Source organism: Gossypium arboreum, chromosome 5 (genome assembly GCF_025698485.1).
Source record: "Gossypium arboreum isolate Shixiya-1 chromosome 5, ASM2569848v2, whole genome shotgun sequence".
In the NCBI taxonomy this organism is placed as follows: domain Eukaryota; kingdom Viridiplantae; phylum Streptophyta; class Magnoliopsida; order Malvales; family Malvaceae; genus Gossypium; species Gossypium arboreum.
The window spans coordinates 92,899,989-93,007,332 of NC_069074.1; the positions used below are offsets into that span (position 1 = coordinate 92,899,989).

At 32.6% G+C, this 107,344-nt stretch overlaps 13 protein-coding genes and 2 long non-coding RNA genes across 22 annotated transcripts; 13 read left to right on the plus strand and 2 right to left on the minus strand.

Annotated features, from left to right (window-relative positions):
- Positions 1-3,549: 3,549 nt before the first annotated feature.
- LOC108487408 (BTB/POZ domain-containing protein At1g55760-like) lies at positions 3,550-7,065 on the plus strand. The gene is made up of 4 exons (XM_017791745.2): positions 3,550-4,067; positions 4,396-4,532; positions 5,768-5,886; positions 6,297-7,065. Exons 1-4 carry the CDS (start codon positions 3,949-3,951, stop codon positions 6,897-6,899), a joined length of 978 nt encoding a protein of 325 aa, XP_017647234.1. The 5' UTR covers positions 3,550-3,948; the 3' UTR covers positions 6,900-7,065.
- A 5,322-nt stretch (positions 7,066-12,387) lies between these two features.
- LOC108487945 (subtilisin-like protease SBT5.4) lies at positions 12,388-17,368 on the plus strand. The gene is made up of 9 exons (XM_053028103.1): positions 12,388-12,833; positions 12,982-13,091; positions 13,189-13,286; positions 13,374-13,538; positions 13,913-14,021; positions 15,146-15,781; positions 15,862-16,107; positions 16,183-16,297; positions 16,389-17,368. The coding sequence occupies exons 1-9, from the start codon at positions 12,750-12,752 to the stop codon at positions 17,148-17,150; spliced, it is 2,325 nt and encodes a 774-aa protein (XP_052884063.1). The 5' UTR covers positions 12,388-12,749; the 3' UTR covers positions 17,151-17,368.
- Positions 17,369-18,675: 1,307 nt separating this feature from the next.
- On the plus strand, positions 18,676-20,293 carry LOC108487099 (uncharacterized). Of its 2 annotated transcripts, none has more exons than XM_017791332.2 (2): positions 18,676-18,909; positions 19,361-20,293. In XM_017791332.2, the coding sequence occupies exon 2, from the start codon at positions 19,394-19,396 to the stop codon at positions 20,063-20,065; it is 672 nt and encodes a 223-aa protein (XP_017646821.1). In that variant the 5' UTR covers positions 18,676-18,909; positions 19,361-19,393; the 3' UTR covers positions 20,066-20,293. The 2 variants fall into 2 exon arrangements, with proteins under 2 accessions (XP_017646821.1, XP_017646822.1); XM_017791333.2 differs by having other exon boundaries at positions 19,410-20,293.
- Positions 20,294-20,544: 251 nt separating this feature from the next.
- On the minus strand, positions 20,545-24,059 carry LOC108487098 (protein DNA-DAMAGE INDUCIBLE 1). Its single transcript, XM_017791331.2, has 14 exons — positions 23,830-24,059; positions 23,716-23,748; positions 23,200-23,327; positions 22,670-22,895; positions 22,506-22,571; positions 22,283-22,390; positions 22,124-22,185; positions 21,934-22,027; positions 21,739-21,831; positions 21,604-21,673; positions 21,431-21,501; positions 21,292-21,349; positions 21,070-21,095; positions 20,545-20,838 (listed from the first exon to the last, which is right to left on the minus strand). Exons 1-14 carry the CDS (start codon positions 23,893-23,895, stop codon positions 20,710-20,712), a joined length of 1,230 nt encoding a protein of 409 aa, XP_017646820.1. The 5' UTR covers positions 23,896-24,059; the 3' UTR covers positions 20,545-20,709.
- A 10,341-nt stretch (positions 24,060-34,400) lies between these two features.
- On the plus strand, positions 34,401-39,653 carry LOC108489081 (uncharacterized). Of its 2 annotated transcripts, XR_008283036.1 has the most exons (6): positions 34,401-34,614; positions 35,122-35,336; positions 35,667-35,862; positions 36,479-37,138; positions 37,570-38,359; positions 38,456-38,743. XR_008283036.1 is itself a non-coding variant. In XM_017793353.2 (5 exons), exons 2-5 carry the CDS (start codon positions 35,179-35,181, stop codon positions 37,759-37,761), a joined length of 1,206 nt encoding a protein of 401 aa, XP_017648842.1. In that variant the 5' UTR covers positions 34,401-34,614; positions 35,122-35,178; the 3' UTR covers positions 37,762-39,653. The 2 variants fall into 2 exon arrangements, 1 of the variants encoding a protein (XP_017648842.1); XM_017793353.2 differs by having other exon boundaries at positions 37,570-39,653.
- On the plus strand, positions 38,214-39,294 carry LOC108489083 (uncharacterized). The gene is made up of 3 exons (XM_053027675.1): positions 38,214-38,359; positions 38,886-39,237; positions 39,286-39,294. Exons 1-3 carry the CDS (start codon positions 38,214-38,216, stop codon positions 39,292-39,294), a joined length of 507 nt encoding a protein of 168 aa, XP_052883635.1.
- A 2,070-nt stretch (positions 39,654-41,723) lies between the features above and the next one.
- Positions 41,724-43,933, plus strand: LOC108489084 (uncharacterized). The gene is made up of 4 exons (XR_001871897.2): positions 41,724-42,332; positions 42,445-42,636; positions 42,738-42,784; positions 42,899-43,933. It is a non-coding gene; the product is annotated as an uncharacterized LOC108489084 (long non-coding RNA).
- A 2,115-nt stretch (positions 43,934-46,048) lies between these two features.
- On the plus strand, positions 46,049-51,650 carry LOC108489082 (sufE-like protein 1, chloroplastic/mitochondrial). 3 transcript variants are annotated; one of them, XR_008283038.1, is made up of 4 exons: positions 46,049-46,253; positions 48,058-48,118; positions 48,665-49,193; positions 51,274-51,650. XR_008283038.1 is itself a non-coding variant. In XM_017793355.2 (3 exons), the coding sequence occupies exon 2, from the start codon at positions 48,169-48,171 to the stop codon at positions 49,189-49,191; it is 1,023 nt and encodes a 340-aa protein (XP_017648844.1). In that variant the 5' UTR covers positions 46,049-46,253; positions 48,058-48,168; the 3' UTR covers positions 49,192-49,193; positions 51,274-51,650. The 3 variants fall into 3 exon arrangements, 2 of the variants coding, with proteins under 2 accessions (XP_017648844.1, XP_017648846.1); XM_017793355.2 differs by having other exon boundaries at positions 48,058-49,193; XM_017793357.2 differs by lacking the exon at positions 51,274-51,650 and adding an exon at positions 50,141-50,574 and having other exon boundaries at positions 48,058-49,193.
- A 3,261-nt stretch (positions 51,651-54,911) lies between these two features.
- On the minus strand, positions 54,912-55,587 carry LOC108488533 (chaperone protein dnaJ 11, chloroplastic). The gene has a single exon (XM_017792812.2). The coding sequence runs from the start codon at positions 55,501-55,503 to the stop codon at positions 55,057-55,059; it is 447 nt and encodes a 148-aa protein (XP_017648301.1). The 5' UTR covers positions 55,504-55,587; the 3' UTR covers positions 54,912-55,056.
- Positions 55,588-62,885: 7,298 nt separating this feature from the next.
- LOC128293350 (uncharacterized) lies at positions 62,886-63,807 on the plus strand. The gene is made up of 2 exons (XR_008283535.1): positions 62,886-63,170; positions 63,487-63,807. It is a non-coding gene; the product is annotated as an uncharacterized LOC128293350 (long non-coding RNA).
- A 1,924-nt stretch (positions 63,808-65,731) lies between these two features.
- On the plus strand, positions 65,732-69,042 carry LOC108489346 (putative disease resistance protein RGA3). The gene has a single exon (XM_053028172.1). It carries the CDS (start codon positions 66,155-66,157, stop codon positions 68,885-68,887), a length of 2,733 nt encoding a protein of 910 aa, XP_052884132.1. The 5' UTR covers positions 65,732-66,154; the 3' UTR covers positions 68,888-69,042.
- Positions 69,043-76,184: 7,142 nt separating this feature from the next.
- Positions 76,185-77,789, plus strand: LOC128292748 (putative disease resistance protein RGA3). The gene is made up of 2 exons (XM_053027676.1): positions 76,185-77,660; positions 77,777-77,789. The coding sequence occupies exons 1-2, from the start codon at positions 76,261-76,263 to the stop codon at positions 77,787-77,789; spliced, it is 1,413 nt and encodes a 470-aa protein (XP_052883636.1). The 5' UTR covers positions 76,185-76,260.
- Positions 77,790-78,169: 380 nt separating this feature from the next.
- Positions 78,170-79,924, plus strand: LOC108489344 (putative disease resistance protein RGA3). The gene is made up of 2 exons (XM_017793825.2): positions 78,170-79,680; positions 79,827-79,924. The coding sequence occupies exons 1-2, from the start codon at positions 78,220-78,222 to the stop codon at positions 79,827-79,829; spliced, it is 1,464 nt and encodes a 487-aa protein (XP_017649314.2). The 5' UTR covers positions 78,170-78,219; the 3' UTR covers positions 79,830-79,924.
- A 9,070-nt stretch (positions 79,925-88,994) lies between these two features.
- Positions 88,995-93,167, plus strand: LOC108488653 (probable galactinol--sucrose galactosyltransferase 1). 3 transcript variants are annotated; one of them, XM_053029128.1, is made up of 12 exons: positions 88,995-89,587; positions 89,674-89,694; positions 89,770-90,032; positions 90,404-90,494; positions 90,657-90,705; positions 90,835-90,926; positions 91,007-91,114; positions 91,187-91,729; positions 91,807-91,948; positions 92,023-92,225; positions 92,298-92,515; positions 92,598-93,167. In XM_053029128.1, the coding sequence occupies exons 1-12, from the start codon at positions 89,391-89,393 to the stop codon at positions 92,975-92,977; spliced, it is 2,307 nt and encodes a 768-aa protein (XP_052885088.1). In that variant the 5' UTR covers positions 88,995-89,390; the 3' UTR covers positions 92,978-93,167. The 3 variants fall into 3 exon arrangements, with proteins under 3 accessions (XP_052885088.1, XP_017648433.1, XP_052885089.1); XM_053029129.1 differs by having other exon boundaries at positions 89,449-89,587; positions 89,669-89,694; XM_017792944.2 differs by lacking the exon at positions 89,674-89,694 and having other exon boundaries at positions 89,000-89,587.
- A 5,451-nt stretch (positions 93,168-98,618) lies between these two features.
- On the plus strand, positions 98,619-102,813 carry LOC108489727 (vacuolar cation/proton exchanger 5). Of its 2 annotated transcripts, none has more exons than XM_017794437.2 (12): positions 98,619-98,961; positions 99,361-99,453; positions 99,575-99,835; positions 99,918-99,985; positions 100,081-100,306; positions 100,394-100,606; positions 100,718-100,867; positions 101,080-101,196; positions 101,266-101,319; positions 102,085-102,201; positions 102,299-102,395; positions 102,484-102,813. In XM_017794437.2, the coding sequence occupies exons 2-12, from the start codon at positions 99,412-99,414 to the stop codon at positions 102,507-102,509; spliced, it is 1,371 nt and encodes a 456-aa protein (XP_017649926.1). In that variant the 5' UTR covers positions 98,619-98,961; positions 99,361-99,411; the 3' UTR covers positions 102,510-102,813. The 2 variants fall into 2 exon arrangements, with proteins under 2 accessions (XP_017649926.1, XP_052884449.1); XM_053028489.1 differs by having other exon boundaries at positions 98,623-98,961; positions 99,412-99,453.
- The last annotated feature ends 4,531 nt before the right edge of the window (positions 102,814-107,344 follow it).

The following is a 107,344-nucleotide window of genomic DNA, read 5'->3' on the forward strand; positions in this document are numbered from 1 at the left end:
GACAAAAGCTTGGTAGGACCAATTAATGCACTAAAGCATGCTTGGCAATATTTAAGCAATACAAGTGTGTGCACATATATATCAACCAATCTTGATCATTGAAACTTTGATGACTTTTTTTTTTCTTTTTCCTTTTTTTAATTTTAGTATTTTTGGAATTTTACCTAATTAGTGCCCCCCACTCTATCTACTAGTCAAAGCAATGTTTTGAAGTTGTTAAATGTTGTTATTAGTACTTATACTATGCCAAAAGCTGTGGGTCTAGTTTTTGTACTTTAATTTGATCAGTTTTAATCCTTATACTTTTTGAATCGGTCAATATTCTCCAATTACTAGTCTTGTACTATATGTACAGTTGTAGATTTAGTCTATATTCTCCAATTGAATCATTATATGTTCCTGTACTTTTTTGAATTTTGAGATTTCAGCCTTGAAGCAAATGACAAAGTATCACACATATCATAATATGTTTGTCGTATCATATTTTGGAAATAATGATGATTAAAATTTAAAAAAAATTTAAAAATTAAAATTAACCAAATTAAAATATAAAGATTAAATCTTCAACTTTCACAAGATAAAATTTAATTAAAAATTATGATAATGCTTTGAAATTATGTGAAATTGAAACATCCTAGTGTACACATAGTGCCATCATCAAACTTGAAACACAATATATATATATATATATATATATATATATATATATATATATTATATAGATAGGATAGAGGAAAAGTGTATGGGTGTGATCATTTGAGATTTATTTGTCAAGATTTCTTGTAAGATCGGGTATATACACAATGATTGCTAAGAAATAAAATATAAAATTGAAATAAAATTGAAATTGAATTTTTTTATAATTTTATTATAAGTTCGATTATATTTTTTTATATAATATTTAGAATTACCTATAGTCCCTCTTAAATTCATAAATAAGAGAATAATACGCTTTAACAAACTGGAATTTACATAATCATTTATTCACAATAATGTCCAGAAATATAAAATTTAGTTATGGTGTTAGAATTTCAACACTTGTAAGATAAGATATGGGAAAAGGGGAAGAAAAAAAGGTCCTTTCATCCTTTTTTTATCTAATTCTTCCCATTGGTCCCTGTACATTAGCCAAAATCAATTTTTTGTCGTTGCACTTTAATTGTTAGACATTGAATCCTTGTATTATTTTGATTTGAAAATCATGTTGCAATTTTTATATAAATGTTGGATCAAACTATTATTTCTAGTATTAAATGGATTGATTTAACATTTATTATTTTAAAAATGACATGAAAAATATTTTTCTTCATTTGCAGTTCAATTCCCAACTGAATATTTTGAAAGCTTTTTATGGTTTTATAAATAAAATATTTTGTTAGGAGTTGAGTTGCAAATAAAAAAAATTAATATTTGAATTTATTTAAATTCTTTTACTAATAAAGGGACTAAATTGATCAATCCCCTATAATTGAGGGACTTTGCAGGGACCTTCACAAATTTTTAGTGGTGTCAATTTATCCTCTCAAAAAAACTGAAATGTCAAGGTGAAATATGACGTTATGATGAGTTGTATTAATTTTTTCCATGTGGCGTTGAATGATAGATCTATTTGTCCACATACGACATTTCATTAATTAATATTAATTAATAAATTTTTATAATATTTAACCTGAAAAAAATTATACAAATTCAAGCCTATGGTTGGCCTGATTGTTAAGGTTCACCGCCTTAAGTGTAGTCCGAGTTCTAATCATACTAGTCGCGCCCCTATTAGGGCCTTACCCTTCTCTTGTAATTCACCAAAAAAAAATATACAATTTATTGTTGGAAAATTAAAGTATAAGGACTAAATTCTAAATTTGGTTAAATTATAAGGACCAATAACATAATTAAACTTTTTTAATCCAATCCTAAAAGCATTTCAATGTCATGTGCATACACCACAAATAAGATACACATTTTTTTCTAGTCTCTGCAATAAAAAATGAAATATTGTGAATTACACCAACACAAACATTGATTTAAGTGTAAACAAAGGAATCAAATATTATCAATTAAATAATTTAGTCCTTTAGTATATAGTTTAATCAATTTAGTCCCTCCATTGCTTAATCTTTAACAAAAGTTGATATTTCATCTACGCTTTAAAAAAATAACTTTTACTTTACTTGTCATCCCCCCTCCACCTTATTTTGGATTTAATCCTTTAAAATTGTAAAGATATAAGCTATACAAAAATTGTAAATTTGTAACATTTAAAATTACTTCATGAAAAAAAATTAAACTGTAAAAGAAAAAGAAAATGCGAGCTTTTGATTGAAGCATGCGATGCGAGTGAAGAAGACTATACAGTAACAATTTTAATAACATAGTGACTTAAATGAAAGTTTTCGAATAATTTAATAATTATTTAATATTTTTTCGAAATTAAATGACCAAAATAAAAATTTATTAATAATTTAATGACCTCATATGTAAATTACTTGGGGTTACATTATATACTTGACAAAATTGAGGTGCTTGGGGGGAAATTTATTAACAGCAAAAACAGAAAGGAAGAGGGAACACGAAAATCGATGAATGGAAGTTAAATTGGGTGCACGCAAATCCATGAATGGCTTATCATAAAAAAATGAGTTTTTAAAACTTAAAAGGGATATGGAATGAGTTCAATCTTACACACTAATCAAACTTGGTGTTGCCATTTACACCAAGTATTAGATTCTTTGTTTATATATATATATATATATATATATGTAAATATCAAATTCAGGGTTGAAATTATGAAAAATTTTAGGGTAGAAATTAAATTATAATTTTTACAATAGTAAAATATAATTTCATAATTTTAATAGTCTCTATTTTATAATTTTTAAAAGATTAAATCAAATTTTTATCATTTTTAAGAAGGTCAAAGTGTAATTTTATCTTTACTAATTTAAAAATTTTAAAAGGCCTAAATGAAAAATTTTCTATTTTTAGGGGGATCGGGCCCTTGCCAGCGCCTGGCTTCACCCTTGATCAAATTTATATATCAACTTTGATTTAATATATCAATTTAATACATAAATTTTAATTTGGCGTAATTATATACATGAAACTTGAATTGAGATTCATCTGTATACATGAAACTTTGATTTTGATTTAATTATACACATTTAAAAAAATAATGCATACATTTATTTCCAAATTAGATTAATATAATCGTTTGTGTATGCGATATATCAACGAAAAATTATCTTGATTTGATCAAATCAAAATTGAACCAAATTAAAATTATGTATATAAAATTACACAAAATTAAAGTTTTCGATTCATTTGATGGAAGCAGATCAATTAATTTTGACTCAAATTTCCCGATTCAATTAATTCAAATCTAAATACAATTTAATCTAAAATGTTAATAACTCGAAACTACTTAAATCAAGTCCAATGCGAACCCAAAATTAATTAAAATGACCCAAATAAAAATAATTTTAAATTATTCAAAACACGAATTAAATTGACTCAATCCAAAACTAATCCGGGAATAAGATACTTAGCTTCAAAGCTCCAATCCAAAATTACCCCCAAAGCTACCCCTAAATGAAAAAATTGTACTACTTAATAAGTAAACCCCCCTCGTAATCAGAAACGATCCAAAGGCTTTTCCTCATTTTTAGTTCAACGTTTCACCAATTCTTCCTCGTTATCTCTTTCTCTCTCTCTCTCTCTCTCTCTCTCTGGCATAAACCAAGACCAACATCCTTGGCTCCTTTCAGACAGAACAACAGTGTGCTTTAGACTGAAGGCAAAACTGGGTTGGTGTTGTGTTCTTTTGGGGGGTTTGGATTGAAGTATTTATGTGGAGAGAGAGTAACAGTAAACCTGGGAAAGTCAGGGGAATTTTTGTTCGAAAGGATATTGGATTGTATCCATGAAATTACAGCGGCGTTGGCTTTGTCCAGGATGAGCGATTCTGCTTATAGAGTTGAAACCACCGCTCGTCTTGCTCAATGGCGGATCGACAACCTTGCTTCTTGTACTTACCGCAAATCCGATCCTTTCAAGATCGGTAAATGGAACTGGTCTGTTTCTTTTCTTCTTCTGTGCATGCATTCAGCTCTGATTCCTTGAAGATTATTTGATGTTATTACAAGTTTTAATTGGCTTATGTCCTGTTATGATGACAAACTAGTTTTGGCTTTTTTGGATTCAACACCATGGATTGAGACAACCCTTTAGGCTAGTTTTTTTTTTTTTTTTGTTAAAGGGACTAAAACTAAATTAAACCAATTTGTGGCCATGTTTTAATACCCTTCCAAAATCCTGGGTGCACAAATCTGATGTTATTACAAAGCGTGTAATGAAGACAAAACAACTTTTGTTCATAAGGTTTTTTTCTTAAATTTGAAGGCATTTATCAGTGGAGAAAAACAGGGTGTTATCTGTTAAATTATACCCAGAGATTTCAAGAGAGAATCCTCCAATTGCTTCCTTCATTATTCGAGTTGTTAGCTCAGTGGGTGATCGAAAGGCTTTGACTCATCCAGGTACCCCAATTTCTTTAAACATTATAATTCATCTTTCTTTTTTTTTTTTCAATTTGATCCTTTATGGTTTATATTTGTTTTTTTAATGAATATAAATTTATGTGATTTATGCTGAATTGAGTTCCTGTCTTATGAGTTAAGACAAGAATATGTGCTCTCACAGTAATTTGAGCATTGTTTTTGCGATGCTCAAGATTGAGGTTATTCTTTTCTTTTTGGGTAAAATGCAGTAGAGGTCACCCAATTATAAAAAATTACAAAATGATCATTTAACTATTCGATTTTATTTTTTTTATCACAAGCTAGCTAACGTAAAAATGAAAACACTCAAAAAAACTGAATAATTAAGTGACTACTGTGTAATTTTTTATCGTTGTGTGATCAGAAAATAAATTTACTAATAGTTGAGTGACTATTTTATAATTTTTCATAATTAGATGATAAAATATATATATCTATATAGTTGGATGACTACCAATGTAGTTTTCCCTTTCTTTTTCTATGGGAAAAATTTTGTTGTCTATCCCTGTATTTAAATGAAGTTTCAGATTTTAGTCCACATAAATGTTAAAATCACATAAATCTTGTGACTTTTTTTCTTCTGTCGAAATAAAAAGTCAAGAACCAAAATGACCTAAATTTACCCAAAAACCTAAGTATAAAGTCCAAATGACCCGAATTCAAATTAACTCAAACCTAAAATAACTCAAACTTGAAATTTATCTAGACCTGTTCATGGATCGAGTCGGGTCGAACTGAATCTTGCCAAAATTTTAGGCCCATTTGCTAGGTTCGGGCCCAGTTTGGCCCGAAAAATGAGTCTAAATTTTCTTATATTATTTTTTATTAAAAATTTAAAAATATAATACATCAAAATATTAAAATAATTGTTTTCTAGAGTTATACAATATTCAAATGATAACATTAAAATAGTAGTAACATATAGTGAAATGGTAGCAAAACAGTAAGAAAATAACAAGAAAATAACAGTTTTTTTTGGGTCAAAAAAGTTTTACCCGAGTTTCGGCTCATTTTTTAAACGAACCTTGTTTTTTTTTTGCTCAAGCCTTTCTTCGAGTCTATTTTTGCTCAAACTCTTCTAACTTTTCAGACAGGCCTTTAGACTGGCCAGGGACAGATCTAAACTTACCAAATTATGAAAATTTAATCATGCTCAAGAATGAAAAAAAAATAAAAAGAAGAAAATTTCACAATTTTATTGCATCTGTTTGCAGAAATAATAGACAAACAGCTGAAGAGCAACGACGATTTTGTGTGGCCGATTGAGGTTCCTTTGACAGGGAAATTCATTATTGACGTTGAATTTCTTGATCTAAAGACTGCATCTGCAAACGTAAGTACACTTATTCGGATATGGATACAAGTCGATTCTGAAAAAAAAAATCTAAATTTACTTATATCTGATAAAAGTATTATGGAGGCCTCTGTATTAGGAGTTAAATCGTATTTTATCTCCTTTACTTAAAAAATTGGACAAATTAATCTTTATACATTAGATCAAGGAGTAAATCAATCATTTCTCTTAAAAATTTTATCCATTCTATAGCTAAAAACTAATGTGGTTGATGAAATAACGTTAATACAAGGACCAATTTGCTTCTTGATTCAATATACAAGGACTAATTTTCTCAATTTTTCAATAGTGAGAGCAAAATGCAATTTGACTTTTAATACAAGGGCCTCTATGATACTTTTACCATGTATTTCCCTGACATAGATGTACTAACAATTAATGTTTTGTAGGGTGGGGAACCTTCCTCTATTTGGGCTGAAGGTTTCACAGCAAAACAATCAAACGAAACAGCATTAGCATGCCTTGGTAGAATGTTAACCGAAGAGATCAACACCGACATCATCATCAACGTTTCCGACGGAAGTATCGGAGCTCACCGAGCCGTCTTAGCTTCGAGATCACCTGTTTTCCACAGCATGTTCTCACATAACCTTCAAGAGAAAGAACTTTCAACCATAAACATATCCGACATGTCGATCGAAGTTTGCCAAGCTTTCTTACGATATATTTACGGGAACATCAAACACGAAGAATTCCTAACTCACCGGTTAGCACTTCTTCGAGCGGCCGATAAATATGATATCTTGGACTTGAAAGAAGCGTGCCACGAGAGCTTAATCGAAGATATCGACGCGAAAAACGTGCTCGAGAGGCTCCAAAATGCAAATTTATACCAATTGCAAAAGCTGAAAATGAGCTGCATGCGGTATTTGGTGAAGTTTGGTAAAATATATGATATTAGAGATGATTTTCATGCATTCTTGCAATGTGCTGATAGGGAGCTTATAGCTGATATATTTCATGAAGTATTAAATACATGGAAAGGGTTTTAAGATTCAAATCTGGCTTAGGGTTGATAATTGATGCACTGATATTGTATAATTTTATGTGTTATTAGTAATTCAGATAACGGCATATATTTGAAAATTGACAGTTTATAAAATTGTACACTTTTAGTGCATCAAATATAAATATAAATCCTTATTGATGTTTTCTCAATGATGACTGGGTTTTTTTTTTTTTTTGGTTTAACGTTATATTATCACTATAATATTTAATTTCATCATCACTGTTATTTCTACCCTAACTAGAGATAAACACACTATTAATCTAAACTAAGCTTTGAATTAAGAGAAGTAGAAACCCATTGGCCACGGCACAAGAACCAATTAATGGCATGAATCCCGAAATGGCAGAGGCCTAATGATTTCATAATCCCATGTCTTTTGTTTTTTTTTTCTTTTAGGGTAAATTCTCAAAATAGTCATTTTTATTTATCTCGAGTTACATTTTAATTACTTGTTTAAATTGTTACATTTTAGTCACTTACGTTATCACATTGTAACATTTTAGTCACTGAGTCTTTAATTATTATTAACAGTGTAATGGTAAGCTGACGTCACATGTTAAATTATTATTTCAAACAAAAATTTTAAGTTAATTTATACAATTAGTCCTTATATTTTTCATTTTAAGCAATTTAATTTTTCTTTTATATTCTTTTAATTTTTCTTTCCTTCTTCGTATATTTTAAGGTAGTTTTTTTTATGTTTTCTATTTGTTAAAACTTTTTTATGTTTCAAAAAAAGATTCAAACAAGTTGGAATTCACCATTTGTACCTCTTCTTTCTGTTTCTATCCTTTTGCTCATCTTGTTCAATTTGCTTCGCAATTTCCTATCTTTTAGGGTCTTCTATTTGAATGAGGCTTCCTATATAAACCTGTGCACCAAATGTACCTGAACTACCACCATTCTTCACACTTAGCATCTTCTTTTGCAAATCATACCAGGCAAACTTTTAGCTATTAATCTTCACCAAAACCTTATCAAGCTGCTTGGAATAAGCTAATGGCTTTGAAAACGTTAGTGTGGTAATGGTTCTAGTTCTTTGAATGGAAAGCAACATTGTTTTCCTCCATATTCCTTCATTTTCTCTTGGTCATAATTATAAACGGCACATATTCGCCCTTCTAGGGTTGTCGCATCCAACAGTTAGTTCTTATCGACACGTTCAAGTTGAGGCACTTCAATGAACTCCTCGTTTTCAAGATCAAAACCCACAATCCTACTCTTCAATCCCAATTCAATTCATGGAGGCATCACCCAATGTAAAACCCCACCAGCAAGCACACCATAGCCTCGCCTATGCATTAGATGGTAGAAAAATTAAAACATAAACCTAAGATAAGGAGGGAGCTTAGTGATTTTCCTCCAAGAGTCATTCTTTAAACTATAAAACTTAACCTAATAATAGTAAAATATACCTTCATCATCTTCATAGTCACTTTTATTGAACTGCACCATCCTCACGACCTTGTAATCATCGGTTTTTCTAACAAAGTTTTTATTTTAACTTTGTTTTGAATATAAAGAAGTCAATTTATATTTAGACAAATTAAGAATCATGTGAAAGAAATAAGGACTTGTTCAAAAAAATATAAGTATAGAGACTAGTTTTAAGAAATGGAAAACATAGAAAAACTATGTTAAATTTTATAAGGCTCCCCAACTACCCCTTCTCTGTCCAATATCACCATAATGAAGAGATATGGTGACAGTGAGTCGACCTGTCTCAAACCCTGTTGTGGAGGAAATTTTGAAGTCACTTGACCATTCCAAATCGGGGTGATTTTACTAGCTTGGACACAAAACATGATAAACCAAATTCAATCAAGACAAACCTGAGGAAGCTCCAGTCCACATTATCATAAGCATTTTGCAGATCAATCTTCAGAATCATCGCTCCTTGAATTCCTTTCATATTCATTATCGAATGAACCACTTCCTGTGTCACCGAAATATTATCAGTTGTGCTCCTTTCAGCAAGAAAGCTGTTTTGGGAAGGCCCAATGAGACGTTGTTATACTGGACGCAGACGATTGACAATTGTGTTAGATAAAACTTTATAGGAAGTGTTGAAGAGGCCTATAGGCCGGAACAAAGGGATTCTATCTGCTGCTGCTACTTTAGGAATGAAAACCATGTAAGCTTTAGCCAGAGAAAACGCAAAAGTACCAGTATTCCATGCCCCCTTGGCAAATTCAAATACCAATCCCAATGCTTTTGATAAAAGACTGGTTGAATACCATCTGGACCTGGAGCTTTCGGTCCCTTCATGGAAAAAAGGCTATTACGAACCTCTTCCATCGAAATCAAGTAAGGGTTGAAAATCAGAAAAATCACAAGGTAACATAGAGACCCGCTTCTTTGCAAAGAGTTTATCAAAGTAATTTACCACATGTTCCATCATACTTCTTTGATTAGATGCCCAAGAATCATCAATGAATAAGCCCAACACCTTATTTCGAGTAAGTCACATCAACATTGTAAGGTGAAATCATCGAGTGTTCCGTTTACCCTTAGAAATCCAGTCTAAACAAGATTTCTGAAGCCACAATAATTCCTCTTGCGTCAAAATGGTCTAAAATTGAGTATTAAGAGTTGCTTCTAACTGTTGCAAATAAGAAGAAAACATATAACGAGGTGAATTTTGAATACCCTGCAACCTTTTGATCAATGACCATTTCCTCACAAATATATTGCCAAAAGAGGACTTCTACTCCTTAACAGCCCTGGTGACTACTTCAATGGCCTGTGCAATATTGCTCGAGTTCTCCATCCACTCCGTGAAGATTTCCTTAAAAGCCCATACTAGTAAGCCAGGCAGCTTCGAATCTAAAAGCCCGCAAGTCTCTTGGAAGAACATAACTAACCCCAAAGTATTAAGAAGAATTGGATGGTGATCAGAATATAATAGCGGCATAATTCAAAGCTTCAAGGTTGAACAAAACTCTGTCCAGCCTTTCTTGTAAATTAATCCTCCCATGCTGACGACGAACCCATGTGAATTTAGATCCCGTGCAACTGGTATCCATAAGATGGTCAACGCAACCACTACGTTCTTCTAAAGAAGCAAAATCATTAAAATCACCGGCCATCGTCCAAGGCATTCTAAGATTCGAACCCCAATCAGCAATATCCCTCCAGAACCGATTTTTGGCTTCTTGGTACGGTTGTACATACACAAAAGAGGCGTGCCCTTCTTTTACAAAGCAATTAGTGGCTTGATCAGTAAAATTTCTAAGATCGATATCAAAGGAAAATCAACCCACCTCGGAATCCCTGGGCTTGAACTTCAAAACTAGCATTCAAGGAGAGTTTTTTTCTCTAAGGTCTTACCCATACCCTACAGTAGCTTTAGTTTCCAGCACACACAAAACATCTGGAATTTCTCGACGAATTCAATCAATACAATTCTTCATGAATAACACATTTCCCACTCCCCTACAATTCCAAATTATTACCTTCATTATTGGGAGAATTTATTACCTGATCAACAGCCATGGGATTCATTACTCCAACTAGAGCAGCATGTAAACTAGACTCACTGGCCATCGTCTTATCTTCTTCATCCGGTGGATCCGACAAATGTGCTACCCAACGCTGATCAGTCATAATAGCATCATCGGCCTCAGCTTGAACTCCATTCGTATCCATTGCAATTCTTTTCTCACTATCAACCTGTCGATTTTGAATCATACTATCTAAACCAGATGACGGGTAGGCCACTGTTTTACCTTTATCTTTCAAACAGGGCTTGACCCAGATACACTACTACACCCAACAGAGTTTTGTGGAGCAATGAAGGCCGATTCTCCTAGTTCAGCTGAGGCCTTAGTTCTCTCCCTCCAAAAGGCCTAACACTTAGCCCATTATTTTACGGCAGGGCGAAAAGCACCAGTACGGTCAGTACTGGTCGAAAGTCGCATTGAAATTAGTTAATTCAAGTAATCAATTTAAAAGGATCAAATTGAACTAAATTATTAAGAACAATTCAAAAAATTCAAAATTCTCAATTGAATCCAACTTAATCAAAACTCAATCCTAATTTTCAAATAAATTTGTTGAAAAGCTTTAAACAAATTTTTATGCCCACTCTAATTAAAATTTAATGACTTATTGACTTTTACTACCCTAATTAAAATTTAATTAATTTTGACCTAAATATCATATTAACCTAATTAGTTGCAATTTCATCCCTATCTTAAGCTACTTGCACTAAAAAGATAGGACCATATTGTATATATTTTTAAACAATTTCACTATAGATTCTCATTATATCTGTTCTTTTTAATACAATACTTAGAATTACTCATAGTCTATTTCCAACTCATAAATAGGATGATAATAGGCTTCAGCGCACTCGAAGCCATGTTCTCATATATTGACAACAATACTTATACCAATCGAATTAAGACTCAATCGACCCGTATGATACGTATAATATATTATTATCACTACATATTTTTTCATATAAATAAATTATTAATAATGATAATAATAATCTAATTATCATAATAGCTAACTTTAATTATTGCTATACTAGTCTAGTAGTAGTGGGATTTAACCTTATCACTTATTTCTCAATATATATTATCTAAATTCTCAAGATATTAAGAAAATTTATCTTTTTAACAAAACCCAAACTTTATAATTAAATTAAAAATAATTAAAATAAAAAATTTGTGTTATATTATAACATTGTTAAGAAAAACAGCTACGAACTTCAAACATAAATCGTATTATACACATATAAAAAAAATCGTATTATACAAATAAAAAAAATTCAAGCTTTCACATGTAACTTTATTTTATTTCAATAATGTAAAACTTTTAGAAATATAAAAATAATGTTTGCAACACTTTTAGCTTTTCTACCTTTATTTATAGCCCCAACCCCAACAAAATAAACCTTTTACAAATTTTTATTTTTTTATTTTTTAGAAATTTTATTAATAAGAAAAAAAAAAGTAGTACTAAGTTTTAGGACTCTTTGAAGTTTGATTTCATCCAATCAAATAATAAATATTTATGGCATTTTCAAACAGTTTTATTTATATTATCCTCATAAAATTTAAATATCTTAATTTATTTTATTGTTATAATTAAAATCTAGATTTTATGTAAGTTTATCGATTAAATCGATTCGTAATATCAACTCTTAAAGATAATTTGCACAAATTATTAAAAGTTGAGGTCTCAAATTTTAAAGGCTCGAATTTGTAATTACAATCAAGGTTTTTACGGAGTTAAAAGTGTAAATTTATCGTATATTAATTTAACTTTTTATTTATTTACAACAGAATTGAATTGAAAATTTTCATTTTTGAGTTTGTTTGTCGTTAGATTCGACTCTAACGAATATATGTAGATCTTCCTTTCACTTTGTGTAAACACAACTTTTTCGAATTAGTCCGTTTTTCAAAATATGTATATAAATTACCTAATTCAACTACTAATTTGAGTTTTTTTCATTAAAATAAAGATATTAGTTTTTAATTTCTAATTACACCCAAATCACAACAAATCAATATAATATAATCTCAAAAGATAATATTTTTTTAAAAATAAATTCTTAGCTCTTAAAATCAAAATCCATTCCTAAAAAGTTGCCTTTGCAAAATGGGAGAGAAATCCATTGCTATCCGTTATCAAAGGGAAGAAACAATTTTGTTTCCAAAAACAAAGCTTCAAAAAACAGAGTTTAAAAACAGGGGAAAAAGCAGAGTACTTTTACAACAACACCACCACCACCACCACCACCACCACCACCTTCTTCTTCTTCTTCTCCTTCTGCACTTCACAAAACACAGAGAGTAGAAGCCATTAAAGGACCAAATCAATGAAGCTTTCAATGCTTTCTCCTTTACTTTTATCAGTCTTTCTTTTTTCTCTTTTGCAGTCTTCAACTTTTGCTGTTAGAAAGGCAAGCAAAGCTTAAAAAATGTCATTCAATTTTCACTTTGATTTTTTAGTTTCTTAGTACTAAACGTAATTCTGGGTTTTTCTTGTTTTTGGTCAAAGTTTCAATCTTTATATGTTCAAAATGTACCTATTTGTTTCTGTTTTTGCAGTCTTATATAGTGTATTTAGGAGGACATAAGCATGGTTTAAATCCCACATCGGCTGAACTTCATCGAGTAAAAAATTCTCATTATGAATTGCTGGGTTCATTAGTTGGAAGGTACGTAATTTCATATAATTACATTAAAAAAAATCCTCATTTTATTTTCCCTTTTAGATTTTAATCCATTTGTTTTTGTGTTTACTTTCCTCCACAGCACTGAAACAGCAAAAGAGAAAATTTTTTACTCATACACTCGAAACATCAATGGTTTTGCTGCAATCCTTGATGAAGATGAAGCATCACAGGTTTCAAGTAAGAAAATTTCAATTATTTTTCTATTATATTTCATTGAATATTTTTTGGGTATAATATTTGAATGTTCATCATTGATGAATGTAGAGCATCCAAATGTGGTTTCGGTTTTTTTAAACAAAGGAAGAAAGCTTCATACAACACGATCATGGGATTTTCTCAGATTAGAGAGAAATGGTGTTATACCTTCGGATTCCCTTTGGAAGAAAGCAAAATTTGGTGAAGACACCATTATTGGAAACCTTGATACTGGTAAAGTTTCAATCTTTTTCCTTTTTTTCAATCCATTTTTTTGCATGAAATTTTGGGGTATTTTTTATTTGATGTTTACACGTTTGAAAACAAATCATTTCTTCAGAATGACACTTGAAAGTTGACTCAGATAATTGGTTATTGACTCAATAGTTTTCAAATGATCTTAAAAAAAACCAGCTTTTTTCATGTTTTGTGTTAATCTGCAGATAAAATTTGACAGTGGTAGGGTCTCAATAGCTAATGATTTTTGACTATACATATCATGCTTTTTTGCTTATAATATGTGTGCCACTGTTTGCTTGTCAATGGCTATCATGTTTTGACATATTTTGGTTATAAAGCAATGCCTTTTTATTATTTATCTGATATAGGTGTCTGGCCGGAATCGAAGAGCTTTAGCGACGATGGGATAGGACCGATCCCGTCTCGATGGCGAGGATCGTGTCAGCGTGGCGTCGATGGTCGTTTTAGTTGTAACAGGTTGATTCTACTTCACTAAAATGAGTTATTCTTTGCTAAAAATGGGAAATCACAAGTGTTTTTTCTACAAAGGGATTTGCATATACAATGTATTTTCAATCAAAGCCATGTTCATGTATATATATATATATGTATGTATATATGTATAAATGCAATAGCAACCTCAATTATGAGGTAAAGTTTTGAAAGAAAAAAGGGCCCATACTTTAAAGTTTTTCTAAAGGTGTGTAACAGACCCTCCTTTTTAGGGTATGCAATGATAGTGGAATTCATATGTGAATCTCACATTCATGGGGTTTCTTATAAATTATAATTATTTTGTTTTCAAATTTCTTTTGAACATCATTGCAAGTTCACAAATCTTTCCAAATGATTCCTTTTTGTTATTAATTATCATTTTCATACCACATGCTTGACCATCAAGTTAAGCTATCATCATCCAAATACATGAAAAAATTGAATCCAAATCATTTCCAAGTATTTCTTAGAATAGAATACAAGTCATCTTTGCTGTCTTTTGCATCAATGCACATGGCTTTGATTGTAAGCTTATAAAGCCATGGTTTTTAAGGTTGTATTTGTATTCTATATATTTAAATATATGTATATGAATTTGACCTTCCGTGATTTTTTAAAATACATGAGACGACTTAGAAATTTGTTTTTGAATTATCCGAATCTAACACTTTCGATCCGAGAAACCTATGTTGTCACCAATGTCAATTTTGATAGGCTTTGTATGATGATTACAAATCCTAAAGTAGTTTAATCATTGATTCTTGTAGGGATAAAGTGATGACCCAGAATTTTCTTTTTCAATAATTAATTGATAAAAGTAACAATTTAAGAAAAGAAATATATATATATTTTTTAAAAAAAGCAAAAGGGAATAAGGGCATTTCTTTTCTGACTGATAAAGAAAAAATTCTTTTTATTTTCTACTTGATTCTCTCCCCCATAGAAAGCATAAAGTCAAATGCCTATTGTATTTATTCAAAAAAAAATGTTTTCTTTTGTTAAAAGTTATAAATTTAAAGGTAACTTTGGTTAAAAGTTATCATCAATGGAGCTTATGATTTGTTTTTGTCTTATGCCTGCAACTGTCCCATTGTTAAATATTTCAGGAAGTTGATCGGAGCCAAGTATTTCAACCGAGGGTACGAGGCTTACCTCGGCGAAAAGCTCAACGCGACGTTCAAGACCGTTAGGGACCACGAGGGTCATGGTTCTCATACTCTATCAACAGCCGGTGGTAACTTTGTTAATGGGGCTAGTGTTTTCGGTTATGGAAATGGTACTGCAAAAGGAGGATCGCCTAAAGCTCGTGTTGCGGCTTATAAAGTTTGTTGGCCCCCTGTTAATGGTAACCAATGTTTCGATGCGGATATCATGGCTGCTTTTGATGCTGCGATAAGTGACGGTGTTGATGTGCTTTCCGTGTCATTGGGGGGTGAAGCGGCTGAGTTTTTCGAAGACGGTATTGCGATTGGTGCCTTTCATGCTGTTAAGAAAGGGATATCTGTTGTTTTGTCTGGTGGAAACTCGGGACCGGCTCCTGGAACTGTTTCGAACTTGTCGCCGTGGATGTTTACGGTTGGTGCTAGTACACTCGATAGGGAGTTCACTAGTTATGTTGAACTAGGCAATAAAATACGTCTCAAGGGAGCCAGCCTTGCTGCAGCAACATTGAAATCGAAAACTTCTTATCCGTTGATAGGTGCTGATCATGCCAAAGCAGCCAACGCTTCAGCTGTTGATGCGTAAGCTTCATGTTTGACTCTGGATTTGTAATTTCATGTTATTTCGATATCATTCGATGAATCATTTTTCCTTCGTGCAGAATCCTGTGTCAACCAGGATCATTGGATCCCATCAAGGTTAAAGGGAAGATACTAGTATGTCTTCGGGGAATCAACCCTAGAACTGATAAGGGAAAGCAGGCTCTTCTTTCTGGTGCGGTTGGGATGATTCTCGCGAACGATGAGAAAAGCGGAAATGAAGTTATAGCTGACCCGCATTTGCTCCCGGCTACTCACTTGAATTACACTGATGGTGTAACAGTATTTGCATACATCAATTCAACCAAGTAACTCTCTTATTTCCATACTAGTTTGTGCTATAATAATTGTTTATGTTTCACTAATAACTTATGAACATATAGGAACCCTACAGCATATTTAACACCAGTGAAGACACAATTGGATGCAAAGCCTGCACCATTTATGGCTTCTTTTTCTTCTAGGGGACCCAACATGATTGACCCTGCAATCCTTAAGGTAAATTTTCAATGATATAACCGCAGGTATATGTATATATATTGTTTGATTAACAAATTTAATGTTTTGGTTTTCCGTTTTCCGTTTTCAGCCGGATATAACCGCACCAGGAGTAAGCATCATTGCAGCATTCTCTGAATCAGTTGGTCCAACAGAAGACGAATCCGACACACGTAGAATACCCTTCACCTCGCAGTCTGGAACTTCCATGTCCTGCCCGCACGTTTCCGGCATCGTCGGTCTTCTCAAGAGTCTCCACCCCGAATGGAGCACTGCAGCCATTAGATCCGCGATCATGACCACCGCTAGAACGAGAGACAACACTGTCAACCCAATGCTTGATTCAGATGGTAACAAGGCAACCCCGTTCAGTTACGGTGCAGGACACGTGAGACCAAACCGTGCAATGGATCCAGGCCTCATTTACGACTTAACCATCGACGATTACTTGAACTACTTATGTGCTCGTGGCTACAACCAAACCACGATACAACTGTTTTCGAACAAGCCATACGTTTGTCCAAAATCACACAACGTTGCGGACTTGAACTACCCTTCCATAACAGTCCCTGAACTCAATGGCACAACCATCATTACAAGGAAAGTTAAGAATGTGGGTACACCAGGGACATATAAAGCTCATGTTCGATCACCGGTCGGAGTTATGGTGACGGTTCATCCATCGACATTGAAATTTACAAAGATCGGTGAAGAGAAGAAATTCGAAGTGAGGTTAAGACCGAGTAGTAAAAAAGTGGATGCGGAGGGAGGTGTAGGGTATGTATTTGGGGTATTGAGATGGTGTGATGGGTATCATTACGTGAGAAGTCCATTGGTAGTGAAACGTAAGTAGAAATTTTTTGGTGTAATTTTTAATTGGGGGTTTGATTTTATCGTTATTATTATTAGCATTCCATTCTTTTAGGGGGGGGGGGGAGGACTTTAGAAAAGGAAATGCCAAATGTAATAACGTTGCAAATAAGAAATTACATACAAGCATGATTCATATTTCTCTCTTGCAAAATTGTATCAATAGGGTAATTTTTAAATCGATTTTTTGAATTTGGGTTATTTTAAGTTTGATTTTCTATTCGGGTTATGATAATTGAAATTTCAAAATTTGAAATGTACGAAACAATTTTAGAGAGACTAAATCTACAATTTAAGCATGACGTAGGGACTAATAGTAGAATTTAACCTAACAATAAGTGTAAGGATGACAATAAAATAATAATAATTAGGTGAAAAGGTGGATTTGAACTAAATATTTTGACTTGTTGAACAGCTCAAATCAAAGACTATAGTATTACGAGTAAACCAATAATTCAATCAGTTTGCCTAGAAGTATGCACCCTTGAAAGAGTGCGTAATAGCTCACTGGTCGAGCGCTTTTGCACCAAACATGAAAGAGGCTAAGCGATCTGACGAAGCTGTGGGATGTAAAAATGCATTGGTAGGGGAGCGTTCCTCCTTAGGGGGAAGTACCCACATGAGCAGCAGTAGATGAAGGAGAAGCAAGAATGTCGGCTTGAGTAACGCAAACATTGACGAGAATGTCAACTAATATTTTACTATTTCCCTATAGGGCACTTGTTAACTCCTTGACTTTGCTTGTAGAGTCTAAAAACTCCACCGATAGTTTACCATATAATTTTGCTTATTTTAAATGATTGTTAGATTTAGTGCTAAAAATGGTTAAATTCTTAGTGGTTAAGCCTGACTGCGTCATAAATTAGCACAAATTATCATAAATAAAAGTGGATTGATTGCAAGTGTGACAAATTAGTTGTAATATTTTAAGTGTTACAATGAAACACCTTAAGTATTACAATAATCGAAACTAAGAGAGATCGGACAATAAGATGACTAACAATGATAACACATGCAACTATAAAGTCTAGCTAGCTAATCACTAAGCATTATATTATGGCAAATCATCATCATTAATGTAATTAATTAAATAGACTAAAAATATTAAAATAAATGTTTCTCAACAAATGAAAAAAATTAAAAAATATATACATACACTTAAATAACACTAAAATAAGTATATCTTAGCAAACAAATACCTCTAAAATAGTAGAAAAATAAATAATAAAATAAGAGTTATACAATATCTAAGCGATATCAACAAAATAATAGCAATATAACAGTGAAATAATAACAAAACCATTTTTTTTTTGTAAATTCGGGTTGAGCTCGGGTAAAAAAAATTTACTCGAGGCTTGATTTTTTAAAAAATGAATCTTATTTTTTTGTCCAAATCCTCTTACTTTTCAGGTTGACCCGGCCGTGGGCAAGTCTAGTTATATACTTTTGTTGAAATTATAAGGGTCTTATTGATACAATAACCCATTTACAATTACAAGCCTGTGGGCTACAAATACAAACTGCTATCTGAGACAAAAAGGGAGTCCCTTTAATCAAAAGCCCAATCTTGAAAGTACAAAATCCGTATGCCACTCAAAGGGTTTTAGGTTTTTAATCTTTTCCTCTTCTTGGTTGCCTTGCCTGCGGCTACTTATCGCCATCTCTGCTTCTTTCCAGGCTCCACTCAACCTCGATCGAGGTCAAAGGAAACTGCTTTTCACTGTAATCCAAATCCATTCCAGGTCAGCTAAACCTTCAGTTTCTTCTATGTTTCTTGGTTTTCAATTCGAATGATTTGGGATTATTTATATGTAACCATGTTTCCATTTTTTTTGTGTTTTTGATTTTGGGTCTCTGCAAGATTTGTTCTTTTTGGGGTTTTGAATTCTATTTATTGTTATGTTTAGTTAATCCTTGAATTTATGTTGTTTACAGATGATGGATTTAATAGAAGTAATATAGCTGATGTAATTAGAATATTACTAGAATAGTTTATTAGAGGCATGTTTGAATAAATGATTAACAATTAGGAAAATTTTATTTTAAAAATAAGAACAAAAAAAAAAGACCAAGGATGAATATGAACAAAAATATAATGAATAAGCTCATCTGTTGATGTAATTGATGATGCTATTTCTTTTTACTTTGTAGTTCAATTATAAATTGAACCTGTTGTAATTTTTTGCTTTTCAGACTCCAATTTGCTTGTGTTGTAATAACATTAAGATGTCTACTGAAGCAGCCGCCACCATGGAGATCGAAACCATGCCTTCCGAGCCTAAACCCGAGTCAAATCCTTTACCCCCAAAGCCAAAATTTGAGCCTCTTAAGGCACACGAGATGTCAGACGGTCGAGTCCAATTCAGAAAGGTTTCAGTTCCACCTCATAGGTATTCACCTCTCAAGAAATACTGGATGGATATCTATACTCCTGTTTATGAACAAATGAAGATCGACATCCGTATGAATCTCAAAGCTCGTAAAGTCGAACTGAAAACACGACGAGACACGCCCGACATTAGTAACCTACAAAAATGTGCAGATTTTGTCCAAGCTTTCATGTTGGGTTTTGATGTTCCGGATGCCATTGCTCTTTTGAGATTAGATGAGTTATATGTCGAGTCGTTTGAAATCAAGGATGTGAAAACACTTAGAGGAGAACACTTGTCTCGTGCTATAGGAAGGTTGTCGGGAAAAGGCGGTAAAACGAAGTTTGCTATTGAGAACTCTACAAAGACTAGGATCGTCATTGCCGATACTAAGATTCATATATTGGGATCTTTTGCTAACATCAAGATTGCTAGAGATTCACTTTGTAGCCTCATTTTAGGTTCACCTGCTGGTAAGGTTTACTCTAAACTTAGACAAGTTAGTGCTAGATTGGCCGAAAGGTTTTGATTCTTTGTTATTTGTAATATGTTTTTGAGATTTTGTTATATGGATTTTTAAGAGTAATTTAAAACCCTTGATAAAAGGAAAAAAAGAAAAAAGAAAACAAAGAACGTGATGTTCTTTAGGGAGTTATTTGAGATGAAAGTTTTGATAGGTAGGCATTTGAGTGAAATGAATGTTATGTAAAACTATCATTATAATGTCCCTTTTTTGAATTTATTCTATTTGAGTTCAGTTTGATTGTGTTCGGTTTTCGATGCTCGAGTTTGAGCTTGAGTTCGAAATTGTTCCATGTACAAAATTAAGGATCGGATTGGATTTTATTTTGTACGCGTATTAATTTTTTTGGAGTTTGTTATTGTCCTTTCCTAACAATGTCTTTTATAGGGGCTGAACTTGAGTTTTCTTTCAGAAAATTATGTACAATTGATAGATTCTAGGGACCAAATTTCTCGATATGGAAATTGAAATGGACTAGAAGTATATTTTTACCAAAACTGAAATAACATCTTCATTGAACTTTATCATGTTAAAATAAAGAAAATAAAAATGGAATAGAAGTTTCAATTGAGGAAATAAGAGTAGCTCAAGTTTTGTTTTAAAAAGTCTAAAAGATTATTTCTAAGAATGAAAAATGGCAAAGATCATCTTCAACCTCCAAAGAGAATCCCAGCAGCCTGTTCTTCATTGCCATCACAGAATTTCAAAGCTTCTACCACTATTTCTCTTGCAAATCCCAACTCAACAAGCTTTGCAACTTTGGCTTCAAAATCAGGTCTCTGCAGAAAAATGAATGAACTCGCGATTTTACGATAACAATCAACTTCAACATATATAGCATCGCAACTAATTTCCTCAGGTTATCAGGGGCGAAGCTAGGATATTGTTTTATAAAAGAATTTGAAAGGTAAAAGTGCAATTTTACCATTATATTAACTTGTGATTTCCTAAAACCTAAAGGGATTATATAAGCAATTTTTCATTTGGTCAATAATTTAGAACAGACATACCTTTGTTATGTCACCATGTGCACCCCCTAGGGAGCAAAGAAGGAAACAATGTTAGAATGAGAACAAGAATCACCTGTAGAGGGATTTCATAGCACCTCTTTCCGAGCGATACATCAGTGCCGGTACGTACATACGTACGTGTTATATATCAGTTAAACATTAAACTCAGTATGAATTCACAGAACAAAAGCAAAACGACAACATGTGATGCTGAATACTGACCGGAAGGTTGACCTCCGGATTGCACATTAGCATTCTTCTCTGTTGTTCCTGTTGTAATCTAAAGAATCACAAAAGATCAGTCGAAAAAATACAACTGCATGAAGCCACGAACTGATGTACGGATAGGCAAAAGACTTACAGCAGGGCCCGAGCTCGATCCATGCTTCGAATGCCTTTCTTCGTTAAGGAAGTTATAAGGGATATCCTTTTCTAAAAAGAGTAAATACTCGATTAACTTGCATTACAAGAAACGAAATTCAATAGCACAAAGTCCCGAAAAAGATCGACATCAACGACCCCATGGTTACTAACCTTGCAAAAATGGTACAGAAACTTCTCCTCCTCCCACTCTAAGAACATTTTCCTTCAAATCGATAATACACTGTGTACGAACCGCACTAGTCAGAATTATCGATACGTAAGGATACTAAGTAGAGACAAAGCTACCTGGTGTTTACGGAGCATATCCAATCCAAAGAGAAACTCCATGTTGGGAGAGTCCAAAACCACAAAGGAGCAAGGGAAAAATATATTTCCAATCTACGATAACATAGAATAAACGAAGAAGTCGAATGCAGCATTAAGCATAACGAGTGTATATACATGTAATGTTTATACTAGAAAACAAGTATGCAATCGTACCTTGATTGGAGCAACATGTATTCTTCCGAGAATCTCCGATTGGCCGACCCCATGAGCAATACCTTTATATCGTTGATCCAAAAGCCTTAGCAATCTATGAAGAGACAAGTAAAATAACATTCAAACCGGCATACTTGTCTCCTACGCAAGAAAGGACGGAGTCATGGAGAGGAATATTTATAGCACATACCCGCATCGTTCGGCACAGCTTTTCGAAATTATAGTCGACTGTGCGCCACTATCAACAAATGCCTTCACAGATGATCAAAGTAACAAATTTAATGAATTTATGAAGTGCATAACAATGACCCTTTGTTCGATTCTATACAATACCGGCCACCATCTTTACCTTTAACGGGACACCATTAACCTCCATGTCAACATACAACATAACCACCCTTGCAAAACCTTCAGGATTATGTTCCAAGGCAGCAGCCCAGTTCTCATCAATTCCTTTCTGCATCACAAAGAGCATAGCCACCGGAAAAACGAGGGATATGCATATGGATACGACCACCTTTGTTAAACCGTAAATAGGTTCCAATTAAGTTGGATTAGTAGAGAAAACTAACCTGTCGTATGGCAGCTTCGATTTTCTTTTGTGCTTCAACATCGAAAGGATCAGCTTCAAGAAGTGCCTATAGAGTAAAATCAAATAAGTTTATAATAAGTTTTGGCTCTTTTTAATTCTATCAAATCGAGATATAACCATAGACGGGTAGGGCAAGATACTTACAAGCTCCTCCATCTCCTTTTTTCGCAATTCCGATCGTTGTTGATGACGTGCCCGTAGAATGTCTTGTAGTTTATTGAGATCGTCCCCGAGAATAGCTTGTGCGAGTTCCGGGTCAGCTTGAAATATCTGTCCGATTACATTAGAATCACGTCGAATATGTTGTTGGAAAACTCCAGGGTTCACAGCAGATCCATCAAGATTGAAGCTCAAATCATTAGTAGATTCTCTGCAAAGTGCAAATGATACATATCTTTATCAGGATAGAACTGCATTAACATCTTGTAATAGGCATCTAGAGTCCCTTGTTCTAGGAGTAGGGTTGCGCTTCGCTTCTTTTATTAAAAAAATTTGGCAAAATTAGTTCTTATACTTTCAATCAAAGAGTATTTATAAGCTAAACGTTGGTCTTTGTACGCCAGTAATAGAAATAATGAAATGTTTAAAAGGAAAGATCAAATTGCATTTTGATTTAACATATAGATATTAATTTATCCCTTTTTTTAGTAAAGAATAACCGATGCATAATTTACCTAGAATCAGAACTTGGGACCATCATAATTAAATCATGATCTTTAACACCCAATGCACTCAATTTCTCAAAGTTCTGAATTTCCCTCCCATGATAAAGAAGTTGTTGCTGTTCTATAGGCAAATTTGTCTGCCATCAACCCAAACAAAGTCATAATCAGCATAAGCTGAGCATCAAACTCAACTATCAAAACTTTAAAAGCACCAAGGAAGCCCTTATACTAATAGTTGAATTACATTTTTGCTTTCTCTATCTAAAAGAATAGATAAATTAATCATTGTAAATTAAATCAAAAAATAAACTGATTATTCTATTAAAGTTTTTATATATTTTTATGGTAAAAAATTGATTGGTGTACGTCAGCATGATGGAAGCATGATATGCCATGTACCTCTATTTGGTTGTTCCAGTTTTTAAAAATTAATACGCTCTTTGATCTAATCTACAGTCACCTGGAACTCTAATACAAATATACATATACATAAGCAAAGAGAGCATATAGGGTTCTAACACTGACCTCCACTTCCAACAAAGCTTTCAAATTTTCAACCTATAAGAAACAGGAAAAGAATTCAACAAAGAAATAGGAATGTATGATAATAATAAAAGAAGGGATAAAAGGGTACTTAACAGATTCATGAGGATCAACGTCTAAATTGAGGATCTGTTCATCAGCCGTCATTACAGTAATTCTCATCCTTGTTCTTTCTTCTTACCTGTTGGGTTTTAATGCAAAGGAAAGACAAAAAAAGGGGCAAGGCTTTGTTTCAATTGGACTTCAAATACATGACATTGATTTTCTGGTTTGTTCTGTGAAGCTGAGAGACAACAATATGCAAATCATTGTGTAGAGTTAAGTGTTTGCTTACATTTCTCATTGTTTGTTAGGAATTTAATCAGGCCCAACCCAAGAAGCTCAACGCCATTAAAATTCGTCGATGCTCGAATTTGAAATTTAATCTTTTCACTTCTAATTCAGCATAATTTGATTATGTATATCTAAATCGATAGCACTATTAGTTGATATTATTAAAGTGGATTTTTTTTATAAGTATTCGATTACACTGTCAAATCACGTAAAAATTTAATCAACTATGTTTAATCAATAATAAATTTATATTTCAATCAAACCTTTTTTAAAGGTATAGCGACAAATATAGTCTTTAACATTTACATTTTTTTTTAATTTGACTCTTATTTTTTTTTTTAGCTAAGTTTATTTCTCGGCCTTTTAAAAAGAGTCGATTTGACCATCAACCTTTCAAAAAATAGTCGAATTGTTGTTTTCTGAATGAAAATACTTGTTAAAACGTTAAACTTTAAAGGATGTTAGCACACGTTGTAATTCATGTATACTTCATGCTATTTTCTTTAAAATTTTTATAAGCTTTTTTATTTTTTAAAAATATTTTTATACTTTATAAATTATTTGTTGACATGATATATATAAGATAAATAGTGTCATGCTTACATGAAGTACACATAAACTACTATGCGAGTTATCACGTCAACATTGTTAAAAAATAATGTTTTAGCTAATGTTTCCGTTAAAAAAAAACACACTATCTGACCCTTTTTAAATAGTTAAGGGTCAAGTTTAGCTAAAAAAATATAAATATTAAGAGCTAAATTTATCATCATGCCTTTTTAATATATATATATTCACTCTCATGGCAACAACTAATAGTATTATCCATTTAGATCTACTAATAACATTATAAAAATAAAAGAGCCAAATCGTTCCAAATTAAAGTAGAATGATTAAAGCCCAAATTTCGACATAATAGATCAGACTAAACAACTCACTTTGTTTTGTGGGGAGGTAAGTATGACTAATTTTGACTTGAGTCTTTCCGAATTTAAATTTTGTATCATTTCATCTTCGATTTAATTTTGGGTTTTGGATCAATTTAGACAATATCATTTGAGTTTGTTAATTAGGTTACTTTAGATTCAAATTTTTGGGGGGTTTTGTTGTTTAGATTTGATGTTCAAATCAAATTATGTAGGGTGGAGGATTAATATGATAAAGAGTTGGATAACTTATGAAACACATAAAAGTATTGCTTGAGAATCTTTATATCCAAACTGCATGTTTACATTGATAATGAGAATCAGTAATAAATTCAAGCAAGCAACCAAGCAAATGAATAGTTTAAGAAATTGAAGATGGCCCCATTTTGACATCCCTCTTACTTCACAATTTTATTTCACTAAAAAAATATAAAAAGACAAAAATACCCCATAATAATATGTGTTTCTTTATAAGAGTAAGGGTGTTTTAATAATTTTTAAATTAAACTGATACTCGATTAACTCATGACACCAACATATTTTAGAATATACAGTCTATTTTAAGAAATAGAATATGCACTCTTTTCCCTTCAAAAATAGCACCATGGTTCATTGATTCTTTATCTTTTGAGCATTTGGTGTGTTAGGGCTTTTCTTTTTCTTTAGGGCATAGAGGATCTCCCCTGAATCTAAAGCCAATGCAATGGATGAAAGCATTAATGCTCATGAAATTGATATTCTTCTTTAAAGAATAAAAGAATATTAATTTAGTATACAATCCATATTGTAAACAAATATCACTTAATCCATAAAAGCATAGCATGTTTGTTAAGGTTGGTGGTATAGTTGTTTTGGGATGGGACTCTTCAACATTCATTCCATAATTTTTTTAAATTTAGTATCTAAATTTTTTAAGCCTAATTTGGTACTTGAATTTGTCGTTTTTTCTTAATTTTGTACCTAAACTTTTTTAGGTTCAATTTATTAAATGTTATACAAACCATGAAAATAAGAAAAAAATTCAAAACCCCAAATTAAAAGAAATTCATTATTTTCAATCAATAAAATAATTAATTCAACAAATAAAACTAAAAATAATTAAAGATATAAAACACAACAAAATATCATATTATTGGTCACATATTAATCATACATTAATTGCTTTTGCTACATCATAAAAAAATTAACATTGTTATTATATTGAAGTAATTTATAAAATGTTTGACAAAGATCAAATCAAACAAAAAAAGATTAAGTACCAATTTAAAGAAAATGTCAAAATCAAATACTAAAGTGGACCTCCAAAATACATATTTTTATATATAATTTTCTCTAATTTTTAAATTAAAAAATTGCAGCTAAATGCATCTGCAATTATTGGGTGCTCTTAAAAATGTATAATATTTTAGTGAATTATAAGAATAATTATCATGACTCAAATTTAAATCATTTGAAACGATGAACACTTTTTATCATCAGAATATTTTTAGTGAATTATAAAAATAAATAGCATGACCTCAAATTTAAAACATTTGAAACGACGAACACTCTTTATCGTCAGGTTAACACAAAATTTAGGGTGTAATTTATAATTGTTACTTGCTGCTTTGATGACTGATGACCTAATCTTGAACATTATTAATTAATTATTATTAATTATAAAAATAATATCAGATCCAAAATTCAGCATCATAATAAAGGGACTAAAACCAGAATTAGACATTAAAAAATGGAGGGGTTTAAGGGCAAATCTTCAATCTTATTTGTAAAATAGGATTGAAATTTATAGTGTAAAAATGAAGTTCAAACACTACATCTAGAGACAATAAGATAATCATATAAACAACCAAATAAGAATGGAATTATAGTAGATAAAAATCCCAACAATGAAATTAGAAAGGAGGAGGAGCTGCATAACCCAAGAAAGGTCTTCCACAAGAAGAAGACAATTTAGGATCACAATAATCTTCATGGAATGTATCTTTGAGCTTGTGAAACCCATTCTTGAAAACCCCAAAGCCGAACAGCAGCCCAATCGCAACCACGACTAGAATCAAACAAGTGCACAGCATGCATACTCTCCCACAACACATCTTCTCATCAACAACCAAATAAAAAGGGGGAAAACTTTATGGGTTTCTTTTTTTTGGGGGGGGAGGGGGGGATTTATGGTGTTTATAAAGAAAAGAAAGGGATATATGGGTTGGGTTTTTGGATCTGAGAAGGATGAAAACGTGAAATGGAAGGGGGAAAAGGACTGGATGAAAATACTTGGACGTTAGGGGGATTGAAGAGGAAGAAGAAGGTGAATTTGGCTTAAAAGGTAAGCAATAAAAAGGGGATTTTGTGAGAGAGATTCTTGCTTTGCTTGTTTCCCTTTTCTTTACCCTTTTAACTAACTACCAATTCCTTATCCAACAACACAACATGCACAAAATTTTATTTTGCTTTTATGATTTGACCTAAAGTGTTTTTGGTCCGAGTTAAATTTGTATCGGTATTATTATATCGATATTAAAAATAATATTAATATACTTTATATTTATTTAAGTTAAATCGATTTAAATTTTAAATTTTACTTAAATTTATTTATATTTATAAAAAGTTAATTTAAACTTTTTTAAATACGCTAATTTATTATTATAGATTTAATTTTTATATATTATATAAATTAAAAAAAAAGAGTTATGCACATACTCAAATTTTACGTTAGCCGAACTTTGTCCATATATTAAATGGGTTTAATTTTAAGTATAATTTTTAACTTAATATTTTATCTAAACTCTATTAAATTTTTAATAAACTTTTATATCTATACAAATAACTTTGATTCATTAACAATTCTAAAAGCGTACCAACTTTGCTTAAACAAAAAGGACCATACTTAATGGGGGATTTTTGGGTTGGGTTTGTTTGTGATGTGGGATTAGGCCCTTTTTTTTTTAGCTTTCAAACTCTCAAACTCGTCTCGTTTTGATCTGATTTGATTTTATATTTAAAAGTGGTGAAGAGTTATTTAGAAGAAAAAAATATTTTGTAGAGAGAATGCTATCTATGATTAGATTATTAGACCGAAAAGGAAGAAGGTCTCGGGTGCGTATAATACAACATTATTGGTATAGGTTGAAGCGGAATTTAGGCCTAAAATCTATACATAAATTATTAAAGATTAAAATGTGCTTCAAATCTATGTAGTCTTTAATAATTTGAAATTTAGTCCCTCAACTTTTCAGATTTAAAAAATACAAGTCCGCTTGTTAACTCTATTAAAATTCTTTTATTAAATTTAGGTTCATTACAATATAATTTTTCTTGTTGCATTGCTACCAAAGTGAGTATTTGTTTATTTCAAACTGTCAAACCAGTAAATTTATTAGAAGAAATTTAATGAGGCTAACTATTGAATTAAAATGTTGAAATATGAGAAGTACATAGATTAAATTCTAAATCTATGAAAGTACAGGGACTAGTAGCACATTTTGACCATTATTAAATTTGCATAATATTATTTATTAATAAATATAAACCCAATAACTTAAATAAACTATACATATATTAAACTTTTTTTATAAAATACAAAATATATCAAATGTGTTTTCTTAATTATACTAATCAACTTAATCATATTTCATATGTAATTAATCGCTAAAGTTTAATATGAATTAATCTCCTAAATCAATCCTCGTGGTCGTTCCTCAATCAATAAATAGAAAGATAATACGCTTCAACGTATTTGCACCTACGTCTTCTTGCATTAACAATAATACCCATACCAATCGAGCTAAGATTTAATCGATAATATTTTAAAGATTATGATTATATAAAAAATAAATTTAAATGCATTTAGTTTTTTTCACTATTTACTAATTAATTATTTTAAAAAATTTAATTAAAATTTAAATAAGTTTAAAAGTATTGAGCATCAATGATTATATAAGCGAGAAATCCTAATTAAAATAAAACTCCTAAATTGGCTAAACAAGAAGTCTCAAGTATGAATATAAAAATTCCTAAACAACTTAAAATTAGACATTAAATGTAAGCTCAATATGATTTAAACACGAATTTGAAAGTCCAAAAGACCCAAAAATACATGGATCTCATCCAAAAATGTATTAAGCCTTAAAAAATTGACAGCTTTGATGAACTTAATTGGATGAGTTTCATTCCATCCATGCAAGTATTGCTATATAGTAACAGTTACATATATTTAAAAATTTATTATGTGATACCAATAAATGTTAGCTGCAGTAATAAGGCATATTGCATTTCTGAGACGCATGTTTGAACCTTGAAAATGACATTGTTAGGAAGAATAGCCGGATATAAAGAATACCAAAAAAATGTATTATGTGACATTATTCTTTCCATTTAGAATTATCTATTAATGCAGAAATTCAGTGAGGAAAATCTCGAATGCACAAATGAAGTATGATAGAACACGAGCAATAACTCGAACAAAAAAACGAATCAATATGATAAGACTTCAAGAAGTGTATCAAACAACAATCTTTAATATTCTATTTACCTCCAACTCTATACTCGGTGTGTAGATAATGTCTCAACATGCATAGGTAATGTCGCAACCTTGGGGTCAGAGAACTCCAGGTTGCAACAGCAATTTCCCAAGGTAGCAACAATTTGTTTAAATCATTACTAATTTTTGTTTCAAGTTCTTCTAAAGTAAGCATATACATCTCCCCTGTCATCTATGGATCTTTTTCTGCTATTTTCTGCAACTTCTCCCCAGAAATGGTCTTCAATCCACGATTCTTTTGGCCCCCTTTTAAGGTAATATTCTGCCATTTCCACTGGAAACTAAGAGTCATAGCATTGAAATCCATAACCACTGGACTAAATTGCCTTATCCAATCAACCCCAAGTACCATATCACTTCCTCCTAGAGAAAGTACTCTGAAATAATGTTCAAAAGGTTGTCCTTGCATGTACTAGTTTAATTGCTTGCATTTTGTTGTGCTAAATGGCTCCTCACCATTGGCCACTGTTATTGTCAAGGGATGAGCTCGTTCGAATTCAACTCCTTCCTTGGCCGACTTGGGGGTAATAAAGTTGTGAGTGTTTCCACTATCAATTAAGACATTGATAGGCCTCCCTTTAATAGATCCTTAATATTCTGATGTACTGTGTCCAACACTCCCTATCAAGGCATTAATAGATATCTCCAATGTTCCATCATTTCTTTTTCTTCAGTTGCAACCTCCTTTTCCTCTATTATTTCTTCTTCCATGGAATTAAAATATTTAACCTTGCATTGATGGCCAGGAGTAAACTTTTCTCTATACCTAAAACTAAGATCATTGGCTCTTCTATGATCCAAAAAAGCTTTTCCGTTTTGTGAACTGACTTGGTTTGATTTCTAAGGTTGGGACAAGTCCTTTGAGGAAAGGTTAGGGTGAGGGTTTGGTTGAATTTGGTAATCAATCTGTACTGACATTTCATGCAATTTAGCTTGCCTGGCAGAAGTACCAGCAGTAGCTAAAGAAGAAGGCTTATTGGTCTTAACCCTGTGTTTAATTTCTTCCTTCAATCTACTGATGATGCTGGACACAATATAATTTTCTTCCAGGTGAGGGTTATACTGAAGCATAAATGACCTTAATTCTTAAAACTTCTCCTGATAATATTCTACAATACTCTGTTGAACTAACTTGTTGAATTCCTCAACTACATCTGCACAGGTCCTATCACAAAATCTCTGACAAAGATCTACAACAAATTCAGGCCAAGTGGTTCGATGCTTTTGCAAAATATAGCCATCATACCAAGTCTCTGCCTTTCCCACCAAATACATGGAAGCAATATCAACCTTCTGATCCTCAGCTACAGAAAACATTGAGAAATATCTTTGACATTTCTTGACCCATCCCAAGGTTTTTAGCAGTAGCAGCGTTGTTATTTTGATTTGTTTCAGGTAATGGAGGTTCAGATGAACTGTCAAGTTTTACCAAGTCTTGTTTTTTGTTGGTATCTTTTTTTCAGGATTTGGGTTCATATTGGGAATTTAGTTTGGTTCCCCAAGTTGGAAGGTTATCTTTCATGCTCATCTATAACAATGACTTATATTGGTGTTTTTTTTATCTGCTTTTGATTAGGTATTAGTAGCTACCTGATTCATGTTGTTTCTTTGTGTTTCAGGTGTATTGGAGGAGGACCTTTTTGGTCAATGACTCCAATATTCTACTAATATATCTCTGTGTTTCTACAAATGTGTCATCGATACTACTTTTTTGCTCTTCCCACCACTTGGGAATTTTGGTTTCATCTTGCAGGCTTTCTAATTGTTCCTGCACCATTGTATTTGCTCATGCAACTGTGTGAATCTAGTGCCCTCGGCTCCCACCATAGTGTTCACCTTTTTTTGCTTTCCTAACTCGACTAGTGAATCTTTGTAGGCTCTGGTTGTCATAACCTTGGTAGTGACAATGAATTTTATAAAAGAAATGAAGAAGAAGAAGAAGTTTGATAATTTCATTCACAACATACGTACTAACATTTCTTTGTTAGTACCTCATGATGGTGCCATGTGTGACTTGTTGTGGTCAGATCCAGAAGATGTCGCCGATGGTTGGGCTTTGAGTCTGCGTGGTGGAGATTTCCTCGTCGGTAGCACCAACATTTCTATGTTCAACCACACCAACAACATCGACTATATATGTCGTGCCCATCAGTTGGTCATGGAAGGGTACAAATAGATGTTGAATAACCAAATAGTCACCATCTGGTCAGCTCCCAATTACCGCTACAGGTAAATGATTTTTTTGTCTTCCCTTGTGCCAATTGGTGGTTGGTTGGTTCATGGTGGTGATGATGCAAGTATGGTAACGTTGCTGCAATGTTGGAGGTGGATGAGAAACTCAGAAAGCAATTTCGGGTGTTTAAAGCAGCACCACATGAGGAAATGTGTTACAATATGAAGTTTGGTCTTCGTTTTAGTGGCATCACATATTCATTTTCGGTCTCAACGTTTATATCATTTGTCAATTTGATTTTTATTCCTTTTTAGTTAAATTTAGCTCTCAATCTTTTTTTAAAAAAATCGGATTAGACAATTTTTTTAACGAAATTACTAACTAAAATATTAAATCTTTAAACATATTAGCTCGCATGACAATCCATATATGCTTCGAGATGTGTGAAAATTCATCACGCAAGTGCATGTCCCGAATCAAGTAATAAAGTGATAAGAAGATGTCATTCCCACGCGGACCAAATTCTAAGTTGCTAAGTACCAACTATTTAGTTTTATCTAATCCAGATCAAGAAAATAAATTATAAACAAGTTAAAAGATATTTTATTAAACTAAAACAATGAAAATTACTAAGTTTTTCAATCAATTTTAAGCTCTTGGAACTCTAACTTCACCTATTTTAGCTCTCATTCAATTGTTCAATCTATGTAATTACTAACTCAAGATTCAATGGCATTAACTAGACCTTTCGAGTATCTAGCTAAGTTAACCCCCTCTTTCCCCACTAGGTATATTCCTTTGCTAGGCAAGTTGGGCTGAGACACTACGAATAAACTTATTGGTTTGATAATGTCATCATGTATATTCCTATCCTAGCCACAAATTAACTTATTCGTTTGCACTACTAAAGATAATCCTAATCTATTAGGCAGGGCGAAGTCAGAAAATTTTTTTAGTGGGGGCCGGATGAAATTTTAATTTTTTATAGTTTATATCTTTATAATTTGTAAATGATTAAATCAAATTTTTATAATTTTAGGGGCCAAAGTGTAATTTTACCTTTACTAATTTAAAATTTTTAAAAAATTTTAAGGGCCTGTAATTTTACATTTTGGGGGGGCCGGGCCCATGCTAGCCCCCCTGGCTACGCCCCTGCTATTAAGTCTAGATCTAAACCTTAATTTTCTCTTCCAAGACAAATCAAAAGTATCAAATTAATGCAACTTGGTGATCAGGTAAGCAAATTAAATAAACACAGGACTGAATAGATAATTAACAAAAATCAAAACAATTGAAGAGAGAATAAATTAATTAACTAAAACTAGGATCCATCGCACTGAAATCTAGTGGAGCAGAAGACTTCTCTTAACTACTTTTTTACTCTATGCTCCAAGCCTTCCGTTCTCCATTCGAAACCTACAACGTAAAGAGTAAAATAGCAATTAAAACCAAAATAACTCTAAAAATAATAAAAATCAAATAAAACATAATTAATCCGAAAAACTATAAAATGCACTAAAAACTAATTTAAGTGCTAAAATTACCTCCTAAAACATTATAAAAACTGTACTAAAACAACTCTAAATATGAGAGTTATCACTTCACACTATATATATTTTTAATTTTATGAATGTTTTTATTTTTTAATTTTTAATTTCTAAATATTTTATATTTTTTAAATTACTTTTTATGTGACATATAGACAAATAGTGATATGTCAGTATAAAATACACGTTGACTAACACATGGGTTGCCATACCACCGTTAGCATTTCTATTAAACAAACGATTTGACTCATTTTAAAAGGCTAATGGTCAAAATTAAATAAAAAAGAATATGAGCAAAATTGACAAAATATGTAAACGTTTAGAGTTAAATTAACCAAAAAAATCAGATTTGTCATTTAAACCAATTAATTTGTCATTTAAACCAATTAACTTGAAATTAAATATATTTCAATCGAATTTGATTATTAAATATAAAAAATTTGAATCTAAATTTAGAATCACCTAAACTGAAAATGATTCGAAACTAAAATAATTTGAATATTAGATAACTAGTCTCTAAAAACTCGTATGATCTAAACTTAAATTGATCAGAACTCGAATGAGCTAAATTGAAGAGTAGAAAGACATACCTTAGATCCAAGTCAATTTGACGGTTAATGTCAAAGATCAAAGAAAAAAGTTTTTTGAATTTTAGTTTGTAGATTTGTGACGTCAAAAGCTATATAATGAAAAAACTGAACTATGAAACAATAGGGAAAAGAGAACTTTCAATTGGTGCAGACAGTGCAAACAAAGAAAGCCATATAACATCAATTTTACTAGCAAAGTAACTTAAATGAAAATTTTTGAGTAGTTTAGTGACCAAATCGTAACTTTTTTTAGTTAAGTGACTAAAACGAAAACTTACATATAGTTTAATAACTAATGGTGTAGTTTATCCTTTTCGTAATTGTTTATATACTTTTAAAAGTAAGGACCAATATTTTATATTTTTTATAACAATCAAATCAACCATTTTAACGGTAAAACAGAAGGACCAATATTTTGAAGGACCAATATTTTCAAATAAAAAAATATAATAACAAAATGTCTTAAAATAAGTATAGAGGACTAAAACCATAATTAAACCAATAATATTGGGCTTTTCACTGGCAGGCATGTGGGCTAGAATTAAAAGAGGAAAAAAAGGGAGAACTCATTTAATCAAAACCCAAAATTGAAAGGACAGTTTTGTGGTTATTCATCTTCTTGGTTGCCCGCTATTAGTTATCGCCATCTCTACTTCCTTCCAGGCTCCACACAGCATCTATTGAGGCTTCACCCCTTTTTAAAGAGATATTCAGTGTACCCAAACTGAGCTTTATCTCTTTTGAAGGACGAATTAGCCTTCCAAATCCAATTCAGGTCAGCTCTATCTTTGATTGCTTCTATATTTCTTGGTTTTCAATTCGAATGATTTGGGATTCATTTATATGTATTGATGTTTCAATTTTTGTTTTTAATTTCGTGTCTATGCAAGATTTTTTCTTTTGGGTATTGAAGATTTTATTGCTGTGTCTATTTAATCCTTGAATTATGTTGTTTGGAGATGAATTTAGTCAAATTAACATAATTGATGCCATTAACACTATTCTTTTAGATTTAATAGTGTTTTTTATTACCAGATTAGTGTCTTAGAGGCATGCTGAAAAAATAAAACATTTTTGAAACATTTGTTTGGGATTCATTTTTTCATGTTGAATCTATAATAAAAATTGAATCTATAATACTATTGTGAAGGTAAGTTTTCGTTCGTTCGTTTCTACTCTTTTAATTAAATTGTTCGTTGGGTGTTTGGGGATTTTGGAATTTCAAGATTGTGGTGCAAAAATCTGTATTTTATGTTACCTAATTTATCTAACACGTTTTAAGGGAAAATCGAGAGGCGTTTGGTGTTCCTCCGGTGACTTAAGCTTCTGAAAAAGGAAAATGAATTTGGGGGATTTGCACAAGGTCTGGGAAATCAAAGCATTGAAGAGGAAACCTGGAGAAGAAGAAGCCAAAAAAATCTTAGAGAAAATAGCCAAACAAGTTCAACCCATTATGCGTAAGCATAAATGGAGAGTCAAGCTCCTCTCAGAATTCTGGTATCTTTATCAATTTTATTCATTTTTGTATCTTTTATTCTGTTAAAGAGAATGATTTTTTTCTTCAATTGTGCTGAATTCTTTTTCTTCAATTATGATTGATGGAAGAATGGGTATTTACGGTTATACTACTGAAATTCAAGCGCTTTTCTTTTATGGCATTGAGATGTGTTTTATCAATGCTGAAGCATGATGCCGAAGGCAAATAACGCATTGAAAGAATTGTGAAGCGTTTGCATGCTTTGAGTTATCATACTAGGAGTTACTTTGGCTTGACTTTCAAAAATTATACTGAATTTAGTTTTGATTTTTTTTTTCCCATATTGATAGTCCAAATAATCCAGCTTTGCTTGGGCTGAATGTGGGAGCTGGCATCCACGTGAAGTTAAGGCTACGAAGACCGAACCGGGATTGGGATTTTTATCCCTTTGATCAAGTTCTTGATACAATGCTTCACGAGCTTTGCCATAATGCTCATGGTCCTCATAATGCTAGTTTTTACAAGCTCTGGGATGAGCTTAGAAAGGTCCATTTCCATTCTTTTAGATAGTTCCTAATCATCATTTTCCAGTGCCAAATGCTGTTTCATGGATGGTTCATGTCTATATTACTAATTTTCCTGTTAAGACTTGTTTAAGTTCGTGCTATTGTGTTAGAACCATATAAGCCCATCAAATGAAAGATTCTGGCGTGTGAGGATCGAATCATTAAGAAAGCATTATTAGGTATGACTGGAGGTTCTCAGGATGTCCCTGTATATGGGGGATTCACGATTAAACATTATCTATGTGGAAAAGGGAGAGCTTATGTTAGTTGAATAATTTAATTATTGGTTACAATGTATTTGAGCCCTATGTTAGTTTTAATCCATTTGGGATGCATGTCTTACTCGGAAAATTGGACTGATCTTTGCTCAATCAGTGTTCCTTCTGCATGTTTCCTCATTGTTGTCTATTTACTTGTGTTTCTGGAATTATTGCAATTAAATAGGGGTTAGTTAAGGTTTTAAGAAATGCACCTTTATTTTTATCGTAGGTATCCTAAAGATCTTGATATATGAAGATAATTTGGAGAGTCTATATTTAAGTAGCGCATGGTGGTTTTAATGTCTTTGCATATTTTTCCTTGTTATATGCATGTAGGAATGTGAGGAGCTCATGTCAAAAGGAATAGCTGGCACAGGGGAGGGGTTTGATCTTCCTGGGAGGCGCTTGGGTGGATTTTCCCGACAACCTCCACTCTCATCTCTTCGTCAGACTGCATTAGCTGCAGCAGAGAACAGAGCACGCTTGGGGTCTCTGTTACCTTCTGGTCCTAAACGTCTTGGTGGTGACAGCACCATTAGGGATGCGCTTAGTCCTATACAGGCAGCTGCAATGGCTGCCGAAAGGAGATTGCAGGATGATATCTGGTGTGGTTCCCATTGCTCTGAGATTGCTGGGGATGAAGAAAGCTGTGCTGATCCTCTGCAGGATCATTTGGACTTGGATCAGGGAGGAGAGAGTTCGAGTATCAATGATGTTTCCAGCAGGCATGCTTTTGGTGGAACCTCTCTTAAACGTAGCCATAGGCAAGATAAACCGGAATCCAGCCTTGTGGATTTAACTACCCCTCCTGTATCTAGATCTTCTATCAATGAAGGTGCCAAATCTCCTAAACGAAGTTGTAAATCCAACAACCTTATACCTCACCAATCTAGTTCAAGTGCCACTCCTTCTGCCCCCATGCTTAATGATGATTCTCCAGAAAATCAAGGAGTAACTGCGGTGTGGGAGTGCCAATCATGCACTTTATTGAATCCAGTAAGTGTTTCATGCACCAATATCATTTCATTCAAATACTTTGCTTATAATGGGATATCATATTGTTTAACATATATGTTCATGTTTTATATTGAATTTTATGTGCTGAAACATTTTGATATTTATATTGATAATGTTCACGCTGGCATGCTTGGTCCTGTTTTTGAGCTGTATATTCTTATCCTGTATGGTATTTGGCCCACATATTTTTCAATTTGATTGTTCTTAATAATCATGAATTTGAGCTTTTTGAGCTCCACAGGCCATGATATATTAATATTGGCACGGACAATGTTTGCTTTTTTTTTTTTTGTACAGTGAGAGATGCTTTGTGTTACTTGTTTGCCTCCTGAACTGGAGAAATATATATATATTTTAATGTCCTCTCTTGGAAACTTACTTTGCATGTCATTGATGTGAAAACATTGCAGCCATTAGCCCCAATATGCAAGCTTTGCTGCACGGAAAGGCCCAGAGACATTGGCACCAAGTACAAATTTTGGTCCTGCAAGTTTTGCACCTTGGAAAACAGTGTGAAACTGGATAAATGCTCAGCATGTGACCGATGGAGATATTCACATGGTGCTCCTATATCAACTCCAGCTCCCAACGTTGGCACATGAGAAGTAATCCAAGTCGGTTGATTTTTCCTTGTTACTGCACGTGTTACAAGAGATAGGGAGCATTTTCAACAGTTGTTTTGGTTGCTTATTACAATGCCTTGTTTTGTCTTGGCAGCCCTGTTTTTATTCATCTTTTGGATGCTATTAAAATGTTCTATTGATTAGAGTGATGAGGGGCGGATCTGGGTAGAATCGCATTTTGGGGCGAACTGATGATGTTATTTCATAATCTTTTCAATGTAAATACCAGCTCCTACCATACACTCATTTGTTGTCTTATTCATGTACAGTTTCTCTTTTCTTCCCCTTTTTTTTTTGGTGGCTGAATTAAATATGAGAACTATGGGAAACTGGAGAGAATATTTAAGGATATCCAGTTATCTCGATAACGCATTACTTTAACCTAGGGATGGATGGCAAAACCTCTGCACATTCAATCATGTCCTTCTACAATGGCGATTTTGGAGGGCGCACTTGTGGAAGCTCTCCATCAACAAAGCTTCCACTCTTCTGGGTTCTTCTCTGCCTCAGCTGCCGCCGCATCAGCCGCCGCTACCATCGTTGCTGGAACCCCTTTTGCCTCCAGGTTCCTTTTTGGGTATGTTCATATCCGTGTATTTCTGTAGTTCTTTTGTTATTTGCTTGGTTGACAGTGGTGATTAGCAGAACCATTTTGGCTGTTGATGGTGTTTAGGCAAAGGTATCAGTGGTCCTCTCATCGTCCGTATGTGTATGCTCGAGTCATGACTGAATTTGATGCTCAGTGAACAGTGATAATTTGATTGGACTGGATAATGGTTGTTCATTGAATTTAGGCAATTGGGTTTGTTTTTGTCTTTTTGGTTTCATATACATTTTTCATGTGTACATGTATGATGTATTTTCTGAAGGCTACATGCCTTCATCTGTGCGTGTAAGAATGCCTGTATTTGCTTTGTTTATTGGTAAATGGACAGCGCTGTGGATTGGGTTTATGTTAGAATAGTTCAATAGTTTCAAATTTTCGTTATTGTTACTGTACTAGGCAGCTTCTTTGGTTATAATTGCTTAGTAAATTATTGATGTAAATGGGTGACATGTTTGTGCATAAATTTGACACTGTTAGCCTAGTGATTGCGCTGCAGTAATCCCAAGGTTTCTCATTGTGATGCTGCTGCGGCATTCCCTGAAGATTACCTTTCAAATGTACAAAGATTATCTGAAGATATTGTTAAGAATGTTAAGAACTTAAAAAATGATGCTCTCAAATACGCTGTGAAGGAGTATGAGGTTGAATTGAAGCCTCTTTATTCAGCTTTTGAGTTGAGGCCATTTGCTATGACAACTTTGAGGTCATTTCTGATGTTCTATTTGCCTCTGTTGGAGCCTGCCACAAATGTAGAAGAAGATGATGAAGATTTCCTGCAGGACACTAAAGAACAACATGTGGATTTAGTTGTTCCCTTTAAAAAGTCGGTGAAGCAAATAATCCATGGGGTGAGTTGTTTTCTTTTGGTCTTTCCCTTGATATCCTGAAATCTGCAGATTGCTTGATACTGTTCAGCTGCCTTACTCTTTATTGTTCCTAGCTTACATGAAGTCTTCTTATGTTCTTTCAACAAGTGATAAGCAAAGAACAACATGTGGATTTAGTTGTTCCCTTTAAAAAGTCGGTGAAGCAAATAATCCATGAGGTGAGTTGTTTTCTTTTGGTCTTTCCCTTGATATCCTGAAATCTGCAGATTGCTTGATACTGTTCATCTGCCTCTCTCTTTATTGTTCCTAGCTTACATGAAGTCTTCTTATGTTCTTTCAACAAGTGATAAGAAAAAAGCCAGATATTTGTATAATTCAGCAATGTAAGCAATTAAAGTTAATAAACATATACGGAGTTAATATTTACACATGACAAATATGTTCGGTTCTTCTTTTAGTGGTGTTCATCAAATCTAAGCTCCAGACCGAAGTCTTTTTGTTGTAGATTGTTGGATCTCCATATTTGAACCACATTGCACTCCAACTGAGACAATCGTTTGCTGTTTTAACTTTTAAGGAATATCTGAACTTGATTATGTTTTATGATTATGTTACCTCATTGTTGTCTATTTACTTGTGTTTCCTCATTGTTGTCTATTTAATTGAGAAAACATGCAGAAGGAACACTGATTGAGCAAAGATCAGTCCAATTTTCCGAGTAAGACATGCATCATCCCAAATGGATTAAAACTAACATAGGGCTCAAATACATTGTAACCGATAATCAAATTGTTCAACTAACATAAGCTCTCCCTTTTCCACATAGATAATGTTTAATCATGAATCTATATACAGGCACATCCTGAGAACCTCCAGTCACACCTAATAATGCTTTCTTAATGATTTGATTCTCACACGCCAGAATCTTTCATTTGATGGGCTTATACGGTTTTAACACAATAGCATGAACTTGAACAAGTCTTAACAGGAAAATTAGTAATATAGACATGAACCATCAAGGAAACAGTGGGTTGGATAAATTATAACTGTTGGATAAAAGTTTGAATAAAACATATAATTGTACTTAATACATGAATGGCCCAAAATAGGCTCGGTTAATGATAAGGTTGACAATTCCTAGTATTTTAGAGGGTATGATATCCCTTTATGTATTCTACTTAGAGTAGAATTAGTATTTTCTATTAAATTATTATTATTTAGTTGCACTTTATTCGAACACAACTCTTGTACTCTTTCTCTATAAATAGGAACTATGAGCTAACTTATTTACATAAATCATTTAGCGTCATTCTTTTGTCAGAAAATAATGGTAATTTATTTTAAGAATAAATTTTATTTTCTAGGAAAAACTCATAATTTCCTATTATTGAGAGAATTAACTTTCAATGAAAATTATTATTTTGTGCACTTGTTTGTTTTGTTTGAACCCACACTCAAAGCAATTCAGGGTTCAAGGATAGCGGAGAAGCTATTCGGTAGAAAGTTTGGATAGACTTAGACCGCTTATATAAAGCACAAGTATAATTTCGGTTAAGGACTTATTGTTATAAATATTATAAACACTCAGTTTTAAGAAAAAATTAAACTTCTATTGTGCCTAGCAACATTGTTTTCTAAACCATTTTTTTCAACAAAAATCTCATTCATCAAGGACAGAAAGGTTGCTAGAGCATTTGTTCTCAAAGGGCATAACCTTAAATTTAAAGTGCCCATGGTGGGTTTTAAATACAGTTTTAAGAATATCTTCTTCCTTAATCTTGATCTGCAATATCCTAACCTTAAGAACATCTTTAAAAATATTTAGCCCCAGCAAATCCATACAGCAAATCCTCAACTATTGGACTAGGAAACTTATTTTTTACTTTCATAGTATTTAGTTGTCTATAATCCACACATAATCTTCAATTTTCATCTTTGTTCTTAACCAATAAACAAGGAGAGGAAAAAGGGCCCTTACTGCTTTGAATGATAGACAAAGACAACATATCTGAAATTTGCCTCCCCAATTGAGTCATCTAGTAATAAGGAAATCTGTAGGGCCTGAGATTTATCGGTTAGGCATCTGGCTTGAGAACAATGGCATGATCATTCCTCCTTACTGGTGGCATCCCTTTTGGCTCTTCAAACACATCAGAGTAATCATTTAACAATTTGTTTAAATCATTACGAATTTTTGTTTCAAGTTCTTCTAAAGTAAGCATTTACATCTTCCGTCATATATGGATCTTTTTCTGCTATTTTCTGCAACTTCTCCCCAGAGATGGTCTTCAATCCAGGATTCTTTTGGCCCCCTTTTAAGGTTATATTCTGCCATTTCCACTGGAAACTAACAGTCACAGCATTGAAATCCATAACCACTGGACTAAATTGCCTCATCCAATCAACCCCAAGTACCATATCACTCCCTCCTAGAGAAAGTACTCTGAAATAATGTTCAAAGGTTGTCCTTGCATGTACTAGTTCAATTGCTTGCATTTTGTTGTGCTAAATGGCTCCCCACCATTGGCCACTGTTATTGTCAAGGGATGAGTTCGTACTAATTCAACTCCTTCCTTGGCCCACTTGGGGGTAACAAAGTTGTGAGTGTTTCCACTATCAATTAAGACATTGATAGGCCTCCCTTTAATAAGTCCTTAATATTCTGAGTGTACTGTGTCCAACACTCCCTATCAAGGCATTAATAGATATCTCCAATGTTCCATCATTTCTTTTTCTTCAGTTGCAACCTCCTTTTCCTCTATTATTTCTTCTTCCATGGAATTAAAATATTTAACCTTGCATTGATGGCCAGGAGTAAACTTTTCTCCATACCTAAAACTGAGGTCATTGGCTCTTCTATAATCCAAAAAAGCTTTTCCGTTTTGTGAACTGCCTTGGTTTGATTTCTAAGGTCGGGACAAGTCCTTTGAGGAAAGGTTAGGGTGAGGGTTTGGTTGAATTTGGTAATCAATCTGTACTGACATTTCATGCAATTTAGCTTGCCTGGCAGCAGTACCAGCACTAGCTAAAGAAGAAGGCTTATTGACCTTAGCCCTGTGTTTAATATCTTCCTTCAATCTACCGATGAAGCTGGATACAATGTAATTTTCTTCCAGGTGAGGGTTATACTGAAGCATAAATGACCTTAATTCTTAGAACTTCTCCTGGTAATATTCTACAATACTCTGTTGAACTAACTTGTTGAATTCCTCAACTACATCTGCACAGGTCCTATCACAAAATCTCTGACAAAGATCTACAACAAATTCAGGCCAAGTGGTTCGATGCTTTTGCAAAATATAGCCATCATACCAAGTCTCTGCCTTTCCCACCAAATACATGGAAGCAATATCAACCTTCTGATCCTCAGCTACAGAAAACATTGAGAAATATCTTTGACATTTCTTGACCCACCCCAAGGTTATTAGCAGTAGCAGTAGCAGAAGTTTCAGGTAATGGAGGTTCAGATGAACTGTCAAGTTTAACCAAGTCTTGTATTTTTTTTGGTATCTTCTTTTCAGGATTTGAGTTCATATTGGGAATTTAGTTTGGTTCCCCAAGTTGGAAGGTATATCTTTCATGCTCATCTATAACAATGACTTGTACTGTTTTTTTTTTTTTTTATCTGCTTTTGATTAGGTATTAGTAGCTACTTGATTCATGTTCTTTCTTTGTGTTTCAGGTGTATTGGAGGAGGATTCTTCACCCTTTTTGGTCAATGACTCCAATATTCTACTAATATATCTCTGTGTTTCTACAAATGTGGCATCGATACTACTTTTTTGCTCTTCCAACCACTTAGGAATTTTGGTTTCATCTTGCAGGCTTTCTAATTGTTCCTGCACCATTGTATTTGCTCATGCAACTGTGTGAATCTAGTGCCTTCGGCTCCCACCATAGTGTTCACCTTTTTTTTGCTTTCCTAACTCGACTAGTGAATCTTTGTAGGCTCTGGTTGTCATAACCTTGGCAGTGACAATGAATTTTATAAAAGAAATGGAGAAGAAGAAGAAGCAGAAGAAGAAGTTTGATAATTTCATTCATAAGGAAGATTAATCATAACATACGTACTAACATTTCTTTGTTAGTACCTCATGATGGTGCCATGTGTGACTTGTTGTGGTCGGATCCAGAAGATGTCGTCGATGGTTGGGCTTTGAGTCTGCGTGGTGCAGAATTCCTCTTCGGTAGCACCAACATTTCTTTGTTCAACCACACCAACAACATCGACTATATATGTCGTGCCCATCAGTTGGTCATGGAAAGGTACAAATAGATGTTGAATAACCAAATAGTCACCATCTGGTCAGCTCCCAATTACCGCTACAGGTAAATGATATTTTTGTCTTTCCTTGTGCCAATTGGTGGTTGGTTGGTTCATGGTGGTGATGATGCAAATATGGTAACGGTGCTGCAATTTTGGAGGTGGATGAGAATCTCAACAAGCAATTTCGGGTGTTTAAAGCAGCACAACATGAGGAAATGTGTTACAATATGAAGTTTGGTCTACGTTTTAGTGGTATCACATATGGTTCAAGATGTGTGAAAATTCACCACATAAATGCACGTGCCGAATCAAGTAATAAAGTGATAAGAAGATGTCGTTCCCAAGCAGACCAAATTATAAGTTGCTAAGTACCAAATTATAAAAATTACTAAGTTTCTCAATCAATTTTATGGTCTTGGAACTCTAACTTCACCTATTTTCGTTAATCAATTATCTCTTATTCAATTGTTCAATCTATGTAATTACTAACCTAAGATTCAATGGCATTAACTAGACTCTTCGAGTATGTAGCTCAGTTAATCCCCCTTCCCCACTAACTATATTCCTATGCTAGGCAAGTTGGGCTAAGTCACTACGAACAAACCTATTGGGTTGATTAGGGTATCAGGTATAATCCTATCCTACTAAAGTCAATCCAAATCTATTTAGTCTATATCTAAACTTTAATTTTCTCTTTCAAGTCAAATCAAAATTATCAAATTAATGCAACTTGGTGATCAGGTAAGTAAATTAAATAAGCACAGAACTGAATAAATAATAAACAAAAATCAAAACAATTAAAGAGAAAATAAATTAATTAACTAAAAATAAGATCTATCATTATTCCAAGAAAATTAAGTTTAGTTCATGTTGATTAGAGAAAATCACACACACACACAAAAAAAAAAAAATTCACAACGAACTTGCATCGATAAAAAGTAAAAAGCAATAATCTAGAGAGAAGAATAATTATCGAATTGATATTGAGCGCTCTGAATCTCTTTTTCTTCTCATCTTTGCAAACTTGAAGTTCCCCTTAGTGTGAGAGAATTGTTTCTTAGCCTCCAAGTTTATTCTCTTACTCTTTTCCCCTGAATCATGTCACCTATTATTTCCAGAGTTTTAATCGTTCCACTCCACTCAATTTGGTGGAGTGGATTCTATTTGAAAATTCTAAATTAAAGATTATGTTCCACCGCACTGAAATCCAGTGGAGCGGAAGACTTCTCTTTACTACTTTTTTACTCTATGCTCCAAGCCTTCCGTTCTCCATTCGAAACCTACAAGGTAGAAAGGGAAATAGCAAGTAAATTCGAAATAACTCTAAAAATGATAAAAAAAATAAAATAAAACATAATTAATTCGAAAAACTATAAAATGCACTAAAAAATAACTTAAGTGCTAAAATTACCTCCTAAAACATTATAAAACTATACTACAACTCTAAATATGAGAGTTATCACTTCACTATATTTTTAAAATTTTTAATTTCCAAATATTTTATATTTTAAATTACTTTTACGTGGCATATAGACAAATAGTGATATATCAGTATAAACTACATGTGGTGATACACGGGTTGCTATCTGTAATCATTAAAAATCAATATTTTAGTTAACATTTCCATTAAACAAAAGATTTGACTCCTTTTAAAAGGCTAATGGTCAAAATTAACTAAAAAATAATAGGAGCAAAATTGACAAAATATGTAAATGTTTAGAGTTAAATTAACAAAAAAAAATAGATTTATCATTTAAACCAATTAACTTGAAATTAAATCTAATTAAGTCGAATTTGATTATTAAGTATAAAATATTTGAATCTAAATTTGGAATGACCTAAACCGAAAATGATTTGAAACTAAAATCATTCGAATATTAGATAACTCGTCTCTAAAAACTCGTATGATCTAAACTTAAATTGATGAAAACTTGAATGAGCTAAATTGATGAGTAGAAAGGCATACATTAGATCCAAGTTGATTTGACGATTAATGTCAAAGATTAAAGAAAAATAAGTTATTTGAATTATGGTTTGTAGATTCGTGACGTCGAAAGCTGTTTCATGAAAAAACTGAACTATAAAACAGAAGGGAAAAGAAAACTTTCGATTGGTGCAGACAATGCAAACAGGGAAAGGTATATAACACCAATTTTAACAGCCAAGTAACTTAAATGAAAACTTTTGAAAAGTTTAGTGACAAAATCGTAACTTTCTTTAGTTAAGTGACTAAAACGAAAACTTACATATAGTTTAATAACTAATGGTGTAGTTTACCCTTTTTGTAATTGTTTCTATACTTTTAAAAGTAAGGACCAAATCGACACAACTTTAAATAATGAGGGCTAAAAGTGTTATTTTATATTTTTTATAACAATCAAATCAACCATTTTAACGGCAAAACAGAAGGACCAATATTTTCAAATAAAAAAAATAACAACTAACTGTCTTAAAATTAAAGTATAGAGGACTAAAACCAGAATTAAACCTATAATATTGGGCTTTTGATTGGCAGGCATGTGGGCTACGATTAAAAGAAAACAAAAAAAAAGAGAACTCATTTAATCAAAGCCCAAAACTGAAAGGACAGTTTTGTGGTTATTCATCTTCTTGGTTGCCTGATATTAGTTATCGCCATCTCTGCTTCCTTCCAGGCTCCATCCAGCGTCTATTGAGGCTTCACTCCTTTTTAAAGGGACAAATATTCAGTGTACCCAAACTGAGCTTTATCTCTTTTGAAGGACGAATTATCCTTCCAAATCCAATTCAGGTCAGCTCTGTCTTTGATTGCTTCTATATTTCTTGGTTTTCAATTCGAATGATTTGGGATTCATTTATATGTATTGATGTTTCAATTTTTGTCTTTAATTTCGTGTCTATGCAAGATTTTTTCTTTTGGGTATTGAAGGTTTTATTGCTATGTCTAGTTAATCCTTGAATTATGTTGTTTGGAGATGAATTTAGTCAAATTAACATAATTGATGCCATTAACACGATTCTTTTAGATTTAATAGTGTTTTTTGTTACCAGATTAGTTAGAGGCATGTTGAAAAAATAAAACATGAGGTGTGTTGACATGAATCGGCTAGATAAGTCTTTGAAGTGTTGGCTGTCGACCGGACCCTCGAACAGTGGAGGTGTTTTGCTAAGTGGTAGGCCAAAAATGCTAAAAACATTAGGCGCTGCAGTCAAACTCTGTAAACCCCTTTGGGTTTTCCTTGGATTAGGGAGACAAAACACGGGTCTAAAACCGAGCATAGACACCCGGGCACAATACCTCCATTGTTTGAGGTTCCGATCAGCTGCTCAGTGGATGATACTTCAAGACTTCTCCTGAAAGAGAGCCAACCGTTCAACAAGCTGCAATATATATGAATTATACTAATTAATTTTAACAAAATATGATAAACTTTTATTATAGTTATGGAAGTTAAAATAAATTATGAGTTATTTTAAAAAACAAAAGAAAGATAGAAAGAAAAGCAAATGGTAAAGTCATTATTCTTATAATAAGCATTCTTTTTAGATGATGGACATAATAATCTCAAACTAGTTTATCTATATAACCACTGTTTTAGTACTGTTGAGAGAAAATCATACACCAAAAAGGAAATGATTACATGATATATTACCTTTTCAATTATTTTTAGAAAATAATCATATATATATTTGTTCTAGATAAAATGATAAATTTCTATTGATGAATATATAATGGCATTTCAAAGGAATGAAGACAGAACGAAGGGGTATATCTTACTAATTTTACCCATTTTAATGTAATTTAGAAATTGAATTTATATCTATTTGTATTTGAGAAATGAACAAGGTTATTACTTTACCTATTTGTTCTTGTGGTAAGCATGAGATTCTAAAAAAAAAAAAAGAACCTCAAATTCATTAGACCAAAATTTTTGAAGAAAAAAATTAAGACACCCAAACTCCAAAGAATGTCTTTTTATAACTGATGATGTTTTTTTTATGAATGTTTTACTTGCTACATGGAGTACTATCATGATCTTACAACAATGGGTGAAATGATCCAAAACATAACAAAAGATCACAAGTTTTTGTTAAAAATAACAAAATAATTAAAAAAAAAAACCAATTTTATCTATTTTTAATTGGTTTTTTCGATTCAACTTATATATTTAAACCGCCGGACAAATCGATTCTTGGTTGAAGCTATCGATTTGATCTTGTATAATCATGCTTAGAGGTATGGTCTTATGATTGATTTATAACTGATGATGTTTTTTTTTTTTTTTTATGAATGTCTTACTTTCTACTTCGATCATAACTTGAGCTTACTGTAATTTCTTGGGTTAATTTAATTTTTTGTCTCATGAATTTGGTAACTAAGTTCACTTTGGTAGCTGCATTTTTTTTTTGTCCATTTTGACGTATAACATGGCAACCAAGTCAATTTTGGTCTTTGAACTTGAATTCCATTAAAATTTGATTGTGACGCTCTAAGATTATACCACATCATCCAAGTTCAAAAACCAAAATTGACCTAATTGCTAATTTAAATTAAGGGAATATATATATATTAACCATTAATTCTTCTTATTCAGGCTTCAACTAGCTTGTGGTGTAATAACAGAGATTATTAAAGGCGAAACTTTGGCTGATAAGGTAGTTCGATCCCTCTCATCTCATCTGCCTGCGCTTTAAATCATTAAAAAATGGCTTCATATTCCAAATTTCCAATATGTTTCCATTTATCAAAGCCCTTCCTTTCCCTTTCTAAGCCCTCTAAATTTTCATTCTTTCACAACACATCCATCTCTTTCCAAAATATCCCTACTAAATCCCCACCTCCACTTCAGTCATCTTCCTCCAGTTCCACCCAGCTTCAGCCCATAGAAGAACTCCCTCCAAAGCTCCAGGAAATAATCAAGCTTTTCCAATCTGTTGAAGAACCCAAAGCCAAGTACGAGCAGCTGATGTTTTATGGCAAAAACTTGAATCCACTCGATACACAGTTCAAAACTAAGGAGAACAAAGTTGAGGGCTGTGTTTCTCAGGTTTGGGTGAGGGCTTATCTCGATAAAGATACGAATGTCGTTTACCAAGCTGATTCTGATTCTGTTTTAACTAAAGGACTCGCTGCTTTGCTTGTTAATGGATTGTCTGGAAGGCCTGTCCAAGAAGTTTTGAGGGTTTCTCCTGATTTTGCAGTGCTCCTTGGGCTGCAACAGAGCTTGACACCTTCAAGGAATAATGGGTTCTTGAACATGTTGAAGTTGATGCAAAGGAAAGCACTTGAACTGCTTATTGAAGCTGAAAAAGGTAGTGAGTCTTCAGGTAATGGTCAGATTGTGAATGATAACAGTGAAAACACAAGTTTAGATTCAAAAGTTGATGAGAATTCAGGTGTTGTATCTAGTTCTCAAAATGGTAGTGAAGAAAGGTCAAGTGGATTGGGAAGTAGAGGGATGAGGATCAAAGAGAAGCTAGAGAGGGAGCTTAGTCCTATTGAGTTAGAAGTAGAGGATGTTTCTTATCAACATGCTGGACATGCTGGTGTGAGGGGCAGTGATGGGGAAACACATTTTAATCTCAGAATTGTGTCCAAAGAATTTGAAGGGAAGAGCTTGGTTAAAAGGCATAGGTTAGTTTATAGTTTGTTGGATGGGGAGTTGCAAAGTGGATTGCACGCCTTGTCTATAGTGGCAAAAACACCGTCTGAAGTTGAAGCAAAATGAAGGTATGTTCGTTTCTCATGCCTAATGAAAAATATAGTTTTTTTTTTTTTTTTAATAAATTTTCATATGCTTTACTTTTTTGGCGTCCTAAAGCTTCTTAATTGAGAAATGAGATGATTGTTCCTTGGATTTTTTATGAATAACTGCCTATATGGCTGTTCTGTTTGGATAACCTTTCGAATTATTCGATACTGAGGGTTTTCAGTCATGTTCTTAGTTTCCTTGGTTGGAATTTCATATAAAAGTTTCAGGAATTTGATTTGAAGTAAATGTGCAACTGTGAGTTGTGTGGGACTTCATGGTTTAATCCTACATGAGAGACTGTCACTAACATGGATATGATAAGTAATGGTTAAAATATGCCATAAGTCCTTTTACTCTTCACAAATTTGGGATTTGGTCCTTGTACTTTTATTTATAGGAACTAAGTCCCTCTACTTTTCATATTTCAAAATTCAAGTCCAATTGTTAATACTGTTAATTTTTTTTTGTAAAATTTGCTAGTGTGACATTTTGAATAAAAAGTACTTGGTAGTAATATAACTAAAAAAATGTTGTAATAAACTTGAATTTAACAAAATAATTTTAACAGTGTTAATAGTTGGACTTGAATTTTGAAATCTAAAAAGTATAGGGATAAATTCTTAGAAAGAAAAGTATAGGGACTAAATTCTAAATTGACAAAGATTACAAGGACTTATGGCATATTTTAACCATAAGTAATACGCATTCATTCCCTCTGTTTAACTCTTTGAACATTCATACCATGTTAACAAAAAAAGATCATGATATTCTGTTCTATTAATATGTTAAAACATGGTTGTTCACTTGTTCTCTCATTAAATTTAACGCTATTTAAACATAATCAAGTTGAAGGAAAATGAAGAGCTGTCATGGCAAGTGAAAAATATGGTCTTTTTTAATATATTTGATATGTTTTACTGTGTAGGGTTTAGAAGGTGCTTAATTGAGACATGGGATTCTTGTTAGTCGGTTGTTTGAATAACTTCAAAAAAAAAAAAAAATTATCAATCATGTTCATGGTTTTTCATATAGAAGCTCAGGCCTATGATTTGAAGTAAATGTGCAGCTGTGAGTTGTGTGCACTTCAAGGCCTAATACTGCATGAGGAACTCTAACTAACATGTATATGATAAATAATACATCTCTTTGTTTATCCTTTCCCTCTATTTTGCTCTTTGTACATTCATGGCATTCTGTTCTATCAAATATGTAAATGAGTGTTCATTATGGTTTATCATTAAATTTCATTGTTAAGGCTGTTGAAACATAATTGGTCATTTATATTGGTGTTACATACTCATCCATTCTTTCTTCTCTTTGCTAGCAATTTTTATATCAAAGTATGGCATGTGAGCTAAATATTTGACTATTACTCTAATTTCGGTAAAAGTACCATGGAAGTCCCTATACTAGGAGTTAGATAGCACGTTGCCCCCTGTATTAAAAGAGTGGGCAAATTGATCCCTGTAAATTGGTTCTTTCTGTTAAAAACTTAAGTAGCTGACGGAATAACCAAAGAGTTACACATGACATGCCACGTTTAACTCATGTTGACATATAGGAATCAGTTTTTAACAATAGGAATAGATGAAGTTTTTAATAGAAAGATCAGTGTACTCTTTGATCTAATGTGCATGGATTAATTGTCCCTTTTTTTAGTAAAGGAGGCCAAATGGAATCTAATTCTTAATACAAGGGCCTTCATGGTACTTTTACCCTCCAATTTCTATAATATAGATTATGATTGTAAGTTTATGATGTAAAGTAGGGCATTCTTGGTTGTATTGAGAGTTAGATTAGGGGAACTAAAACAATCAGAATGTCTTGGATAAGAGATCAGTGTGGTGGAAATTGATGCAATGTGTTTATGGCATACTATCAATGTCCCAATGGATGATCCACATCTTGCACTTGATCCTTAAATTTTTTTCACTATATGGTTATGTGTGGGTACTTATTGCTTAGTTCATCGTATCTTTTATGTAAAATGATTAGCTTTGGCAAATTTTGAGAGCTGGCGATTACAATGGTGTATAATATTATTGCTTTAACTTGCAGGGATGTGTTTGTCATTGTTGTGTGACTCCAAAGCCTTGCTTGTTAATCATGATAAATTAAGTGAAGATTATGTCTTGAGCCTTGTGGTAGACAGTTTATGAGTGAACATTGAGGGACTGCAAAGTGTCTTGTAGGTAAAGAAAGAAAACCCATTATGTTAAATCGCATTTAGCATTCATCTTTTCACTCTATTGTAAAAGTTATGTTGCTCCCACTTGTTACTATTTCTACCCTTGATTTTTCCTCACCATTAAATCAGAGGTTAAGACATACTTAAGCTCTCGAACTTCCGTCCTCCTGGTTATTGCAATGGTGTATTCATGTCTACAACTCGAGTTTAAGTAACTTAGATAGATCAAAAGCCCTTTTTGAACCTACATGACCTTATTTTCTGGTTGATTGTTTTTGTGAATTAGTACAGTTCAAGATTATCCTTAGAGGATTGATTTTGAGCCAAGTTGAAGATCGATTTGGAAGAGTGGTTAAAGTTTGCATTATGTATTTAGGAAGGATTTTGAATTAATCTAAAGCAAAACCGATATGACCAAACCGTAATTCAGTTCAATACAACTACTAAGCACGTAGTGTTTGACAGACAAACATTTTATTAAGGAGAAACTTGAAAGCATACCGATTTGGACTCCCTGCCTTTTAGAAGCTTCTAATGACCAATTAGTTTGATTTGAATTATTATAAAAATAGTTACATATATTCTTTCTTTTTTTTAAAATATATATATATATCCATTTAATCCTTATTAATATGATATAATAACTAATATTTTCATTTAAAAAAATCAAAATGATTACTAACTTTATAAATAAATTTTCATTTTTATCATCTGAATATAAAAAAAAATTATAAAATGATTATTGATCTTATATAATGTGATTAAATCTAAAACTAATGAATTGTAATATCATCACATTTAAGCTCACTTTAATATGGTTAAAGGTAAATGATAATTAAGTCTAGGAGGTGTCTGAATAGTAAGCTTGCCATCATTTGTGGACTCATTCTACATAGAAAAGACTATTTGGACAACGGATGGCTTGATTTTTATTAGAAATGTGAAATCGTTGGGTCACTAAATATCACGTGGGCTCAATTATTTTATTCCATCGAAGTTAAAATGAAGGGTAGGATTTATCCTGTCATAAACATTTTCGTCCCATTAAAGACATCCTTCCTACGCACTCTATAATAATGACTATATGGCAAGTTCGACGTATTAACACCATATTACATGGGACCTCGACTTATAAATATCCTCAAGAACAATGATGAGAGAATCAACTCTTGAAAATACTAAGCTTACATTCTACCAATACTCTTCAAAGTTCTTATCTTTAGCATTCTCTCCACCCTTATTCTCTTTAGCCTTCAGCTCTCTCCTTGACTAGTTGAATCGATTTCTATAGCATTCACCACTTTTTTCTTTGTACTCCTTCCTTATTGCATTGTTCTATCAATAATTGGTTGGGAGAGCGTGGACGACATAACTTTTCAATCTTAAAGTGCTACCCCTGCTAATCTAACCAATTAGACCAAAGACTCAATCAATTAAGCTAACCCCTCTGCTCCACAAAGCACTCCCATCCTACTAGTCTCGAGCATTTCCATTGACTTAAATCCTGCACAAACCCTTTTTTCTCCCTCCTCTCAGTATCTCATTTACAGTATGCGAGCGTCATCCTTCCCACCTTATAATAGTTGGTACAGGCTTTGAAAAAGCTGCACCAACAAGAGTTATTCCTCTAGTCACTACTACTCTATCAACAACTGTAACATATCAATCACAACCTAATGTGACTCCTCCTAAGCCATTTGACCATATAGCCACTACCTATAAAAAGTCGTAACATGCCTCACAACCACATCTCCTCTATCGACTACGATTCCCATCCCATTAGACCAAAGGTTCCATCAACAAGCATCAAGTCCTCAGCCTCATGATTCATAGACTTAAGAGAAATTGCAACATTTGGAAGAGCAATTTTCTTAGCAAGAACATCGCTTCAAGGAGTAGAAAAAATAACGTATCCTTGACCAAATGAATGCCAATAATGAACAACTCATTGTCGAACTTAGGGCAACATAAGAGGTTTCCAGGCTAGACAATCTGGCTCGATAAGAAGATAAGGCTTAGTTTGCCCTCCGCGGAGAACGAAAGTGTAATAACCTAGAAAACATCTGAAGAAATAATGTTGACCTCTCGACTATATCCCAAAACTTCCAGAGCAAAATCTCTATAGAAGAACAACTCAAGACCTTCAGGGTAGAGCTAATGCAAAAAAGTCAAAAGAGTGAAAACAGACAAATCTGTCTAGAACTACTCCAATGAGCTATTAGCACTCGAAGTTTTGAAAAAACACATCTCCAACTCCTTCAAGCTCCTAAAGTTGTTCTATAATAGATTAGGGGATTCAGAAGACCATTTGGCCCAATATAATAACCATATAAACATATTAATAGTCACTAATTATTTTTTTTAAAATTTTTTAAAGGGTAAACTACTAAAATAGTCAATTTTGTTTGCATCAGGTTACATTTTAATCACTTATGTTTGAAATGTTACATTTTAGTTACTTACGATATTGTTTTGTTACGAAATGGTCACTTTGTTGTTAAGATCTGTTACCTCCCAAATGACTATCTGACGAGACAGTTAAATCATAATATCTGTCATTAAAATGTTATCGTTTTAGTCACTTTATCGGTTTGACCATGTCCTTTTTTGTTTGTTACAATACAGAAAAACAAGAAAATTTTTTGAAAAAAAAATTATATCTGAACCCAAAATTCATATAAAGAACAAAAAAATTTATTATTTACTGTAACCCATGCCTAGACTCTCCATTGAATCGATCTTTTGTTCTTCCATTTTGAATAAAAAATTCAATTGATTGATAGAACACTCAATTTGATTTCTATTATTTCGATTCAACAAAGACGACTATGAAAATAGATATTTTTTTAGTCAAAATAGAAATGAAAACTAAAAGGAAAAAGAGACCAAGGGTTTCTTTTCCAATTCAAGGATTAATCTGATGCACTCGTTTTGGTTATTTCGAAAAATCAAATTAATATTTTCCTTTAATTAATTTAGAAAATTTAATTAATTAAATTTATTTAATTAAAAAATCAATTAATTTACTTGGCTTGACATTCACGTTGGCATTTAAAACATATTTTAATTGTTACACTGAATTGTCATTTGAAAGGTAACAAATCTTAACAACAAAATGACCATTTCGTAGCAAGACGATAACATAAGTGATTAAATATAACATTTCAAATATAAATAATTATTTTAATTTTAAAAAATATTTAGTCAATTTTTAGATTTTCTTTTGAAATTTTAAATTTTTAATTGATTGATGGAGTACTGAATGTGATTTTTATTATTTTGATTCAACAAAGATAGCTTTGATATTGAATGAATTTTTTTTTAGAAATTTTAGATTTTTCAACTTTTCAGGCAAAATTATATTTAAATTTCTTTTATAAATTTATAAATTTTGATATTTTTATAAGAAAGGATATAAAATGTAGTATATATACTTATTTTTATTAAAAATAATAAATTTTCTTGGTTTCTTTTCCCATTAAAAACATCGAAGAACCATAAATAATCATTTCTTCATAATAATACATTCAGATAATTGGGGATAAAAATGTATATTTACTCAATTCCCGCCGATGAAACAAAACATTTGTGTACAAACATCAATTGCAAAAAAAGGGGGGAATAATCCCTAATTTTCTTCTTTTTTTTTTGGTCTACCAGCACTGATCGGTTTCCCATCTTCGGATCGGGTACACCCGAGTCCTAATCCGTCTCGCACGTACCCCCAACGACATATCGTACACGGCTCTGGCCGTCGGATCCGACAATGTCGCGTAAGCGTTACGAATCTCGATGAAATCGCGGCCGTCCGATGAGGATCTGTTGGCGTCGGGATGGTAAACCTTGGCCAGGCTTCGATACGCCGTCTTGATCTCGTTCAACGACGCCGTTCTCTCCACCCTCAGTATCTCGTACAAACTCCCCGCCAGAGCCACCGCCACGCTATTGCTTTCAGTAGCGGTGGCCGACTTGAAAGACGCCGCTCGTGCCGAAGTCCTCAGGGAGGATGAAGTCTTGTTGGGGGAGAAAGCGTGGATGGATTTAGGGAGGAAAGGGGAAGGGAGGGTTGCATACATTGGGGAAAGAAGGGATGAGTGCATCAAGAATTAGATAGGTCACAGGTGAATGAATCTTGTACTTATAAGGGTCAAAAGCTAGAAGATGTGGGTGCCGATATTTAAGAGAGAGAAATTCTGAAAAATAAATATCAAAATATATTTATAAAAAAAACAGTGTGGTGTGTTTTGTCTGCTGCTGGTTTCTTCCATTTGATTCCGACATTATTGCAGGTATTGTCTTAACTCTTAATTTTCTGATTTGTTTTTTTTACTTATAAGCCTTCTAGAAGATAACTTGTTTCTGAGCCATTTTTTCCGGCTCAGCTCCACTTGTCTTATTCCATTTTTGCCCCGGAATTTGGAAAATAGATTCATTTTGGTACTTACCTCTAATAATATCTGTTTTTTTTATATAATGTCTAAAACCACCCGTAGCCCTTCTCAATCAATAAATAGGAGGATAAAGCGCTTCAACGCGCTCGAATTTATGTCTTCCTGTATTGATAATAACACTCATACCAATCGAACTAAGACTCAACCGGCAACATTTTTCTTAAAAACAACAAAAAATTCGAAAATTACAAGTTGGATACTTATGATATTAAGCATGCACTTATCGTTTTCATACTTCTTCACCACTAAAATCATAAGGGTAATTGATTGCCATAAATCCTAGTGGTCATGCTTATATCAAAGTGGAAATTAGTGTTTGATAATGACAAATGTATAATAATATCAATCTTAGAAAAAAAATTGAATCGAAAATCAAATTAAAATGAATATACCAAACCGAATTTAATAAAAAATTTAACTAAAATGAAAATAAATCTTTGTTATTCGATTTTTTTATTTTTTTCATTTTAGTTAAAATCAAAGATTTAAAGGACATTTGGTTTATTTCAAAAGTCAAGTCCAACTGCTAATAGCTTTTTATTTTTTTTTCTTATGTTCATGTTCAATATACCGCTTTTTTAGTTATGAATTTTTTATTTCAAAATGTTACACAGATAAGTTTAACAAAAAAAGTAACAACGTTAATAATTGGACTTGAAATTTAAAATTTTAAAAATAGAAAGATTAAATTCTGAAAAAAAAGAGTAAGAGCTAGATTCTAAATTTTCAAGAGTATAGAGACTTATGATATATTTTAATTCAAAAATTAAATTATTTTTAAAATTTGGATTTTGATTTTCGATATTGAAAAAGCAATAAAATATTTTAATTCATATTTATATTTTCGTATGATAAAATGTTAAGTAAAATATTGAATAATTATTTGCTTGAATCTGGAAGCATGATTTCTTCAAACCAACAGGCGCGCGGCTAAAGCTAGTCAAGCTTGATGTGGAGCCGAGCCGAGGAAAAGCTAAAAAAATTCTCTTTCTTTTTTCATTTTATTAAAATAAATTCAAAATATTTATAAAAATTAAAAAATCAACAATAAAATATATATAAAAACTTTTGAAAATATTAAAATCAAAATTTTTACATCCATTTTAACAATATTCGAGACCAATTTAATAAAAGTTATAATTTGAGGATATCTGGTGTAAGTAGTTCTATATTTTTTTTGAACAATTTTATGATAAGTTTTGATCATATCTGATCTTTTTGACACAGTGTCTAGACTACCTATAATCCCTCTTAACCCATAAATAAGAAAATAATATATTTCAACACACTCAAACTTAAATTCTCTTATATTAATAATAATATCAATATCAACCAAACTAATATTCAATCGATTTTTATTAAATATTATTTAGTGCTAAAAGTTGAATGAAAGCATCCAAAATAAAGTATGGGACCATAGCCTGACTTAATGGCATAGCCTTCAATATTTGAACGCGCGTAAGGTTTCTAGAAGGCTAACAAAACCGTACACTTTTTTTTAATTTTATTTTTTTAAAATTTTATTTGTAAATCTAATTTTAAAAATAATTAAAATAAAAATATATTAAATTTACGATTTTTCATATTGATTTCAAATTTTGAGTTTTTTACGTTTAGATTATCCATAACTTATTCTAACTTATAAATAAGAAGATAATACACTTTAACGCACTCGAACCCCGTTCTCTTATATTGACATTAATATTTATACTAATTAAATTAAATTTAATCGACTTTATTAAATATTTTTTAGTGCTAAAAGTTCAATGAAAGCATCATAAATAAAGTTTGAATTAAAGAGTTTCACTTTTTGCTTTGACGGCACTACTGAAAATAGAAATGTAAAAAGTGCACAGCTTGATATCACACAATAATATATGGGAAAATTATGTAGATGGTCACTCAACTATATCTATATTTCTGTTTTGGTCATTTAATTTTAAAAAAATTTAATTTAAACACTAATGTTTGAATTTGTTTCCCACCGTTAAATTGATAATAGAAAGCCTTTTTTTTAACTAGTATAATAACACATTTAGTACTCAATACTTACTTATTTTATCAAATTGATCCTCAAATTTCATAATCAAAGCTTTTCACTTTTAAAATAAAGGCATTCCAATTCTATTAATTGTTTTGTTTATGGTTGAAATTATGCAATATGGTACGTAACCCTTTTTGTTTATATTTCTAAGAAGTTAGTGTTAGAAATTAACTAAAGCCATTAAAAATAATAGAAAATACTAATTTTAAAAATATAATATATAATAAAATTATATAAATAAAAGAAATTAAATATTCTTATGAAAAATTAATTCTTTCACTTTTTTCTTATATAATTATTAATTAAACAATTAGATTTTCCAAATTCATAATTTTTAACTTTGGATTGAATTTTTAATTTTAAGGACCAACTTAGAGGACTATTTCAATGTACCTTAAAAGAAATATCACACTGTTAACAACAATAGTAAGTCTAACGTGTTTTTAAAGGTTTTTTCATTTTCTTTAGCCAAAAATTTATCAACGTTCGAAAAGTCACGTTAGTTGAAAGAAGATTTTTTTAGGTTTTACAAATTTATAGATATGGAATGTTTCTGTTTTAAAAGCTGAAAGCTTTGATCCGAAAGTTTGAGGATCAAATTGATATAATATGTAAGTATTGAGGACTAAACATGTTATTATACTAGTTAAAAAAAAGACTTTTTGTTATCAATTTAACGACGGGTGACCAAAACAGGAATAAATTCAAATGTTAATGCCAAAATTAAAAATTTTTTAGTTAAATGACTAAAACAAGAACACAAGTATAATTGAGTGATCATTTGTAGAATTTACCCTAATGTCTATATGGTCGCGAAACCCATCAACTGAAACCATGGGTGTATTTGGAAGGAACCCATATCTGTGGGGGTAGTTTTGCACGTGAGAGGCCTTCTAGAAGCCCTCCCTTTCATTACTTTATTTTATTAAAAAAAAAAACATTAAAATTATTGAAACATTAATTGTTTCATGGATGAGAATTATATATATAAATTTTCTAAAGTACTTTTTAGACTTTGGGAGATTTTATTTTAGACCTTAATTTTTAGATATTTTCGGGTCAATCCTTTGGGCATATTCTTGTTTTAGTCATTTAACGTTAGATACTTTCTAAAGTTAGAGACTAAACAAGCCCTCCCTTTTTAACATTCTTAATTTAGTCCTTAATGTTATTAGACCTTTTCAGGTCAATGATTTAGACGTGAAAGAAACTAACCAACCAGTCATATACTGCCACATGTTATACAATGGTGTCATATACATGGATCGTATTGAATAGTGGTATTATATTTTGCTTCAACATCTTAGATGCATTGGGGGATTTTGTTTTTGCTCTACTTGCAATAGACAAAATAATAAAAGTTGGTGTTCAGTATATTAGTGGTGAATAAACTCCACAAGCATGTTTGAGATATTTTCATTTCTCCATTTTATTATTTTTGTTACAACCATCTCGTTCATCTAGGCTTTGCTATCATAATCTTGTCAGATCTCAACCTCGAACATTTCAAACTTTTTAAGAGTAACTGTTCACAAGATTAAGCTTCATGAATATGTATGCATAAAGTATGGAGCTTTTTTAACTTATCAAATATGAGATAGGTGTTGTATCTTCTCTTACATAGCTCACACGTGAAACCTTAATATATTTTTATTCTTTTATCGATTATTATGCTTTCCAATTGACGGATCATGATGGGATATTCCCAAATTAAGAAAAGGATCACCTTCGACTATAAATATCCATTTCTAGCCTTGGAACTGGGAGGGCTATGCTTTTCCTTTTACCTTTCTACTACACTAGGAACACCATAACCTTCACCTTACACCTCCATATCACTGTCACCCAAATTGTCCAATAGGTTCTGATAAAATTCTATAAAATAATAAAAAATAATTAAACCCTTGAAATAATTTTTTTTTCACACCAATTAATTTAGCATTTAAAATTTTGGAATAAACTAGAATATAACATAATCTTTTTAGTGGATGCATAATTCCAAGAAAAAGGGGTTGGTTTGGGGTGCAATCAAAATGTGCATGTGTTGAGCCACTAATCAATAAAAAAGTAGAAAAGAGCTCAATTCTTTGAACACTCCCAAGTTGTCGACTTTATGAGATCATGTGATTGAACCGTAGACAAGACCTTGGATTGATTGAAAGCCAACAACAATATATCAAACAAACCAACGACAGCACACAGGTTTAGCCACTGATACTCAGACTCAAAGGGTAAGCTTAAGCTTAATTTCACCCACAGGATTGAACTTTGTGTCTTTTATGAACAATCTTAGCTATTTCTCTCACAGCCACCATTATTAATTTGTCCCCATTTACCTTAGATTTACCTTGGAGTTTACTACGTAATTAATCTTCACAGAAGTTGATTTTTTAGAATGTTTCACATATTGGATCTGGGTAAACCCAAGTTATGCCCTTTAGTCATGGTTCATGCACGGGCCATCACATTCTACCAGGTAGTCCCTTCTATAAGACAAAGTACTCATGCCTGGCCTATAATTTTGTTGTCATATGCTTTGCTTTGCTTTGCTAATATACACTAAACATCTTGATGGTAAGATATCTTTATTCCTACTAGTGTTTGTTGTGACTTACCTTGATCCAAATCATTGTTAAAAATACATTAAATAAGCCCTTAAAATTTGTTACTTTATTTTTAAAAAGCCCTTATACTTTTTTTTTATCTAAATAATCCCTTAAACTTTAATTGGTACTCAAATAGGTCCTTAAACTTTTTCATTTTATTGAAAAAATACCTCTCATACTTTTTCTTTTACATCCAAATAAGCCTTTAAACTTTAATGCCTTCTTTGGTTTAGCGGAATGGGCTTGCCATTCCGTCCTTATTCAACATGTCATAGTGATTCTAGTGTTTGGTTTATTAAATTGGACATTTAAAGAGATCTTCATTCGGGCCTTATTACATAACAACACTAAATGCCGATTCAGCAGACTACCCTCTGATAATATATTTTATGAGAACCGATTGAGTATTAATTTGGTTGGTATCGATATTGTTGTCAGTGTAGGAGGACGTAAGTTCGAGTGCGCTGAAGCGTATTATCCTCCTATTTAAGGGTTGGGGAGGGATTATGGGTAGTTTTAAGCATTATATCAAAAATAACAAATATGATAAGAACCTATAATAACATTACGGAGAGAAAGATGAGAGTAAAAATTAATATATATTTTATATATAATTTATTTATATTTAATAAACAAATATCTAAAGAGGATTGTATTAATTTATTATGAAATATGATTTAATTTAATTTTATATTTATATTTAATAATACAAATTTTATAAAATATATTAATTATTAATTATTATATTTAAATAAAATATAATTAATATTTTAAATTTTTTATAATATTCTAGATATTAATTTTATCAAAATTATTTATAAAATATTTTAAGAATTTATTATTGTATATAATTAATTTAACTTTATATTTAAATTTAAAAATAGAAAGCTGTCAAAACTATTTTTTTGAAAAAGGGTCGACTTTCATTTTGAAAACGAAAACAAACGTGACAGTCACCACCAATCCTTTTTGATGTGATCGGGTCACCTTGTAAGATGGTTGTTTTTAATAAACGGTTTGATTTATTAAACAACGCTTTTGGTCTACGAAATTCAGAAAGATGAGTTCGAGAGTCGATTACGCACGAGGAAGGATTAGCACCCTTGTAACGCCCCAAATTGATACCTAGTTGATTAATTAATGGCTTGGTGTCGAAAATTGAAAATTTAAAAAAATTTTAAAATACGATCCTTTACTAAATATTGCTTAATTGAATTTTTTTTGAAAAAATGACATATTTCACGTTAATCGAGAAAAAGAATTATGTCTCGTAAGTTTGGACACAATATCTTAAATTCTCGAAACGAGAATAAACACCGAAAATTATTTATTTTGAAAGATATTTGATTATCTCGGTTTTAGAAAGAAATCATATTCTGTAAGTTAGAACACAATTTTCTCTTAATTCCCTAGAATGTTTAAAATTTCATGTTTACAAAAAAAAATGTTCGTTTATTTGGATTTATTGAGAGAATCGAAACCTCGTAAGTTAGGAAACGACCTTTCGAATTTCCAAATATGAAATATTGCTTTAACTTTGAAAATTTCTTTTTTGATCTGTCAGAAAGATTAATGCGGCACGAATTCGTAGTAAAAATGTAAAAATAGTAATAATAAATTACGGTATTAATATGCATAATGAATAATAATACATGCGATAATATAAATGACAATAATAAGGGCGAAAATAAAAGAAGATAAATAAATAAAACAAACAAGCTAATTATAAATAACAAGAAAAATAATAAGTAAATAAACTAATAAAATTAATAAAGTATAAATAAAAATTTGAAAATAAGCAAATAAATAAAAGAATAAAATATTAAATAAAACAAATAAAAAATGATAATAAAAATAGTAATAATAATCTAAAAAGAAATGAAAATATAAAAAATATATGTGAAAATATATAATATAAAAAAGAAGAAGACAATTTTAAATATTAAAGCACCAAAAATAATAATAACTATGTACTTAAATAGATAAATAGAAATAAAAAAATATATATATATATATATATATATATATATATATATATATATATATAAAAGGAAAATAATCTAGTAAAAGCCAAAATTATAATGAAGACTAAAATGAAACTTAAACAAAATTTTAGGGGTGAAATCAGAAATGAAAACAAAGTAAAGAATTAAATTGTAACACGTGCAAAAGGAGGGGGACCAAAAAGGAAATTTATCCAGGCCTCCGAAACAGTGTCGTTCCTTTGAGGGATTAAATTGAAATAAAATCAAAATTATGCGGTAAAATCAAAAGAAAAACAAAAAAGGGCTAAACTGAAAATAGTCGAAAAATCGGAAGGCCTAAAAGCGGAAATAACCCCTTTGCTTAAAAAACACACTGATCCTGAGGCAGGTAGGTAGGGTCGGATTCAGGGGTAAAACGATGCCGTTTTGAACATTTGAGGCCAGTCCCAAAACGACGTCATTTTGGGCCTATAAAAGTCAATTTTTTGACAAAAACTTTCATTTTTCACCTGTTTCAAAAAAAAAAAAAATTCTTCTTTCTCTTTGGGCATAGCCCAGAATCCGGCTAGGTTCAGGCGAACCACTGCCGCGCCAACTGCCAGTAGCCGGCGACGTTGCCGCCGTCTACGGCGACCAAAAAACAAAAAATTTCCTCTCTTTTTTTTTGACGATCTGAAATAGGTACGAATCTCCTCCTTTTCTTTTCTTTTTATTAAATATATATGTATATGGATAAAAAGAAAAAAGTAGATTCGAAAAAAAAACACGAAAGAAATGAAAAATAAACCATAATATCTGATTCGATTTTTTCTTTTGAATTTCTTTGCTCCATATTTTTTTGCAAATTGCTTTCTTTTTTGATTCGGTTCACTGCTTTTGATTCAATCTCTGTGTAACCAAAAATGTTTACAAATTTTTAGGCATTTATAGCCCGAATGCAATACATTATACATTGTTTATGATTATTGGATGTCACTTCTACTATTGATTTTTGCAGGTGGATGGGTAGTGCTGACACGGGCGGTGGAGTAATGGCGGTTGGCAGACCTTTTTTTTTTTTTGATTATTTAGGGTATTGGGCTGTATTGTGGGGTCTGGTTTTGGGCTAATGGTTCAGGTTCAGGTTGGGTTTAATTGGTATGGTTTGGGTTTTGGTTTTGTATTAGTTTTGGTTTAATTTATTTGGGCTGTGGTGTGTTGGGTTTGGTTAATTGATTTTGGTTTAGTTTGGGGTGGCTGTTTAGTTTAGGGTCTTTATTAGGCCCCGAGCCTAATTGGGCTTGTACATAAGCAAAATAATATTAATTTTATTTTTTTACATATTCGCCTATCGTATTCCACCCAACTAACCATACAATTTAATATTTATTACTTTTCTATTTCATTTCTACGGAATAGTTATTTTATTCTTACTTTATTTTATTCTACTAAACCAAACGTAACGTAACTAAACCATTATTGTGTAAAAGTATATTTTTCTTCTTTATACTATATTTTTATAAGAGAAAATATTTGATACACTACCAAATGTAAATTTTAAAAATTTCACAGGTAGGATTGGGTTGGTGATGAGTGTATAGAGGATATAATAAATATATATATAAACAGACCCGTGACAAATTTATAACACTACTTGTGGAGTTAAAAAAGTTCACTACTAGTGTATCAGATACTCCCCCTTTTTGTAATTACTAACTTCTAATATCATATGTGTTGTTCTACACCTTTAATATTTAATTAGTTTTTAAAATTATACTTTTAATTGCAATAATATGCGTAAAATAATATTTCTTTTTGAATTATTGAATACAATTAAAATATATTAACTTATCAATTCAAATGTTATAGAAAATTTTAAATAATAATTCAAGTAGCTGAGGATGGTTGGATTGGAGATGGTATCTTATATTCACATCTTGGTGGTATGTTATGAAAAGCTCTTATATTCACAATCTTATATGTGTTTAAATTTCTTGTAATGAACTTTACTGATGACAACTGCAGGAGAGGTTAAAGCCCCGGGAATATGAAGTTTTTACCATTGTTCCCGTTATGGCATTGTCTAGTGGGTCTAAATTTGCTCCTATAGGCCTAACCAAGATGTTCAATTCAGGAGGGGTTATCAAGGGATTGAAATGTGAAACTGAGAATCCTGTTGCAACTGTTATCATGAAAGTTCGAGGCTGCGGTCCATTCGGAGCATATTCATCAACTAAACCGCAAAGGATAACAGTTGATTCGGAGGAAGTGGAGTTCAAATATGAAGGCGAATCCGGTTTGGTTACTTTTGCACTAGAAGTCCCAGTGGAAGAGCAGTACCTCTGGAACATTGTCATTGAGCTATAAGGAGATTCGAAAGTTTTATTCCGTTTTCAGCCCTTGTTTGTCGATGATTTCCTACAGTTCAAACCATTTCCGAATGGGAATTTCCCTATGAGCTGACTTCGTTTCAAGAATGAAATGTGTATGGATTAAATAATGAACCTGGTGTAAAACAACCTTTCCATATTGAAATGACTCATAATTCTAGAAAATGCATATATACAGAAAGCTCTTGTAAAGGAGGAATAGGCATGCTTTTTGCTGATCATCTCTTCAAAATGAATATGTAAATGTGTGTGTGTATCAAGAAGCATTTATACAGAATTCCCATAATATTCCAAGCTGTTTTGAAGAAAACTCAATTGTAATGAGTTGAATATTGTTGACCTCACATATGATTTCTTCCTACAGCAGGCAGCTCAAGAATATGTTAAAGCATTTCAGGGTGTGACTGTATATAGCAAGTTTTGTTCATTTATTGCATAGATAGCCTTTTAGATTTTTATTTTTTTTTATGGTCCTTGTTGATGGAGGAATAGACTTTGTATAATTACTTATCATCTTTCATAATATTTTTGCTGATTTGTGCAGTACAGCATTGGAGAAAGGCATTTGTCAACTTCAATAATTTATCTTTTTGCTTTTTACTTTTAAATCATAATAATAACTTGACAATTCCAATTTAATGGCTTCTAATAATTTAATTCTAAGAAAACATTGATGTGGAGAGAGAGGCCTATGAAGCTTGCCTGCTACCCATCAAAATGGTTGTACTATATAGCATGCTTTGTTCGTTTTCCAAATTTAAGGGTTATCCTATCAGATTATTATCTTAGATGCTTTTTATTATCCTTTTGAGATTTGGGCGGGAAAAGAAAATAATAATTTCAATGTGTCGGTGGAATATTGAATTTAATTTATAAAAATTGTGTCAAACATGAAACATGGTGGGACCAACATTATTTTCATCCATAAAAATACTTATCTCTGCATGTATGGATAACACATCTGTGTTTCATCTTGTTCCAATCTCCTCTTGCAGTAATCAAACATTTTTTGAACCAACAATGGCCGAAGCAATTGCTTCCGACATTGCCGTAGAGCTTATTACTAAATTGAGCTCCTTCGCTGTCTCTCAAATTGGACTCTGATGGAATGTCGAAGATGACCTCGATGACCTCAGAACCACTGTCTCCGCCATCGAAGCTGTGCTCCTTGATGCAGAAGAGAAATCAGTGACCAACAATTTAGTTAAAGTTTGGCTTCAGGAGCTTAAAGATGTACTTTATGATGCCGACGACTTGCTTGATGATTTCTCTACCGAAACTTTGCGAAAAGATCTAATGGGTGGGAAAAAGCTGATGAAAGAGGTACGCCTTTTCTTCTCAAGCTCAAATCAGTTTGCTTACGGTCTCAAAATAGGTCGGAAAATTAAGGCCATTAAGGCAAGATTAGCTTCAATTGAAAGGAAGGCCAACACTTTTGGCTTCATGGTGCGTGACCGCCCCTTGGACACCTCTTTCATGACTAAAAAGAGGCAGCAAACACACTCTTTTGTGCCTAAAGATAAAATAATAGGGAGGGACGATGATAAAGCAGCTCTTCTAAAACTCGTGTTAGAGTTTGAAAGTGAAGAGAATGTTTACATCATTCCAATTGTGGGGTTTGGAGGGTTAGGGAAGACTGCTTTGGCCCAGTTTGTCTATAATGATGAAATGGTCAAAAATCATTTTGAGTTGATGATGTGGGTGTGTGTTTCGGATGTTTTTGATGTCAAACTAATTGTACAAAACATTATCAAATCTGCAACTGGCCAAGCACCAAATCAAAATCTTGAAATGGACCAATTGCAAAAAAACCTTCGAGAAAAAATTGGTGGGAAAAAATATTTACTTATTTTGGATGACATGTGGAATGAAGAGCGGGAAAATTGGGTTAGCATAAAAGAGTTACTGATAGGTGGGGCTAAAGGAAGTAGGATAATAGTAACTACTCGCTCTTTTAAGGTAGCCAAGATCACTAGTAAATGTCAGCCTCATGTTCTAAAAGGCTTGTCCGATTACGATGCTTGGTCTTTGTTCAAAGAAATAGCATTTGAGCAAAGATATGCAGACTCAATAGATTCAGCCTTTGTGGAAATAGGACAACAGATTTTGGAAAGGTGTGGTGGGGTTCCTTTAGTCATAAGGATGATAGCAAGTACATTATCTTACAAAGAAACTGAAGAGGAGTGGCGTTCTTTTAAAGATAATGAACTTGCTAGAATATCTCAAAACGAAAGTAATATTCTACCTAGACTTAAGTTGAGTTATGATCATCTCCCGGCCTATTTGAAGCGTTGCTTTGCTTATTGTCGATTGTATCCAAAAGATTATGAAATTGATGTACAAACGCTTGTTCAATTTTGGGTTGCACAAGGTTTCGTAACACAATCAAATGGAACACAATCTCTTCAAGAGATTGGGTTTGGGTATTTTAAAGAATTAGTTGAAAGAAGTTTCTTGCAAGAAGTAAAAGAAAGACACTTTATGATATGTAAAATGCATGATTTAATGCATGATCTAGCTGAATTGGTAGCAGGGAAAGAGAGTAGTATTGTAGATTCAAATTCAAGTGCAAGTGAGGTTGATGAAAAATGTCGTCATATATCAATTAATGATGATTCATTAATTCTTTTATTTAAAGGAAAGAAGTTGCGAACCTTGTTACAATTTTTAAATGTGATACATCTAGACAAGAGGGACGAAATTTGGCATTTTATAATTTCAAATTATAGATGCTTGCGTGTCTTAAAATTGGATTATTTTGATTTTAGTACAATTCCACTTTCCATTCATAAGTTGAAACATTTAAGATACCTTGATCTTTCTGGCAATCGTCATGAAATTCTCCCAAAGAGTATTTGCAAGGTACAAAATTTGCAAGTGCTGAAACTTGACCAGTGTCGATGGCTTAAAGAATTGCCGAAGAAGATTGAAAAATTGGTGAATCTTACCCATCTTAAATGTTATGAATGTAATGATTTAACTCACATGCCACGTGGAATAGGGAAGCTGACTTCACTTGAGGAGTTAAGCATGTTTGTAGTGGATAGAGATGGTTCCCATGACGGTGCAGATCTAAGTGAATTGAGTGGACTTAACAACTTAAGGGGACAGCTTAGAATAAAAAATTTGAGGTCAAAAGAGAAGTTTAAGACTCCTATTTTGAAAGGGAAGCAATATTTGGAATCGTTGATTTTAGAATGGAATGGTGATAACGATGATAATGACAATAAGTTGCTTGAAGACCTCCAGCCCCATCCTAATCTCAAGGAGCTCTGTATCGATGGATGGGGGGGTGATGCCAAATTTCCAAGTTGGCTTTCTTTCCTCACAAATCTCGTTCATATTTACATATGGGGTCCCAATAAATCCAAATATCTCCCGTCCGTTGCTCAATTCCCTTGTCTTCAAGATTTGTCGATTCGTGATTGTTATGAGCTGGAGTACATGGATGATAATAGCCCAAAAGGAAGTCAAGGAGAACCAGAATCATTCTTCCCATCGCTCAAGTGTCTTGACCTCGAGAATTGCCAGAATATGAAGAGTTGGTGGAGGACGACAAAACCAATCGATGATGATTCCAACGAGGACGACACAACAGTTATGGGAACGTCAACCATGGCATTTCCTTGTCTTTGCACTTTATCGATTCAAAATTGCCCTTTGACTTCAATGCCGTTGTATCCATCAGTCGATGATAATCTAAGGTTGGAGAATACCAGTTCAAGGCCGTTTAAGCAGACTATCAAGATGAAGATGAATGCTAAGACCCCATCAAGTTCAACCTCTTCTCTTCCTCTCTCCAAATTGAAATCTTTCCATGTAAAGAATATGGAGGATATGGACACTCCCATGCTAGATGAGTACATGCAACATCTCACCAGCCTCGAAACATTAACAATAGATGGTTGCACGAAGGTTGATTTAGAGGGCATGCAATGGGAACCCCTTAAGAATCTCTCTTATTTGGAGATTAATAATATTCCAAAGCTGGTGTCTCTCCCTCTTGGGCTTCAACAACTTTTGAATTGAAAATATTAGAAATCCATAATTGGAATGGATTGAGGTCACTCTTTCCTGTGTTCCAACATCTCACTTCCCTTGAACGGTTTTCAATAGGTGATTGCAAGGAGATGGAGTTATCAGCACCTAAGTTCCAAATATTCCAAGATCATACAAGCCTGCGCTCTCTATCGCTGGAAAATATTCCGAAGTGTTGGCAACTTCCGGAGTGGATTCAACATCTAACAAATCTGCAAGAGCTCCGTCTCTTGCATTTGCCCAATTTAACATCGCTTCCGGATGAGATGCGTTGCCTAACCAATTTGCAATGGTTAGATATAATTGGAGTTCCTCAGTTGAAGGAAAGATGTCGGAAGGAAATTGGCGCTGATTGGCATAAAATTGCTCACATCCCACATATTTTGTTGTAATCAGGTTGGTACATCCTTTCCATTTATTTATTTTTATGACCTTAATTTATTTTCAAGAAAAAAATCAGTGGTTAATCAGGTTTGTTAACTCTGGTGTCTCCTGCTATTTTTGATTCAAATATCATTCAAATTGGAAGCTTACTGTTAAAATATTATTCAATTGAAATTCCTTTGTTTTAGTCCTACATTTTACTTACCATCTTTCATAATATTTTGCTAATTTGTGCAGTAAGGCATTGGGGAAAGGCATTTGTCAACTTTAGATGCAGAAAAAGATGGGGTAATGATGGAATTTCCTTACACTAAAATCATAATAATCTCGCAATTTCAATGATCTAATATAACCCCGTAACTAAGCTTCTTCTTTTTCAGCATTCTTCATCAGCTGATCTGTCTATGGCATTCTACTCCTCCTCCGTAAGCACATTTTTTGTTTTCTTTTGTTTTTTCTTTTTTGAAGAATGACACAAATTTTGTAGATTTATTCTGAATTTCATTGTTGAAGAGTCCCTCTGATGATCTAATCTTATTTTTTGTTAGATTTCTTCGGCAGAGCATAGCTTGCATTACAAGAAGCAGAGACCATAATTTCTACTACGATTTGTTTATATGCCAAAACTTCCAACAACAAAAAATGGTAAGATATGTCACCAATTTCCTCCTAATCTCTAATTGATCTGATATAAATGATGTAAATGGAGTATGTCAAGAGTTGTAATACATATACCAAATGACTACTAGCTTAGATGGTACCCTATGCTATTGGGAGGTTCTTGTTAGAGGCATGTTGAGAGAGCTTAAACGTGCAATGTCCTTGTCAAGTAAGGAAACTAAACAGGGTTGGGGTCGAAACAGGAAAGAATCTTGCTTCAGAATAATTGGAGGTGAGGCTAATAAAATGATTGGTTGAATGCTTAGCTTAGCTCCATTAAATTACCAATGTCTTCTTTTATCTTCCACTAATTTTTTTTTATAATTTTCTCACCATTGCAATGATGTGATGAAATCCTATTGTGTATACACCAAGGAATGAGAGGTAATTCATATCACTCATTTCTTTTCTTCTATTTTCTATTTGATTCAATAAAACAAAATCCAATAATTTAGATTTAGTGTGAAGTCTATTCTTCAGCAGAGCATAGCATGCAATACAAAAAGTAGAGACCATACTTTCTACCCGGATTTGTTTATCTGCCCAGATATTCCATTGGCCTGTATTTTTCTGAAAGCCATTTGATAACTTTAAGAATTTAGATGCAGAAAAGGAGGTGTTTTGCATGAGAATTCGGCGTGATCTTCATCCTCAAGTACTTCCGAATGGGAAGTATCGCTTCACTTTCTATTTTTTCAATGTCAAAGAAAGAGAAAGAGGTGTTTTGCATGGTGTTGAAGGATATAAAGGTCCCAGATGCGTATCGTCAAATATATCTCGATGTGTGAGTCTTAAAGATCAAGATTATATTCATTAAAATCACATGATTATCACATCTTGATGCAAGATTTACTCCCGCTTTTTGCTTTACGGTCCGCATGTCAAAAATGTGACGTCCTGTATAATTGAACTATCCAATATAATGAAAGCTATTTGTGGCAAAGTTTTGGATGTTGAAGAACTTAAGAAAGTACAGGATCGAGCTGCTTTGACTTTATGCAATTTGGAGAAGACTTTTTCACCTTCCTTCTTCACTATTATGGTGCACTTGGTAATCCATCTCCCTCACGAAGCAATACTTGGTGGACCGGTTTTTTATCGATGGATGTATCCTATAGAAATGTGCTAATTTATTTCTCAAGTATTTATTCATTCGACTCTATACATTTAGTTACAACTTTTAATAAATATTTTATATCGTGTTTTAGGTTCCTAAGCAAATTGAAATCTTATTGTCGCAATAAGCGTTATCCAGAAGGATCAATTGCTGAAGGCTACTTGGCAGAGGAGTGCTTGACCTTCTGTTCTAGATATTTAGAAGATGTTGAAACACGATTTAATAGACCAACTAGAAATGCTGGGCTCAATGATCATAACTTGGCCGAAACTTATTTATTCCAAAGTTACAGAGAATCAATCGGCAAAGTTGAAATTGCAGAATTAGATGATATATCGTGGATACAAGCACATCGATATGTACTTTTTCACCATGATTTAGTTGAACCGTTACGCAAGTAAGTTCTAAAATTTCATCACATATTCGTCGTTTTGATTTGTTTATCTTCTAACCAATTAAACTTGTTTTTAACATAGTGAGTACAAACAAATTTTGAGATCTCGTGCACGCTCTCGAAGATTACAACATTGAGAGATTAATAAGTTATTCACAGAATCTTTTCATGAACGGTTAAGCCAAACGGTATGTAACTAAAGTTAATAAGTTACATATATTCACAAAATTTAGTTAATTAAATAAGAATGTTTTTACATAATACAATTATAATTATTCAATTTACTTTTGATCCAATAGGTTTGGAGTGGGAAGGACGTCAATGACAAAGGTAAATGGCTTTCCCAAGGTCCGAACAGAGTAATAAAAAGATATAGTGCCTTTCTTATCAATGGATACAGATTTCATACAAAGTATCGGGAGAGAATGAGGAGAACTCAAAATTGTGGAGTTGTTAATTCTTTAATTACAAGTTATGCTAGTGCTAGGGACAGTAATCCGGTTGAGGGTAATGTGGAGTATTACGGACTTCTTACCGACATTATTGAGTTGGATTACTATGGCAGATGGAAAGTTGTCTTATTTCGATGTGATTGGGCTGATGTTAATACTACTTGAGGAATTAAAAAAGATCAATTTGGTTTTACAATGGTGAATTTCTCTCACTTGATTCACACTGGACAATAATTAATGGACGAGCCATATGTATTTTCCTCTCAAGTGAAACAAGTTTTTTTTTCGAAAGATCCAACTGATGAGGGTTGGTATGTTGTACTCCGGAACACCCCTAGAGACTTGTTTGACATGGGTAATGAAAATGGAGATGACATTGTCGAAAGATCAGAAACATTACCTTTTCCAGAACAAAACTTAGATGAAAATATCCCTAGTACTAGTACACAACATCAATGGGTTCAACATGATGTGGATGAAGATATTTACGAATAATGATGTAGTAAGATTTTATGATTTTTTAATTATATGTAATATTATAATTTTAATCTTGGTCAAGTTATATAATTTAACTATTTTATATGTACTATTATTGTTGTAATTTGTTACTAAAACTTTAACTATTTTATGTGTATTGTAGGAAAAATGCGTAGAAGAAGATTATGAGATTTAAGTATTGTCCAGAATACTCCAAATTTAGAAGAAGGAAATAGTGAACAGTAGATAGTTGTTGGATCTTCGAATGTGCCGGAGACACTTGACGAGTCTGAAGAATTTCAAAGTAATGTTAAGTTCATTTTACATGTATTGACTTTTATTATTGATTTATTTGTCAATTTTAATATAATAATAGTATATCATTTTTCAGCTGAAAGTGGTGGGACACGCAGAGTTCGAGGACGTACGCTGCTTAGAGATCTATACGACTTAGATCCTGTCGAACGTGTCAAAGTAAGTAGAAATACTCATGGTCAGCCTGTTGGATCTGAAGCTCGACTTTTAGCAGGCTATTTGGGCATTTTAGCATGAAATGCCAATATGTTGCCCATCAACTATGAATCATGGCATCACATGCCTGATAGTAACAAAAATCAGGCTCTCGCTAATATTAAGGTAACAAAATGTTAATGTAATTTATAATACTTTGGTTTAAGTTTTATTTATTTTTACATTCTAAACTTGTGTTTTTTTAGGAGAGATTTGCTTTTGAGGTCTCCGATGATTATATCAAGAAGGCATTGGGTAAAAAATGGAAAGACAATAAAAGCACTTTAAAAAAACAATATTTTAAAAAAGACATAAGCCTCGAGGAAAAATTAAGAAATGTCCCGCCGGGAATGCTGAGGTACCAATGGGAAGATGCGGTTCGATTCTGGAATTCAAAGAAAGGAGAGGTATTGCGTATTTCCAAACTCTTATATATAGTGTTTACTATATACGTAATAATAATTTCATTATGTAGGACCGTGAGTGAGTTGGAACAAGCAGCAGGCAAAAACAAAAATACACGCATTACCAAGCAGGTCGAGAAGTTTTGCTTCAGAATGAGGCCGAGGTATTATGAATTTATTAGTTCTTTCAAATATTAATAACTTTCTACTATTAAATAATATTTGTACTACTATATTGTAGGAAGTCAAACTGACAAAAGTTGGACGCCTTCACTTTTTGAGATTACGATAGGAAGAAAGATGGATCTCCTATGACATCCAAGTCGGAGAAATTATGGTATATTTACTTAATAATATTTTATTTATTCTAAATATTTATAATCTTTAATTATAATTGTTTAATTCAATTCAAATCGTTAGTAGTTTTAAATAATGTTAAGTTATGTTGCATTCATTTTTATTATATATTTCGTTTATAACTGTTTACTTGCTTTTTTAGGAGAAACTAAAGAAGAAGAAGGCGGAATATGAAGCGATTGCTTCGACTGATAGTTCTGTTAATCTTGAGAACATTGATAATAGAATTATCACCAAAGTTTTGGGTCCTGAAAGGTACGGTCGGGTTTAATTTCAAGGATTTGGTGTTACCCCGACCCAATATTTTGGATCCGGCTCCCAGCAATACATGCCTTCCAGAAGTGAAGCTCAAGCTGAAGTTCAGAGGTTAAGAGACCAGATAGCTTAGATGCAAGAGAACACAGTTGAGCAAATTTTCGAGGTTCAACAAAAATATGAAGAACTCCAAAGAACAACTTAGAGCGGAGGCAAGAGAGAGGGAGGCAAAGAAGAAGAATGAGGGAGGCAAGGCAAAGAACGAGGAGGCAGAGGCACGAGCGAGGGAGGCAGAGGGCGATGGTGTGAAGAGAGCAGAGCAAAAAGTACGATGACCTCTAGCTACAAACTTCAAAGAGATGATGCAGATGTTTCAAAGAATCGCAAAAGTCGCCATCTTAGACATTAGTTTTCTCATTGTAAGAATGTTTTTAACTTTGTCACGCTTAACATTATTGTAAGAATATTTTAACTTATACTTTATTTATTAATTATATCATATATCTTTTGTTAAATTTGAAGTATCATTTAGAATTAATGTTTTTGGTTGTATTTTTTATCCTAAATTTGCTATTTTTGGCTGCATTTTATATTATATTTGTTGTATTTGGTTGGATTTTAATGCAGGAAGAGCTGGATATTGGTGAAAAAAATATATTGCAAATCTGTCAAAATTAGCGGCGTTTGTGGGAAAAGCGCCGCTAAAAGTCATGGCTTTTAGTGGCTGTACCTATAGCAGCGTTTTTTGCGGCGTTTTAAAAAGCGCCGCAAAAAGTTTTAGTGGCGTTTAAAAATGCCGCTAAAGGCTAAAAAAGCGCCGCTAAAAGTCTATTTTGCTGTAGTGGCTGTAATAGTGAGATTGAATACCATAGTAATGTGATTAAAATTAGTGTTGGATGCCTGTTTGGATTCAATAACAATTGTAGTAGTGAGGTGAGGTTAAAAATGGGTAAAAACACTTCTTCTGTCCCTCTCAAATTCAATATTGTGCAAATTGGCCTCTCTAAAAAAAGAGTAATTTAATCCCTGTTGATTTCGGAAGTGAACTAAAGAGAATTAACCACAACGTTAATATTTTTCATCACTCGTACATAATTTTGATTGGTGTTTTTCTTTCAAGTAATGCTTAATGCTATGGTCAAAAAATTAAATTTATTGAATTAATTTCCCTTTCAAAAAATTAAAACTGGTTTGATTTTGGGTAATCATAATTTTTTAATTTGTATTTCATAAATCGTCTAAAAATCTTGGTTTGGATCGAATTTTAATTTTAATTTTTTTATTTTGCTTGCTCAACCCTACTCACCGAAGACAAATGATCATACAAAAGAGCACTAACATATTTATTGAAAATTGAACAAATTATATTTAGACTCTCTTTGTATGGACAGTGAGATTAGCTCTAATGAGGTTAAAAACAACAATAACAATAATAAGATTAGTAGATGGACCTATTTCACACTATTTAGAATGATAGCAATAAAAAATACCAAAAAAAGAAAATAATTATTTTTTTGGCACAATGGCTCTTTTGGTCCTCTAACTTTACAGAAAAAGTTATTTTAACTTTTAAACCTGCATTTTTTGCCAAATCACCCAAGATAGGTGGAAAATTTAACATTTGTCGACTTTGTTGATGTGGCATACACGTGGATTGCCACGTATATAAACCACACAAGCAATTAATTATTTTTAAAAATTAGTTAATTGCTAATGTGACATACATGTGGTGATCCACCTATGTGTCACGTCAATAAAGTTAACAAATATTAAATTTTTAGTCCATTTTGGATGGTTTGATAAAAGAAAATGTGAGTAAAAGAGGGGGAAAATAAATGGAAGGCTAAATAATTATTTTACAAAGCTAGAGGGCCAAAAATATCATTATACCATTATTTATCAAAATAAGAAAATTTCCATTAATACCTTTATTTGTCAAAGTTTGCATTATAATAATTACCAAATAAAAGACATTTAAAGGTGTGTAAATGAATAAAGAACGACCATCCCTCGAGCCTTTTTTTCCAAGAAGACAGTAAGGTATGAACGCAGACACATAGTATATAATAATTTGATTACATCTATGGCTTTTATTTCCTCCAGCAGGTGATGGAATAATTTCAATGCATCAATGGAAAGCAATTGGAATGAAAAAATAAAAGGAATATTGAATTTAAATTATAAAAATGGTGTCAAACATGAAACAGGTGGGACCATTTCCCACTAATCAACTTTATTTTCATCTATAAATATACTTAGTCTCTGCATGTATGGATCCACATCTGTGTTTAATCTTGTTCCAATCATTTTCATTTTACTCCTCTTGCAGCAATCAAACGTTTTTTGAACCAACAATGGCCGAAGCAATTGCTTTCGACATTGCCGTAGAGCTTATTACTAAATTGAGCTCCTTCGCTGTCTCTCAAATTGGACTGTGGAGGAATGTCAAAGATGACCTCGATGACCTCGGAACCACTGTCTCCACCATCAAAGCTGTGATCCTTGATGCAGAAGAGAAATCAGTGACCAACAATCTCGTTAAAGTTTGGCTTGAGGAGCTGAAAGATGCACTTTATGATGCCGACGACTTGCTTGATGATTTCTCTACCGAAACTTTGCGGAAAGATCTAATGGGTGGGAAAAAGCTGATGAAAGAGGTACGCCTTTTCTTCTCAAGCTCTAATCAGTTTGCTTACGGTCTCAAAATAGGTCGGAAAATTAAGGCCATTAATGCGAGGTTAGCTTCAATTGAAAGTAAGGCCAACTCTTTTGGCTTCATGGTGCGTGACCGCCCCTTGGAAACCTCTTTCATGACTAAAAAGAGGGAGCAAACACACTCTTTTGTGCCTAAAGATAAAATAATAGGGAGGGACAATGATAAAGCAGCTCTTCTAAAACTCGTGTTAGAGTTTGAAAGTGAAGAGAATGTTTACATCATTCCAATTGTGGGGTTAGGAGGGTTAGGGAAGACTGCTTTGGCCCAGTTAGTCTATAATGATGAAATGGTACTCAAAAATAATTTTGAGTTGATGATGTGGGTGTGTGTTTCGAATGTTTTTGATGTCAAACTAATTGTAGAAAACATTATCAAATCTGCAACTGGCCAAGCACCAGATCAAAATCTCGAAATGGACCAATTGCAAAAACAACTTCGAGAAAAAATTGGTGGGAAAAAGTATTTACTTGTTTTGGATGACATTTGGAATGAAGAGAGAGAAAATTGGGTTAGTTTAAAAGAGTTATTGATAGGTGGGGCTAAAGGAAGTAGGATAATAGTAACTACTCGCTCTTTTAAGGTAGCCAAGATCACTAGTAAATGTCAACCTTATGTTCTAAAAGGCTTGTCTGATTACGATGCTTGGTCTTTGTTCAAAGAAATAGCATTTGAGCAAAGATATGCAGACTCAACAGATTCAGCCTTTGTGGAAATAGGACAACAGATTTTGGAAAGGTGTGGTGGGGTGCCTTTAGTCATAAGGACGATAGCAAGTACATTATCTTACAAAGAAACTGAACAGGATTGGCGTTCTTTCAAAGATAATGAACTTGCTAGAATATCTCAAAACGAAGATAATATTCTACCTACACTTAAGTTGAGTTATGATCATCTCCCGGCCCATTTGAAGCATTGTTTTGCTTATTGCCGATTGTATCCAAAAGATTATGAAATTGATGTACAAACGCTTGTTCAATTTTGGGTTGCACAAGGTTTCGTAAAACAATCAAATGGAACACAATCTCTTCAAGAGATTGGGTTTGAGTATTTTAAAGAATTAGCGGAGAGAAGTTTCTTTCAAGAAGTAAAAGAAAGACAGTTAATGATATGTAAAATGCATGATTTAATGCATGATCTAACTGAATTTGTAGCAGGGAAAGAGAGTAGTATTGTAGATTCAAATTCAAATGCAAGTGAGGTTGATGAAAAATGTCGTCATATATCAATTAATGATGATTCATTAATTCCTTTATTTAAAGGAAAGAAGTTGCGGACCTTGATCTTTAAGGGACATCCAGATATGAGGGACGAAATTTGGCATTTTATAATTTCAAATTATAGATGCTTGCGTGTCTTAAAATTGAATTATTTTGCTTTTAGTACAATTCCACTTTCCATTCATAAGTTGAAACATTTGAGGTACCTTGATCTTTCTTGCAATGATCTTGAGATTCTCCCAAAGAGTATTTGCAAGATACAAAATTTGCAAGTGCTGAAACTCAACGGTTGTTTTCGGCTTAAAGAATTGCCGGAGAAGATTGAAAAATTGGTGAATCTTACCCATCTTAGATGTAATAGATGTGATGATTTAACTCACATGCCACGTGGAATAGGGAAGCTGACTTCACTTGAGGAGTTAAGCATGTTTGTAGTGGATAGAGATGGTTCCCATGACGGTGCAGATCTAAGTGAATTGAGTGGACTTAACAACTTAAGGGGACAGCTTAGAATAAAAAATTTGAGGTTTGTAAAAAATGCAAAAGAGAAGTTTAAGACTCCTATTTTGAAAGGGAAGCAACATTTGAGATCGTTGACTCTAGAATGGAATGGTGATAACGATGATGATGACAATAAGTTGCTTGAAGACCTCCAGCCCCATCCTAATCTCAAGGAGCTCTGTATCGATGGATGGGGGGGTGATGCCAAATTTCCAAGTTGGCTTTCTTTGCTCACAAATCTCGTTCATATTTACATATGGGGTCCCAATAAATTCAAATATCTCCCGTCCGTTGCTCAATTGCCTTGTCTTCAAGATTTGACGATTCGTGATTGTTATGAGCTGGAGTACATGGATGATAATAGCCCAAAAGGAAGTCAAGGAGAACCAGAATCATTCTTCCCATCGCTCAAGTGTCTTGACCTCGAGAATTGCCGGAATATGAAGAGTTGGTGGAGGACGACGAAACCAATCGATAATGATTCCAACGAGGACGACCCAACTGTTATGGGAACGTCAACCATGGCATTTCCTTGTCTTTCCACTTTATGGATTAAAAATTGCCCTTTGACTTCAATGCCGTTGTATCCATTAGTCGATGATGATCTAAGGTTGGTGAATTCCAGTTCAAGGCCGTTTAAGCAGACTATCAAGATGAAGATGAATGCTAAGACCCCATCATGTTCAACCTCTTCTCTTCCTCTCTCCAAATTGAAATCTTTCTATGTAAAGAATATGGAGGATTTGGACACTCCCATGCTAGATGAGTACCTGCAACATCTCACCAGCCTCAAAACATTAACAATAGATGGTTGCAAGAAGGTTGATTTAGTGGGCATGCAATGGGAGCCCCTTAAGAATCTCTCTCGTTTGGAGATTGTATTTATTCCACAGCTGGTTTCTCTCCCCATTGGGCTTCAACATCTTGTTGAATTGAAAACATTAGAAATCCGTGATTGCAGTGGATTGAGGTCACTCTTTCCTGTGTTCCAACATCTCACTTCCCTTGAAGAGTTTTTAATAAGCGATTGCAAGGAGCTGGAGTTATCAGCACCTAAGTTCCAAATATTCCAAGATCATACAAGCCTGCGGTCTCTATGTCTGGACAATATTCCGAAGTGTTGGCAACTTCCGGAGTGGATTCAACATCTAACAAATCTGCAAAAGCTCCGTCTCTGGAATTTGCCCAATTTAACATCGCTTCCGGAGGAGATGCGTTGCCTAACCAATTTGCAATCGTTAACTATATTTAGAGTTCCTCAGTTGGAGGAAAGATGTCGGAAGGACATTGGCGCTGATTGGCATAAAATTGCTCACATCCCACGTATTGAGTTGTATCAGGTTGGTACATCCTTTCCATTTTTTTATTTTTATGACCTAAATTTATTTTCAAGAGAAAATTCAGTGGTTAATCAGGTTTGTTAACTCTGGTGTCTAATGCTATTTTGTTTTTGTCATATTTCATAATATTTTGCTAATTTGTGCAGTAACCCATTGGAGTCTATTTTGATGAAAGGCATTTGACAACCTTAAGATTTTAGCATGAATTCAATGGAAGAGGCAAAAAACAAACTGTACATGCATTCTTCATCAGCTGATCTGTCTATGGCGTTCTACTCCTCCTCTGTAAGCACATTTTTCTGTTTTCTTTTGCTTTTTCTTTTTTGAAGAATGACACAAATTTTGTAGATTTATTCTGAATTTCATTGTTGAAGAGTCCCTCTGATGATCTAATCTTATTTTTTGTTAGATTTCTTCGGCAGAGCATGGCTTGCATTACAAGAAGCAGAGGCCATAATTTCTACTACGATTTGTTTATATGCCAAAATTTCCAACAACAAAAAATGGTAATATATGTCATCAATTTCCTCCTAATCTCTAATTGATCTGATATAAATGATGTAAATGGAGTATGTCAAGGGTTGTAATACATATGCTAAATGACTACTAGCTTAGATGGTACCCTATGCTATTGGGAGGTTCTTGTTAGAGGCATGTTGAGAGAGCTTAAACGCGCAATGTCCTTGTCAAGTAAGTAAACTAAACAGGGTTGGAGTCGAAACAGGAAAGAATCTTGCTTCAGAATAATTGGAGGTGAGGCTAATAAAATGATTGGTTGAATGCTTAGCTTAGCTCCATTAAATTACCAATGTCTTCTTTTATCTTCCACTAATTTTTTTTTTAATTTTCTCACCATTGCAATGATGTGATGAAATCCTATTGTGTATACACAAACAAGGAATGAGAGGTAATTCATATCCATTTCTTTTCTTATATTTTCTATTTGATTCAATAAAACAAAATCCAATAATTTAGATTTAGTGTGAAGTCTATTCTTCGGCAGAGCATAGCATGCAATACAAAAAGCAGAGACCATACTTTCTACCCGGATTTGTTTATCTGCCCAGATATTCCATTGGCCTGTATTTTTCTGAAAGCCATTTGACAACTTTAAGAATTTAGATGCAGAAAAGGAGGTGTTTAAATCACAACAATCTCACAATTTCATCAGCTGATCTGTCCATGGCATTGTACTCCCATGAAATCCTCCTTTCTATGCACATTTGTTCTTTCCTTTTTCTTTTTTTTCTTTGTTGAAGAGTCCCTCTGATGATCTAATCCTAATTTTTGTTACATTTTCGCTCTCTTCTTCGGCAGAGCATAGCAGATATTACAAGAAGCAGAGGTAATATATGTTCAACTACCATCTGTTCATCTGCCAAAATATTCCAACAAAACAAAAATGGTAATATATGTCATCAGTTTCCTTATAATTCACAATTGATCTGATATAAATTATATATATGGAGTATTTCAAGAGTTGTAATAAATATGCCAGCAGCTTATATGGTACCTATGCTATTGACACATTCTTGGAGTTGTGTTCGAGAGAGCTTAAACACGCAATGTGGTTGTCAAGTAAGTAATTTGACTAGGGGCTAAGGGGTTAAGGGTTGATTAAAATGGAGGGGGGAGAGGGGGATATTTCACAATATCCTTTGATGTAGGGCACCCCTTTTAGCTGTTAGAATTTTGAAGTTGATAAAATGTTTTCATTATTTATAGATGAACAACAATATATTAACACTAACCGGGATTTGAATTTGTTACCATTACAGATGATGATGATGATGCCCAATATTTGGCCCTTTGTTAAGCTTGCACTGGAAAAGCATAGACAACGGGTTTGTGGTTAGCACCATTGATGCACATGATATAAAGTTGGGTTTTGTAACAGTAAGTGTTTCTACATTTGCACACAGCTTGGTCTAAAATAGATAAATTTTAACATATTCAATATTGGCATTTATAGTTTCCAGGTTCGTTGTTGCTTTTGGAAGAGTCCTACTTCAAGCATGACAATTGAAGATAGGCTGAATGATATTGCATTTGAAATTTTGTTATTTCAGTTTACATGGAGCTTATGTAAAGCTTGATCCATCCCGAAGCTTATATATAGATAATTTGTTCCATGAGTGAGTGAATTTAAAAGAGCACATATGTAAGGTTGATAATGGTGAGTATTTTAGTAAAAAATAATCAAATCTCTTTTGCAGTAGGTTTTGAGGTGTGAAAACTAATGGAAATGGGAATTTGTTAATATTATATATGACAATGCCCAATGTTTGGCCCTTTCATAAAACTTACGGTGGAAAATCATAGACAACGGCTTTGTGGTTAGCCACCATTCATGCACATAATATAAAGTTCTATTTAGTAAAAGTAAATGTTTCTTCTACAATAGGACACTGCTCAGTCTAAATGACATAAATTTTAACATAATATGTATTGGCATTTATAATTTGCAGGTTCATTGTTGCTATATAGAGAGAATTGATGGGCTCACTAAGAAACACCCTGCCATTACCCAAGTTCTTCCTTTCTTTCTCTCGAGGATTGCAATGTCTCATCGCATTGAGATTCTAGAAGAAATATTTATGGAAAGCTTGGTTGATCCTGGAGCTTATATATATAGATGATTTGTTTTGCGGGTGATGTGGGGATTTAGAGGAACATTTAGTGAGGAACTATTATTAAGTGCCACTTTTTCAGTGTTGATTTTCCTTTGTATAGCTAAAGTAAGTTGGAAGAGTGTTTGGTTAATTGTACAAAGGTGAGGTTGCACCAAGTTTGGAGGGTTGGGCATAAATAATTTATTTGTACTGTAAAGTTCATAGTGAATTCATCTCTAGACAAGGTCCCGCAGACGTAGGACAAGTTCCGAACTGCGTAAACATCTTGATTGTGTTCTTTATTCTTCTTTATATTTAGTTTTGTGTGTGTGTAAACTTAAGAAAAACTACATTTTTCTCTTTTTGTGTTTTAGATAATGTTCCAATACATGGAAACACAACTAATTATCAGGCAATTTTGTGTATATTATCTAAAACTATCATTTAATGAAAGCGCTTCAGTACCTAATGATTGGTTGAATGCTTAGCTTAGCTCCCTTCAGTTACCAAATGTTGAGGATGAAAATATGGATGCCCTGCAATACAAAACAATTATACCTAGATCCAATGTCTTCTTTGATCTTCCATTAACTTTTGTATTTTAGGATTTTTGTTTTAATTGAGCATTAGTTTCTTTGTTGAAGAATAAAATTTTGGGTAAAATTAATATTATTTGAATAAGGTTAGTGTTGTGCAAATAAGGTAAAAGAAAGTAAATTATTGTTCTAGAAAATCATAATAATAAAAAGCATTAGAAATTTAACAAGCTTCAAGAAATTACACTTACAATCTCAAACACAACCAAATATATTTCATTGCAAAAGATTTACAAATAGAAAGAAGGAAAATTTCTTATGAAGAAAATGTCAATTTTTTGGATGATTTAAAAGTGGAGAAACTGCATTTATTTATAATAGTATACGCACTCCACAACCTTGTATTTTTTAAAAATGGGATTATATTATTTCAACAGTTATCGTAGCTCAACAACTCAAGCTTGCAAACTAAATGACGATTTACATGAGAAAATTTTAAAATGAAAAATTCATTGTCGTTGTTGGCTCGAATGTGTGCCACAACTCGGTGAGTGTCAGTTACGAGGAGGATTTCGTAGTTGGGGTTCCGGCTCCTCATCTTCTTCATCTTCATCTTCACCTCCACATTCATCTTGATCTTCATCTCGTTCCTCCATGCTAGAGTGCATTTGCGTCCTAGGTTCCCATCATATATCGTCTGTGGTATTAATAAGTAGTTGAGAAGATGACCCACCTTTAAAGAACAATGATGCTAGGGGTGTTTGCGACACTACCGGCAGGTAAGTGCATGGTACTGGAGAACCCGGTTGTGGATAGAATGTTGGAATTGTAGGCAATAGCAGATACATCAGTGTTGTTGTCAATAGTGGCGTGTAATATGGTTCTGGGGATGGAGGTGGTGCAAAAAGTCTATTTTGAGGTGTTGATGTATAAAATGATGGTGCATAATGTGATGCTTGTGTAAAAAAAAGGGGTTAGTGAAAGCACCAGATAAATATGAACTATATTAACTGGGAGCTGGTGCACCCATGTAACACCCCCTACTCGTATTTCGAGCCTAGAATAGAGTACGAGGCATTATTGAACTTAAAATGATCAATCATGTAAAAATCATCCATAAAATTTCTTCTAAATTAAAAACTTTCATACATATGTTTAACGTCCCTTATATGGGCCTATGGGGCCCAAAACATACATTCAGGGTGGTTCAAGACCAAACCGTAAACACATGAAACTTTTGCAACACTTAGAAAATTTTCACACTTTGGAGAGTCACACGCCCTTGTTTTCAACCCGTGTAACTCTCTGTTTATATCTTCATCACCCTTGTCAGTCGTACACTTTATATAAATAACAAGAAACGTGTATGGGCTCATTTCTCATTAAATTTCTCATATATATACACAATTTCACGTTATGTAATCATACAACATATATCACCATATCTCTCGTAATCTAAATATATTTTTATAACAACTTATCTTGATTTCATCTTGTTTCATATTTAAACTTAAATAATCAAAGTATTTGAAATATCATCTTTATGCAAATAGTACACATGAGGTATATAATTCCATAATTATGAATAAACACATTTATCAAACATTTTCCATATTCATATACCAATGTCTCATGTCTCCATATATCAATAACCGTCATTTTCATGAATTCGAGTTCAATTTCATAATTATTTATCTCAGATTCAATTTATTCCATGTCGAACTTTATTCATTAATACGCTTGAATTATCAATACATATAGACAAAGACATTCAAGATGAACAATTATATAATTACAAATGAATTCATTTATCAACCAAGTTCTATAATCATATCTTATCAACTCGTACTTCCTGTATCACATAATTCCATGTAACACTTACCAAACTTTGTCAAATTAGTGAACGTCTTACGGAATTGAGTACTTCGTTTACACGATGTCATGGTTCAACTATGGTCTTATACACATCTTCATATATCGATGTCATAGCCCAACTATGGTCTTACACGTAATCACATATCACATATCGATGCCATAGCCCAGCTATGGTCTTACACGAATCACATATCTCACTGATGCCATATCCCAGATATGGTCTTATACAGTAGCATATATCACACCGATGTCATATCCCAGATATGGTCTTATACGGAAATCACTTGTCACTTGTAGCCGAAGCTACCACTATTCACTGATCAGGTAGCCGGAGCTACCATTTTTCACTGATCAGGTAGTCGGAGCTACCATTTTTCACTGATCAGGTAGCAAAAGCTACCACTTTTCACTGATCAGGTAGCCGAAGTTACCACTTTTCACTTGTCATTTGTCCTTGATTAGATAAGTGTAGCCGAAGCTATTACTTATCACTTTCACTTATCCTTGATCAGATAAGTGTAGCCGAAGCTATCACTTATCACTTGTTGCCATGGTCCAACCATGGTCTTTTCCTTCAATTCATCTTGTCACTGAACTGAAATGCTCATTTTGATCATTTATTCAATTTTCATGCTTTTACATTATTCACGATTTTATCATCAATACATATGAAATAACACATCATGAAATCATAAAATTAACAAATAATCACTAAAATCTAGCCATATAAACTCACAAGTACAAATTTTGTATTATAACGATAATCATAATTTTATAATAAATATTCCACATAAAACATTATATCATTTCTAATCCAACACTTATCGATTATAATCGGGCATATGTTTAATTTATACATGAGTCATTCATATATTTTTCCTCCTCCTCTCCATCCACATCCTTGGTATAAATAACACACTTGTAAGTAACCTTATCCATAATTTTCACTAATTACTTATGTGAATATTCAAACTATCCACCCGTGTCGTAGTCATTAAATTATTTATATCTGGATCTACGACACTCAAAATTTAGATCCGCTAATTTTTCCTGAAACTAGACTCACATATCTTCGTACCATAAAAATTTCATAATTTTTGGCTGGGCCAATTAATATAGTTTATTTATTGAAGTCTCCCCTGTTCTGCTGTCTGACAGTTCCGACCCTTCTTTACTAAAAATTAATTATCTCCTTGTACAGGATTCTAATTATGTTCCCATTTATTTATCTTGAAAATAGACTCATTTATAATTCTAAAAATATAAATTTAAGCCCATAATTATTTTTATCCAATTTTTGATGATTTTACAAATTCAGAACAAGGGAACCCGAAATCATTCTGACCTTGTCTCACAAAATTTATCATATCTCATGATTTACAACTCTATTGCTTACATAATTTCTTCTATAAGAAACTAGACTCAATAAGATTTAATTTCATTTTTTATTCATCCTCTAATTCCATTTCTACAATTTTTGGTGATTTTTCAAAGTTAGACTACTGCTGCTGTCTAAAACAGTTTTAGTGCAAAATGTTGATTTCCATTTTGTCCCAAAGTTCACAATTCATACAATTCAGTCCTTGCTCAATTAACCCCTAAATTAAGATAATTTTCTCAATTAATACTTTTCCTAGACATTATAAGTTATTTCATCACTATTGAAATTCAGAATTTCTACATAAAACTCTACCTTCAAACTCTTTTACAATTAGGTCCCAAACATTCACTTTCTATTTAATTCTTTCAATAAAATCAGCATATAAACAATTTAAAGTTCTAATTCCATGCCAAATCATCGTATACTTCCAGCACATATTCATATCAACTTAATCAAAAACTAATGAATTTAACAAGTGGACCTAGTTGTAAAAGTCACAAAAACACAAAAACCTCAAGAAATAATGAAGAATTGAACTTACTTGAAGTAAAAATATGAAAAACCAGCTTAAGGGAACTCTTCCATGGTGTTTTTGCTGATGAGAATGTAGAAGAATAAAGAGAAATCTAGATAATTCCACTTTAGTCCTAACTTTATTAATTAAATTTTGTAATTTTCTAATTTTGCCCTTAATTCTCCTTATTTTCTTGCTGATTTCATGCCGTTGCCGTCCAGCCCAAAGATACCTTGGGTCTATTTTCCTTTTAAACCCTCTTTCTTTTATCATTTAAGCTATTTAATCATTTCCCAAAATTTTGCATTTAATACAATTTAGTCCTTTTTGTTCAATTAACTATCAGAACTTTAAAATTTCTTGACGAAACTTTAATACTAACTTATTAACACTCCATAAATATTTATGGCTCGATTTAAAATTCTTGAGGTCTCGATACCTCGTTTTTTATTCTAATTATTTTAATATTTATTTTTAGTACACTATTCACTACTTCAAAATTTTTCCTAACTTCACATTTAACTTATACTCACAAAATTAATAATATTTCCTACTCATTTGTCTAATTTAGTGATCTCGAATCACTGTTCCGACACCACTAAAAATTAGGCTGTTACAACCCATCGATGCCTTATGTGGGGTTAAAGTTGATGATGATTCCATCGACGCATGTACTCCCGATCGCGGCCTCATGAAAGGTTGTCTTGGCTTTCTACAACGACATTTCCTACTACTTTCCTCCTCTGACAATGGATATATCTTACCATAAAGTCTAAACTATGTCATGTAAACCAAACAGGTCACCAAATCTGATGGTAGAATTGGTTCACACATAGGTATGAAATTGTACCTATGTTCCCAAATGTAGATACATTTGGCATGGAATTTAGGTCAATTTTCATCCACTAGTTTTAGGAGTCACCTTAAATGTACCAAATTTCAAGATGTATTTAGCGTTAAAAGACCTTCGATTAACTTCAGGATGAATGTTTGTGCGTATTGTTGTATTTCAATGGCACTAGTAGAGTTGTCAATATAATTAAAATTGTCTTCTAACTATTTCATCTCTATCTGGCTACTACTAAACTTGTCCGACACACTACCTAATAGTTACTCACAAATTCAGCTCCAATCGCCAACGCATACTACCCCCGTAACGGCTGCCCCATCAATCGGTAAATCGAGTTGTAAATCCTCGAGTCTAATTGTTCACCCATCGCACAAAAGATGGAATGTGTGTCTCGGGTCTCCATCTTTCCACCAAAACGCTAATAAGTACGGAATTCAAGTTAGTCCCCTGAGCATACGAGACACGTGCTAGAATCCTACCTCTTGCAAGTGTTGTTCAATAACACGCGGTGCTTTGCAGTTAAATTGTGTATGTACATCTTGATAATTCAATCTTCGATCTGATTATATAAACATAAAAAAATTATAAAATTAATAATGTTAACAACTTATTAATTATATTAATTAAAATTAAAAAGTTTAATAATATTTTCTTATCAATTGCAATTAGATGTCGGAAATGTGTTTGTCATCCAAATGAATAAGCGGCATTCACATTATTAAAATTATAAAAAAAAATTACCAAATATAAAAGTAAGATAATAAGAATTTGAGAGAAATTGAATGAAAAAGTGATAATAAAAGAATTGAGAGAATAAATGAATAGGATTGAGAAAATAAGATTTGAATGCAAAAGAAAATGAGTTGGGTATATATAGCAAATAAACTAAGAGTAGAAAAAGAATTTTAGCCGTTTGAAAAAAAAACAGTTGGAAATTAGCTGTTGGATTTTTTAACCGTCAAAAAAGTTATCATTGAACAAAAACGCATACAGTAGGACATATTTTTTGTTTTCATTTCTAAAAGCGACCTATTTTCTTAAATTTAGGGAAAACAGCCTAATTTCCTAATTAATTTTTAAAACCAGCTGCTAATTTTCACCTTATAATTCCATTCAAATAATAATTCTATTTAAATTGTAATTATTTTTAATTAATATTTTTAATTATTTTTAAATGTGCAATTATTATCATTTCTATTAAATTATAATTATTTTTAAATGTATAATTATCATGGCTTAACTTCCGACATAATGGCATTTTCTGACTCACTATTTTTCTTCAAATATCGGTGTCCGACAGACATCGGTAAGAGAATATGACCCTCTAAAGGTAACATAGCCATGCATATGTGCACCTTTCCTGCTAAGGGTTATACACTGCAGCTCCTTTTCGCTGTAAAAATGTAATCTAATCTTATTTTTGTGTTTTAGTTGGTTGCTGCTGGAAACTGAAAACCATATTATTACTATATTTAAGGCCCACTATACATTTGTCTTTGTCTATATCCATGAACATTGATTTTATATTTTTGTCTTCTTTTTTCTTTTATTTTTTCCCTTATATTCTCTATATTTATTAAGGCCTCCATTCTTCCACATCAAAGCTAGTAATAGTAGCTAAGGAAGCAACTCGAAACAGTAAAGAAAATTATTGCAATCGATGTAAATATAACCAATATGGATATATTTAATGTTTTCTAATTTTTATATGATGTTTGTGTAAATGCCTGTGTAGAATCAAGGAGATGCTTGCTTTGCTTTTTGGCAATTATTATATTCTGACAAAATAAAACTCATAATTGTGCTTTCGTTGACGTTGTATATTTATTTTTATTTCCTTTGGGTTGTGTTGTTGAGTGTTGACTTGAGAGTCTTACTACTATTGAGCAGTGGGGGGCTTCTATTCTTGAATTCTACACTTTGTAGCTACAAGGAGCAAAATATGACTTTTGGGGCTGGGATATCTTTGAGTGATGGGAGGTTGACTGTGTTTGGGAACTGTGTGTTGCATGATGTTCATGAAAATGTAGTGATAACACCAACATCAGGCCCTGGGGATGCAATGATCAATGGAGCTTTCATTGGAGTTAAATCAGACCATAAGGGAAGCAGAAGAGTTTTTCCTATAGGAAGGCTTCGGTATGTTCATCTTCATAGCTCTTTAAATGCTTTACTTTTCTTTTTTAATTCCTTATTCATGGAATCTGCCTCTATATGCAGTGTAGAAACAAGACTAAAACTCCTAGGTTGGTGATCAAATATTTCAATTTAATTTTTAGATGATTTTGACCATAAGATAGAGTTTTGGATCTCATTGGCAGGGAATTGAAGTTCATGTGTGTTTTTAGACATAATTTCTGGTGGATGACTCAATGGATGGGAACATGTGGAAAAGATATCCCCTTTGAAACCCAATTCTTAGTTGTTGAAGTATGTGATGAAACTCATATTGAAGATGGAGATAAAGCTGAAGCTCAACATAATTCAGCAGTGTATGCAGTTTTTTTGCCAATACTTGAAGGTGATTTCAGGGCTGTTCTTCAAGGGAATGAACAAAATGAGATTGAGATCTGCTTGGAAAGTGGTAAGAAATGCATCAACTTAGATTTGATATAATCTGAATTTGGTTGGTAAAAGTAAAATGGAGGCCCTTGTACTAGGAATCAGATTGCATTTTGCCCCCTTTTACTCAAAAAGTGGGCAAATTAGTCCTTGTACATTAGATTAAGAGCAAACTAGTCCTTCTGTTAATAATTTCATCCATTTCTACTACTAAAAACTGGCCCTTGTATGTCAAAATGAGGTACACATAGATCTAACATACATGGACTAATTTGCCCATTTTCTAGTAAAGGGTACAAAATGCAATCCGACTCCTAGTACTAAGGCCTCTGTGGTACCTTCACCAAATTTGGTCCTATTTATAAACTTTTTAGGATTGTTGATAATTTGCAGGTGATCCTGATGTTGATCAATTTAAGGGCAGTCATTTGGTTTTTGTAGCAGCTGGATCAGACCCTTATGATGTTATCACCAACTCAGTGAAGTAAGTTTTTACAGTCTTCTACAAATGTAAATTCCCTTTAGAAAAAGTTGTATCGCTTTAGAAACAAGATTGACCAACTCAGTGAAGTAAGTTTTTACAGTCTTCTACAAATGTAAATTTGAACACAATGATCGATCACGTTGTATCACAAATTAAACACAGGACCGTGGAGAAACATCTGCAAACCTTTTCTCACCGAGAGAAAAAAAAGGTGCTTTCTTTCTTTCTAACATTACACCTTTCATGACTATATACATATATGTGCGTGTGTGTGTGCGTGTGCTGCTCTCAAGACTTTTTGTTAATAGTTCTTGTTTGTTTTCAATGCGTCATGGTTCAGATGCCAGATATTTTGAACTGGTTTGGCTGGTGTACATGGGATGCTTTTTATACTAATGTCTCTGCTGAGGGCCTGAAGCAAGGATTAGAGAGGTTTTTGACTCTTCTTTTTAAGCAACACTATATAAAAATCATATGATTATAAGTTGTAACTAGCTATTCCTTTTTTGCAGCTTGGAGAAAGGTGGAACTCCTCCTAAGTTTGTCATCATCGATGATGGATGGCAAATGGTCGGTATGGATCCGACCGGCATCGAATATAGATCTGATTGTACAGCAAAGTAAGTACCATATTTGGTTTTTCTTCATTTCTCAATAAATTCTAACTATTTGGTCTCTTTTCTTGTTTCTAGCTTTGCTAACAGGTTAATACATATCAAAGAGAATCAAAAATTTCAGAAAAATGGCAAAGGTCACAGAGTAGATGATCCAGCAATGGGACTTGGCTATGTTATTAGTGAAATGAAAGATAGATATGCTTTGAAATATGTTTATGTATGGCATGCAATAACAGGATACTGGGGAGGAGTTAAACCTGGAATTACTGAAATGGAACACTATGAACCAAAGTTAGTATATCCTGTTTCATCACCAGGGGTTCGGTCGAATGATTATTCTGATGTTTTGCAGTCCATTACTATCAATGGTGTTGGTTTTGTGAAACCAGAGAAAGCTTTTGAGTTCTATAATGATCTTCATTCATATTTGGCATCTGCTGGTATTGATGGTGTTAAAGTTGATGTTCAAAGCATTCTTGAAACTCTTGGAGCTGGACATGGTGGAAGAGTAAAACTCACTAGAAAATACCATCAGGCATTAGAGGCTTCAATATCTAGCAATTTCCATGACAATGCAATTATTGCTTGTATGAGTCACAACACTGATACTTTATATAGGTAGCAATCTAGTCCAGTTCTACAATGGCAGGGACCTTTATGGATTTTCATGACTTAACAACGATTTGTTCATGCAGTGCAAAGAGCACAGCTCTTATGAGAGCTTCAGATGATTTCTTCCCTAGAGATCAAGCTTCTCATACGATTCATATTGCATCGGTCGCTTATAATACCCTTTTTATCGGGGAGTTTATGCAACCAGATTGGGACATGTTTCATGTAATCTAACAAGTTATGATTCTCAATGTTTTTGGAAGCTAAATTGAAACTAAATTCATTAATTCTCATGCTAGAGCTTACATCCAATGGCTGAATACCACGGAGCTGCTCGTGCTGCAGGAGGATGTGCAATATATGTCAGCGACAAACCTGGACGACATGATTTTAACCTGTTGAAGAAGCTTGTACTCCCCGACGGTTCAGTTTTGAGGGCGAAATATCCAGGAAGACCAACTAGAGATTGCTTATTTTCTGATCCAGTCAGAGATGGCAAAAGGTTACATATAATGTAGACTAACTTGCTGTCAACTTCCCCCTTAATTTACTTATACACACTTTGATTTTGCAGTCTTTTGAAAATATGGAATCTAAATGATTTTACCGGAGTTATCGGGGTATTCAATTGCCAAGGAGCCGGTTGGTGTGAGGTTACGAGAAAGATGGTTAACCATGATGAACTACCTGGTACTATCACAAGCATTATAAGAGCTAGTGATGTTGAGTATCTGTTTCAAGTAGCTGAGGATGGTTGGATTGGAGATAGTATCTTATATTCACATCTTGGTGGTATGTTATGAAAAGCTCTTATATTCACAATCTTATATGTGTTTAAATTTCGTGTAATGAACTTCACTGATGACAACTGCAGGAGAGGTTACTTATCTCCCAAGAAACGAGTTTATGTCGATTACGTTAAAGCCCCGGGAATACGAAGTTTTTACCATTGTTCCCGTTATGGCATTGTCTAGTGGGTCTAAATTTGCTCCTATAGGCCTAACCAAGATGTTCAATTCAGGAGGGGCTATCAAGGGATTGAAATTTGAAACTGAGAATCCTGTTGCAACTGTTATCATGAAAGTTCGAGGCTGTGGTCCATTCGGAGCATATTCATCAACTAAACCGCAAAGGATAACAGTTGATTCGGAGGAAGTGGAGTTCGAATATGAAGGCAAATCCGGTTTGGTTACTTTTGCACTAAAAGTCCCAGAGGAAGAGCAGTACCTCTGGAACATTGTCATTGAGCTATAAGGAGATTCGAAAGTTTTATTCCCTTTTCAGCCCTTGTTTGTCGATGATTTCCTACAGTTCGAACCATTTCCGAATGAGAATTTCCCTATGAGCTGACTTCATTTCAAGAATGAAATGTGTAGGGATTAAATAATGAACCTGGTGTAAAACAACCTTTTCATATTGAAATGACTTTTATTTTTTTATCAAATATTGACACTACAGTAATCAGTCTTTGACAGAAAGCTCTTCTAAAGGAGGAATAGGCATACTTTTTGCTGATCATCTTTTCAAAATGAATATGTATATGTGTGTGTGTGTGTGTGTGTATCAAGAAGCATTTATTCAGCATTCCCATAATATTCCAAGCTGTTTTGAAGAAAACTCAATTGTAATGAGTTGAATATTGTTGACCTCACATATGATTTCTTCCTACAACAGGCAGCTCAAGAATATGTTGAAGCATTACAGGGTGTGACTGTATAGAGCAAGTTTTGTTCATTTATTGCATAGATAGCCTTTTAGATTTTTTTTTTCTTATGGTCCTTGTTGATGGAGGAATAGACATTGTATAAATGAATTTGGAGAGGCCTGCTTTCAACTACCAATTTAGTCTGTATATGTAGGGGAATTGGCAAGGGCAGGCCTTCCTTTTTGGTACAAGCAAGCAAGGACAATTATAACAATGCCTAGAAAGAAAAGGCCAAAAGGCCTGCCGACTTTCCCACTTCATATTATATCATTATTATCGAGGTGAAGGTTTTTTAACTCTACATTTAATACATTGATGGTAAAAAAATTGTACTATCATATTTATTTTTAATATTTAATATAAATATTTTATTCTAAAAAGACATTTGGATTTTGATTACCAAACATGTATTCATCAAACCTAAAAACAACAGTTTTTAAGATGTTGGGTTTTAAATTTTCGCATAGAATTGAGGTTAACGGCTTTGTAGGTGACGTCTGGATTCTTTGGAAAGAGAATGTGCAGGGGACTATTCTCCATCATCATCCACAGTTTGTCCATTAACAGTGTACTCTTGGAAATGGGCATCGAGGGTTTCTGTGCACTTTTGTTTATGCGAGCCCTGAAGAAAGTGGATGTTGTGGAGGGTTTTTACGGTAGGATTGATTTACTAAAATAAGATAGAACTGTAATAAAATAATTATTATATGGAAATGAAAATTCGATTCATATATTATTTTTATTATATCTTCTATGTGTGTATTAAGTATGTGCACATTTAGCGTCTAATATTTAACTTTGTCAAATTAAATTATTCATAAGAACATTGTTATTATTAATTGAGTTTGTATATAATCTCAACATTCTTTGGATTCTGATCACTTCAACCATAGGGCGTGATCTTGTAGGATCGTACAGTGTTGACAATAATCTTAGAATATTTCTAATGCTACAAATAGTGAGTGACATCTAATAATGCATCACTGCAACCCAAGTTACAAAAAATCGTGATTCGATATAACTTTTCTGTGATAATGTCATCATATAATATTTCTTTGCCCTTAATATCTAGATTGAACACAAGTCATAAAACAATTACACTTGTATAGCCTAATATCTTGTTTCTTGATTTCTTGAGTAGACTAAAATAAATTCATATCCACTCACTTGAGTATCATAATGCATTTTTAGTCTCAATAGATAAAGAGGCCTGAAATATTGCTCCCATTTTGTAGGAGGGACAAATTTTATCTTTATCACTCACATCCCACTATATAGATTATGGCATACCCAACATCAGTCTTTATAGTACAACCATTTAAACTACAAATTTTCATCATATTTTTGCCCCAATTTTCAATCCATGCAAGTTATATTAGTCAAATAATTTATTCAAAATGATGAAAATAATTTTATAAAATTATATAAAACATAGTTTAATTTCTTTATAAAATTGTATGGTTTTTAATTAATTTCTAATAATTTTATATTTCTTTTTAAATTTTTGTGGCTTTTAATAAATTTTTATCATTTTTAATTAATATTTAATAATTTTTATATTCAATGAGTGTCCAAATTCAAATGAACATGGACAAACATTTGTTCACTTCATTGTGTACTTATTTTAAAATATAGTTTTTGCTAACGTTAGAGTTGACGTGGCACTATCATGTAAGCAATTAGCGCTAACGTGACATCTGTTAACGGTCAAATCAATATTGCTATTAAATACTAATCATCAACATCAATTAAAGAGCCTATTTGATCGACTTTGTTAATTTAGGACTCAATTGAGTGAAAAAATTGGAAAATTTTAAATATTATTTTTAAAATTGAGGATATTTTACCAATAAACCAAAAATAAACTAAAGCAAGCATCATGAATAGATTTTATTAATTAAAGCTATAAATTCTTGCTAATAAAATAAAATTAAGATTTTATTAATTGGAGCTATAAGTACTTGCTAATAAGTTCAAATTAATTTCTTCCATTCATTTGTTTGTAAATATTTACACACTTCATTACTATAAACAATTATATACTTTTATGTATATTATTATTTAAATTTCTAATCGAGTTAGTGTCATAAATTAATTAGATAAAAACTAATATACATTTTCTATTAAATAATTATTATTATTTTGATGACGTTTTGTCTTTTCATATATTCAATGATTGAGCATGTGTTAAATAGATTTATAAACAATTTTTTTACTACTACAACAACAATTATTATTGAGTGAATTAAAATATTTTTAATTTTCCACTTGGCGTATGTGTACTATTATTTGAGTGTTTAACCGTGTTTACAAATCAACTCGACATCAACTTAGTCAAGAAAATTACTAAAATGATCTTATATATTTTAAATAAATTATATTATTACGATGATACTTTTGTCTTTTTTTATTTAAAAATAATTAAAAGTTTAAGTGTTGAGATTTAAACCCATGCCTCAACATTTATAAAATATTTTATTTATCATTTTAACCAAAACTTTATTTTAATATTTTTATGCATTCCAATTTATTATACAAATTATTTCACCCCATGATAAAACAATCAGAGTGCATTTAATATTTTTCATGTGATATTTTTACATATTTAAATTCCATTTTACTCACAATTTAAACTATTTTATTATTTTAATTTCATACGTATTGCATACATGTTATTATTATTAGTTCTAAACCTTACATTAATGGTATAGTCAAAGTACAAACACAAATACAAATGTTGAATCAAGAGAATTGAACTATTATAATACAATGATTATAAAAATTTTTAAAAATTAATATCAAATTATTACAAGACAAACGATTTAAAAATTAAAAAATTCAAACAAAATCCTACTAATCCAACTAAAATTATTACTATCTTTTTTTTGGACAATATAATTATAGATTCTAATTATATCTACTCTTTTTAATAGAATGACCAGAACTACCATAGCTCCTCCTCAATCCATAAATAGGAAGGTAATGCGCTTTAGCGCACTCAAATTCATATCTTCTTGCATTAATAACAATATCCCTACCAATCAAGTTAAGACTCAATCGACAAAATTATTAATATCTTTAAAATAGAAGAAAACTACTATTTTTTTTAAAATATCATTGTTTAGAACACATTTTCTTTTTGCAAAAAAGAAATACAAATTTTCTTAAATAAGGAGTTCTCCTCCAATGATGCTCTTATGATCAAACTATCATTTATTTTTAAATGCATTTTAATACAATTTCTTTTTCTTACACCCACTTTTGTGGGTGCCCCATTACCTAATATATACATATTATTTTTCAGAAAATGTTAAAATATCATAAAAAGAAGACCAAAGCTTTCTTTAAATAATAAGGTTTAATTATGCCTCCAAGTCCTTGTACTTTTCAAACTTTTACAAATTTAGTTTCTCTAGTTTAGTTTCATTAATTTATTTACTCTACTTGTTTGACTGAAAAAACTAAAGTCTAATTAGTAACACTATAGAATTACACTTTGACCTCCTAAAATAACAAGATTTTAATTTAATCCTTTAAATATTTATAAAGATATTAGCTAATACAAGAAAGAAATTACATTTTGACTCTTATCAAAATTTATAAAACTTAATTTTTAGCCCCTAAAGAATTTTTGGGTTCACCCATGTTAATGAACTTCCATTAAATTTGAATATGTGACATTCTAATATTCAAAATTCGATTTAAAAATTAAATTCTAATTGATAACAAATATTCAAATTTAATGAAATCGAACTTTAATTTTTAAATCAGACAAATAGATAGATTAAAATTTGGGAATTAAAATCCGATGGATTAAATTTAAAAAGATTAAAGAATAGAGAGACTTGAGGCAGAATTAGACCTAATTATAAATCATTAATTAATGTGTAAAGGGGTGGCTTCCACGAAGCCAATGGATCTGAATCTCTGAAATCAAATAAATTTGGTGAAACTTCGAGGAAGCTTAGCAAACCCAATCAAAGTGGGCAAATCTATGGATCGATCTCCCACTATTTTATTTATTTATTAGTATAATAATATTTTAAATTAAATAATACTTCTACTTATTATAAAATAAATGACATAACATAAAGGTCCAATCATCCGGCATAACACATGGATTCTCACCTTTCTTGTCTTAATCTATCATTTTTCTTTCTTTATTTTAATATTAAGAATCAACATTAATCCCGATTGAGTCTTTAGCTTGATTGATATGAATATTATTGTTAATGAAGAAAGATGTAGGTTGGAATGCATTAATCTCCTATTTATGGGTTATAGATAGCTTTAAGCATTGTATAAAAAAACATATATGATTAGAAGCTATAACGAGATTTAAAAATTTTTGTTGGGTTTATTCCGCCAATCATCCTCAAACTATAAACCAAATTATAATTTGGTCTCTAAACTTTAAAAATATTCGATTTGACTCCTTAAAATGACGTAGATACACATGTTAAAGACTCAAAAATAGTGTGAGAGCTATTTTTTCACCTTGTTAGATCCAAGCTCTTCAAGTGTAAATATACATATATTTATAATTTGATTCATATTTTTTTAAATATGTTTCTCGTTATATTTGAATTAGCATTTGAATGCACAAAGATAACACTAGGCTAATGAAAGGATGCCATTGATAAAATATTGATACTTTGAAGATTTAATTAGAATGGTTTCAAAGTTTGGGATCATTCTAAAATTAGAAAAAAAGATTGGGGATATTTGATGAAATTAATCCCTTACTTAAATAAATGAAGGAAAAGAACTCTCTAATCCATCTCAATTTTGATATTAAGCAAATTGGCTTTTTAGTCAATTGTATATACATTTTATTGGTATAATAACAAATTTAATCCTTAAAATTTACATATATTTGTCAATTTAGTTTTAATTTAACACATTTACAATATTTAACCTACAAATTTAATCAAGAACATTTACACAAAATATATAAACATCAATGAATAATTTTATTATTATACCAATTAAAATTATGCATAATTGACAATGTCGTGACAATTGCCATTAGTTGCTCACTTTTGAAATCATAAGGATTAAATCGCTCCATTTTTTTTGAGAGGGATCAAATTATTAATATCAAAATTAAAAGGGATTGAAGAGGTGTTTTTACCTAAAAATCTCAACCTTCAAAACACTTCAGAATTCTTTATTAGTTTCTATTATATGCTTTTTTTTTCTATATTTAAAAAAAAAAAACTTTGATTAGTTTTCAAGCCTCAAATCTATGAAAAAAAGTTGAAAAAAATAACAATAAAGAAGACAAAGACAAGCAGTTCAAATTACACGAAGAAAACGGAGAATCAGAACTTACTATTCTACATATATGACCCCCACCCTTACCCTCACCAACGCTTTCAATTTTACTATTTTGCATTTTTATTCCTTGTTCTCTTTCTTACCAAAGAAAAAAAATTCTTTTTTTTTCTTCGGTAAAGAAAAGTATTTTATTTAATTTTCTGGGGTTTTTGATTCTTACCCATTTCAGGTTTTCCATAGACTTGCAATAAAGGTTTGTTCTTTTTTCAGATCCATTCATATTTGATCCTTTTTTTTCTTTTGTTTTATGATTTGGGATTGTTTTTCTATAGCATCGACGTTGATATTTTATGCAAATTTTGCACTCGTTCTCTTTTCTGGGGTTGAATCCTTTTACTGTTTTCTCGGGTTATTTTGATGTTGTAGGTTCCAATTAGATGCTTATTAGGCTTGGTAATGAAGATCTTCAGTTTGGTTTTATTTGTAATATGAATTGATAGTAGGGGGGTAAAAAGTAAAAACTTGGCAGATGGGATCTTGATTTGGGATTCTATTGCTTTCCGGCAATTGTTTTGTGTGTTTTAAGCATGCTTGCTAATGTTATTCTTTTTCCCTCTTGCACAAATTTTGAATTTTGCTTTATGTTAATTAGGACCTTGAGGAATTAACCAAGCATATGATTTTACTCTTTTGATGCGTGAAGATGGATTACAAAGTGCAAGTCGGAGTCCAATCCCACCTTGAAGTACGTTATTATTGATATTTATTTCAATGTATACCCTTGTTTTGGTTGATGAATATGCATTTGGAGTTGCTTAATGTATCTAGAGCTTGCATTTCTAACATTTTAATGATAATTGTTGCAGATGGGACCACTAGATGATAGGACAATGGAAGATCTCGATGACGAGTGCCTCTTTCCCTCTGAAATGGATGCTCAAAAGACACAATCTGTTGATCCAAATCAACATATTTCAGTTTCTGGTAGTTTGCCTTTCAATGGCAATAAAATGACAAGGAATGGTGTTTATAAAAGCATAAAGACCGTAGTTTTCTCGAATAAGCTTAACTTGCTCATGCCTTTTGGTCCTCTGGCAATCCTGGTTCATAAAATGACTGATAGTAGTGTGAGTTTTAGCTTTGATGTCCTTTTTTTTTGCTTGGTTTTCTTCCCAACATAAGTTGTTTAAATGCTGAGGTGGATTGCAGGGGTGGGTCTTCTTTCTAAGCTTACTCGGTATAACACCTTTGGCTGAGCGTTTGGGTTATGCTACCGAGTAAGGATTCAAGTTCTTCATTGAAATTTAGTATTTTGATGCTAGCAGTTGTTATATTGGCTCCTAACATTACCTTTTCATTTGATCGAATTTAGGCAGTTGGCTTTTTTCACCGGACCTACAGTTGGTGGTCTTCTAAATGCTACATTTGGGAATGCAACTGAACTGATTATTTCAATTTATGCACTGAAAAGTGGAATGAAACGAGTTGTTCAGTTGTCATTGTTGGGCTCGATTTTGTCAAACATGCTGCTTGTTCTTGGATGTGCGTTCTTTTGTGGTGGGCTTGTATATCATGGAAAGGAACAGGTCTTTAGCAAGGTAAAAGTATTACTATGTTGTTCGATTTCTATTTCTGCTATTTTCCCGTATTCAAGTCGCTCTAAACTGAAGTAAACTTACATTCAGGCCACAGCCGTTGTCAATTCCGGACTGCTGCTGATGGCAGTCATGGGCCTACTCTTTCCAGCAGTCCTCCATTACACACACACTGAACGCATTGTTGGGAAGTCAGAGTTGGCTCTTTCAAGATTTAGCAGTTGTGTTATGCTTTTAGCTTACGCTGCCTATCTTGTTTTCCAGTTGAAAAGTCAAACAGATCTCTATGTCCCCCTTGGCGAGGTTGGTTACCATTATTGATTAGTATCTTTCGAATAGGTACTTGCCTTGTTATTTTGTTTCCGAGTATTTTGTGTAGAATGCTTAGTGTTATGGCAAATGGTGTAACATCAGGAAGTAAACCAGAATGGAGAGAACTTAGATAACAATGATGATGATGAAGATGAAGCCCCAGAGATCTCCAAATGGGAATCAATAATTTGGCTTGCAATCATGACGGCTTGGATCTCTATCTTGTCGGACTATTTGGTGGATACCATTGAGGTAACATTTGGTTTTTGATCATATGCATCTTCTTTATGTCATGATTAGGAGCAATATGGTTGGTAGGATGGTTCTAAACGAGAGAACGGATTTTCTTAGATTTGGTCCATTTGGCACATACTTCAGTGGTCCACACTGTCTCGTGTTATCAGCAAGGATATTAGCTAGCACGTAGGGTTTTAATATTGATTTGCCTTTTGTTCTTTTCTTAGGGGGCATCTGATGCGTGGGATGTGCCGATTGCTTTTATTAGTGTTATATTGCTCCCTATAATTGGGAATGCTGCTGAGCATGCAAGCGCCATCATGTTTGCCATGAAAGATAAGCTCGTAAGTGATTCTCTGATTTCCATTTCAGAAATTCTTTTACATTTTGCTAATCAATGAATTTATCTGCAGGACATATCCTTGGGAGTGGCCATAGGGTCATCAACTCAGATTTCTATGTTTGGGGTAGGTTTTATGCATTGGATGCACCCGTTTTCTGTTGATGTTACTCCATTATGTCATATACTTCCAAATGTTGGGCGGTTTTACTTTTGGTTTTATTCTTCGATTGCCATGGCACCAACTAATGAATTAACATGTGTCTCTTAGTTAGGGTTGGCTCATTTTGCCAATTATTTAGCATTTCTCCGGTAAAAATATCATGGATGCCCTTGTATTGAGAGTCAAATTATATTTTTTCCCATTTACTCTAAAATTAGGCAAATTAGTTCCTGTACATTAGATCAAAGAACAAACTAGTCCTCTTTGTTAAAACTTTCATTCACTTCTATTGTTAAAAACTAGTGTGGTTGATAGAATAACTAGACAGTTACACATGGCATGCCATGTGTGCATCATGTTGACGTATGTGTGCATCATGCTGAAGTACAAGGACCTGTTTTTAATAATAGAAATGGATGAAATTTTTAACAGAAGAACTAGTTACTCTTTGATCTAACATACAGGGACTAATTTGCCTATTTTTTTAGTGGAGGGGGGGCAAAATGCAATCTAACTTCTAGTACAAAGGCCTTTATGGTACTTTATCACATTTCTCCACTCTTTTTACATTACATGTGATGATGTGTAAAGCATAAACAGTGTTAAAGACCTGGAGAATTTTTACTCGGAACTTTGGAGCTGAAACTAGGTTTTATATATTGGTATTACTAATATGCTGCTTCTTTTTTGCCTTGGTCTTCTAACTTTGTATTCTTTTTAAATCTACAGATACCTTTTTGTGTGGTTATTGGGTGGATGATGGGGCAAGAAATGGACTTAAACTTCCAACTTTTCGAGACAGCAACTCTGTTCATTACCGTTATAGTCGTAGCCTTTTTTCTGCAGGTTGGTTGTATATCAAGAACATCATCCTTGAGTTCAAGTAATCGTTATTATTATCCAGAACTGAAGTTGACTTGGTTTTCCATTATTTTTTACGCAGGAAGGGACGTCTAACTACTTCAAAGGACTAATGCTTATACTTTGCTATCTGATAGTCGCTGCGAGTTTCTTCGTACATGAAGATCCTCCCACAGATGGTCAGTTCGTCCGTTCCTTTGTTCGAATGTCTCATTTGGTTCAGTTTTCTCGTAAACAGTTGGTAATGTAATTGGTTTGATGTTACAGATCAAAGTAAGCAACCGGGAACCTGATGAATGACACAGTTGAATCGAGATATGGAAATTCGGAGCCCTTGAAAGATGCAAGAGGCAAGAAGCAAGAACCCATGGAGATTTGAAACAAGTTTGTCCCACATGGTGTAAATAGTACTGTTGACAGGCAGATATTCCATTTTTTTTCCAGAGCTAAATTTAAGTGCTCAATCTTTTTATTTAGGATTAAAACTATGTATTATTAATACTTTTGATTTTTGTGACTAATCAAGATTCACAAATTATTTTGTGGATATGATTACAGGTTTGGTGATAACGTGAAGAGCACATATTTGGGAGTAAATTTAGATAAATAAATTCAAATATAATTGCTATAAATGAAACATATAAAACAACATTGTGTTATTTATATTTGCACCTCATGGATTCTTAGCATAGCATGTTATTAATGGTAGGGTTCAATATTTTGATTGAAAAATTAGATTAATGTTTGTAAAACAAATTTAAGTACAAGTTTTGGTGGTATGGATTTCATTTGGTGCATATATTTATCTATAAAATTTTATAAGATAACTTATTTTGAAAAGTGAGATTATTTTCCTCTTTTATCAATTGAGTTGGTGTTCGGTTAACTTGTTAACTTGTGATACTAGCTTAATTAAGTACGTATCTTTATAATAAACATTGATACATTTTACTTTGTAACGGTATTTTCATCTTTTCTTAACTGAGTTGATACTTGGTTAACGTGCAATACCAACTCAAACACTGACACAATCAAGTGTTATAAATTGAAACACTAACAAGTGTTTTATAGTAAGTATAAATGTTATAATTATAGAAATATGTTGAGTGGTAAATGTATTGGATTTTTTTCTTTTATGAATTGAGTTTTTGAATTTTTAAATTAAATCGGATTAAATCATGTCTTTTAACTAAAGCTTGAAAAACTAGCACTGCTTTTATATATATATATATTATATAAGGGTCCACTATAAGATGATTAAAAGTAATCGACTAAAATAACTTTTTAAAATGTTTAACTTTAAAATATATTTAATATTTTGATATATATATATATATATATATATATATTATTTCATATTTAAAATTTAAAATTTTATTTTTAAATAATCATGGTTTATATATATTGAAGCACGACTTTTAAATATATGTATACTAGTTCTTTTACTCGTGTGATGTGTCATGGGCCGAGACTTTGCCTTAGATTTCGATCTTAGGTTAGCCTTCGACGCTCGCTTAGAAAAGGGTTTGACTCCTTAACCTTAACAATTAGACTTCGATCCTTGCTTGAGGGAGGCTTTGGCACCCTTAACCTTGACAATCAACGAAAAAGGAATTTAGATAGCATAAGAGAATATTGGGAGAATGTAAAATTATTCTTATTAATTGTCAAAACTAGCTTGTGGAAGGATTCTTATTAACTCTCAAAGCTAGCACTAGCTTGTACAAATGAGGGAGGGGAGTCTCTCCTTATATAGGCAAGCCAACTAGCTAGTTAAATACTATACATAGATAAAGAGTTCTAGAGCTTCTAGAATACTTTACGCGATTTTACAAGGATCCGATCATTTCTTTGGACTTTTAAAATCTTCGAGGACACTCTGAAAACCTCTCAACTCGATTTTGTCGTGCTCGCCTTGTCACACCCCAAAATAAATAAGGTTAATTGAAATGATTAAACAAGAAATGAGTCTTAAACTTGATGGTTAAATGTTAGTTATCCTTTTTAGAGAGCCTAGTTTCGAGCCGTGCCCCTATCTTTCATTTTTCCAAATTTCGACAAGGCTTTGGGCAAATTGCCATTTTCGCCCTTAAGGTTTAGAAACCCTAGTATATAATCTAATCTTAATTGCATTCAACCCTCTTTCATTACACCTTTGCAAATTCTAATAGAATTAGTTTTTCTCCTTTTTCCTCTTTTTCTCTCTCATTCTTACACCCTATTTCCTTCTTTGTGCTATTAAATATTTTCTTTCCCCTATCGAAATGTTCCCCGTTCATTGATTTCTACCAGAATTTAGATTAACGTTAGTAGCATCCGTTACTTTTCCAAGATTCGGTAAGGTGACATCATGACATCATGAAGCAGGATGTCGCAACATCATGATGAACAGAGGTGATGTCCTGACGAGGAGAATCGTCATGTCGCGATGTCATGTAGAAATCATGAAACTGACATTGTTTTGATGCAACAGAAGGTTTCCGAAGCCACTCCATCCCAATCAGAGACACTTACATCTCAACTTTAAGATTATAAGTTAGCCTGAGACAGAAAAAGGCGAGAGATCAAACTACCGCAAAAATATTGTGAAGGAAATCTAGTGGCATATGCTTTAAGTGTTGCGAAGAGCATCGGTTCAACTAATCCTTTGAATTATTCAGAGGTAGTTCAGGCTTCTGATTCTAGCAAGTGGCTCGTTGCTATGGAAGAGGAGATGGAATCTCTTAATAAGAACGAGACTTAGCAATTTGTTAAACCACCCATCGAAAAGGAAATAGTTGGTTGCAAGTGAGTGTTCAAAAAGAAGGAAGGATTGGCTTAAGGTGATATGAAATATAAGGCGAGGTTGGTCGAAAAGGGCTACAATCAAGTGGAGGGAGTTGATTTTCGTGATGTGTTTTCTCCAGTTGTGAAGCATATGTCCATTCGGGCATTATTAGCTCTTGTTGCATTACACAATCTCGAATTAGAGTGGTTAGATGTGAAAACTGCATTCTTTCATGGCGACCTAGAAAAGGACATTTACATACAACAACCTGAAGGCTTTAGGATCGAAGGCAAGGAAAATCATGTATGCATTCTACAAAAATCTTTGTACAGCCTGAAGTAGTCTCCTCGGCAATGGTACAAGAAGTTCGATTTTTTTATATTAAGTATTGGTTTCGATTGGAGTAAGTATGACAATTATGTGTATCTACAACGATTAGATGATAGATCATTTTTTCATTTTTTCCTTTATGTTGTTGATATATTAATTGCAGTCAAGCATCCATCAGAAATAAACTGACTTAAAACTATGCTTAACTCTAAATTTGAGATGAAGGATCTTGGTGTAGCTAAGAAAATTTTAGGGATGGAAATTTTGAGAGATAGACACTCTCGGAAACTATTTTTGTCAAAATAGAAATACATCGAAAGAATTCTCGAGTGGTTTGGTATACAAGATTCTAAACTAGTTAGTATTCCTTTAGCTGCACACTTTAGACTTTCGGCTTCAGAATGACCACAAATCGAATATGAAGAAAGGTACATGTCCTCGGTTCCTTATTCCAATGCAGTCAGAAGTTTAATGTATGCAATATTTTGCACTCATCCCGATATTTCACATGCAATTAGTGTAGTAAGTAGATAAATGGCCAAACCCGAGTAATTATATTGGCAAACTGTTAAGTCGATTCTTAGATATTTGAGAGGGACATTTAATACTTGTTTGGAATTCGAAAGATGTTCAGAAGATCTAGTCGACTATGTAGACTCTGATTATGCGGAAGACTTAGAAAAAATAAGATCACTCACTGGTTCTCTGTTCGCTTTTAGCAATTGCACTATTAGCTGGAAAGACACCTTACAGGCCACTGTGATATTATCAACTACAGAGGCGGAATATATGATTATCACAGAGGCTGTGAAATAGGTCATTTGGTTGAGAGATCTATTTGGGGGGTTGGTTGATAAAAATAACAAGACTGTTGTATATTGCAATAGTCAAAGTTTCATAAATCTCACTAAAGTCAGATGCATCATGAAAGAACAAAGCACATAGATATTCGGGACAACATTTTTCAAGAGGTGATCGCTTAAAGAGACGTTCAAATTCGCAAAATCGACACAAAAAACAATCCAGCCATTATGATGACAAAAAGTCTCCCAATTTCCAAGTTCAAGCATTGCTTAGACTTGGTAAGTATTCAACAAAGATCAAGTTAGGCTCATAACAGGGCTCGACAGAGAAGGCGTTTCGAAAAAATAGGAGTCAAGGTGGAGATTTGTGGACAGGGTTGACATCATGATGAGGAAGAGCCGGCGGCATGGCAATGACATCTCGACGAGAAGAATCACCTCGTCCTGACGACACGAAGAATGATGTGACGTGGCGACGTGTACTCAACTTAAATCAGACTTCTTCTCGTTAAACATTGCTATCTTTTCCCAGTCAAAATTAGCTAGGAATTTTAGGGCTTTTAGCAACCCTAGAGTTTTTTATTCAACAACATAATTAAGAGAGAGTTTTGTGGGAATTTCAGGGAGACTTCATATTTTTTGGTGTTCGAGAGTTTGTTTGTTTCTCCATCTTGTACTCCTATTTGATTTTTTTCCGTTTTAGTGAAGTTTTCATTATCCGTGGTTCTTTCCTCCTCTTCGACGGGATTTTTTCATGTAAATATTTGTGTCTAATTTTCTCGTTTTTCGTTCTTGCTCTGCATAATTTGGGTTTACCCCAACATATACAATCTTAGGACTAAGAAAGACAGCAAGTTGATAGTTATATATGCTAATAGGAAATAAATTATTTAAAGAAGTTTAATAATATCGAGTAGTCTAATAATTAAAATTTTATGTATATAAATATTTATTTTTTATCAAATTGATTTTTTATTTGAAAGGATGAAAGATTAATATATAATATAAAAATTATAATAAAAGAATAACATTTAATTTTGAGATAATGAAACATGGTAAGCAAATACAAACTATTTTAACTCAATTAATGTATATAGGATTTTACCATTTTAATTTCTTTTTATCCGGTTTATTCTTTTCTTTAACATTAATCCTCTTTAAATAAGAGGATAATGTACTTTAACTCAATCGAATCCTTCAATGTTAATCGAACTACGACTCAATTATC

Excerpts from the sequence above, each read along its gene's own strand:
- LOC108487408 (XM_017791745.2), top strand. The coding sequence starts at position 3,949 with ATGAGCGATTCTGCTTATAGAGTTGAAACCACCGCTCGTCTTGCTCAA. Across the intron at positions 4,533-5,767 it reads AAAGGCTTTGACTCATCCAG|AAATAATAGACAAACAGCTG; the intron begins GTACCCCAATTT and ends ATCTGTTTGCAG. Across the intron at positions 5,887-6,296 it reads TAAAGACTGCATCTGCAAAC|GGTGGGGAACCTTCCTCTAT; the intron begins GTAAGTACACTT and ends AATGTTTTGTAG.
- LOC108487945 (XM_053028103.1), top strand. The coding sequence starts at position 12,750 with ATGAAGCTTTCAATGCTTTCTCCTTTACTTTTATCAGTCTTTCTTTTT. Across the intron at positions 16,108-16,182 it reads GCATACATCAATTCAACCAA|GAACCCTACAGCATATTTAA; the intron begins GTAACTCTCTTA and ends ATGAACATATAG. Across the intron at positions 16,298-16,388 it reads TTGACCCTGCAATCCTTAAG|CCGGATATAACCGCACCAGG; the intron begins GTAAATTTTCAA and ends TTCCGTTTTCAG.
- LOC108487099 (XM_017791332.2), top strand. The coding sequence starts at position 19,394 with ATGTCTACTGAAGCAGCCGCCACCATGGAGATCGAAACCATGCCTTCC.
- LOC108487098 (XM_017791331.2), bottom strand. The coding sequence starts at position 23,895 with ATGAGAATTACTGTAATGACGGCTGATGAACAGATCCTCAATTTAGAC. Across the intron at positions 22,572-22,669 it reads AAAAGGAGATGGAGGAGCTT|GCACTTCTTGAAGCTGATCC; the intron begins GTAAGTATCTTG and ends TTTACTCTATAG. Across the intron at positions 21,096-21,291 it reads ATCCGGAGGTCAACCTTCCG|GGGGTGCACATGGTGACATA; the intron begins GTCAGTATTCAG and ends TTTGCTCCCTAG.
- LOC108489081 (XM_017793353.2), top strand. The coding sequence starts at position 35,179 with ATGAATTTGGGGGATTTGCACAAGGTCTGGGAAATCAAAGCATTGAAG. Across the intron at positions 35,337-35,666 it reads AAGCTCCTCTCAGAATTCTG|TCCAAATAATCCAGCTTTGC; the intron begins GTATCTTTATCA and ends CCATATTGATAG. Across the intron at positions 35,863-36,478 it reads TCTGGGATGAGCTTAGAAAG|GAATGTGAGGAGCTCATGTC; the intron begins GTCCATTTCCAT and ends ATATGCATGTAG.
- LOC108489083 (XM_053027675.1), top strand. The coding sequence starts at position 38,214 with ATGGCGATTTTGGAGGGCGCACTTGTGGAAGCTCTCCATCAACAAAGC. Across the intron at positions 38,360-38,885 it reads GCCTCCAGGTTCCTTTTTGG|TAATCCCAAGGTTTCTCATT; the intron begins GTATGTTCATAT and ends ATTGCGCTGCAG.
- LOC108489082 (XM_017793355.2), top strand. The coding sequence starts at position 48,169 with ATGGCTTCATATTCCAAATTTCCAATATGTTTCCATTTATCAAAGCCC.
- LOC108488533 (XM_017792812.2), bottom strand. The coding sequence starts at position 55,503 with ATGCACTCATCCCTTCTTTCCCCAATGTATGCAACCCTCCCTTCCCCT.
- LOC108489346 (XM_053028172.1), top strand. The coding sequence starts at position 66,155 with ATGGGTGGGAAAAAGCTGATGAAAGAGGTACGCCTTTTCTTCTCAAGC.
- LOC128292748 (XM_053027676.1), top strand. The coding sequence starts at position 76,261 with ATGGCCGAAGCAATTGCTTTCGACATTGCCGTAGAGCTTATTACTAAA.
- LOC108489344 (XM_017793825.2), top strand. The coding sequence starts at position 78,220 with ATGCCACGTGGAATAGGGAAGCTGACTTCACTTGAGGAGTTAAGCATG.
- LOC108488653 (XM_053029128.1), top strand. The coding sequence starts at position 89,391 with ATGACTTTTGGGGCTGGGATATCTTTGAGTGATGGGAGGTTGACTGTG. Across the intron at positions 90,706-90,834 it reads CTCACCGAGAGAAAAAAAAG|ATGCCAGATATTTTGAACTG; the intron begins GTGCTTTCTTTC and ends GTCATGGTTCAG. Across the intron at positions 91,115-91,186 it reads AGATCTGATTGTACAGCAAA|CTTTGCTAACAGGTTAATAC; the intron begins GTAAGTACCATA and ends TCTTGTTTCTAG.
- LOC108489727 (XM_017794437.2), top strand. The coding sequence starts at position 99,412 with ATGGATTACAAAGTGCAAGTCGGAGTCCAATCCCACCTTGAA. Across the intron at positions 99,454-99,574 it reads GAGTCCAATCCCACCTTGAA|ATGGGACCACTAGATGATAG; the intron begins GTACGTTATTAT and ends TAATTGTTGCAG. Across the intron at positions 100,607-100,717 it reads TCTATGTCCCCCTTGGCGAG|GAAGTAAACCAGAATGGAGA; the intron begins GTTGGTTACCAT and ends GTGTAACATCAG.